We start from the raw sequence: 122,353 nt of genomic DNA, 5'->3' as shown, positions 1-122,353 counted from the left end.
TTCTGGATCTCTTCTTTGTCCTCTCCTCTACGGGACCTTTGTTTATTAAATTCCGCTGTCTTTTTCTAACAGTATTCCCTTATTTACATGGAACACATCCTTCAGGATCTTTCTTTAAAAGGATATACACATACATACACCCATACATATGTATATTACATATACATATACATTCTGCAAATGCCCATAAAGTCACAACTCGTGTGTGTGTGTGTGTGTGTGTGTGTGTGTGTGTGTTAACAATGGGGCTTAAACTCAGGGCCTCATACTCTCAAAGCGACAACTCTTTATATTGGGGGGTCTCTGAAATAAAAGGGTATATTAAGCCATTCAGATACTAGCCTAAAGAATGAGGTTCTTGAAGAAGTTATACAACTTCCAGCAGCAGGGCTAAGCAGTAGGAAATGTCCATTATCACAGCTAAGAGCATTTTTTTAAATAATGAAAATTGAGGAAGACTTAAGTTGTTTATACTAAATCTGCATTGCGGGGCTGGGGATATAGCCTAGTGGCAAGAGTGCGCCTGCCTCGGATACACGAGGCCCTAGGTTCGATTCCCCAGCACCACATATACAGAAAACGGCCAGAAGCGGCGCTGTGGCTCAAGTGGCAGAGTGCTAGCCTTGAGTGGGAAGAAGCCAGGGACAGTGCTCAGGCCCTGAGTCCAAGGCCCAGGACTGGCCAAAAAATAAAATAAAATAAATCTGCATTGCTATAAATAACTGGAGTGGGCTAGGGATATGGCCTAGTGGCAAGAGTGCTTGCCCTGTATACATAAGGCCCTGGGTTCAATTCCCCAGCACCACATATATAGAAAATGGCCAGAAGTGGCGCTGTGACTCAAGTGGCAGAGTGCTAGCCTTGAGCAAAAAGAAGCCAGGGACAGTGCTCAGGCCCTGAGTCCAAGCCCCAGAACTGGCCAAAAAAATAATAATAATAAAATAAATAAATAAATAAATAACTGGAGTGGGATTTTACTAAGTGGAGGAAAGGTTTGGGATCAAGTGTAGTTCCTAAGAAGTGATTATTGGGGCTGGGAATGTAGCTTAGTAGTAGAGTGCTTGCTTAGTATGCATGAATCCCTGGGATGATTCCTCAGCACCACATAAACAGTAAAAGCTGGAAGTGGCGCTGTGCCTCAAGTGGTAAAAGTAAGCTAGGGAGAGTACTCTCAGGCCCTGAGTTCAAGCCCCAGGACTGGCAAAAAAAAAAAAAAAAAAAAAAAAGAAAGAAAGAAAAAAGAGATTTTGCTTCTGGGTTGTTTGGGATTGTAAGCAGGCTAGCTCTCTGCCACTTGAGCCACAGCACCATTTCCAGCTTTTTCTTAGTAGTTTATTGGAGATAGGAGTCTTGTGGACTTTCTTGCCCAGGCTGGCTTTGAACCATGATTCTCGGGTCTCAGCCTGCTGAGTAGCTAGGATTAGAGTCATGAACCACCAGTGCCCAGCTTTCCATTAAGATTTTAACATACAAGGTTGGATGTGGTAACCTATTCTTGTAATCCCAGGTATATGGGAGGTAGAGATTAGGAAGATGACAGTTCATGGTTAGCTGCAACAAAAAGTTAGTGAGACTCTATCCCAACAAATAAACTGGGTCTGGTGGTACACGGATGTGGTCCCAGGTACACACAAGAGGCCATAGGTAGGAGGACCAAGGCCCAGCATGGCCCAGGCAGAAAAGCATGACCCTCTCTAAAATATAACTAAAGCAGAAAGCTGAGAGTATGGTTCAAGCACCACAGTATTTGTCTGTCAAGTAAAAGGCCCTGAGTTCAAATTTTAGTACCAATAAAATAAAATAAAGGGTTTGAGCACACACATTAAAGAATGTATAATGGTCTTTCTCAGCCTATAACTTACTAACTCATTTTCATCTTTTCTCCACTGAAACCTTCAGCCTTGTAATTACATTTAGGATGTATGAGAATTTTTCTCCTATCAGTCTTTATTCCATTCCCACACTTAACTGATAGTTGATTTAATATAGAATTCTGGGTTGAGCCTAATTTTCCTGAAGAATGTTGAAGGCATTGCTCTATTGTTTCCCAGTTTTGCTACTGAGAAAACAGATGACATTCTGATTCTTGATTCTTTGTATGTGACCTATTTTCTTCTCTGGAACTTTTTATAGACTCTTCTTTTTATACCTGGTGTTCTGGAAATTTAAAATTATATTCTTGGCTGTGGATTTTTAAAAAAAGTTTTCATGCACCTTAGTGAACCTTTCTCTTCTAAAAATGTTGAGTAAAGTGTGGTGCTATAAGCCTGTCATCCCAGCAGTTAGTAGGCTGAGACAAGAGGGTCAAGAGTTTGATATTTTCCAACACTTATAGTGAATTTTCAAAATTCAGACATTAAATGAACTGTTTTCTCAGTACTGGAGTTTGTAGATGGACTGACATGGCATATAAGAAAAGGAATGGCATTAAAAATTCCATGCCATCAATGTCCTAGGTATCCTCCTACTTGTTGGGTGCCTTCTCTGGGGACATACCTCATTCTCCATTCTCCTATGAGCAGGTCCTACATCTCTAAACTTTTTATGCTTCAGTCCTCTTCTCAGGGTCTACTTTTGGTGAAACTCAAACTAATACACAAAGCTTTTGATATGAGCCCTGTAAAGACTTTCATCAATTTTTATTTATTAGTAAGTTGACATTTATTAAAATGGAGATTTTAGTAAGTACAGATTCTTTTTTTCTCCCCTTTGGTTGTAGGGCTTGAACTCAGGGCCTGGGTGCTGTCCCTGAGCTCTTTTGCTCAAGGGTAGTGCTCTTTTAGTTCTATAGCTCTACTTCTGATTTTCTGGTGTTAACTGGAGATAAGAGTCTCACAGGGACTTTTCTACCTGGGCTGGCTTCAAACTTCAATCCTCAGCCTCCTGGGTATCCAGGATAGGATTACAGGTGTGAGCCACCAGTGCCCAGCAAGTACAGATTCTATTGGGGATAGTCATTAGTACATTCTCAACATATTAGGTTTTTTGTTTTGTTTTTGCTCCAGTCCCGGTCTTGAACTCAGTCAGTGCCTAGATGCTGTCCATGAGTTTGTTTGCTCAAGGTTAGTGTTCTACCACTTGAGCCACAGTTCCACTTCTGGCTTTTGCTGGTTAATTGGATATAAGAGTCTTACAGACTTTTTTACTTGAGCTGGCTTATAATTACTGTCCTCTCAGATTTCTGCCTTCTGACTAGCTAGCTAGGATTACAGGTGTGAGCCACCATCACATGACTTCTTTATCTTTTTTTTTTTTTTTTTGCCAGTCCTGGGGCTTGAACTCAGGGCCTGAGCACTGTCCCTGGCTTCTTTTTGCTCAAGGCTAGCATTCTACCATTTGAGCCACAGAACCACTTCTGGCTTTTTCCATATATGTGATGCTGAGGAATCAAACCCAGGGCTTCATGTATACGAGGCAAACACTCTACCACTAGGCCATATTCCCAGCTCCTTCTTTATCTGAGGACCGAACTTGGGGCCTTGCGCTCACCAGGCAGGTACTCTTCCGCTGATCTAAATCCCCAGCCCCTCTTTATCTTTTTGATAGGATGTTGGGTACATGTTTTGGTTGGACTGGGATCTGCCTATTTACATTTCCTGTGTAGTGAGAATGATAGACAAAGGCCACTGACTGAGATGAGGTCTTTCATTTTAGTTTGAGGACTAGCCTCTAACTGTGATATTGCTGATCACTGTCACCTGAGTAATTAAATTTTTAGTGATTTTGTCTTAACAAGGGAGACCTAAGCTGGGTGCCAGTGGCTCATGCCTGTAATCCTAACTACTCAGGAGGCTGTGATCTGAGATCGTGGTTCAAAGCCAGCCCAGGCAGGAAAGTCTGTGAGACTCTTATCTCTAATCACCAGAAATTCTGAAGTGGCAAACTGTCACTATGGCTCAAGTGTTAGAGTGCTAGCCTTGAACTGAAGAGCTCAAGAGCAGTGCCCAGGCCCAGAGTTCAAGCCCCACAACTGAGCAAAAAATAATTTCCTGCCTAGAGAAGGTACAGACTAGACACAGGATAAGGAATGGGAATAAAGAATATATATGATCTCATCATTGAATATGCAGATTTCCAATAAATCTTTTCCACAGGGTAAACTACCAGTAAACACTTGTCATTTGACAAATGTTACATTTCAGAGGGTAACTGAAGGCTACCAGATCCTTAGAGACTTGTCTTCCATCAATTCATTTCCTTGGGTCTTTCTGCTTGTGTTTTGGGATCCTATAGTACTTGAGCCTAGCTGGAGTTCTAAGCTTGCTAGAAAGTGACTTACTTCTTATTAGCACCACCTCTGCATACTTGGTAATCAGAACTTGTAGCACTGCTAATTTTTCCACTTAGCCTTGTCATCTGCTGTCTGTCTCCCACTCTCTTTGTCCTTGTGCTTTATTCTGGCTTTATTCATTCTCTCCCATTTTTGCAGAGCTCAAGAAAGGACAGGATGCAAACCCAGTCAAGCTACCATTTCCCTCTTTAACAACTCATATTTTGAGTTGATCAACTGATTAGCAATTTTCTAGGTTCCGGGACCAGTATTTCAGGAAAGATATTAAGTTTTTCCCAACAAAAGTCGCTTTTCATGGAATTCTTGGTATGTTTGGAGTTCCAAAGTATTCCTTGTTTTCTTTTTCCCAGAGGCTAGAAATGAGTGGAACCATTTCTTCCTGGAACATCCACTATTTTCCAGCTATCAGATTATAGAGATATCTCCTACTGCCCAAGGAGTCTACTAAAGCTAATGCCTTATTGTCAGAACTTAGGTGTATGTGAAACCAGACACAATGAGACTATTTGTACCACCATATTAAGTTGTGAAGTAAAGGTAATTATGAAAAGAAATCTCTGGGAAGATATTTGGAAACTTCATACTCAAAACATGTGGTCTGTATTTAGGTGAGGATGATTTCAACCACAAATTTAAATTCATATTATTGCCACACATCCAGGTGTTTCTGCCAAAGCTGATGCTAATAATAATTCTAAACATGTCATAGTACATCTTACAATCCACTACTATTCTAAATACTTATGTGTTAACTATATAATTTTCAATAATACTACAATGCAAGTACTACTAATTTAAAAAATTACTGCTAAACAAATAGAAGCTTAACATATATTTTCCTAAAATAGATGGAAGATAGAATGTACAGGTCCCAAGAAGCTTAGTAAGTTCCAAGTGAGATAAATACTTATAAACCGAAAAACAAAGCTAAAGATTACATATTAAAAGCAGCTAGAGGGCTGGGAATGTGGTTGAGTGGTAGAGTGCTTGCTTAGCATGCATGAAGCCGTGGGTTCAATTCTTCAGTACAAAATAAACAGTACAAGCTGGAAGTGGTGCTATGGCTTAAGTGGTAGAGTGCTAGCCTTGAGCAAAAGTTCAGAGACAGTGCCCAAGCCCTGAGTTCAAGCCCCAGGGTTGGTAAAAACAAACAAATAAATAAGTAAATAAATAAAAGCAGCTAGAGGGAAAGAAGATTATATACTGAAGAAGTATGGTATAAAAGATGAAGTTATCAAAATGGAGGACAGAATCTAATGGATGATATCTTTAAACTGTTAGGAAAAAAATCTTTCAAAGATAAAATAAAAACATTTATTTACAGGAAGATAAAAGCTGAGGGAACTTGTTTCAGACAGACCTTCATTAATAAAAGTTCTAAAAGAATTTCTAGAAACTGGTGGGAAATGATACTAGATGAAAATCTAGATGTGTAAAAAGAAATAGAGAATAGTAGACATGGTAAATATCTGGATAAAACTATTTAAAAAACTTTTGAAAAGTTTTCTTAGGGCTAGAAATATAGCTAGCTCAGTGGTAGATGCTTATCTAGCATGTGCAAGGTTATGTGATCAATTTCTATCACAAATAAAAAGTGACAATTGTCTTTAAACATTCACACATATAATATGTATGTATATATGTTTGTGTGTACAATGTTTTGTATTATTTATAGAATAAAGATATAACAAGGATTCAAAGGGTAGGAGGGCAGTACTAGGTTTTGAACTCAGGACCTTGTACTTACTAGGTAGATGCTTTCACACTTGAGTCATGTCCCCAATGAGGAAATATATATGTAGTATTAGATTAAAAGAAAGTAAGAAAGGGGAACTAGAGGAGACAAAGAGAAGATAAATCCCACAGTGGTAGACCTACACTCAAGCAATTAATAATTGCATTTGGTATAAAAGGACCAAAAGCTTCAATTAAAACATTTTAAGAAAGGTATTTGCATGTATTCATTCTCTGTCAATACAGACATGAAAACATAACAAATTGCAAAGGGGCTGTAATGGCCACACCTTAATTACATCATGATATATGTCTCATTTACTTTCATTAGAAGAGGAAAGTACAGTAATGTTATTGAGAGTCCCATTCAGTAATTTTCCAAGTATTACTTTTAGCATTTGGGTTTATTGATCAAATGCATGTTCTTATATTGGGAACATATATCTAATGGTCCCACTAAACTTGGAATTGCTAACAGAGTTTGTGTCTGTTTCCTAGTAAAATGACAGGGTCCTTCATGTGTGACCACAATAAGGAAATCTCCTGGATCAGTGAAGGGGAGTACTGGACTCTCTCTGGAGTTAGATTATATTGAAATCGTAGCTAAGCTATAAAAATTAGCTATGCAGGACTGGGAATATGGCCTAGTGGTAGAATGGTTGCCTCGGATACATGAAGTCCTGGGTTTGATTCCTCAGCACTACATATATAGAAAAAGCCAGAGGTGGCACTGTGGCTCAAGTGGTAGAGTACTAACCTTGAGCGAAAAGAAGCCCTGAGTTCAAGCCCCAGGACTGGCACAAAAAATTAGCTATGCAACTGTTAATAATAAATTCACTTTACTTCTTTGGGCTTCAGTTTCCATATATAAATATGGAGACAACAAAGTACTACCTTACAGATTTCTTGTGTTGGTTATGTAATGCATATGATGGGCTTAGCCTACCAGATATATCAGTTGCTTCTCAAAAATAATAGTTGAGCCAGGTTCAGATGGCTTGTGCTTGTAATCCTAGCTACCTAGGAGGTTGAGAATAAGAAGACGATGGTTCAAGGCCAGCTCGGGTAGATAAATACAAGAGATCCCTTCTTACCCTATAGCTGGATGCAGTGGCATGTATTTATCATCCCAAGCCATGTGGGAGACTGATTAGGAGGATCATGGTGCCAAGCCAACCTAGCTAGAAAAGTCCATGAGACTCCTTCATGGTGATGCTGTCAGTGATCCCACTATTACAGGAAGCACAAAGCAGATAAATCACCACTTAGGTACAACCCTAGCAAGGAAGTGAGACCCTATTTTTAAAAAAAAACAGTGGGCTGGGATTGTGGCTTAGTGGTAGAATACTTACCTAGCATATATGAAGACCTGGGTTCAATTCCTCAGTACCGCATAAACAGAAAAGGCCAGAAGTGGTGCTGTGGCTCAAAGTAGTAAAGTGCTAGCCTGGAGCAAAAAAAGCTCAGAAAGAGCACCCATGGCCTCAGATCAAGCCCCAGCACTGGTGCCGAAACAAATAAAACGAAAACAGTGAAAAACAGGGATAGAAGCATGGCTTAGCAGTATCTGACTAGTCTAGCAAGGGGAGGCCCTGAGTTCAAGCCCCAGTAATATGTGTATACACACACACGCCATACATATATATACAAACACATGCACATATACACATATACACACATTAGGCACCAGTGGGTCATACCCATAAGTCTAGCTACTCAGAAGGCTGAGATCTATGGATTGAGGTTTGAAGCTACTCCAGGCAGTTAAGTCCATGGGACTCTTATTCCCAATTAACCACCAAAAAAGCCCAAAGTGGAGCTGTGGCTCAAGTGGTAGAGCATTAACCTTGAACAAGAAAGCTCAGAGACAGTAGCCAAGCCCTGAGGTTAAGTCCCAGGAACAGCACACACACATACACACACACACACACACACACACACACTAATTGAAACAGGGATGGAGATGAAGGTCAGTGGTACAGCACTTGTCTAACATGTATGAGGGTCTGGTTTCAATCCTAGAGCTACAAAAACAAAACAAATAGCTGAATGCAATATTCAATATCTGAATCTAATGTTTTTATATAGCAAAAAATCTGGTATTTTATTACTTTATTGTTGTTTTAGAGGTGATAAACAGCAGGGTTACATTTACATATGTCAGGTAATAAGTACATTTCCTTCCTTTTGCATAGTAGCATCTGTTCCCTCATTCTCTACCATTCCCTCCCTCCCATCTCTGCCCACAAGTTACATGGTTCACTTTCATCAATGTCCAGTGCAACCAATGGGCTCCACTGCTGTACTTTTTCACCCATTTTCCCACTGATTCTGTGCTCTCTCCTGACCTTCCTTCGGATGTGCATGTGTGTACACTGTATGTGAGGTAAAGAATACAGTCATCAGAAAACAAAAAGACAAATTTCTTAAGAAAAGGTCCCTTGTTACTTTATCTTAAGAAGTGCTTGATATTACAACTTGGTGATTTTCTCCTAAGGCTATCATTTTTTGGTCTCATTGTATGTGAGTGGGGCTGGGAATATGGCCTAGTGGCAAGAGTTCTTACCTCATATACATGAAGCCCTGGGTTCAATTCCCCAGCACCACATATATAGAAAATGGCCAGAAGTGGCGCTGTGGCTCAAGTGGCAGAGTGTTAGCCTGGAGCAAAAAGAAGCCAGGGACAGTGCTCAGGTCCTGAGTTCAAGGCCCAGGACTGGCAAAAGAAAAAAAGAAAAAGAAATGTATGCACTGCCTTATTATGAACCTGTAACCCCTCTGTACATCACTTTGACAATAAATTAAATAATTAAAAATAGAATAATCATTGTATGTGAGTGAATACTGTATAATTTATCATATCACATTGCATTTTAAATCTAACTTCCGTATATCATGTTCCATTTGTCTCTCTGATCTTGGCTTACCTCCACTCAACGTGATTTGTTCTAGTTTCATCCATTACCCTAAGAATGACATTTTTTATCCTTTCTAATGGCTGTGTAAAATTTCGTTGTATATAGGTACCACATTTTTTCTTGATCCATGCATCTATTGTGGGACATCTGGATTGTTTCCATACCTTAGCTATTGTGAATATGCGCAATGAACATGGATGTTCAGGTGTCCTTGTCATATCCTGGTTCATAAATCTGTTATTTTAAAGTGATCTTGTCATGATGGAGCAAGAGAATTCTAGAAAGTTATAGTTGAATGCTGGTGGCTCATGCCTATTATCCAAGCTACTCATGAGACTAAGATCTGGAGTATGAAGTTTTGAAGCCAGCCTAAATAGATTTCATCTTCAAAATAATCAGCAAAAAGCAGAGCTGGAGGCATGGCTTCAGTGAGGATTACTAGGGCTCAAACTTCAGTACTACATACAAATATATGTATACACATATATACACACACACACATATATATATACACACATGCAGGTATATACATATACACATGTATACAATAAAGTTCTCCCAAATATTGCTTCAATGACAAGTAACAGAACCATAGATTAACTAGTCTTTATGCTGTTGCTGCACCATCTTATGATTTAATAGTGGTGGGAGGAATTAGAATGTATTCAGTATTAACTACCAATCAGTGAGTTGGAGGCTTTGATGTGAACTCATTTAACACGTGTGTGTGTGCACATGTATTGAATCTAAGCAAAGAGAAGCAGGTTTCCTACAGTCGTCATAAGCTAATAAGTGGCAGAACCAGCACCTGAATCAGGATCTCCCTGATGCCAGTGTTGGGGCTTGTCTCATTGCACCATTTTCCCTTCTGATTTTTTTTTTTTTGGCCAGTCCTGGGCCTTGGACTCAGGGCCTGAGCACTGTCCCTGGCTTCTTCCTGCTCAAGGCTAGCACTCTGCCACTTGAGCCACAGCGCCGCTTCTGGCCGTTTTCTGTATATGTGGTGCTGGGGAATCGAACCTAGGGCCTGGTGTATCCGAGGCAGGCACTCTTGCCACTAGGCTATATCCCCAGCCCTCCCTTCTGATTTTTGTCTCACCTGAATCATGAAAACAATTTCCTCATTGGAGTGCCTATGTCCAGCGTGTTCCTTCCAAAACCATTCTAGATTGCAGAAAATTCAACCTCATGAAACACCGCATTGTTCAACTTGATTCAACATTGGCTGGCTTCCCTTCGGTAATATAAATAGAAATTATTTGGTCTGGCATTTAATTATGGTGAGAACCAACTTGTAGGGTGACTAAACAAATCACCTTCTGTTTCAGGTTAAACCAAGGTAATCTGTTCATTTACTATGTCATATACATATATATGTATATTATTGAGTGGGAGGTTTTGTTGTTAGTTCAGGGGTAAAGGGCAAATATCAGTAACCTCCAACAGAGAGGTAGGCCAAGTGCTCTTTAAATCTTAACTGTAAGTGGTGTATTACAATGAAATCATGTCTCAGACTGAAATCTGTGACATGCTCAAATATTTATTAACAAGCAGGCAAAACCAGTTACACAACTTGTAAGCTCAATGAAGTCCTTGCTCTAGATCTTTTTATGCACTTTGTCAAGAACATTACATAAAAGCCTTACTTTAGTACATAAGGTATTGCAGTAGGATTCACCTAACCTCCTAGTCAGAACCAGGTGATAGGATTCCTCACTGAATGGTAGTAAAAGTCCTGAATAGGTCCTAGCACATATCATCACTCTGAAAAACCTAATTGCTGGGCTCACTAGATTTTTTTTTTTTTGCCAGTCCTGGGCCTTGGACTCAGGGCCTGAGCACTGTCCCTGGCTTCTTCCCGCTCAAGGCTAGCACTCTGCCACTTGAGCCACAGCGCCGCTTCTGGCCGTTTTCCGTATATGTGGTGCTGGGGAATCGAACCTAGGGCCTCGTGTATCCGAGGCAGGCACTCTTGCCGCTAGGCTATATCCCCAGCCCGCTCACTAGATTTTTATATCTTCTTTTTTTTTGCCAGTCCTGGAACATGAATTCAGGGCCTGAGCACTGTCCCTGGCTTCTTTTTGCTCCAGGCTAGCATTCTAGCTCTTAAGTCACAGTGCCACGTACCAGTGCATACACACAAATGTATACATATATAACTTTCTAGTTTTGAATATGGTGATAGATATTAATATATTAAAATATATATTATTACAGTGTGTATATGAAATTAGCATATTGTATATATTTTATTACAACATTTAAGTAAATTACAGGCAGTATAATTTTCTCTGGGATTAATTTATTTACATGAAGGGAAAGAAAAATATGATCTCTAAGATTTCTTCCAGAGGAGTTCTTCTGTAATTCAATAAATAGATATAAAGGCAGTTGGAGGAACGTGGGTTGTGATTATGGAAAAATTTGCTAATAGTACCACTTTTCTTGAATGCTTCAGTGTCGCCTTTAAAGGATTTATTTTTTTCTCCAACTACATTTGTTATCCTCTAACCTTTATTATTTATTCCAGAAATATGACTTGCCATATATTTGTTTGTCTGTAGTCTTCTACAAGAATGTAATCTCCAGGGCTGGGAATATGGCCTAGTGGCAAGAGAGCCTGCCTCGTATACATGAAGCCCTGGGTTCAATTCCCCAGTACCACATATATGGAAAACGGCCAGAAGTGGCACTGTGGCTCAAGTGGCAGAGTGCTAACCTTGAGCAAAAGGAAGCCAGGAACAGTGCTCAGGCCCTGAGTCCAAGGCCCAGAACTGGCAAAAAACAAAAAATAACAACAAAAAGAATGTAATCTCCATAAGACCGAAAACTTTGAACAAAATGCTAGTAATTTATTGGCCCACAAGTCTGCAGTTTTCTGGACATTCAGGAAAAGGAGAAAGCTAGCTGGATGTCAGTAGCTCACACTGTAATTGTAGCTACTGAGGAAACTGAGATCTATAAGACTTCAGTTTGAAGACAGCTTGAGCAGTAATATGTTAGAGATTCTGCCTCCCAAATAATCAGGAAAAAAAAAAGCAGGAGTAGAGGTTTGGTTCAAATGGTAGAGTACAAGCTGAGCAAAGGCCCTAAATTCAAATGTAAGTACTGCCCCCCCCCCAAAAAAAAAAGTTAAGGGAAAGAATTTCAATTTGGACAATGGGTGGACAGGAGTAAGCTAGGAAAGGAAAACTGTTTATTCTACACATTAACTTGTGATAAAGTGAGTCTGAATTTTTAATTAGTGACAGATACTCTCAACTCTGATGAATGACATCACAATCCGTCATTTACTAGTCCAAAAACACAAGCATCACTGGAGTCACATTGAGTCCACAGCCCCTCACCCCCCTGAGGTTAATCATTCCAACAAGCCCCATTAATTTTGTCTTTTTTTTCCAATCCATCCTCTCTGCTTCAGTTATTACCATTGACCTAGTTTCAGTTCTCATAATCTCCCACTTAGACAACTGTTCTTCCTGCCTCCAGTCTAATCCCTTTCCAATCCATCCTTCCTAGGCTGCTAGAATAATCTTTCTCAAGCATGTATCTGACCATATCACTATCCTTTGCAATACCTACTCCCTTTCCCCAGCTTATTCTGTCCAAACTCTGGAGTGTAACATTCCAAGTTTTTTGTTCCCTGTGTCATTTCCAGCCTTCTTTCTGGCCACTACCCTCACTCCACACACTCACACCCTATGCTGAAGACTACTGACCTACTTTCACTTCCCTAACACAACAAGCTTTATCAAGCCCCTACACATATCTGGGATGCTTTCTCCTCCCTGTGCCAGCCTGAAAGGTTCAAACTGTCTTTGAAATTTCATCCATTTGCCCTTTTCCTCTGACTTATCTCTGATATAGTCCATTGCCTCTCTGACAGGGACCCACAACTTCTTGTGCATACTTTTATTCTTTTTTAAATCAGTCATGGGGGGGCTGGGAATATGGCCTAGTGGCAAGAGTGCTTGCCTCCTACACATGAAGCTCTCGGTTTGATTCCCCAGCACCACATATATGGACAATGGCCAGAAGGGGCGCTGTGGCTCAGGTGGCAGAGTGCTAGCCTTGAGCGGGAAGAAGCCAGGGACAGTGCTCAGGCCCTGAGTCCAAGGCCCAGGACTGGCCAAAAAAATAAATAAATAAATAAATAAATCAGTCATGGGGCTTGAACCCAGAACCTGGGCACTGTCCCTGAGCTTTTTCAACTCAAGGCTAGCACTTCACCACTTTAGGCCACTTCTGATTTTCTGGTGGTTAATTGGAGATAAAGAGTCCCAGGGACTTCCAGCCCAGGCTGGCTTTCACCAATGATTCTCAGATCTCAACCTCCTGAGTAGCTAGGATTACAGATATGAGTCACTGGTGCCCTACTGTACACACTTTTATATTATACACATATATTTGCTTGTGGGTCTCCAAGTACAAGTGGAAGTCTCTCTGAAAATGACAGTATTTTACTTACCTTTATATTCTTCAGGTCTAGCATAGACTCTAAAATAGGTGCTTGGGACTATTAAACAACAAGTTAATGTTTTATAGATATTTTAGACTGTCCAACATCATGATCAAAGAGCTTCTTCAAGAGGCCATAATTGTTTGACCATTAATTTAGAAATTATTTGTTGAGTACCCACTATATTTCAGGTTCTGTACTGTGTTTTTTTTAAATGAGGTTTTACATGCAATAAGAAAAATAGTTCTGGCTGCTAAGCAGGTCACTCTCCAAGTGCTTTAAAACTGTTTGTAATTAAAATATACAATTTTTTTGCCAGTCCTGCAGCTTGAACTCAGGGCCTGAGCACTGTCCCTGGCTCCTTTTTGCTCAAGCACTCCACCATTTGAGCCACAGTGCCATTTTGGCTTTTTCCATATATGTGGTGCTGAGGAATTGAACCAGAGCTTCATGTATATGAGGTGAGCACTTTACCACTAGGCCATATTCCTAGCCCCTATGCAATAATTTTTGAAATGAGATGTTTGGAGATGTGAATATTTCATTTCAGCAAGGAGAAGGAGGTTCAAATAGCTGGACAATCTTGAAATGACCTCACTATATACCTGGTAACTCAAAACCAATTCTGGAGAGAATAGGTGAAATGATATGATGAAGCCCTGCCACATGGTGGCAGTAGTTCTCCAGAGATGAGGATTTAGAGACCTGGTAATGTTAGAATAAAATTTCCAAATTTTGCTTGAGGAATAGTAGTAATAAAATGAAACATGGGTCAGACACAAGTGGTTCAAGCCATAATCCTAGCTACTCCGGAGGCTGAAATCTAAGGATCATAGTTCCAATCCAGTCCCTGCAGGAGAGTCCCTGAAACTCTTATCTCCAATTAACTACCAGGAAACCAGAAATGGCACTGTGGCTCAAAGTGGTAAAGTGCTAGCCTTGAATGAAAAAGCTCAGGGACAGTGCCTAGGTCCTGAGTTCAAGTCCCATGATCAACCAAAAAAAAAGTAACATGGTAGATTCAACATTCAGAAAAAGAAGAAAAGATTGTCAGGTGCCAATGGCTCACACCTGTAATCCTAACTACTCAGAAAACAGAGATCTGAAGATCCTGGTTTGAAGCCAGCCAGGGCAAAAAACCCCAAAAAACTCCATGAGACTTTTATTCCCAATTAAGTAGCACAAAATCAGAAGTGGGGTTTTGGCTCAGGTGGCAGAGTGCCAGCCTTGAGCAGAAAAAGCCAAGAGAGAGCACAATGCCCTGAGTTCAAGCCCCAGTATTGGACAAAAGAAGGATGGGGGTGGAAGAGGAGGAAAAAGAAGAAGAAGAGAAGGGGGCTGGGAATATTGCCTAGTGGCAAGAATGCTTACCTCATATACATGAAGCCCTGGGTTCGATTCCCCAGCACCACATATACAGAAAATGGCCAGAAGTGGCACTGTGGCTCAAGTGGCAGTGTGCTAGCCTTTTGCAAAAAGAAGCCAGGGACAGTGCTCAGACCCTGAGTCCAAGGCCCAGGACTGGCAAAAAAAAAAAAAAGAAAAAAAAAAGAAGAAGAGAAGGATGAAAAGAAAAGATCTGTAATACTAGCTACTCAGGAGGTTGAGATCTGAGGATCGCAGTTTGAAGCCTGCCCAGGCAGAAAAGTCCTCTTGAGACTCTTATCTCCAATTAACCACTCAAAAACTAGAAGTGGCTCAAGTGGAAGAGCAACTAGCCTTGAGCAAAAAGAGCTCATGTACAGTGCCCAAGTTTGGAGTTCAAGCCCCACAACTGTCAAAACAAAACAAAAAAAGGTAAGGGCCAGAAGTATACCTTTTATTTTATTTTTATAGAGAGAAAAACATCTTTCATATCTTCGAAATAGGTGAAAATAAGATTTCTTATATTTCTCACTTGTAAGATTTTTAAACTGTGAGAAATGCAACTTCCTCTTCTCAAAGCACATGCCATGTTAAAAACAATCTTAACAACAGACATTTGCATTTACAGTAAAATGTGTAGTACCATTGTCTTCTGACAAGATTCTGCATTAAAACACCCACATGACTTTCCATAAATAAATCTCCCTTTACTTAGGGACTCCAAACAACAGGCATTCAGTGTAATACTTATTCTTACTTCTGTAGGAAACACGGGACCAATGATGTCCTCTGACTACAACTGTATCTTGATGGTTCAACAAGAGTCCTAGAGGTATAACTTAGTAGTAGAGAACTTTCCTAACATCTGTGAGGCCATAAATTCAATTCCCAAATAAGTAAAATATAATTTAGCCAATTATCCTTTCCAAACTTTCTTAAGCTTCAGTATCTGCTTTTGCATGTCTGCCAAGGTACAAATATAAATAGAACACATGAGAATTGGCTGAGCATGTAATGTTCCATGACTTATTTTCTTTTCATGCACACATAATTTCAGAATTTGAAATATTGATTTTTGTGTGATATAATGATATCTCTTATAAAATATTTCACATGCAGTATTATACTTGTGACTAAAACCCATTTGATTTTTTTTTTTCTGTGCTAGGGATGGAACGAAGGTCTTTGAGCAAGCTAGGCAGTTCTCTATTACTGATGTAGGTCTCCAGTTAACTCAAACCTATTTGAGAATCATGATCTGATCCAATATTTTCCAGTTACAAATAAGGATAATAAAGTTCTAAGGAAAAAAAAGCTAAACTCACAAAGCCATTTTTGGAATGGGTTCAGTCTAATCCTTTTAAAGGGAATCCTCTAGATGTTTCCCTTCTGCAATTTATAACTTGGATGACTAAATGTGAAAGACAAAGGATATAAAATTTAAGGATGATTTCCATGTGTCAGTAATGGATTATGATGTCACTCACCAAAATTGACCAAAAAGATAGCTAATTCCAAATACAGATTCACTTGTGGCACAAATTAATGTGAAGCCTGAGTACTGTCTCTGGCTTCTTTTTGCTCAAGGCTAGCACTCTGCCACTTGAGTCACAGCGCCACTTCTGCCCATTTTCTGTATATGTGGTGCTGGGGAATCGAACCCAGGGCTTCATGTATACGAGGCAAGCGCTCTTGCCACTAGGCTATATCCCTAGCCCCTTAACTGTATTTTTTTGTGTTTTCTTTTTTGGTACTGGGGATCAAACCCAGGATGTTGCACTTGCTAGGCAAGCATTTTGCCACTGAGCTACATCCCAGCCCAGAGTTTCAGTTTTATAAAATGAGTTCTGGCCAGGTGCTGGTGGCTCATGCATGTAATCCTAGCTACTCAGGAGGCTGATATCTGAGGATTGCTGTTCAAAGCTAGCCTGAGCAGGAAAGTCCATGAGAGTCACCCACTAACAGCTTTCTAGAATCTTGCTTCCTTATCTGCTAAAATTACTAGTTGGGCTGGGGATATAGCCTAGTGGCAAGAGTGCCTGCCTCGGATACACGAGGCCCTAGGTTCGATTCCCCAGCACCACATATACAGAAAACGGCCAGAAGCGGCGCTGTGGCTCAAGTGGCAGAGTGCTAGCCTTGAGCGGGAAGAAGCCAGGGACAGTGCTCAGGCCCTGAGTCCAAGGCCCAGGACTGGCCAAAAAAAAAAAAAAAAAAAAAAAATTACTAGTTATATTATTTACCTCACAGGCTTTACTCTGAAGATTATTACTCTGGCAATTTTTCCTATCACAAAGTAAGTATCTAATGAATACTACTGGCCTTTCAAATAGATGTATATTTGGGAATTATCAATGTAGAAATTAATGGTAAAATGGATAAAAGAGGTGAGTAGACTAACATATAATGGTGATTCTTTTGTTGTTGTTTGTGCAATCTTGAGGATTGAATTCAGGGCCTCATATATGGTAAGCAAGTATTTTGCCACTGAGATACAAACCCAGCTCAAGACCATCAGGAGAATGAAACCTCCTATACTGTACAATTAATATGTGCAAAGACAAATGTGGGAACATGAAAAGAATCCCAGATAATGGGACATTGCTGGTAAGGGTGGAAGTGGGTTAAGAAGTGGTGCAGGAGTGAAGAAATGAAGTTGAGAAGAGTAGCTTTTTTTTTTTTTTTTTTGCCAGTCCTGGGCTTGGACTCAGGGCCTGAGCACTGTCCCTGGCTTCTTTTTGCTCAAGGCTAGCAGCACTCTACCTCTTGAGCCACAGCGCCACTTCCGGCTTTTTTCTATATATGTGGTGCTGAGGAATTGAACCAGGGCTTCATGTATATAAGGCGAGCACTTTACCACTAGGCCATATTCCCAGCCCCAAGAGTAGTTTTTTATATGGACCCAACCAAGGCTAGAAAATTTGAAGAGGAGTGTGGATAGGATGACCAACCTCTTGGTATGCCTCTAATGTTCCTGGGATGTGTGACTTTCAGTGGTAGAACTGAGAAAGTCTAGAGCAAACTGGGTAAATTGGTCACCTTACCAGTGGATATGACCTCTCTGATCTTTCCTTCCTGGTGCTCCCTATTCTCCTTACAGTGGCCCAACTCCAGAGGAATCACAGGGCAAGGAGCTGGGCTAACAAAATCCAAAGATCCCAGGCTTGTCAGGACTTATTCCAGGGCAAGGAAAGGATAGACAATTGACCCAGAGGCTAGAAGATAAGCCAGGCACTGATGGCTGATGCCCCTGTAATCCTAGATACTCAGGAGGCTGAGATCTGAGAATCAAGGTTCAAAGCCAGTCTGGGCAGGAAAGAGACCTTATCTCCAATTAACCACTAGAAAACCAGAAGTGGTGCTGTGGCTCAAAGTGGTAGGACTCTAGCCTTGAGCTGAAGAGCTCAGGGACAGCATCTAGGCTCAGGTTTCAAGCCACACCACCAACCAAAAAAGATAATACTTTGCGTCAAAACAGGAGTGAGGGCTGGAAATATGGCTTAGTGGTACAGTGCTTGCCTTCCATTCATGAAGCCCTGGGTTCAATTCCTCAGCATCACATAAAAAGAAAAGGCAAGTGGTACTGTGGCTGAAGTGGTAGAGTGTTAGCCTTGAGCAAAAAGAAGCCAGGGACAGTGCTCAAGCCCTGAGTCCCAAGCCCCGGGACTGACACAAAACAAAAACAAAACAAAACAAAAAACCCAAAAGACAGAAATGAGAGTGGTCAAATAATTAGACCAAGGGCCTGGGCACTGTCCCTGAGCTTCTTTTTGTACTCTACCTCTTGAGCCACAGCACCACTTCTGGCCTTTTCTGTTTATGTGGTGCTGAGGAATCAAACCCAGAGTTTCATGAATGCTAGGCAAGCACTCTACCACCAAGCCACATTCCCCGCCTCATTTCCCTGCCTTTTTAAAGACAGCCCTCTTGGTTTTTTTGTTTTCCTTTTCTTTTCTTGCAGGTACTCGGGCTTGAACTCAGGGCCTGAGCACTGTCCCTGTGCTTTTTCAGCTTAAGGACAGTGTTCTATCACTTGAGTCACAATTCTACTTCCGGCTGTGTGTGTGTGTGTGTGTGTGTGTGTGTGTGTTTGTTTGGAGATGAGAGTGTCACAGACCTTCCTGCCTGAGATGGCTTCCAACAGCAGTCCTCAGATCTCAGCCTCCTGAGTAGCTAGGAATACAGGCGTGAGTGGCTGGCTCCCAGTAGACGGCTTTCCGTATTCTCAAATTAACCCCAAATAAACGTATAAAAGATTACTGAAGATATTCTTTGGTATTTGAGCAATTATTGCAAAACGTTTTCAATGTGTGTGTTCAATGTCCAATGTGTGTGTCAGGTACAAAAGTCAGGCAGGGATACCTAGCTTCTCCAGGGGTGAAGTTAGTGGAGAAAATTCCACGGGGGTCTAGGACTCCCTCAGAAAAAAAATCTAGGCACAGGCCATTTATCCATTCCCACCCCCAGATGCCTGGGGACCTATCCCGGCTCACTTCCTGCCTGGCGCGCTCACTCCTCCAGTTACTCTCCGTGAGAAAAAGCCAAAGACCGCCACTCGTAAGATACCTCCTTGCTGAGCCAAAGCGCCAGACCCCACGCACTGGACAGCTCCAGCTCCCCGGGCGGCCGACCTGCGGCACGACGGCCCGCCAAACCAACCCAGAATATATCTGCGGAGCCAGCCCGGGGCGCTCTCTGATTGGAGGGTCGGATGTAGGCGGGGACTTCTCTCGAAAGACGCCTCCGGATTGGAGGATATCATCGAGGGTGGGTCCTGTCCTACTTCTGGGCGCGAAAGCTCTAACTGCACTGCCAGACTAGAGATACCACGACCTGCTTCCTTCGCCCTTGAGGGACCTGGGGACGGCTTCGTTCGGAAGGGAGCGAGTTGGGAAGGGCCGGAATCATGACGGGCGAGTTGACCTCCGAGGTGAGTAGTTTAGGCCCTGGTCGAGATCGTGGAGGCCGCGCGCGGTGAGGAGTGGAGCAGGGCCGGCTAGCACTGGGCAGATCCAAGAGGCGCCGGCCCGGAGAACTACAACTCCCGGCTTGCCCTGCTCCGAGGCACCCGCGGCTCCTGAGGTTCCTCCGGTCCCGCCGTCCGGCTTCCCGCGCCCGGTCCCCACGGGCCCTGCGTGCGGCGGCGCGCACTCCGCGGTCCCTGCAGCCCACCCTCCTCTTTGGCGCGTTCCCTCTCGCTCGACCTCCTTTTTACAGCTCCCCCCACCTCTCCAAAAGATCAGGCCTTGGGTCCACGGGGCTGCGGCGAGGTGGGGCGGGGCTCTTTGCAGGTTGGAGCTGGGCCTAGGAGGGTCCCTTGGCCTTCAGGGTCCTCCCGCGCTGGCCCCCTGTGTTTTCCCACTTGGGTTGGGGAAGTAACGCTCAGGACCCCAGTCTGGTAGCTGACGGCTTACTGGCTGAACTGGTCATAAAAATCGTATCTACTTCCAGACTGGACTAGGAGCGGAACTCAAGGGAGCATAAAAAAAACTTAGTCATCAAGTGGAAAACTTAAGTCATCAATTTTTTTCATATATATATGTCTACACACACACACACACACACACACACACACATATGTATCTGCCCAGGCTGGCTTTTGAGCCTTGATATTCAGCCTCCTGAATAGGATTACTGGCATAAGCCACCAGTGTCCTGTGCATTCTTCTTTAAGGTTGAATAATATTCCATTGTGTACACACACAACTGTTTCATTATCCATTTCATCTGCTGACAGGAACTCAGGTTGATTACATATCTTAGCTATCATTAATAGTGAATAGTGTCACAATAAACATGAATACTGGGCTGGGAATATGGCCTAGTGGCAAGAGCGCTTTCCTCCTATACATGAAGCCCTCTGTTCGATTCCCCAGCACCACATATATAGAAAACGGCCAGAAGTGGCGCTGTGGCTCAAGTGGCAGAGTGCTAGCCTTGAGCAAAAAAAGCCAGGGACAGTGCTCAGGCCCTGAGTCTAAGGCCCAGGACTGGCAAAAAAAAGAACACAACAACACAAAAATAAACATGAATATTCAAGTATGTCTTTTATCATTTCATTTCCAAGAACCCTTTCCTTCAGTAGTAGTAAATGGTATATACACACACATATACACAGAGCTTTATCTGTCTACTTAGTTGTATCAGGGAGTTCCAAGGTGACATTTTCACCACAGTGTACCCCAGTCAGCTTTAGGCCTGTCATTCCCTCCAGTATTCCCCCAGGCAATCATATTTTAGTGCAAAAAATACCATGATTTGATAATGAGCAAAATACCAGACTTTGATTATTTAAATTTTTATTGTTTTAAAGGTGGTATACAAAGGGGTTTCAGTTACATAAGTCAGGTAAAGAGTACATTTCTTTATGGACAGTGTCACTACTTCCTCCTCTTTCTCCCCCAGTTTTCCCTCCCATCACCACCCACAGTTGCATAGTTTTTTTTTCAACATGGTGTCTAGTGAGTTACCACTGTTGTGTTTAAAGTATCAGACTTCTTTTTTGCCAGTCCTGGGGCTTGAACTCAGGGCCTGGGCACTGACCCTGAGCATCTTTTGCTCAAGGCTAGCACTCTACCACTTGAGCCACAGAGCCATTTCCAACTTTTTCTGTGTATGTGGTGCTGAGGAATCAAACCCAGGGCTTCGTGCATGCTAGGCAAGCACTTTACCACTAAGACACATTTCCAGCCCCAAAATATCAGACTTTTAAAGACAAGATCTGACCGTACATATCCTATCAGACAAGAAGCTCTAGTACCAAAGAAATTATTTACCAAAGCAAGTAGCTGACAATATAAGCCATACTTTGGCTTTTTTTTTTTCAGTTTTGGAATTATTTATTTGTATTGTCTCTTTAGTATTTGTACAAAGGAGTTGCCATTTAACAAAGCAGTTTATGAATATATTACATCTTGATCAATGTCACTGCTTTCAACATTGTCACCCATCTCCCCAACCCACCCCTTCCCTCACTAGAATTACTTATTTTCTTTCTTTCATTTTTTTGGGGGTGGGGTGGTCAGTCATGGGGCTTGAACTCAGAACTCAGGGCCTAAGGACTGCCCCTGAGCTTTTTTGCTCTAGACTAATGCTCTACCACTTAGAGCCACAGCACCACTTCTGGTTTTCTGGTGGTTATTTAGAGATAAGAGTCTCATGAAGCCAGGCACTGGTGGCTCAAACCTGTAATCCTAGCTACTTAGGAGGCTAAGATCTGAGCATTGCTGCCCAAAGCCAGCCTGGGCAAGAAAGTTTATGAGACTCTTTATCTCTCTTTATCTTATACTCAGAAAAAAACTGGAAGTGGTGCTGTACTTCAAGTAGTAGAGCACTAGCCTTGAGAACAACGAGGCTCAGGGACAACAGCCTCATTATTTGGGCACACTGAGGACTATTTCACATAGGAAAAGCATAATATGTTTTATTCTTTTTACTTATTTACTTAAAAACCATTTACTATTATTATTCAAGGAAAGGGTTCTTGGAAATGAAGTGAGTATATAAAAGACATACTTGAATACTCATGTTTATTGTGACACTATTCACGATAGCTGGGCTGGGGATATGGCCTAGTGGCAAGAGTGCTTGCCTCATATACATGAAGCCCTGGGTTCAATTACCCAGCACCACATATACAGAAAACGGCCAGAAGTGGCACTGTGGCTCAAGTGGCAGAGTGCTAGCCTTGGGCAAAAAGAAGCCAGGGACAGTGCTCGGGCCCTGAATCCAAGCCCCAGGACTGGCCAAAAAAAAAAACTATTCACGATAGCTAAGATATGTAATCAGCCTGAGTTCCTGTCAGCAGATGAATGGATAATGAAATAATTGTGTGTGTACACAATGGAATTTTTTTTTTTTTTTTTTTTTTGCCAGTCCTGGGGCTTGGACTCAGGGCCTGAGCACTGTCCCTGGCTTCTTTTTTTTTGCTCAAGGCTAGCACTCTACCACTTGAGCCACAGCGCCACTTCTGGCCATTTTCTGTATATGTGGTGCTGGGGAATCGAACCCAGGGCCTCATGTATATGAGGCAGGCACTCTTGCCACTAGGCCATATCCCCAGCCCTACACAATGGAATATTATTCAACCTTAAAGAAGAGTGCACAGGACGCTGATGGCTTATGCCAGTAATCCTAGTTACTGAGGAGGCTGAATTGAATATCAAGGTTCAAAGCCAGCCTGGGCAGAAGATTTCATGTTGTCCTGGGGTTTGAACTCAGAGACTTGTGCTTCCTATGTTGTGTTGTACCATTGAACCATAATTCCAGCCCTTCATTTAGCAGCCTGTAGCAAATAATTTCTGTTTTTTCATCCTGTAACTTAAAATCTCATCCTTCAACCATTGTAATAATTCCCAGGCTTAGCCTGATGATCCCATGGTGATTTGTCTATCAGTATGTACTTACATGAAGCTAGCTGTCTGTTCCCTTCTGGTTAATGCAAAGTTTATTCATATTTTTTAGGTTCATTCAGAAATTGATGATCTAAAACTGGTTTCACAAGAAGTAAACAGTCCTTCCGACAGTGGACAAGGCAGCATTGAATCAGTCGAGCCCTTGAGTGAAAAAGGTTTGTAATATTCAGTACTTATATGACTAGAACCCAGGAATCCAGGTTGAAGTAGATTGGATTAATTTCATTTTTAAAAAATTATTAAATTATAAGATGTCCCAATCTTATTACTTATTTTATTATAAAAGCAAAGTAACATGTTTATACCTTTTGAAAAATATTCACTTTTATGATAAAGAAGGTATAAAATATCTAATTGCTACCACATTGCCTGGTAAAAATGCATTCATCTTGTAATAAAAAGATTTTTAACACCTGACAGATGGATTAGAACAGTTTTACACATTGTAAATATATATAATTACATTTCTCAGCAAAAGACATTTTCCAGGGAAGAGGGTTTTCAAAATATATTTTGAGATATGCTTTGCTACAATGGTAGTTCTTAATGGTAGTTACATAATTTCACAAGGTAGCATATATTTCTATGTGTATAATTGAATATATTTGTGAAGGGTTATAAGACTATGAGGAAGGCCAAAGAATATTGCACCTTTAAAAAACTTTTTATTTCCTCCAGATTCAGATGAAGAGCTATTTGTGAGTAAGAAATTAAAGAGCAGGAAGGTACTACAAGATAGTGATTCTGAAACAGAGGACACAGGTACCTCTGCAGTGCACACTACCTATGACAGTGCTGAGGAAAACAAAGAGAACTTACGTGCTGGAAAAAGTGGAAAAATCAAAAGGATTTACAAAACACTGGCAAGCAGCGATGAAAGTAGCATGGAGGAGTCTTTGTATCAGGAAAATCTTGAAAACCATGGGTCACTTAGTTTAGATCCAAGTCTTCAATCAGGAAACTCTGTGGACTTCACTACTATTGACAGAAAGAGTTCCAAAAAACTTCTACGTGATAAAGAAAGAACTGAAGGAAAAACAAAAGTAAAATCAAAGAGAAGACTTGAGAAAGAGGAGAAAAAGATGGAGAAAATTAGGCAGCTAAAAAGGAAGGAAACAAAAAATGAGGTAATTTAAAATTTTTAAAATTCTGTAATGCAATCTATATTCAAGATTCATATTTTTGAGGGAGTGGGCGATGTTGGCTGCTCCTGAGGCTTGAACTCTGGGCCTGGGTGCTGTCCCTGAGCTTCTGTTTTTTTGCTCAAGGTTAGCACTCTGCCATTTCCAGCTTTTTTTTTTTTTTTTTTGCCAGTCCTGGGGACTAAACTCAGGGCCTGACACTGTCCCTGGCTTCTTTTTGCTCAAGGCTAGCACTCTACCACTTGAGCCACAGTGCCACTTTGGGCTTTTTCCATATATGTGGTGTTGAGGAATCGAACCCAGGGCTTCATGTATATGAGGCAAGCACTCTACCACTAGGCCATATTCCCAGCCCCTCCAGCTTTTTCTGAGTAGTTTATTGGAGATAAGAGTCTCATGGACTTTCCTGCCTGGGCTGGCTTCGAACTGTGATTCTCAGCTCACTCTCCTGAGTTGCTAGGATTATAGGCATGAGCCAACAGCACCCGGCTTAAACTATATTTTTAACTGACAATTATTTTGTACCTCTTTATGAAGTACAGTGTGTGTGTGTAGGCAGACACCACCACCCAGCCATGCCTCCAGACTTTTTTGCACCAGTTATTTTGGGCTGGAGTCTTGTCTTTTGCTCAGATACAGCTTATGTTTTTCTTACAATGGCTGGTATACAGACACACCTCACTCCACCTAGCTTCCTTCAAGATGGAATCTTGTGCAGTTTTTTTTTTTTTTTTAACCTAGCCTTATTTGGAACCATGATTTTCCCAAACTCAGCCTCCTAGGTGTCTATGATTGGTTGCTACATTTTATTTATCTCCTCATTGAGGTACAATTTAAAGAATAATTTGCCTTCCTCAGCTAGATTTGCATTTTAGAAAAAGTGTCAGGTTTGTTGTTGTTGTTTTGCCAGTCCTGGGGCTTGGGACTCAGGGCCTGGGCACTGTCCTTGTCTTCTTTTGCTCAAGGCTAGCGCTCTAACTCTTGAGCCACAGTGTCACTTCCAGCTTTTTCTGTGTATGTGGTGCTGAGGAATGGAACCCAGGACTTCATGCATGCTAGGTAAGCAGTCTATCACAAAGCCACATTCCCAGCCCCTATTTTTTGTTTTTGAGATCTCAGGGCCTGCTTGAATTTGGGCCTCATGGTAGCTTGGCTTGCTTGCTCAGCTGGCAGTCTACCACTTCAGCCACATCTCCATTTCTGCTTTGTGCTGGTTACTTTAGAAATGAAGTCTTTTAGACTTTAGACTCTTGTTCTGGCTTCAGACCTTGATTCTCTAGATCTCAGCCTTCTGAATAGCTAGCATTCAGTTGGTGGCAGTTCTTTGAGGTTGTTTCTACACTCATAACACAGCTTTGAAGTGATTGTTTTGTATAGAATAATGGGTAATTTACAATGTACTGGTCTTATATGCCATTGTGGATATGCAGAGGACACTTTGAAATACATGGGTTTTATTATACTTGGTGGGTACATGGTATAAGTCTTTGTTGCTTCTGATGTGATGAAAATTAACTTTATAGTCGGGTGCTAGTAGCTCATGCCTATAATCCTAGCTACTGAGGAGACTGAGATCTGAGGAGCGCAGTTCAAAGCCATCATGACCCGAAAAGTCCCCCCTAAGAATCTTATCTCCAATTAAATACACAGAAATGGCACTGTGGCTCAAAGTGGTAGAGGGCTAGCCTTGAACAAAAGAGCTCAGGGACTGCTCCTAGGCCCTGAGATCAAAACTCACAACTGACAGAAACCAAAGAAACAACTTTAAAATGAACTTAACTTTAAATCTGGTGCTGGTTGTACATGCCTGTAATCCTAGCTATGTAGTAAGCTGAGCTGAGATTTAAGGATCTTAGTTCAATGCCAGTCTACAAAGATAAATCCTTGAACTTTTTTTTTTTTTTTTTTTTTTTTGCCAGTCCTAGGGCTTGAACTTGGGGCCTGAGCACTGTCCCTGGCTTCTTTTTGCTCAAGGATAGCACTCTGCCACTTGAGCCACAGCACCACTTCTGGCCACTTTCTGTATATATGGTGCTGGGGAATTGAACCCAGGGCTTCATGTATAGGTGGCAAGCACTCTGCCACTAGGCCATCTCCCAAGCACCCCCTTGAAACTCTTTATTTCCACTAAACCAGCAAAAAGCTGGAAATGGGGGGCTGGGAATGTAGCTTAGTGGTAGAGTACTTGCCTAGCATGCATAAAGCCCTGGGTCCAATTTCTCAGTACCAGATACACAGAAAAAGCCAGAAGTGGCACTGTGGCTCAAGTGGTAGAGTGCTAGCCTTGAGCAAAAGACACTCAGGGATAGTGCCCAGGCCTGGAGTTCAATCCCCAGGACTGACACACACACACACACACACACACACACACACACACACACACACACACACAAAGAGCTGGAAATGGAGATATGGCTTAAGTAGTAGAGCACCAGTTGTGAGTGAAAAAGCTAAACTAAAGCACTAGGACTTGAGATCAAGCCCAAGACTTGTACATACACAGAAAAAACTTTGAAAGAAGAATTTTTTTGAGAAAAGCAGGAAAAAGGAATTGTGGAGGCATGGCTCAGTTGGTAGTGTGCTAGCCAATGAGCAAAGGGGGCTGTAGGTACCCAGTTCAAGTCTCAGTCTCAGACTTAAGAATAAAAAAGAAAAGCAGGGAAAAAATTTATTCCTTACTGTAAACCATACTGGTAAGACAAGAGGAACAACCAAGCATTTTTAGCTCTGTCTTTATGTGTACTGACAAAGGTTCTAGAATTATATAGAAGAAGAATTGGAGCAGTGGTCAAAACGTATGCATAGTTAAACAGTCTTGGTCAAGCCATAGTCTGGTTGACTTTATCTCAGGTCTTGTTTTATGAAATTCTGCCTCTAGGAAAACAAGTGTTGCTTGAGGAGGTAATCCAGTTCCTTCTCATTATGAGATGGTTGCTCAGGCTTAGAAGGGCAGTCCCACCATGGTATTATCTACTCATAGGGCAGATGCCACTGTGGCTGCCCCTGTGCTTCTAGCATAGCCAGGTGGGGGGGGAGTGTGGAGGGGTGGGGGTGGAGGGGGAGTTCCAAACCAGCTCTTTACAGGCAACTCTGATGCCTTCCATATTTGCCACTTCCTGAGGAATGCTGGTCCCATTGTGAAAGGAGGAATTTTAGTGCAAATATCAATCAAAAGTTTGTTTACTAGCTTGAGAAATCATACTCAAGTTTTGTAAACTTAAATTTTAGAACTAGTTTTTAGCTGACTTGATTTCTTTGTGTGTGTGTGTGTGGGGGGGGGGTGGTTGGTTGGTCCTGGAGCTTGAACTTTGGACCTATGCACTGTTCCTGAACTTCTTTTGCTCAAGGCAAGCGCTCTACCACTTGAGCCACAGCACCACTTCTGGCTTTTTCTTTTTAGTAATTTATTGGAGATAAGAGTCTTATAGAGTTTCCTGCCCAGTCTGGCTTCAAACTGTGATCCTCAGCTCTCAGCCTCCTGAGTAGCTAGGATTTCAGGCGTGAGCCACCAGCACCTGGTTATTAGCTGACTTAATTTTTAAAAATTATTTTCTACTCTGAGGAGTTATGTAAAAAATTCAGCTTAAGGGGCTGGGAATATGGCCTAGTGGCAAGAGTGCTTGCCTCGTATACATGAAGCCCTGGGTTCGATTCCCCAGCACCACATATATAGAAAATGGCCAGAAGTGGCGCTGTGGCTCAAGTGGCAGAGTGCTAGCCTTGAGCAAAAAGAAGCCAGGGACAGTCCTCAGGCCCTGAGTCCAAGCCCAGGACTGGCAAAAAAAAAAAAAGAAAAAAATTCAGCTTGAGCTTCATGGAATAACTGGGTTAGAACTCAATGAGAATTTTCTCGATGCCTTATATTTGTTAATGAATGATGGGCTTTGTCTTGCCTAATTTTAATTGCCATATAATGTGAAATGTTAGTCTTTAAAATGATTGAATTGAGCTTTTTCTTTATGCATTGTTCAGGAAAATGATGTGGAACAGCCATTTAATGACAGCGGCTGTCTTCTTGCGGACACAGACCTTTTTGAAACGGGTTTGGAGGAGGAAAATAACTCACAACTGGAAGATGAAGAATCATTAGAATCAATAAGGGCAGCTGTGAAAAACAAAGTAAAAAATCACAAGGCAAGTCAAGCCTGATGACAATAAGAGCTAAACAACTACTATAACTTTATGCTTTATTGACTGTAGCAACCTTAATTTTTTTTTCTAGTCCTGAGGCTTGAACTCAGGGCCTAAGCACTGTCCCTAAGCTTCTTTTGCTCAAGGCTAGCACTCTACCACTGAGTCACAGTGCCACTTCTGGCTTTTTTCTGTGTATGTGGTATTGAGGAATCGAACCTAGTGTTTCATGCATGCTAGGCAAGTACTTTACCACTAAGCCACCTTCCCAGCCCTGACCTTTTTTTTTTTTAAGTGAACAAAAAAATAAGCTATGTGTTGATTGATTTAAGTTTTCCAGCTGTTAATTTTGGAAACTTGTGGTACAAGTGATAGACATGTTAATATCTTTAAAACTAGTGCTTTGTTGTTGCTCTGTTAGGTATGTTAGTGAGGAGGAAAGTAAGATACTTTTATGTTGTGGTGAGAAGCAGGTAAATAATGGGACAGAGATGTAAGCCCTATAGGGTTTATAGGAAGAGTGTTAAAGAATGACAAGGGCCCTAGAAGTCATTATCCCTTAGAGAAATACACAAGCAGAAGATATAAGAAGTTAGAGTCCAAATTCTATTTGAAATTCCATTTTTTTCCCTAAGTATGAGAAAGTATGATGTGTATCTAAAAATTTCATTTGACAATTATGATTTATTAGTAGCATAGTTTTCTGGTACTTTAAGTTTAGTTTTTGTCCTCAGAATCAATTTGTTACCTCTTTTAGAAAAAGAAACCATCTTTGGAGAGTGGGACCTTTGAAGAAGAAAGTGAGTTACCCAAAGGCCCTTTGAGGAAGGTAAGATAGAACCCCCTGCAGTGTTTACATTGATCTCTTTCCACAGGAGAATTGAGTTTTTCAGAAATAATTTGTTTATTCTATTTACCTGGTACTTAACATGTTTATATTGTTTTGTACATCGTAGGAACACAAACTTGATCTGGACTGAATTCATTTTCTGAAAGTTGCAAATAAATGAGATCCACAAGCTTACGTTTTGTTTAGTTAGTGCTTAAGTTCTCTTCCTTTTTCCTTGGAGAAAACCAACTTTTGAGGGATGACTATCTTTTTGGATTAATATTAATAAATTTTACTCTTTTTTTTTAAGGAAAGAAAGGCAGCCAAATTAAGTAAGGAAGCATTAAAAAACCTGCATAGTGAGACTCAACGCCTTATCCGAGGTAATGTGCATTAGTACAGTAAACTTTGAGGTGAATCACAATGCTTTTTAGTAAGCTGAGCTTGGATATTGGAGTTTTTGGTGTTCTACTACCCCTAATATAAGCTCAGATTATAATAAGGAATTTAAAATTGATCTTGGCAAATGTAAATGACCATTGTTCCTAAGCTCTTAGAACATTAATATAAACAACATTTCCAGTGTTCTAGGAGAGGTAAAAGGAGACTTCTTTTCTCTTCTATTCTCTTTTCTTTTTTCTTTCCAGTGATAGGGCTTGATCTCAGGGCCTGGGTACTGTCCTTGAGCTCTTTTTGCTCAAGGCTAAAACCCTACCACTTTGTACCATAGCTTGACTTCCAATTTTCTGGTGGTTAATTGGAAATAAGAGTCTCATGGGGACTTTTCTGCCCAGGTAGGCTTCAAACTGTGATCCTCAGATCTCAACCTCTTGAGTAGCTAGGATTACAGGCATGAACAACCAGTGCCTCACAAGAGGAAACTTTTAAAAGAATGTCTGTGGATTGATTACATCAGGATCCTTTTAGGAAACTTCAAATAGGTACAATTTTAGTCCAACAAAAATTCTGATTCAGTGGGTTTGAAATGGGACCCAAAGATCTGTGTTTGTTTAAAACTTCCTGGATTATTCTGATTTTACAGCAAGATTTAAAAGCTACTCTTAGCTGGGTGTCTGTGATCCTGTAATCCTATTTACTAAGGAGGCTAACTAAGATCTGAGGATCGCAGTTTGAAGCCACCCTGGGTAGGCTGTAATTAACTGCCAAAAAGCCAAAAGTGGATCTGGGACTCATGTTATTGAACTCTGGGCCTGGGGCACTGTCCCTAAGCTTCTTTTGCTCAAGGCTAGTACTCTACCACTTAAGCTACAGCACCACTTCTGGCCTTTTCTGTTTCTGTGGTATTGAGGAGTTGAACCCAGGGCTTCATGCATGCTAGGCAAACACTATACCACTAAGCCACATTCTCAGCCCTCTTGTGCTTTTTAATGGCAGGATTGGTTTCTTTCTGTCCATGCTGGGTAGGCTGTAATTAACTGCCAAAAAGCCAGAAGTGGAGCTGGGACTCATGTGATTGAACTTTGGGCCTGGGGCAATGTCCCTGAGCTTCTTTTGCTCAAGGCTAGTACTCTACCACTTGAGCCACAGCACACTTCTGGCTTTTTCTGTTTCTGTGGTACTGAGGAATTGAACCCAGGGCTTTATGCATGCTAGGCAAACACTATACCACTAAGCCACATTCCCAGCTCTCTTGTGCTTTTTAATAGCAGGATTGGTTTTTTTCTGGTACTAGCATGGTTATATTATCTAGCTAATTGAAAATGAGTTGACATTTCAGAATATACAGTATGTGTACTTACTTGTTACTTTTTTGTTTTTTAGAATCTGCACTTAATCTTCCATATCATATTCCTGAAAATAAAAGCATTCATGATTTCTTCAAGCGTAAACCCCGGCCCTCTTGCCAGGGAAATGCCATGGCACTACTGAAGTAAGAACTTTCTTTCCATATGATTATAATCTTCACGAGTTTTGTAGCACGCATCTGGTGTAAAACATTCAGATCGCTTACTCCCTTAAAAACTTACTGTATTGATTCATTAGGTGGTAAGGGATAAGAATGTTTCACATTTCTGGGCTGCAGATATGGCCTAGTGGCAAGAGTTCCTGCCTCATATACATGAGGCCCTGGGTTCAATTCCCCAGCACCACATATACAGAAAATGGCCAGAAGGGGCGCTGTGGCTCAAGTGGCAGAGTGCTAGCCTTGAGCAAAAAGAAGCCAGGGACAGTGCTCAGGCCCTGAGCCCAGGTCCCAGGGCTGGCCAAAAAAAAAAAGAATGTTTCACATTTCAGATACTTTTCAACTCTAGCTCACTAGCTCACTTCCCTTTCTCTAGATCATCTAAATATCAGTCAAATCATCTCAAAGAAAACATAAGCATTGCAAATACAACTGAGATGAATGGTCATCACCATAGCAAAAGATCTGAGCAGACTGCAGGTACAGAATGTGAAACAGAAATTAATGTACTTCCTGTGGTTTCACCGGGACTTCAGATAGCTACTGAATCAAATGAGGCTGTCAGTGAGAATCTCATAAGAAGCGAAGAGCTGGAAATTCAAGTGAATCAAAAGCATAGTGCTGATACCCTTTCACCTGGAATCAGGCCAGAATTGCTAGAAGAATTGAGCATCCTCAGGGAAGAGGCCAGTAAGGAGCATCAAACTGGAGGGCTTCTGGCATCTGAGGCTCATGCCATGGCTGGAGAAAATGGACTGAGAAATACCGAAGAAACAGATGAGAAAGTGGAAGAATCCCTAAAGAAAACTGAATCATCAGTAGCTATGCCTCCTGAAAAAGTGAGAAAGTTCACTCTTGACAGACTTAAACAACTGGGAATAGATGTTTCCATTAAACCTCGGCTCGGTGCTGATGAAGATTCCTTTGTGATACTTGATGAACCTGAAACCAACAGAGGTAATCCTTTGAATTGTAGAGAATCTTCTGCAGGTGATTTGTCCTGGTAATGTTTTACTGTTTGTTATAAGCCCAAAATATCAGTTGAGACTTGAAATGGGGCAGAGATTTTTCACTTGGAGAGAGTGCTAAGAAAAGACAGATTGAGGGAGATGAAGTGACAGTTGCATCCATGCTATAAAGAACAGAGAACATAGTTGCTCCCATGGATAGAACTTGAAGATAGAATTTTGAGGATCTTTTCTTTATCTAGTTAAGGAATGAATATACCCCCTCTTTCACTATTATTTTAGGTTCCTTGTAATCTTCCTACTCAACCATTTCTTTTATGCTATTCCCTTTCCAGAGAAAATGCCCAGGCCCTGAGTTCAAGGCCCAGGTCTGGCACCACCCCCCCCCCCCCCCCCGCCAAAAAAAAAGTCATGTTTGAAATATGCTGAGAAAGAATGCTTGCAAGTAATTAGTTTAGGTTAAATTATATGAATTTGACGCAAATATTAGAAATAAAGGGTTCTATTTTGTTTCTATGTGCTAGGAAACTTAGTTACAGTTCTTAACTGGAGTTTTAAAGAAAAGAGCTTGTGTATTGCAAACTGACCGAACTGGTTGGCATTTCGTTTTAGAACTGGAAGCCTTGAAACAGCGTTTCTGGAAGCATGCTAATCCAGCAGCCAAAACCAGGGCTGGTCAGACAGTGAATGTGAATGTCATAGTAAAGGACTTGGGTGTGGATGGAAAGGAAGAATTAAAGGCAGATGTGGTACCTGTGACTTTGGCAGCTGAGAAGCTGGATGGAGTTAGCCACACAAAACCAGGTATTTGTCTTTCTGGCTATTGAGGACTACATTAAAAAGTTACAGAATCTTTTCTTCTCCCCTGGTGATACTACTAGAGTTTGAGCTCAGGGTCTCATGCTTGGTAGGCACGTGGTCTGCCACTTGAGCCATGTTCCCAGCCCTTTTTTGCTTTAGTTATTATTCAGGTTTTAGCTCTTGTATTTTTGCCTGAAGTCAGTCTCAGGCTGTTATTCTTCTATTCACAGGTACACACCCATGTTCTTAATTAAAATGGTATCTCACATTTATTCTCTGGGCTTAGACCTTGTAAATTAGTGTCATTCATTCATTCATTCATTCATTTATTTATTTATTTGCCAGTCCTGGGGCTTGGACTCAGGGCCTGAGCACTGTCCCTGGCTTCTTTTTGCTCAAGTCTAGCACTCTGCCAACTTGAGCCACAGTGCCACTTCTGGCCTTTTCTCTATATGTGGTGCTGAGGAATTGAACCTAGGGCTTCATGTATATGGGGCAAGCACTCTTGCCACTAGGCCACATTCCCAGCCCCATCCTTTATTTTATACTCAAGAAAACCCCTATGAAGAGCAGTTGAGCCAGCTGTTTGAGTTTACACAGTTGCTAAGTGGTAGGGCCAGCAACCTAATCTAAACCATCCAACTTGGCCTCATACACATTGCTTATTTGTTTGTTTTTATGTGCTAGTCCCGGGGCTTGAACTCAGAGCCTGGTTGTTATCACTGAGCTTTTGTCCTCAAGGCTAGCACTCTACCAGTTGAGCCACAGCTCCACTTCGGGCTTTTTGGTCGTTAATTGGAGATAAGAGTCTCATAGACTCTCCTACCTGGACTGGGTTTGAACTGTGATCATCAGATCTTAGCCTCCTGAATAACTAGGATTATAGGTGAGAGCCACCAGCGCACTGTTCATTATTGCTTTCGAAGGTTTTTTTAAAACCTCGGCATCATACTATATAGAGAACATTCAACATGATTTGTTTAACTGTAATCCTTGGACACATAATTCCTGGATACATAATTCCTGCCAGTGGAATTATTGAGTCAAATTTTGCTGTATATCACCTACCTGTCCTTCAAAGTTGTTATACAAATTTGTATTCTGAATTACTGTATAAGAATTCCTGTTTTCTCCTCTTAATATGGATAGTATAAAATTTAATTTTTGCTAATCCAATGTCAAAAATGGTGCCTCACTTTGACTTGTGTTACTTTAATTAGAAGTTAAAGTAAACATCATTTTTAATTTATTAATAACATGTGCATTTTTCTATGAATTACTGGTTCATATCTTTTGCCAATGTTATTGTTGAGAGGTTTCTTTTTCTTTTTTTGCCAGTCCTGGGGCTTGAACTTGGGGCCTGAGCACTGTCCCTGGCTTCTTTTTGCTCAAGGCTAGCACTCTACCACTTGAGCCACAGCACCACTTCTGGCCATTTTCTACATATGTGGTGCTGGGGAATTGAACCCAGGGCTTCATGTATACAAGGCTCTTTAATAAAAATAAATTTGGGACTGGGAATATAGCCCAGTGGTAGAGCGCTTGCCTCACGTGAAGCCTTGGGTTTGATTTCTCAGCACCACATATATAGAAAAAGCCAGAAATGGAGCTGTGGTTCAAGTGGTAGAGTGCTGGCCTTGAGCAAAGAGAAGCCAGGGACAGTGCTCAGGCCCTGAGTTCAAGCCTCAGGACTGGCCAAAAAAAAAAAAATTTATCATTGTTTTCTTTCTTTTAAAAAAAAAATTGGTTGTTGGGCTTGAACTCAGGGACTGAGTGCTATCCCTGAGCCTCTTTGTGCTCAAGGCTAGCCCTCTACCATTTGAACCACAGTGCCACATCCAGTTTTTGAGTGGTTAATTGAAGATAAGAGTCTCACAGGGACTTTTCTGCCTGGATTGGCTTTGAACCACAATCCTCAGATCCCAGTCATCTGAGTAGCTAGGATTACAGGCATAAGCCACCAGCATCCAGCTTTTGTTTTTGTTTTTTCTTTCATAGAGATCTTAGCAGTTCCATTCCTACCTATTAACTTATTAAATAATTATTTAATAAATAAGTAAAAGTTTTTCCCCTCCTTTTTTTTGGACTCAGGGCCTAGACTCTGTCCTTGAGCCTTTTTGCTCAGAGCTATCCCTCTACAACTTGAGCCACAGCTCCATTTCCAGCTTTCTGATGGTTTATTCAACAGAAGAAGATTCATAGACTTTTCTGCCTGTGCTGGCTTCAAACCATGATCGTCAGATGTCAGCCTCCTGAGTAGCTAAGATTTACAGGCATGAGCCACTAATGCCTTATTCTCTTTTATACTTAAATTCATAATAATTTCTCCTTTTTTTTGGCCAGTGTTGGGCTTGAACTCAGGGCCTGGACACTGTCCTTGAGCTTCTTTTGCTCAAGGCTAGGATTCTACCATTTGAGCCACAGCACCACTTCTGGCTTTCTTTCTATTTAGGTGGTACTGAGGAATCGAACCCAGGGCTTCATGCATGCTAGGCGAGCACTCTACCACTGAGCCATCTTCCCAGCCCTTAAATTCATAATAATTTCTACATGCTAAAATAGCAAAAGCCTAGAGTACTAAGGCCTTTTTTTTGTTTTAGAAGGACTTATTTTAGAATAACAGGTTAAAGGAGGGAGAAAGAGGAAGCATTTCTTATGCCCCATTCAGGAAATAAGTATTAAAGACTTCCTAAGGTCTTTGATTTTTTTTCCTTTTGGGCTATATAACTAGAACATTAAAAAATAGTCTGTTGGGGGCTGGGAATATGGCCTAGTGGCAAGAGTGCTTGCCTTGTATACATGAAGCCCTGGATTCGATTCCCCAGCACCACATGTATAGAAAATGGCCAGAAGTGGCGCTGTGGCTCAAGTGGCAGAGTGCTAGCCTTGAGCAAAAAGAAGCCAGGGACAGTGCTCAGGCACTCAGTTCAAGCCCCAGGACTGGCCAAAAAAAAAAGTTTTATTTATATATTGCACAAATAACATTGTACAATAATTATTGTATATATGTGTATTTATATTTTGTTCATATAAAATTATACTTAATTATTGTAAAATGAGAAAACAGTTTGAGGAATTGCTTCCACCTCTCTGCTTAAAGAACATTTTTGGAGGTGTCTAAAGTGCATTTTGAATGATTCTAATAATATGTAGTCAGTCATTTTGTTTAAAGCATGCCAATGTAATTCTGCTCAGGTGAAAAGCTACAGATGCTAAAAGCTAAACTGCAAGAGGCAATGAAACTCCGAAGGTTTGAGGAACGTCAGAAGCGCCAAGCATTATTTAAATTAGATAATGAAGATGGGTTTGAAGAGGAAGAGGAAGCGGAGATGACAGATGAGTCTGAAGAAGATGGAGGAGAAGAGTTAGAAAAAGAGGAGGAAATAGAGGAAGAGGAAGAGAAAGAAGAACTAGAGGAAGAGGAGGAAGAAGGCAATCAAGAGGTTTCTGACTATTACCTAATTTTGTTACTTGGTCATGGATAAGAGAAAATTGTTTTTAAGTAGTAGTATAAGCATAGCCAGGTGCTAGTGGCTCACGCCTGTAATTCTAGGAGGCTGAGATCTGAGGATTGTGATTCAAAGCCAGCCAGGCAGAAAAGTTAAGGAAGGTGTTTATAGAAGGGCTTCTTACCTTTGTTCCATAGTATTGTTTCTGCCCAAAGAAGACAAGTGAGCATATGAGCATATAACTATTAGGTATGAAAAAGCTTTCTTGTTTTTATGCACTGGATCACTTGCAAGATTTGGTTAGTATTTAGCCTTTGGTAAAAGAAAAATAAATGGTTGAACTGGGAAGCATATTGTATTCTATGGTTCATTTGAAGTCAGTACTTATACTGCAACCCTTATAGCCTTGATAAAATGACAATCCAGTCTTCCTTCATAGTCCTTTTTTTTGTAGTGGTTTGGGTAAAGTGCCAGGTAATATAAGTATACAGGGCTCTAAAAGTATTGGAGGAAAGGATTTTTGTTTTGTTTTTTTGTTTTTTTTTTTAACAGTACTTAGGTTTGAACATAGTCTTTTACTTGTTAGGAAGTGTTTTTCTATTTGACTCATGCTCCCAAGAATTAGTGAAAGTTTATTTTTCTTCAAATTTACCTTTTCAGATTTAAGATGTAACCTGTGACCAAGCAGCTAGATTTCAGCTAACCATCGATGTACTCTTAAATTTTTTAACTTTGTTTTTGGGTTGCATGATTGGTAAAGAGTGCAGAATTTCTTCTTGGAAGTGAAGAAATAGAAACCAAAGATGAGAAAGAAATGGATAAAGAAAACAATGATGGCAGTAGTGAAATTGGCCAGTCAGTCCATCTCTGTGTTCCTAAGCCTCTCTCATCAGATTCTACCTTACTTCTATTTAAGGACAACTCTTCCAAGATGGGGTAAGTAATCCTCCCTGAAGAAGTATAAAATTACCTTGGATTTCCCTTCTAGTAAGAAATAGGAACAGGGGCTGGGGATATGGCCTAGTGGCAAGAGCGCTTGCCTCGTATACATGAGGCCCTGGGTTCAATTCCCCAGCACCACATATACAGAAAATGGCCAGAAGTGGCGCTGTGGCTCAAGTGGCAGAGTGCTAGCCTTGAGCAAAAAGAAGCCAGGGACAGTGCTCATACCCTGGGTCCAAGCCCCAGGACTGGCTAAAAAAAAAAGGAAGTAGGAACAGATACTAAAGCAACTTGCCTTCTTATTTTATAGTTACTTTCCTGCTGAAGAAAAATCAGAAACAGACGAAAGCTTAGGAAAGCAGCCTAGCAAATTGTGTAAGTAGCCGTCTTGTGTAGAGTTTAGTTGTTTCCCTAGTCCTCCAGCTCTGGTATGTAAGGGTTACAATCCCATTTCTGTAATCTATTTTGTAATTTTGACTCTTTCCAGTCTTACAGGTGGCAATGAGAGAGACTTATGAATTAATGTATTTTTTGCTCCATTTTTTTCAAAGCTTAGAAACATTTCATTTATAGTATACTTTAGTAAGTGTGTATAAGTTAATTGATTGAGACATGAATAATTAATGGATAGATTAAAGGAAGGTGTATCCTTGATAAAATAATGAAAAATGAGGGATGGCCAGGCAGGGGGATCTTTCAAGTGTTGCTTAGTTCAGAGTAATAAACCTTGACTATGTAATGTTATTGTACTAAATTGAAGGCAACTTAATGATTTGGAATCCATAACTTTAAGAGTTTGCCTGTGAATTTTACCTGATAATTTCATCCTCAGCTCTTTTCCCTAAACAAATCTACTTTATATCTATAATCATACACTTAAAAGGTGCTTCTCTTTCTTTAGATGAAGATGATTCATGTTCATTGCTAACAAAAGAAAGCAGCCACAATAGCAGCTTTGAGCTGATTGGCTCAACAATTCCATCCTATCAACCTTGCAATAGACAAACAGGCCGAGGGACCAGTTTTTACCCAACAGCAGGAGGGTTCAGATCCCCTTCCCCTGGGTTATTTCGAACCAGTTTGGTCAGCTCAGCTTCTAAGGTAAGGTGGTAATAGTTTTTCTAATCTCTTCCTCCTTTGCTTCTCACATTGCTAAATAAAGTATGTCCCAGGCAACTAACACCTACCACCTTAATGCTAAGCTTATGTGTATATTCTGTCTTAAAAATCCATCGCCTTGGGGCTGGGAATGTGGCCTAGTGGTAGAGTGCTTGCCTAGCATGCACAAAGCCCTGGGTTCGATTCCTCAGCACTGCATAAACAGAAAAAGCCAGAAGTGGCTCTGTGGCTCAAGTGGTAGCGTGCCAGCCTTGAGCAAAAAGAAACCAGGGACAGTGCTCAGGCCCTGACTCCAAGCCCCAGGACTGGCCAAAAAAATCCATTGTCTTTGTGTATTAAAAACAAGCTTCGTTTGGAATATGGCCTAGTGGCAAGAGTGTTCACCTCGTATACATGAAGCCCTGGGTTTGATTCCTCAGCACCACATATATAGAAAACGGCCAGAAGTGGCGCTGTGGCTCAAGTGGCAGAGTGCTAGCCTTGAACAACAACAACAAAAAAGAAGCCAGGGACAGTTCTCAGTCCTGAGTTCAAGGCTCAGGACTGGCAAAAAAAATTTAAAAACAAGCTTCAGCATTCTTACTTTCTTGGAGGTATACAGTTGCCAAGAACAAATGAAATATTGCAAATAACAACTTCTGTTGTTGTCATGACACTGAATGACATTTGCAGAACGTTTTGTTGTTTGTTTTTGTTTCCGTGCCAGAGTTCAGGGAAGCTGTCTGAGCCTTCACTTCCCATAGAGGATTCCCAGGATCTGTATAACGCCTCCCCAGAGCCCAAGACACTTTTCCTAGGAGCAGAAGACTTCCAGTTCTGTTTAGAAGATGACACTCAGAGCCAACTGTTGGATGCAGATGGGTAGGTAGTTTTGTGTTTCTGTGGGTGGGAATGGTGCTGGGTACTGTTTAATTTTTGTTTAAAAATAATCTGGGCTTCTGTCACTCCATCTGTGCTTTCTCTTCTGAGAAAGAGAAGGTGTACAGACCATTAATATTATATTCTATAAGTTTGAACAAAGTCTCCAGAAAATAAAATGTAAATAGCTCTTGCTAGCATTTTTATTCTTTGATCTCTTATTTAAAATATATAAATCTTGGGCTAGTGGGTAGAGTGCTTCTTAAGAGTCCTTAGTATCCCCCCCCCCCAAAAAAAAAGAAAGAAACCAGAAAGGAAAGAAAATTCATCTGAAATACATGCATCTTACATTAAAAGGGCATACGATTTTTCTATGTACATTCTCCTATGCTATGATTGTAAGATTTGAAAAGTCACACACGGGGCTGGGAATATGGCCTAGTGGCAAGAGTGCTTGCCTCGTATACATGAAGCCCTGGGTTCAATTCCTCAGCACCACATATATAGAACATGGCCAGAAGTGGCGCTGTGGCTCAAGTGGCAGAGTGCTAGCCTTGAACAACAACAAGAAAAAGAAGCCAGGGACAGTGCTCAGGCCCTGAGTTCAAGGCCCAGGACTGGCAAATAAGAAACAAAGGAAAAGAAAAGAAAAGTCACACACTGCTGGCACATTATAGGACATAGCAGCCTGCTCTAGTTTCATTGGAAAACAGCAATTATCATTTACACTTTACCTTTTGAATGCCATCTTACTCTTTCATAGAATCTTCCTTTACTCTTTAGATTAGCATGAGCCTAAAGTTCAAATCTTTAGAGGTCTGGCTTCCCAACTCTGGTGTTAGACATTAATTTAGAGTTTTTTACCTGCTGCTTTACATTTTCTTTCCTTTTTTTTCTTTGCATTTTCCCCAGAGCACTTCTTAACACTGTTCATTATACTTTTAGATTCTTAAATGTTAGAAACCACAGGAACCAGTACCAAGCTTTGAAGCCTCAGCTGCCGTTGGCCAGTATGGATGAGAATGCCATGGATGCCAACATGGATGAACTGTTGGATTTGTGTTCTGGGAAGTTTACATCTCAGACTGAAAAATGTCAATCCACAAAAAGTGATAAGAAAGAGAACATGGAGGAACTTCTGAACCTTTGCTCGGGAAAATTCACTTCTCAAGGTAACTGTCTGGCTTACCACAGCCAAATTATCATAAGTCATCATTCTTGAGAAGGAGGCCTGTATCCTCTCCGGTGAAAAGTTAACAGAAAACCAGATAGTGGTGGAATCTTACATGTTGATAGAATTTACAAGTTAGCTCTTGACTTTTAGAACTCTAACATTCTTGGAATGGTAAAATGTCAACTTACCAATGCCTTAGCTTTGGCAAAATGATACATCATTTATCGTTAATCTTATTTATCCACGAATCTTCTTCCCCCTCCCCCTTCACAGTGCACACATACCTACTAGAATGTGAGCCCTGTGAGAGAATTAGGATCTTTGTTCACTCCCATCTCCCTGGTAAATGAGGATCTGTTGAAAGAGTAGGTGGTGAGCTTTTTTTTTTTTATTTAATTTATTTATTAATTGAACACATTTTTTTGACAAGGTGTTGTGCAAAAAGGGTACAGTTACATAGTAGGGCAGTGTGCACATTTCTTGTGATATCTTGTGATATCTTTTCTATCCCTTCTCTAGGTCAGGTAGACATATATACAATATACAATGTATCAAGAATATATACAGTAGCCACGTGACCATGCCCAAGAAAGTTCGCCTAGGGCTTTAAATGTAATGTCGATATTAGACAATATGTCGACAGTAGTCTTATATGAACGTACATACATAGCTTTTGAGCTATTGTATTCCCCTGAGAGGTCAATTTTTGACCTTTATATGTTGAGTAATTGTTTGGTTTTAGTTACATACTGTTGGGTGTCAGTTTTTGGTTTCACAGACTTTGTCTCTACTGTCTCTCCGTCTCCCTTTCTTTCTCTTTTTTTTTTTTTTTTGGCCAGTCCTGGGGCTTGGACTCAGGGCCTGAGCACTGTCCCTGGCTTCTTTTTGCTCAAGGCTAGCACTCTGCCACTTGAGCCACAGCGCGCCTTCTGGCCATTTTCTGTATACTTGGTGTTGGGGAATTGAACCCAGGGCCTCATGTATACGAGGCAAGCACTCTTGCCACTAGGCCATATCCCCAGCCCTCCGTCTCCCTTTCTTAACAGTCATATATCAGGGAGATCATGCCCCTTTGTTTTCTGTGTTCTAGGCTTGTCTCGCTCAACATTATTTGTTTGAGGTCTGACCAGTTCCCTGCGAATAACAATATTTCACCATTCCTAATTGCTATGTAGTATTCCATTGTGTATAAGTACTATATTTTTTGGATCCATTCGTCTGTGGAGGGGCATCTGGGTTGTTTCCATATTTTGGCTATTGTGAATTGTGCCGCGATAAACATGGAAGTACAAATGTCTTTTTGATATCTTGGGGTTTGCTGTTTAGGATAGATGCCTAGGAGTGGTATGGCTGGGTCATAGGGTAGGTCTATATTGAGCTTTTTGAGAAACCTCCATACTGTTCTCCTAAGTGGTTGTACTAATTTGCACTCCCACCAACAAGGGAGAAGGGTTCCTCTTTCCCCGCACCCACTCCAGCATTTGTTGTTGCCTGAGTTCAGAGTATAGGCCATTCTAACTGGGGTGAGGTGGTATCTCAGGGTTGTTTTTATTTGCATTTCCTTTACTACCAGGGATGTTGAACATTTCCTCATGTGTTTCTTTGCCATTTTTATCTCTTCTCTTGTGAAGTCTCTCTTTAGCTCCTTTGCCCATTTCCTAATTGGTTTATTGGGCTTGGAGGGGCTTAGTTTTTTGAGTTCTCTGTAGATGACAGATATCAGGCCTTTGTCTGTTGCTGTGCTGGTAAATATCCTTTCCCATATCGTTGGCTGTCTTTCTAGTTTGATGGCTATGTCCTTAGCTGTGCAGAAACTTTTTAATTTGTAGTAGTCCCATTTGTCGAGTCTTTCCCCTATTTGTTGTGCCCCTGGGACTCTATTCAGGAAGTTCCTTACTGTGCCTATAAGTTCTAGCGTCTTTCCTACTCTATCCTTCAGTAGTTTCAAGGATTCAGGTCTGATATTGAGGTCCTTGATCCATTTTGAGTTGATCTTGGTGCATGGTGATAGGCTTGGGTCTACTTTGAGTTTTCTGCATATGGCTGCCCAGTTCTCCCAGTACCAGTAGTTGAAGAGGCTATGTTTATTCCATTGTATGTCTTTAGCTCCTTTGTCGAATATCAGCTGGCTGTAAGAGTACGGTTTTATTTCTGGATCTTCAATTCTAACCCATTGGTCTTCCGGTCTGTTTTTATACCAATACCAGGCTGTTTTTGTTATGATGGCCCTATAGTAGAGCTTGAAGTCTGGTATTGTGATACCTCCTGCACTGCTTTTTTTGCCTAGAATTGCTTTGGCTATTCTAGGTTTTTTGCTGTTCCATATGAATTTATGGATTGGTTTCTCTATTTCAGTGAAGAATGTGGCTGGGATTTTGATAGTGATTGCATTGAATTTGTATAACAATTTGGGCAATATGGCCATTTTCACTATATTGATTCTGCCTACCCATGAGCGTGGGAGGTCTTTCCATCTCCTTGTGTCTTCTTTGATTTCCCTTATTAGATTTTTATAGTTTTCATTAAATAGGTCCATCACGTCCTTGGTTAAGTTGATCCCTAGGTACTTTATTCTTTTTTTGGCTACTGTAAATGGAATTGTTTCCATAATTTCCTTTTCTGTTTGTATATTGCTGGTGTACAGAAAAGCTGCTGACTTTTGTGGATTGATTTTGTATCCTGCTACTTTGCCAAATTGGTTTATTAGATGTAGGAGTTTGGGTACTGAGTTTTTTGGGTCCTTGAGATATAAGATCATGTCATCTGCGAATAGGGATAACTTTATTTCTTCCTTGCCGATGTGGATCCCTTTGATGTCCTCCTCTTGCCTTATTGCTATGGCTAGGGATTCCAGCACTATGTTGAAAAGAAGTGGGGAGAGTGGGCATCCTTGTCTTGTTCCTGAGTTTAGGGGGAATGATTTAAGTTTCTCTCCATTTAATATGATATTAGCAGTTGGTCTGTTGTATATGGCTTTTATTGTTTTGAGGAATGTTCCATCTATTCCTGTTCTCTCCAAAGCTTTTAATAGGTATGGATGTTGTATTTTGTCAAAGGCTTTTTGGGCATCAACTGAAATAACAATGTAATTCTTAATTTTAGATCTGTTTATGTGGTGAATTACGTTGATTGATTTACGGATGTTGAACCATTTTTGTGACTGTGGGATGAAGCCTACTTGGTCATGATGTATGATTTTCTTGATCAGTTTCTGGATCCTGTTAGCTAATATTTTATTAAGGAGCGTTGCATCTGTGTTCATTAGTGATATTGGTTTGTAGTTCTCTTTTTTTGTTGGGTCTTTGCCTGGTTTTGGGAATGAGTATGATATTAGCCTTGTAGAATGAGTTTGGGATTTCTCCCTCTTTTTTTCTATTTCACGGGAGAGTTTGAGGAGTATTGGTATTAGCTCCTCACTAAAGGTTTTGTAGAATTCGTTGGTGAATCCATCTGGGCCTGGGCTTTTCTTTGTTGGGAGGTTCTTGATTAGGTGGTGAGTTTTGACAAGCTTATGGTAGAATGCTACTAAGCTGGGTATCTTTTTTTTTTTTTTTTGCCAGTCCTGGGCCTTGGACTCAGAGCCTGAGTACTTACTATCCCTGGCTTCTTTTTTTGCTCAAGGATAGCACTCTGCCACTTGAGCCACAGTGCCACTTCTGGCCGTTTCCTATATATGTGGTGCTGGGGAATTGAACCCAGGGCTTCATGTATACGAGGCAAGCACTCTTGCCACTAGGCCATATTCCCAGCCCGCTGGGTATCTTTAGATGGCTGGGAAGAGAGGATAAAGTTGTTATTCCTCAGTGATGAATCTTTTGCTTGTTGATATAGATAACTCCCCCATGGCTTCATCAGAACTGAGTAAGCAGGAGAAGGAAAATAGCATTGGTGATCCAATGGAAGAAGCACTTGCTCTTTGCTCAGGATCTTTCCCAACAGACAGGTGAGTCTTAAGAGACTGATGAGAACTTGGGAATTTGCTCTTTCAGGATCAGGTTCTGTGGGTGAAACAATGACTGATCATCCTGAAGGGTTAACATTTCGTCAGAGATTTTGCCTAGTGTATTTGATTCTCATGTTTGTATAGTAGAGAAATAATACTTTAATGAAGAACAGCTTTTTAATAAGGGAACAAGAAGGCCGGGCACTGGTGGCTCACACCTGTAACCCTAGCTACTCAGAAGACAGATTTGAGGATGGAGGTCCAAAGCCAGCCTAGGCATTAAAGTCTCTGAGACTCTCATCTCCAATTAACCACCAGAAAACCAGAAGGTAGCACTGTTGCTCAAAGTGGTAGAGTGCTAGCCTTGAGCACAAAAGCTCAGGAATGGTACCCAGACCCTGAGTTCAAGCTCCATAACTGACAAAAAGTAGGAGGAGCAAGAAATAAACACATAAAGAATACTTATTATCACTAATCATGATGAGAATGCAGATTAGAACCACAATGATATACTGCCTCGAATCAGGAGCACTGTGATAAAAATAAATAACAGGGGTTGGGGATTTACCTCAGTGGAACAGCACCCTTTGGTAAGTTTGGTATTCAGCTCTGAAAAAAAAATAGGACAAGTAAATAAATTTTTTAAAAGTTAAAAATAAATGTGTTGATGAAGGTGTGAGAAATTAGAAACCTTACGTATAGTTGGTGAGGATAAAAAGTAGATAACAGTATGAGAGTTTCCCAAAAATTTAAAATAGAATCATCACTTCTTTTCGGTCCAAAGTACCTTTTTTTCCTTTTCTTTTCTTTTTTTTTTTTTTGAGTAATTTGTCAAAATGTTGAACATAAAGAGGAAGAGAGGCACCTGATAATTATTCTAATGGTCTTAGAAAACATGGAGTTGTCCTGTTGGTCACATATATGCAAATCTACAAAAAGGGTGGTATTGTAGATATTAGGAGATTAGATGTTCAAAAAGAAATGCTTCACAAATGTTACTGTGGCAAACCAGTAGAATGTTATGTGTTACCTAAAATGTTGTAGGCATTATTGTAAAAACGTTCAAGGCAGATTCTTACCAAGAGAGTATTTGAGAATACTAAGCACTCTAAGTTTTGAAATATGTGAAGGAAAGCAATCAGAAAGATTTAAAAAGCCCAAGAGAAAGGTTGACCTGAAGAGCTAGCCTGTTCCACCCAGAGAACTACACTTTGTGACAACCAATGAAAAAGAGCCTGAGCTACTGGAACCAATTGCCAATGGATTTGTAGCATAAGAGATGACAAAATAAGGGGCTGGGGATATGGCCTAGTGGCAAGAGTGCCTGCCTCATACATGAGGCCCTGGGTTCGATTCCCCAGCACCACATATACAGAAAATGGCCAGAAGTGGCGCTGTGGCTCAAGTGGCAGAGTGCTAGCCTTGAGCAGAAAGAAGCCAGGGACAGTGCTCAGGCCCAGAGTCCAAGCCCCAGGACTGGCCAAAAAAAAAAAGAGAGATGACAAAATAAGTTATCTAGGCTATTTTTTAGATTACCATCTGAGCCAGCAATCCAACGATCTTATTTTTTAGTATAAACTCAAAATAAGTGTAAATAAAGACTCAAACAGATTTTTGTATATGTTCAGTGCATTCTTCACAATAGCCAAAATGTGAAAGAAACCCAACAATTGGTTGACAGGTACATAAACAAAATGTAGTATATTCATACAATGGCATAATTAACTTTTTAAGAAAGGACATTCTTTTCTGTCTGTGTGAGTCATGCTCTTGCTATGTGGTTCAAGCTACCCTCATACAAGAGCCACCTGCCTCAGCTTCTTGAGTGCTGGGATTGCAAATCCTGGACCTAAAGGAACCTAAAGGAAAGAAATTCTGACACATACCACAATATGAATGAAGCTTGAAGATGTTATTATTTATGAGAATAAGAAGCCAGCACAAAGAGACAAAGACTGTATGAGTCCCCTTCATATGATTTTTTTTTGTTTGTTTGTTTTTTGCCAGTCCTGGGCCTTGGACTCAGGGCCTGAGCACTGTCCCTGGCTTCTTCCCGCTCAAGGCTAGCACTCTGCCACTTGAGCCACAGCGCCGCTTCTGGCCGTTTTCTGCATATGTGGTGCTGGGGAATCGAACCTAGGGCCTCGTGTATCCGAGGCAGGCACTCTTGCCACTAGGCTATATCCCCAGCCCCTCATATGATGTTTTTGAATAGTAAAATTCATACACGTTGAAAGTAGAATATAGCCAGGCATGATGCTCATGCCTGTAATCCTAGCTACTGGGGAGGCTGAGATCAGGAAGACTGAAGTTCAAGGACAGCCAAGGCAAAAATTTGAGAGATCTCATTTCTACCATAAAAAGCTGGATGTGGCCTGTCAGCTCAATTTCCTGGAAAACAAATAGACTTGAGGTCCATGCTGGCTCAAGCAAAAAGAGCTGGGGATATGGCTCAAATGGTAGAGTACCTACCTAACAAATACAAGGCCCTGGCTTGAGTTTATCCCAGTACTATGAAGAAAAAGCAGGAGGAGGCAAAGGAGGGGATGGTGGTTTGATGGATATAGACTTTTAGTTTTATAAGATGGAGAGAGTTGTAGAGGTTGCTTATACAACAGTGTTAAATTTACACTGAACTATATACTTAAAAACAGTTATGGTGGGGCTGGGGATATGGCCTAGTGGCAAGAGAGCTCGCCTCGTATACAGGAGGCCCTGGGTTCGATTCCCCAGTACCACATATACAGCAAATGGCCAGAAGTGGCGCTGTGGCTCAAGTGGCAGAGTGATAGCCTTGAGCAAAAAGAAGCCAGGGACAGTGCTCAGGCCCTGAGTCCAAGGCCCAGGAATACTTTTTTTGTGTACCAGTCCTGGGGCTTGAACTCAAGGCCTGAGCACTGTCCCTGGCTTCTTTTTGCTCAAGGCTGGCCCTCTACCACTTGAGTCACAGCACCCCTTCTAGCTTTTTCTATATATGTGGTGCTGAGGAATTGAACCCAGGGCTTTATGTTTATGAGGCAAACACTCTACCACTAGGCTATATTCCCAGCACTAAAACAAATTTAAATAGGTAAAATATTGTTATCTTTTGTTTCTTAAAGAGAGTATTGATATTAATAAAGTGCTGTACATTTTAAAATTAGCCAGATGCTTGCAAGTTGCTTTCAACAACTTATTTATTGATTCATTGATTTGTATTGTAGGGAGGAAGAAGGTGAAGAGGAGGAAATTGGAGACTTTCGGCTGGTCCCAAATGATAGTGAGTTTGATAGTGATGAGGTAAGTATGAGGGAATATAACTGAACTCTGTATTACTGCTCTCAGGCTCTTTTTCTTGTTTGAGTTCTTAAGAATTCTGTTTGGCATTTTATCACAAGTAATAGTGTATAATGAGACATGTGGGCAGAAGTTTCTAAAGGCTAGTGAACCCAGGATTTCATGCATCCTAGGCAAGCACTGTACCACTGAGCTATATCTTCAGCTCCTAGTACAGGAAAAAATAACTGAGTGTGTTACTATAAATCTATAATCTCAGTTCTCTGAAGGCTGAAACAGGAAGATCGCAAGTTTGAATGCAGTCTGGGCTCCTTAATGAGACCCTGTCTCAAAAAAGTGAAAACTGGGGCTGGGGACATGGCCTAGTGTCAAGAGTGCTTGCCACCTATACATGAAGCCCTGGGTTCAATTCCCCAGCACCACATGTACAGAAAATGGCCAGAAGTGGTGCTGTGGCTCAAGTGGCAGAGTGCTAGCCTTGAGCAAAAGAAGCCAGGGACAGTGCTCAGGCCCTGAGTCCAAGCCCCAGGCACTGGCAAAAAAAAAAAAAAAAAAAAGCAAACATTGAAAAAATAAAACCAAAACAAATTGGTCTTTCATTTGACTAAGACATGGGAGTATTAGCCTCTTACAAATGCTGTTTGAGGGGTTGGAGGTGAGGCTTAACCCCTGGGGTGGTGCCAGCCAAATGAACAATAGTGTCAGGAACTGAGTTTGAGTTTGGGCCTCACAAAATTAAAAAGAAAAGAAATAAATACTGTTTGAATTGAGGGCATATTTTATTCTACTTAAGTCTAAGTGTGATACTATGGTTTTGCAGGATGAACACAGTGACTCTGGTAATGAAAATATGGCATTGGAAGACCATGAAGAGGATGATGAAGAAGAGCTCCTAAAGCAATCTGAAAGGTTGAAAAGGAAAATGTAGGTGTTTTTATATCCATTCCTTGACTGCTAGAAAATCTTCCTAATGATAGTAGCTTGCTATTTTTTAACCTAAATTCGCTGGTTAAAAAAATAACAAGGGGATGGGGTAGTGGCTCACTCCTGTAATCCTAGATACTCAGGAGGCTGAGATCTGAGGATCACTGTTTGAAGCCACCTGAGTAGAAAAACCTGTGAGACTTTTATCTTCAATTAACCACCAGAAAAGTTGGAAGTGGAGTTGTGGCTCAAGTGGCAGAGCATTAGCCTTGAGTAAGAAAGCTCAGGGACAGTGCCCAGATCTCAAGTTCAAGCCCCTGGAACAGCAACACACACAAAAAAAGATTAAACAAAATCCTTAGTATTCAAAGATAGTCATATCTTCCAGAAGTCATGTCTTTTAAAAATATCTTTAATGTCTTACTGAGCTAACGACATTTCTAGTGATGTTGCTTTCCTCATGTACTATATACATAGTTGAAATATGTATGATTTTTTTGTATGTGTAATTGGCATCTCCCTTTTTCCCTCACTTAGCATATTCATATTTTCCTTTGATGTTACAGAGTTTTACAAACATAATTTATTATGGTATTATTTAATTATAATTCACATTGATTTTGTTGCCCTTATTTTTAATATTAAAGAATGACTTTTCCCCGTCATTTTTGTTTCTTCTTAAATTATATTTTTATTATCTTTAAGTAATTGTACAAAGGGGTTACAGTGAGTATAGTGCATCTTCAACAATATCACCCCTTTCATCATTCTCCCCTATCCCTCCCAACCCTACCCATCCCCTCAAACTTTCCTAGTTTCATAGGGTATACATTGAATATTATAACTTCATTATTCCCCCACAGTCCTCTCTTCATTCATCTACTCCCTTCTCCTTTTGATTCTCCCATCCCCCCAACACACACCTCAAGTACCAGCTTCTTTTTTTTTTTTTTTTTTGGCCAGTCCTGGGCCTTGGACTCAGGGCCTGAGCACTGTCCCTGGCTTCTTCCCGCTCAAGGCTAGCACTCCACCACTTGAGCCACAGCGCCGCTTCTGGCCGTTTTCTGTATATGTGGTGCTGGGGAATCGAACCTAGGGCCTCGTGTATCCGAGGCAGGCACTCTTGCCACTAGGCTATATCCCCAGCCCCAAGTACCAGCTTCTTTTTTTTTTTGGCCAGTCCTGGGCCTTGGACTCAGGGCCTGAGCACTGTCCCTGGCTTCTTCCCGCTCAAGGCTAGCACTCTGCCACTTGAGCCACAGCGCTGCTTCTGGCCGTTTTTTCTGTATATGTGGTGCTGGGGAATCGAACCTAGGGCCTCGTGTATCCGAGGCAGGCACTCTTGCCACTAGGCTATATCCCCAGCCCCAAGTACCAGCTTCTTGGTATTCATTTTATTAGATCATAAGTTCTAAGGAGTTGTACCATTGTACCATCACAAACATAATTTTAATAAGTATCCAGTAATACACCTTGTGTGAGTGATACTTCAAATTCACATACAGCACATCATATTGATCCCTATTAGATTCATTTTATTACTTTTAGCCTTTCATGCCATTCTACTAAGATCCATTTAGGGTTCCAATTTGTCACCTGTCAAATTAACTATTTCATACAGCTTTAGGTTATCCATAGATTTCTCCCCCCCCACCCCAAGGCAATGGTTTCTTAAATGTTATTTAACTGCAGAGCTCTTTGTTGAAATGAGTCTTATAAAGAATAACAGCTAAAAGTTGAACTGCTCATAGAGGATAGTGGAGGAAGATTGGGGAAGTTAGGATCAATAGCTCCTGAATTCCCCAGGAACCCTAGGATTTAGTGGAATACTGTATTTAAAGTACTATAGAAATCTTTATTTAAAAAACACATAGCTTAAGGCTTTGATAAAAGTCAGCCTTCAGAGCCACCAAACTTCTGCTTTTTTTATTTCCTTTTTTTCCAGTATTTTAAAATTTATTGTTTATTTTTGTGGACAATTTTTTTCTTCTTTTTGTTGTTGTTAAGTAGCTGTACAAACAGGTTATAATTCTATTAGTCAGGTTATGATTACAGTGTTTCTTGGACAGTGTCATCACTTTATTCTTCCCCATTTCCTCCCTCTGGTCCCTACTCACAATTTACACAGTTCATTTTTTTTTTTTTTTCCCCCAGTCCTGGCCCTTGGACTCAGGGCCTGAGCGCTGTCCCTGGCTTCCTTTTGCTCAAGGATAGCACTCTGCCACTTGAGCTACAGCGCCACTTCTGGCCATTTTCTATACGTGTGATACTTGGGAATCAAACCCAGGGCTTCATGTATACGAAGCAAGCACTCTTGCCACTAGGCCATATTCCCAGCCCACACGGTTCATTTTTTATGTAGTGTACATTGAATACAATGACTGAATTTGCTTACCACTCCATTTTCTGTGCCCCTCCTTTTCCTCTGCCCCCTCCTCCCAAAAAAACCCAACATATATTTCTACTTGTGGTTTTCATTTTGATAAACAATAGTTGTTCAGATGAGTTATGCCTTTGGATTCTTCACCTAAGTATACTCTCCTTTATTTAGTCAGTTTGTTTGTATTTTAATACATTGAGGCCTGTGTACCTTATCATGCCTAGTTGTATTTTACATCTAGCTTCCACATCTGAAAGAAAAACATTTGTCTCTCTGAGCCTGGCTTACTGCAATTAACCTGATTTGTTCTAGGCCTATCCATTTTGCTGCAAATGACATAATATTAATCTTTCTAATGGATGAGTAAAATTCCATTGTATATACATATGTACTACATTTTTTTGATGCACTTGTCCACTTTTGCCTTTTCTGACCATAGATAACTAGAGCTTGAACTTGGGAGTATAGCAGACTATTTGTCAAGGGTAGCTGATTTCTGAAAAAATGCTTAGTATCGGCTTTGATTCCCAGACCTTCAGTATTGTCTGCAGTACTTCATCAAGATTTGATAAAGCTGTAAAAGGATCCCAGTGTATGCCACTGCTATGCCACACTGTCTCCCACAAACTGGTGTACTTAAATGTAGAACAAACTAGTTTGAACTTTTCAGGAGATACACCCAAATTTGTAGGAGGAAATGAATTCTCTAGCTTTGGGATTACCCAGTCTAGACTGAATCAAGGTTCTGCTACCCCGAACTATGTGACTTTCGGTAAATAGTTTAATCTCTGATTTCTATATGAAATATCTCTAGTTCCCCCCCAGGACCAATGTCATTTCTGGTGTCACTGCTTCTAGTCTCACATCCTGGATATATTTTTTATTATAAGGTGAAGGAAATAACAGTACCACTTTTTGTTTGTTTGTTTGTTGGTTTGTTTTTTGCCAGTCTTGGGGCTTGGGCCTGAGCACTGTCCCTGGCTTCTTTTTGCTCAAGGCTAGCACTCTGCCTCTTGAGCCACAGTGCCACTTCTGCCCATTTTCTATATATGTGGTGCTGAGGAATGGAACCCAGGGCTTCATGTATATGAGGCAAGCGCTCTTGCCACTAGGCCATCTTCTCAGCCCCCATCAGTACCCACTTCTAAGATAAGTGGTAATGGTTGTAAAAGCCACTATTAATACATAGTGTATATTAAGTGATCAGCTTTTAAATGTTATCAAAAACAGTACTTTCGTTTTTATCAAAATGTATTGTTCTAAACAGTAATTTGTGAATTATCATGTCTGGTTTTTGTTTTGTCTTGCCAGTAGCAAGGTTTGAATTTAGAGCCTCACACTTCATTGGCTTCCTTGTTCTTGAACCACATCTCCAGCCCTGCATTTTGCTGGTTAATTGGAGATAAGGTCTCACCAATTTTTCTGCCCAAGCTGGTTTTTGAACCACAGTTCTCTAGGTCTCAGCCTCCTGAGTAGCTAGCTGGTGCCCATCTATATTATCATTATTATAAGTATCTCCACATTGTTTTTTCTCATTGTATCCACTGTCATAGCTTCTGTTCTTCAAAATTGTTTTCTAGGAGATTGCAGAAATACCTTGAGGATGAGGCAGAGGTATCAGGAAGTGATGTGGGAAGTGAAGACGAGTATGATGGACAAGACATTGATGAATATGAAGAGGATATAAATGACGAAGTACTTCCATCTGATGAGGAACTACAGAGTCAAATCAAGAAAATACACATGTTTGTATCCCAGCAAATCCTTCTAAGCAATATGCTGCCTGTTAAGCCAGGGCCTGTACCCTGCCAGAATGTTCCTAGTTTTGAGCACTTTATTTCTCTTGTAGGAAGACCATGTTGGATGATGATAAGCGTCAACTACGTTTATATCAAGAGAGGTACCTTGCTGATGGGGACCTGCACAGCGATGGTCCTGGGCGGATGAGGAAATTCCGATGGAAAAACATAGGTATCTTCTCCCATATGGTGTATACATGTGCACATCTGAGGGAAGATGGGAGGAAAGCACAGAATGAGTGGAAAGTGGGTGGGAAAAAAAATACAGTAGAGAGGGCCCAACAGCTGCAATGGACATTGATGAAAGCAAACTAAGCAACTCAAGGGCAGTGGGGGGAGGGAAGAAATGAGAAAAAAAGAGGGAACAGAATATACTAATCAAAAGGAAAGAAATGTACATATCACCTGACCTGGAAGAAATTGTCTTATTGTTGTTGTTCATAGAGTTCATAAGCTTTGTGGATTAGAATGACGATGTCCATCATTGAGAAGGTTAAAAAAAAAAATGGGGCTGAGAATATGGCCTAGTGATAAAGTGCTCGCCTTGTATACATGAAGCCCTGGGTTCGATTCTTCAGCACCACATATATAGAGAAAAAAAAAGCCAGAAGAGGCGCTGTGGCTTAAGAGGTAGAGTGCTAGCCTTGAGCAAAAAGAAGCCAGGGACAGTGCTCAGGCCCTGAGTCCATGCCCCAGGACTGGCAACAAAAACTAAACAAATAAACAAAACAATTTCAATTTAAAAAAAAAAGATGAAAGCAGGGTGGGGAGGGGGTGGAAACAGAAAAGGGTTAGGGGGAAGGTGGGAGAAAAATGAGGAAAGGGGTAACAAGTATGACAAGAAATGTACTCACTACCTTAAGTATGTAACTGTAACTCCTCTGTATATCATCTTGTCAGTAATTAAAAAAAGGGAAAAACAAAAAATAGAACCCAACCCAAAATACTTCTAAGTCATAAAATTAAACATATACATATACATATATATATATATATATATACATATATATATATGTATCTTGGTGTTTTTTTTTTTTGGCCAGTCCTGGGCCTTGGATTCAGGGCCTGAGCACTGTCCCTGGCTTCTTCCCGCTCAAGGCTAGCACTCTGCCACCTGAGCCACAGCGCCCCTTCTGGCCGTTTTCCATATATGTGGTGCTGGGGAATCGAACCAAGAGCTTCATGTGTAGGAGGCAAGCTCTCTTGCCACTAGGCCATATTCCCAGCCCCAAATATGTATGTATCTTGATTGCTGCTTTCAGAAACAAATGGTTCCATTGTACATATTGTCCAGTTTAAGATAATAAAGGGCAGTCAAAAAAGAAAACAAGGGGCTGGGAATATGGCCTAGTGGTAGAGTGCTTGCCTTGTATATTTGAAACCCTGGGTTTGATTCCTCATCACCACATATATATAAAACGGCCAGAAGTAGCGCTGTGGCTCAAGTGGTAGAGTGCTCACTGTGAACAAAGCCAGGGACAGTGCTCAGGCCCTGAGTTCAAGCCCCAGGACTGGCAAAAAAAAAAAAGAAGGAAAGAAAGAAAAAGAAGTACTGTGGAGGACCTCACTGTAACCACTATTAGTTAGTGCATATCTGTTAGTGCATGGGAATAGAATGGAAATGTGTCGATGTATAATAAATTATTTTGTATCTGTCTGATCACCCTCTTCTGTGAGACTGTAGAATACCAAAACTTTGTCTTTCTTGACTTTAGATGATGCTTCTCAGATGGACTTGTTCCACAGAGACTCTGATGATGACCAGATTGAAGAACAGCTTGATGAGACAGAAGCCAGATGGAGGAAAGAGCGGATTGAAAGAGAGCAGTGGCTTCGGGACCAGGTAGAAAGTCTTTTAGAGAATTGCCTGTTCTGAGACCCCAGTTACTGAAGATGAGAGGTGCCAGTCAACTATCTTATAATGAGAGTTTCAAAATCTTAGGCAGAATATTACTAACCCTTTTCATTATTGACTTTGCTTTTTTGCTTTGGGATTGCCATGGATATTTAGTGTTTGCCCAAAATCTTTTTTTTCCCTTACAAAATAGCAAAGTTGTAAAAAGCCCAATAAACAATATACCCATAAGTAACTTCACAACCCAGATTGTGTTAACAGTTTACGGTACAGAATTTTCAGTTGATGCTCTATGATTTTTATTTTCAGGCTCAACAGGGGAAAATTATAACTGAAGAAGAAGAAATTGGGGAAGACAGTCAATTTATGATGCTAGCCAGGAAAGTCACTGCCAAAGCACTCCAGAAGAATGGTGAGTTCTTGTTTCTTTTCAGAGTCTGGTTGTTTAGATTATTAGTGTTGGAGCCTTGGCTGTGACTAACTTTAGGGGCTGTTTCAACATAAGCATTGTCTAATACTATCTTAAAGAGACCCCACAGAGGTGAGGAGAGACAGTGAACTTAAATCTTAAAATATGGAGCAAGTGGTTATATGTAGCTTGTTTTGCTTTCTATTCAAACTCAATAGTAGTGAAGTCTTGTTTCTCTATTTGGTTGGCCGGAACTATGGAGAGCTGGATTTGAGCCTAGGTATACTTATCTCCAGAAATGAATCTCATAAACACTACTCCACACTCTGAAACTATTCTTGTTAATGATTAAATTCAACATAGTTGTCTCTTTGCTTGGGAAAATATAGCAAATGTTTTAATGGAGCCAGGTGTTGAGAGGCTCATGACTGTAAACCTAGCTACTTAGGAGACTGACATATGAGGATTAGGGTTCAAAGCCAGCATGGGCAGGAAAGTCTAGACTCTCATCTCCAATAAACTACCAGAAAACCAGAAGTGAAGTTGTGGCTGAAAGTAGTAAAGTGCTATCCTTGAGCAAAAGAGCTCTCCATCAGCCCAAGCCCTGAATTCAAGCTCCATGACTGAAGAAAAAAAAAAAAAGTTTAATGAACAAAGCAACATTTTACTTGAGTGGTCTATAAGCCAATTATGGAAACACCACAGAACTGAGATTAGTGGCCAACCTAGGAAATAATACTAGGAAAGCAAAGTGATGTTCAGATCCATATAGTGGAAAGAACTGGAGCCTCTTCATAATCTTAATGCATTGATTATGAAAGACACTGTAGTTGCAAAGAGGCCATTATAAAATAAATTCTTGTGGCTTTAGTTACTGATTTTATTCCAGGGTTTCTTAGCTGTTTAAATATGAAATTAATTCTACCCATATTTGCCCAGAACAGCCTTCTCTGTCTTTTCTTTCCAGCCAACCGGCCTGTGGTTATTCAGGAATCAAAGTCTCTTCCCAGTAATCCTTTTGAAGCCATCAGACCAGGACATGCTCATCAGGTTAGTAGCTGTGACCACATTACTTTGACTTCATGGCCAAGAGTAAGGTCCAGGTCAAGCTAAGGGATTCATCTCTGTCATTAGGAGAGGGTAGTGCCCACAGAAAATGGAAGGAGGTGTCAAAGATGCCATTTCTTTTCTACTTGAGTACTGTTGCAATATGTCCCCTCAATACCCAAAGGAAAAAAGAAGGACCAACTTTTTATTCTCTGCTTGGCACTTGCGATTCAATACTAATGATTCTTCTTTCCTCAGCCAAAAACAGGCTCACTGCTAAACCAGCCCAAAGCTGTGCTTCAGAAACTAGCTGCCCTCTCTGACCTCAATCCCAGTGCTCCTCGAAATTCAAGAAACTTTGTCTTTCATACACTTTCTCCTGTGAAGGGTGAGGCGGCAAAGGAATCATCAAAGTCTCAGGTAAGGAGTTTGATAAATAATGCATTACCTCCCCCAAACAGAATTTATTTATTTTAGTTAAAAAAAAAATCAGGGGGCTGGGAATGTGGCTTAGTGGTTGAGTGTTTGCCTAGCATTCATGAAGCCCTGAGTTTGATTCCTCAGCACCACATAAACAGAAAAAGCCAGAAGTGGCGCTGTGGCTCAAATGATGAGTGCTAGCCTTGAACAAAAGAAGCTCAGAGACAGTGTGCATGCCCTGAGTTCAAGCCTCAGGACTTGCAAAACAACAACAACAACTAGGGGGCCAGGCACTGGTGTCTCACACTTGTAATTCTAGCTACTCAGGAGGCTGAGATCTGATGATCAAGGCTTGAAGCCAGCTCAGGCAGAAAAGTCTATGGAGAGTCCTATCTCCACTAAAACTACCAAAAAAAGCCGGAAGTGGAGCTGTGGCTCAGTGGTAGAGTGCTAGCCTTGAGCAAAAAGAAAGTCAGGGACCGAACCTAGCGCCTGAGTTCAAGTCCCAGGACCAGCATTTAAAAAAATAATAATAAAGGGGCTAGGAATGTGGCTTAGTGATAGAGTGCTTGCCTAAAATGCAGGAAGCCCTGGGTTTGATTCCTCAGTACCACATAAATAGAAAAAGCTGGAAGTGGTGCTGTGTCTTAAGTGGTAGAGCACTAGCCTTGAGCACAAAGAGGCCCAGGGACAGTGCCCAGGCCCTGAGTTCAAGCACCAGGACAGGCAAAAAATAAAATAAAAAACAAAACAAAACAACAAAAATTCTGGGAGTTTTGTTGTTGTTTGTATTGTTGTTAATTGATCATGATTTAACTGTATGAACTGGCCCTGACTCCCTCTCTGCCTCCTAGGTGAGGAGAAGAGTGCCATCATTAGTGCCATCTCCTTCTCCTAAGCGCCTCAGAACGGATGATAGCACTTCAGGATCAAAGCAAAGCATCTTCAAGTACTTGGAAAGCTAACAGCATCAAGAATGCCAGCATTTCTGCTCAGATTGCTTTGAGAAGTTTCTGGTACTGAAGGTTGGAACCAATGATCTCCTTCCTTCATAATCAATGCACTAAGATTATGAAGAGACTCCAGTTCTTTGTACTATATGAGTCTGAGCATCTTTTTCTTTTCCTAGTATTACTTCCTAGACTGGCCACTCAGTTCTATGGTTTTGCCAGTATTGGTTCATGAAATAATTGAGTGAAGTGTCACTTCTTCCATTATGCACTTGATGTTTTTTTTTTTTTCCCCAGTTTCCTGGGTTGGTACCTCTTTATGATCTAAATAGTTTGGAGGATGAGGATGAAAAGAAGGAAAGTCATTAAAATAATTACAGAAAACTGAAAATCAATACCAAAATGACCTTTTTATACCTCTAAGATTCATACCATGGTGACCACGACTCAGTGAAGGAGAGACTTTTGATGGATGACCTAAGGAACAGCAAATGGGCTGTTGTATTAGTCTTGTTCCTTTCATTTTCCTGTATATATTTCCAAGGTACTCTGCAATTTCTAGTTAGCTTTTCTGCCTTTATGATAATGACTTTCTAATAATTCTAAGTCCTTAAATTAGGATTAACATTTTTCTGGACTGGCATTCAGTTTAGGAAGATGTTAGCACTCTGGAGTGAAGGGATGAAGATAAAGGGTAGTACCTGTCCACATTAGGTCATCTGTGGAGCAGAAACCTTGCCTGGGACTAAATTCTCAATTTGAAACATTCTAGGACCTACCTTTGTCACCCTAACAGGAAGAGGCGTAGCCATTATTTATTCCATCTTCTGGGTTAAGTATGTTGCCCTGACCAGTCAGACATTTTAATATTTGATTGCCAATTTTTTTTTCTTTTATCCAGGCTTGGACTTGGGGAACTTGATGAGATTTCTGTTTTTCACTGGGAGCTGGGGAGGACAATTGAAATAATAAATTAGGACATAAAGTTTTCTAATCCTCAAGATGCTGATGTTGACAGAACTCCTGTTTGTATATTTGTAATCTTGTACTGAGGAAATGTGTATAAAGCTATTTTAATATGTATGTAGATTTTCAATAAATCTCAGTGCCTTGAAGGCTGATTTTTCTGTCCAGCTTGAATGCCTATCTGATGTTGAGGGGCGTCCCTTTCCCAGGAAGGGCCTTGTGGTCTGGAGCCAGAGGCTGCTGCAGTTGTCCCTGAACTGGCTTCTCTGTGGATTGACTATGCTGACATATTTGACCATATGTGCTGACATAGTGCTTGGTTCAGTGCAGGTAAGGAGAACAGTTTACATAAATGGTACCTGTGGTACAGCCCTTCCTCTCTGTTTTCTTTCTTTCTTTTTTTTTTTTTAACTGTATTTTTTTGTGTTTTCTTTTTTGGTACTGGGGATCGAACCCAGGACGTTGCACTTGCTAGGCAAGCGCTTTGCCACTGAGCTACATCCCAGCCCTCTGTTTTCTTTCTTTCTTTCCTTCCTTCCTTCCTTCTTTTCCTTCCTTCCTTCCTTCCTTCCTTCCTTCCTTCCTTCCTTCCTTCCTTCCTTCCTTCCTGTCCTGGGCCTTGGACTCAGGACTTGATCACTGTCCCTGGCTTCTTTTTGCTCAAGGCTAGTACTCTACCAACTTGAGCCACAGCGCCACTTCTGGCCTTTTCTATATATATATATGGTGCTGAGGAGTGGACCCTAGGGCTTCATGTATCTGAGGCAAGCGCTCTTGCCACTAGGCCATATTCCCAGCCCTCTTCTTCTTAGTTTTCTTTACATGGACTTCCTATTAGCTGTGGATCCAGGGTGAAGGTTGTTCCCTCTTTCTCTGAGCTCTCTAAATAGTATCCAAGGCTAGGAAGATCCTTTTGCTTCTCTACATTCTTTTCTTTGACAGAGTATGGGGTGCTGCGGGGCATCAAGCTCTTGCTCAAGCTAAGCAAGCAGGCCACCATTGAGCTCTTCGCCCTTCCCCCACAGGCACATACATTCATGTGCCTTTTTGGGGGCGAGATAGAGAAGAAGATTGGAATTGAATCGTCAGTGCCTGAAGAATCTGAGAAGCAAATGGTTTCTCTTTGAGGTGCCAGTAAACACTGTATTTTTTGGAGGAAGAAAAATAGTCTTTAACTCTAAGGTACTTTTCCTTGTGTCAGTACAGCTGCCACAAGCAGCTAAGCCTCACCTTGCTAACAGGATCGGATCGAAGACTTCTGACCCAACACACACTGTCCAAAGCACTGAACTATCAGCATCTGTTGTGTTGTAATGAAATTATAGAGCCCCAGGGCCTACCGTTATGGTTCCTAGTAGGACTCAGCTCCGCTAGCTTGGAAATTACTATTTGGAGGGATAGTAGGCCAACAGTTTGGGAAGTAGAGTATGTTCAGAGTCAGTCCTTTTATCCCCTTGCTTCGTATATGAGTTGGGGGTGGGATATGTACTATTAAGTCCCTTAAGCAGGCCTTTTCACTTCATCTTATTTCGTTTTCAGTTTAAATCCAGCACAAGCTAGATGAAAGTCTCTTCTATGAAGTATCAGATTATAGTCACCAAAGCTCTAGAGTTATGGTACCAATTCAGATCTCTGTGAGATTCCCTCATTTTATCAATTGCTTCTCTACGAACTTCTCCCCACTTGGAGAATTTCTAATGGTCAGGCTAGAAGACAGTTGGTTTGTTGTGCTTTTTGTTGTTGTTGTTGTTGTTTTTGCAGTACTGGAATTTGAACTCAGACCCTTGCACTTGCAAAGCAAATGCTTTACCATACCTTTCCCAGCCCTACTTACTCCATCCCTGCTTTAGTTCAGTTTTGTTTTTGTCAGTCATGGGGCTCAAACTCAGGGCCTGGGCACTGACTCTGAGCTTTGTCACTCAAGGCTAGTGCTCTACCACTTTGAGCCAACTCCCCTTCCCGCCAAAAAATTTTCAATAAGTGTTGGAAGGCCTAGAAGAAGAGTTAATGGTAAAAAGCTTGGAGCCCAGTTGCTTAACAAATCTTTCTGGGGCTGGGAATATGGCTTAGTAGTAGAGTGCTTGCCTCACATGCATGAAGCCCTGGGTTCGATTCCTCAGCACCACATAAACAGAAAAGGCCAGAAGTGGTGCTTTGGCTGCAGTGGTAGAGTACTAGCCTTGAGCAAGGAAGCTCAGGGACAGTGCTCAGGCCCTGAGTTCAAGCCAAAGGACTGACAAAAAACAAAACAAAACAAAAAAAAAAAACCCTCAACTGTAAAAATGAAGCTTTGGGGCTGAAAATGAGACTTTAAAGCTGCAATCCCAGCTACTTGAAGTTGTACCAGCAAAAGCTCAAGACCCTAGCTGAAAAATAAAACTCTAGGGCTGGGGATGTGGCCCAGTGGTAGAGTGCTTGCCTAACACGTATAAAGCTCTGGGTTTGATTCCTCAGTACCACATAAACAGAAAAAGGTCGGAAGTGATGATGTGGCTGGAATGGTAGAGTGCTAGCCTTGAAGCAAACCAAGCTCAGGGACAGTGCTCAGCCTTGAGTTCAAACCCCAGGACTGGAAGAAAAAGAAAAAAAAAAGGTCTTAGGGTGTGGCTCAAGTGGTAAAACACTTGCCTGGCAAACATAGTACTGAAAAAAAAATGAGGCTAACTGCCTCTACAAATGTGCAATAATGCAGGCTGACCCACTGTTAAGGAAGGATTGCAACTGAGCCTCACCAAAGTTCCATACTCAGCCAGCCACGCAGCCAGCAGTGGCTAGCACTGTGCTAAGACAGTGATAGCAATGGAGGACTGTGGGCATACCTGGCATCTCATACTGAGCTGGAGAAATTGGCATGGCTTTGTGCATGGCAGGTGTCAACCTCAGATTTTTATCTTGAGACCCAGGTACCAGATCTTTCTGTCCCTTTGTTTTATCATCTTGGGCCATCCTTCCCATTCCCTTTTTCCGTCCTCTCTCTCCTCTCACCTTAAAGGTTTTTCATTTTCAGGTTATTGATTCAGTTCTTCCCTGTGGTGGGATACATAATGGGAAGAGAGGGTTTGAAGTAGCTACTGCCTAAGGGTGCTTGGAGGCAGCCATGGGGGACACAGAATTCTTTCCTTTTATTTAGATGGACAGTGGTGTTTTTGATGGCTAAGGAGGGTGAAGAGGCAGGTACCTACTCTGTACTGGAGAATCATGGGACCTAGTCTAAGGGGTGTAAAGTGCCAGGGCAGGGTTGGGAATGAGCTATAGTTAGGTTTCTCAGCTCCTTCTCTTTTTCTTAGAGGCTGGGGGAAGGAAAAAAGCTGACTACTCAACCCCTCTCTTTGTTTGTCTTGTCTAATTTAACTTACGTTATTTATCAAAAAGACAGGTTATTTGGAAAGCCAGATGGACCCAGGCAAAAATCATCTGTATTTTCCAAACATGAAAAATTAGGTTTTGAGAGCCCAGGAGGGAAGGCACGTGTGTGTGTGTGTGTGTGTGTGTGTGTGTGTGTGTGTGTGTGTGTGTGTGTGTGTGTCACACAAGGTACACACGCTCCAGGAAAGTGGACCACGGGCATTGAGTGAGTTTGTAGTCAGTTCCAAAAACATTTTCTATGGTCTCCAGCATCTATTCTGCCTCTTTTTCTTGGAAGCTTTCTTGTTTTTGTTTTATTCTGCAAGTCCTGGGGCTTGAACTCAGGGCCTGGGCACTGTTCCTGTGCTGCTTTTGCTCAAGGCTAGCACTCTACCACTTGAGCCATAGCAGGACTTCTGGCTTTTTCTGTTTACATGGTGCTGAGAAATCGAACCCAGGGCTTCATGCATGCTAGGCAAGCACTCTACCACTAAGCCACATTCCCAGCCCGTTGGTTTTTTTGTCAGTCATGGAGCTTGAACTCAGGGCCTAGGCACTGTGCCTGAGCTCTTTTGCTCAAGGCTAGTGCTCTACTTTGAGCCACAGCACCAGTTCTGGTTTCCTAGTGGTTAATTGGAGATAAGAGTCTGGCTTTGAACTGTGATTCTCAAATCTCAGCCTCCTGAGATTAGTGTTATAGGCATAAACCACTGGCACTGGGCATCCTTCAACGTCTTCTTGGTTGAAATCTACACTAGAATGAGAAAACTAAAATCTTTATATTGGTGACTGGACATGCTGAAAGTTCTGATGGTGTTTCCTTGTTTTATTTATTTGTTTATTTTTGAGGTGTTCTTACTATGCAACTTGGGCTGGCTGGCCTTGTATCCATGATCCTTCTGCTTTGGCCTGTGGAGTGCTGGGATTTATAGGAATCAGATACCACACTTAGCTCAGCAAGTTGGTTGGGATTTTTTGTTATTGTTTCGTTTTGTGCCTAGACACTGCCCCTTAGCTTTTTCACTCAGGGCTGGTGCTGTACCACTTGAGCCAAGGCTCCACTTCTGCCTTTTTACTGGCTAACTGGAGTCAAGAGTCTCATGGACTTTCCTGTCTAGGCTGTCTTCAAACTGTGATCCTCAGGGCTTAGTCTCCACTAGGATTCTAAGCATTAGCCACAATGCCCAGCTTTGTAAGTTTTAATCATCCCTGAATGAGGATGAGTAATAGCTATTGTATAACATTGGCTGATAGCACTATCTATCTGTCTATCTATCTATCTATCTCTCTCCAAGTCCTGCCCTCTTCCATAGAGCTACATGGTACCAGGAGGTTTCTGCAACAAAAACTTTCCCTTCTCCCTTCAATGTTCCTATCCCCAAACAATCACAGATATGGAAATTAGACATTAGGGACAGCTTTCTCTTGTCACTTACTGATGGTCACTTCCTGATGGCTAAGGAACACTGGAAATTATGAATTGTTTACCCATTGAGTATCTAGGGGAAGCATTAGCCTAGCTTCCTTTTGGCTAATAGTGGCTTGCTCTATAGCTGCCACCTGTAACTTTTTTAAAAATTAGTTTAATTTTATTGTAAAGGTGATGTACAGAGGGATTACAGTTATGTAAGTGAGGTAATGAGTACATTTCTTGTCAAACATTGTTATCCCCTCCCTCATTATCTCCCACTTTCCCTCCTCCCACCCCTCACCCCCAGATTGTAAAGTTCATTTCCAACAGCACCAGAAACTTAAAACTTGTGGTTAAGATAACTTTGGGGAGCAGCATTATTAAGAAAGAATTGAAGCAGGAGGCTGTAGAAGCACAACTTTTGGCTGCAATTGAGGAAATATTCTGGCTGCAGAGAGACTTCCCATTTATACACATGCACACATGCAGAACAGAGTGCTAAGACCTTTTGTGGCTTTGAAGAATCATTGGCAGCAGCAACAGCACTTGTCCCATTGTGCATGTCATTTTTAAGTGTCATTGGACTGTGAAAGCCACTTAATAACTTGATCTCATCTGAATAATCTGACTTAATACTAGCTCCACAGTTTGTAAGGATTAAATTTTTGGGGGAAAAAAAGGTGTAAAGTGTCTGCCTTAAAGCCTGGCACAGAGTAAATCTCAATGAATGCTTGTGAAATGAATGGATCCACAATCTGAGTATTAAGACTCCCTCTCCAAGAATCAATGTACATAACAAGTGGAATAATTAAGACCTACTGAGCTTATCGTGTGAGGCATGATTTAAACTTGTGATCCATCTAAAATGTGAGTATACCTGATCACCTATGTTGAAGGCCTTATTGGCCCCGCTGCAGAGAACATCATACAGACAAACCTTTCACGTTAGTCCCTTTGGGAATTGCCTCAGTTGCAGAGATCCTTAACAAGATCACACCTTTCTCCAATACAGCCCACATCCAGTGATGATAGGTGTATATAAGGCCATTCTAACTCCTTAATGGAGAGCTCAGATTCTCATAGACCTGTATCAAGGCTCAGTTTCTCCTTCTGTCTACAGATGTTGATTCCAAGCACAGTTACTAATAAACATTCTGTAGGCTAAACTGTCTCCAAGTCCTTCCTGTAGGGTCTAAGCTGTGAGTGTGCTAGTCCTGGAAGCCAAGGCTTTAGGATAGGAAAGGACTGCTTTGACATTGCTCGCTCATTGGAGGTGTGATGATATCTCTGTATGCCCACCAGAGGGCAGCAACCTCATAGAAACCCTGCCCTCCTGAGGCTCCCAAGTGTGGGCTCCAAGCCTTCTCCCTGGTCATGTCATCGTGCACCTCCCATGTTAGGCAGTATCATCTCCCTTCGTGTGTCTTCCCTGCTGCCGAGGGAAGAAAACTTTCTGAAATTCTAGGCCTTAGTTTTGTCTGTCTCAAATTCCTCCCCAGCCAGCACTGAAGGCCAGTCAGTCTTCCTACTGCTCCCTTCCCCCTCCTCAGCTGGGGCCACCTCCTCGCCTGGGATCTCCCACCTCTTGCACTTACTGCCCACAATAGATTTGTTTTCTGTGTGACAAGGTAATTACGAACTTGGTGCCAGGAAGCCCAGGGGCCAGTCTGAAGATGGTCACTTCAATCTGGCTCTCTCTATTTTACTAACATTATTGATTTTCAGTTTTATTTATTACAATGATTTATTTTATTTTTGTGATCTGGCCCTGGTGACATGAGGTATTGAGGCCCAAGAAAATGTATTCTTGTCATAATTTAGCCTCTTAAAACCACTCACTTGTCTTTTTTTTTTAATCCAGTGGTTTTAGCATCTTTAGATATTTTCTTTCCTTCCTTAATTTCTTTCTTTTTTTTTTTTTTCTGGTCCTGTGGCTGGAACTCAGAGCCTGGGCACTGTCCCTGAGCCTCTTTGTGCTTCAAGACTAGCACTCTATCACTTGAGCTACAATGCCAGTTCTGGCCTTTTCTGAGTAGTTTATTGGGGATAAGAGTCTTATGGACTTTTCTACCCTGGCTGGCTTTAAACTGGGATCCTCAGAGCTCAGCCTCCTAAGTAGTTAGGATTACAGGTGTGGTGCCTGGCTCCTTCCTTAATTTCTTAATTTCCTCTCCACCTCCAGCTCCCCCCCACCCCCCCCCCCCAACTCAACCCTCTCACACTCTTTTCCTCAATCTCTCTTGCTTTCTCTCCTTTTCAGGGTCTTGCTATATTGCCCAAGTTGGTCTCAGACTGGTGATCTGAGGAAAGATCCTCCTGCTACATGAGTTCTACAAAGCTGGGATCATAGGAGTGACACACCATCTTATCTGGAATTTACCTGTTTTGTCCCCAATCTCCAAAATGTCCACAAACTTTCTTTTTTTTAATTGGAGCCAGCCAGATGTAGCTAGAGGAAGTGGATAGGTGGAGGGGTAGGGACAGCAGGTATAGTATCTTTGTTAACAACCATTACTTCATCCAGCAATTCTTTATTTGCATTCCTATTACCTGTCAATTATTTTTAGGCTAAGTCCTACCCTCCCCCCCCCCAACTTCCTGCATCATTCTTCTTTGCCCTGCCCTCTTGGGAAAGCCCTGAAACTGATCTTGCTATGTGCCCTATGGTTTTCTTTATTTGCTTATTTTTGTCTACTTGTGTTTCTATGATTTTAAGATGGGTTGGAGAAGGACTAGGAAGCCTTCAGGGATAGTCAGTTCAAAGAGAAATGCTTGCTTTGACCCTCAAGCTTCTCTAGGCCTTCTACGATGTACTCTACTTCTTTACAAGGAGGAGGAAGAGCAAGCTTTTGGCAATAAATTACAAGTGGAAGGGGCACTCTGGACTCCAGCGATTGCCCTGGGAGTCAGCTGAGGCTGAAGGCCGTTTGTGGGGCCGCATTTCCCCCAGCCTGTTTTCTCAGTGCTTGCCAAGAGAATGAATAAATCATTGTTCAGGGGCGGGATGCAGCTGCCGGGCTCCTCCTCTCGGCACATGCCCCGACTCCAGCTTTTGCATTGAGGGCTGCTGGAGCAGATCGGTTTATACACCCAGCTCCCCAAATCCTATTGAGATCTTCCCTTGCGCACGAGCCACAGGCTCCAGACTCATTCAGCTTGGCCCTTTGTGCTGGGGGTTAAGTGGTTACATGTGGGGGGCACCCAGAAAGGACCTGTCAGGTCCTGAAAGGCTATGCTGATAAAGTGCCCTCCTACTGATGAATGGGTGGGTAGAGAAGAGTTGGGAGGCCACAGGGTGGGGCCGGGAGAGGGAAAAGGGATTATGGAACCCATAGAGGCAGCTGCAAGAAATTGGTAGAACAGGCCCACTCCCCCCAACACACACCTCTTCGTTCATTCTTTCTTTAGCTTCTCCATCTAACTCCCTCCGTTGAGGGCTCTGGGATGTTCAGGACCACAGGACTTTGGACCTGTTTTTTCTGGTCTCTTAGTAGAAGGGGGTGAGGTCATTTTTCACTTGGATGCACTTCTAGAAACCCCAAAACTCCTTCATTCTTTTTCCTTTGGAGAAGCAGAGGGGAATTCAGAGGATGACTCATTTTCTAGGTACCTCTGGTACAATGGGTTTGGAAACTGTACCCCACCAAAATTTTTAATTTTTACTCAGGACTGGAGATATAGCTCAGTGGTATAGTGTGTACATAGCATGCAAGAGGCCCTGTGTTCAATTCCCAACACTAGGACAAACACAAACAAAACAACCTTCCTGATACTCAGTCCCCTCAGGAGTTATTTTAGGTAGAGGGACCAGAAAAAGAGAGAAAACTTCAAAGTGGATGACTTGCAAAGATTTTGTTTGGATGAAAATGCTTCTGGGGCAGGAAATATATAGTTCAGTGATAGAGGGTTTACCTAGCATGTGAGAGGCCCTACATCCAATTCTCAGCACTGAAAAAAAAAAAAAATTCTTTTTTCCCTGAAGGGGGAACTTTAAAACTTCAGAGTGAGCCAGATACTGGTGGTTCATGCTAGCTACTCAGGAGACAGATTTTAGGATGTCAATTTATTTGTTGGTTTTTTTTCGGCCAGTCCTGGGGCTTGGACTCAGGGCCTGAGCACTGTCCCTGGCTTCCTTTTGCTCAAGGCTAGCACTCTGCCACTTGAGCCACAGCGCCACTTCTGGCCATTTTCTGTATATGTAGTGCTGGGGAATTGAACCCAGGGCCTCATGAATATGAGGCAAGCACTCTTGCCACTAGGCCATATCCCCAGCCCGAGGATGTCAATTTAAAGCCAGCCCAGGAAGGCAAATCTGTGAGACTATTATTTCTAATTAACCACTAAAAAGCTGGAAGTGGAGGCAAATCACAGTTATAAACACAAGCCTTGAGTGAAAAAGTTAAATAAGACAGTAAGGCCCTGAGTTCAAGTCCCAGTATCAAAACAAAACACAAAACAAAAACTTTGGCTTAAGAGTACCTGACCCTCATTTCATAGCTTAGAAAACAGCCACGTTGAAACGGAGTGGCTAGTCACATTTTTATAGAAGGCACTCACATTAGACTAGGGTGGCACTTGACCTTTAAGAGGCAATGGAGAAAATAGGTGAGCAAAACAGTTGGTGACAGGTTTTTTTTTAAAGCCTTGTTTCTGAAGAGGAGCCAACTCTGGGGGAGTCATCTTTCTAGTCTGCCTTAAGGGCTCTCTGGTATGTCAGATGTCCTCTTTGGCTGTGCCTGACCTTGGAAGCCCAAGAAACAATGTTCACAACTAGAATCCTACTCACCAATTTTTCAAGGTATACTTTACCTTATTTAACTCAACTAGATTGAAAGGATCTGACTTGCGTTAAATTCCCAGAGCTGTCGGTAGAAGATGATAGGTTATGTGAGCTCAGGAAGAGAGAGGAACACAGCAATGTACTATATACACCGGGACTAGATTCTTGGGATGGGAACCCTTTGAGGACTTCCCCAGCCATTTCTTCGCTGCACATAGGATGACAATCAAACTCCCTTTGTATGGTGGTCAAGACCTGTAAAACTTGCTAACATCATCTACCTCCATTTATCCCCCAGCACTAGCTCCAGCCCCTCTGATCTACTGTTTTCTGAACGCATTGAATATGTGGACTCCTAAGCTTTCTGCTTTCTTTGGTGAACTTCTATTCATCCCGCAAGTCCTGGCTCAAAATCACCTTTATGAAGCCTTGTGCTCTTTTGTGCTTATAACATTTGCCTATTAGCTCTGCTGTTCTTCTCTAAACCGGGAGCTTAGATCAAAACCAGTTGATTTTGCTCTGATTCCTCCGTAACAGTACCTGGCACGAAGCATTGTGTACTACCTGTGAAGGAATGGATGGGAAGGAATATGGTTCAAATACTTTGATGATCCTCCCCAGCCCTTTCTTTCTGGGAAACATTGCCATTGAGAAATTATCCTCTTAGGAGGACCTCTCCCTCGTGCCTGCCCTATTTCCTGGATAAGGAATTCCTCTCATTTTCCCCTTGTCTGAGACCCCTAGCCCCTGGGGCCTGGATCTGGCTACTCCCTGGTAGCTTCTCTTGGCTCTGCATCTGTTTGTTAATATTCTTATTCACTGTCTGCTTGCTGGATCTTTATGATGGCTTAGCTTGCAATAGGGCCCTATTCAGGCTGGTACTCATCATCTGGTGGTTCCTCTGTCCCTGCCAGTGAAGGCCCTGGTGCAGATGGAGGGTTGGACATAGCCATAGATACCTCTCTATTTGGAGTGATCCATTCCTCTGACTGAAGAAGCCTCTGATGAATGACTGACTACCACACATCTGTTTCTGTCTTCCTGAAACCGTGGATCCCCTTCCCCTGCCTCACTTCCTGGACTTGTTTGTTATCCAAGCTCTCAACCCTCTGAAAATTATGGTACACTGACTATATTTATGGTGCTGTAATATCCCACACAACATTGTCCTTGACTGAGAGGTCAGTCTGAGTAGAATGCACTTGGACTTATGAGATGATATTTGGGAACAACTAGTTTTATAGAACAATAGAATTAATGAGTAAGCTATTGCCAGTCCAGGCTCTACTGCCACTATGTAGTAATATCTAGTAGTATAGAGTAATGTACTGTAATATAGTATTTAAACCAACAATATATTATCTTTCTTTGAGATGAGGTTTTGCTGTGGTGCCTAGGCTAGTCTGAGACTCCTGGACTCAAACCATCCTGCCTCAGCCTCCTGAACAGCTGGGATTATGGGCATGTGACGAGGTGTTCAGCTTTAATATATTCTTTCATTTTCTTTCTTTCTTTTGGTCAGTCATGGGGCTTGAACTCTGGGCCTGGGAGCTCTCCTTGAGCTCTTCAGCTCAAGGCTAGCTCTCTACCACTTGAGCCACAGCGCTACTTCTGGTTTTCTGGTGGTTAATTGGCTAATTGGAGATAAAAGTCTCACGGAGTTTCCTGCCTAGGCTGGCTATGAACCACAATCCTCAGATCTCAGCCTCCTGAGTAGCTAGGATTACAGGCGTGAGCCACCGGTGCCCAGCACATTCTTTCTTTCATAGAATACATACAAAGATGTAGCAGAGGGTGTAGCACCTTATGCAATTGCACCGAAGGAATTAAGAGTTTTTTCCTGTGTCTTAGATGTTTTGTTCTACAAGTCAGGGGATTTCAGCATCTAGGGAGGAATTTTTCCTAACTAGGAACACAAAGATAATTCCATTGCATTTCAGGTTCTTCATAGCACTAAAAGAATAGAAGAGAGAGAGATAACAGTATAGAGTAATAATGGCTATCTAAGCGGCGCATGATTAGAATATAGGATGATTACCTTGTGCTATTTTCATTGTTATTATAAAGGTGATATACAGAGAGGTTACAGTCAGGTAATGAGTACATTTCTTTTTGGACAAGGTCACTCCTTCTCTCCCAGGTTTTCCCTTCTGCCCCCTCCCCCACCATACAAAGGAGTTTGATTTTCATCCTGTGTGCAGTGAAGAAATGGCTGGGGAAGTCCTCAAGGGTTCCCATCCTAAAAGTCTAGTCCTGGTGTATATAGTACATTGCTGTGTTCCTTTCTTTTCCTGAGCTCACATCACCTATCATCTTCCACTGACAGCTTTGGGAGTTTAACACAAGTCAGATCCTTTCAATCTAGTGCCACTCTTGCCACTAGACCATATTCCCAGTCCTAGTTCATTTTCAAATAGATTTTGTGCTATTTTGTGTGCATGTGTGCTGGTACTGGGGCTTCAGGGCCTCTTGCTCTTGTTTAGCTTTTTCACTCAAGGCTAGTCCTCTACTACTTGTTGTTGTTTGTTGGCTGTGGGGCTTGAACTCAGGGTCTGGGCGCTGTCTTTTTGTTCAAGGCTAGCATTCTACAACTTTGAGCCACAGCATCACTTCAGTTTTCTGGTGGTTAATTGGAGAGAAGAGTCTCACAGGGTTGGGAGTATGGCCTAGTGGCAAGAGTGCTTGCCTCATATACATGAAGCCCTGGGTTCAATTCCCCAGCACAATATATATAGAAAATGGCCAGAAGTGGCGCTGTGGCTCAAGGGGCAGAGTGCTAGCCTTGAGCAAAAAGAAGCCAGGGACAGTGCTCAGGCCTTGAGTCCAAGCCCCAGGACTGGCAAAAAACAAAACAAAACAAAAAACAAAGAGAGAGAGACTCACAGACTTTCCTGCTGGGGCTGGCTTTGAATCATGATTCTCAGATCTCAGCCTCCTTAGTAGCTAAGATTGATTGTTAGAAAGTCTACTCAAGTTAGGACTAACAAAGTAAGACCTTCTTAGGAATGCATCAAAACGATAAGCTATCAGGAAATAGGCCCTGGGACATTACCCATACTCTCATCTGCTTCTGTCATTGCTGCAGCCTAGGCTACATCCTCCCTGCTTCTTTTTTTAAATTAATTTCAGAATCTCTAGGAAGAACTCTGGCTTTCCTGGAATGGAATTCCCATCCTTGGACCCATGCAGCTATTATTCTACTCACATGGTTAGAATTTGGAGAGGCAGGGAAAAAGTTGTTCTAGGCAGTTTACCAACTTTTGTGGCTCTATGATATAGAGAGGACTGCATAAACCTAAACTGAAATTCAGAACCTGTACCGGTAAAGTTGGTTGGAGGCAAGGAGAACTTAAAGTGGTAAAGGAAAGGGGAAGACCATTTAAGGCCTCAGGACCTGATTAGAAAAGTGGGCTGAGTGTCTCACCTATATTTTCTTAGCTGGGAGGAGTGCCCTAAGATTGAGTTACTTCTGCCTTTTTTGTTTCACATTCCTAATTAATATAGGAGTTTTCACAATCATAATAGTTTTTTGGTTTGTGCCTGTCCTAGAGCTTGAACTCAGGGCTTAGGGACTGTCCCTGAGCTTTTTTTTGCTCAAGGCCAGCACTCTACCATTTGATCCATACTCCACTTCTGGCTTTGGATAGTTAATTGGAGATAAGCATCTCCTAGACTTTCCTGCCCTGGCTGGCTTTGAGCTGTGACCCTCAGATCTCAATTTCCTGAGTAACTAGAATTACAGGCATGACCCACTTGCACTTGTTTTGCATATAAGATTTGTTGGGTCTGCTGGGCACTGTGGCTCAATCTTGTAAATTCTAGCTACTTCGGAGGCAGCTATAGCTATTAACACACTTAGAGGGGTAGGTACTGGTCTGTTATCCCCAGCAATACCCAGAAGCACAAATAAGTAGATCACATTCCAAGCCAGTGGTATAAAGTGAGACCTGACCTAAAACATATACAAAACAAAGAGGGACTGGTGAGGGCTGGGAATATGGCTTAGCGGTAGAGTGCTTGCCTAGCATGCCCTGGGTTGGATTCCTCAGCACCATATAAACAGAAAAAGCCAGAAGTGGCGCTGTGGCTCAAGAGGTAGAGTGCTAGCCTTGAGCAAAAAGAAGCCAGGGACAGTGCTCAGGCCCTGAGTCCAAGCCCCAGGACTGGCAAAAAAAAAAAAAAAAAAAAAAAAAAAAGAACTGGGGAAACAGCTTAAGTGGAAGAGTTCCTGCCTAGCAAGTACAAGACCTGAGCTCAAGCGTAAGACTTGAGTTCAATCCCTAGTACTGTCCCATACCTAGGGAAGAAAGAAAGAAAAAAAGACTTGGCGAGATTTAACGTGTCATCTAATCTCTACGTTGTAGAATAGTGAGACAGAATCAAAGAGGTCCTTGTATTGCTCTGTCAGCTAAGCAATGGCTGTGATTTGATGGGAAAATGGGTTCCCAGGAAGGAAGGAAGAAGGAAAAGAGGGAGGGAGAGGGATCAGGCTTCCCCAAGTGAAACTTTGGGAAGACTCCACTGGAATTGGAAACCCCAGACCCTTGCCTATAGCTTCTCCTCTTCTGAAGGGCGGGAGGAAGCACGGGTGCTGTAGAGGGGTTTTCTGCCCTGCATGGAGGAAGCCACCCAGACCTGCCCCAGACCGACTGTCTTCCCTTAAAACCACCTCTCTTCCATTAAATGATTAATAGGCGCAACATAAATATGTAATCGCCAATTGTGATCACACACACACACACACACACACACACACACACACACACACACGCGCGCGCGCGCGCGCGCCCTGAGACAGTATAAGAGGGAAAACTGATTTGGTCTGGCACTCAGCGGATCGAATGTGGAGCTGTTGTTTAAAGTCAACTATGGAGGGCTTTAGGCAGAGAGAGGAGTGTGCAAAAGTGGAAAGTGTGCAAAAGGGAGGAGGGCGCAGGGCCGCGCGCGGCGCGCCCTGGGGAAGCCGGAAACGATGCCCGGCCGCCGGGGCTGCAGTGGGGCGCCCCGGGCCCCCTCCGGAGGCCCCCGCGAGCTCCGGGCGGCGGTGGCCGCGGGTCGAGGAGGCCTGGGCCGAGCCCCGGGAGGGGAGGCGGCACCTGCGCTGGGAACCGAACGGGCCCACGTGGGCCAGGCCGCCCCGCCCCGCCGCGCCGCGCCGCCCCGCGCCGCGCAGACGCCGCCGCCGGACTCCGCAGTGGCCGGGGCCTGGGGCCTGGGGCCTGGGGCCGGGCGCGCCGCGTGGGACCCCGCACCCATCCTGCACGCACCCCGGGCCGCGTGGACGCCCCCGGCCAGGGGCTCTCGGTGCAGGGTGACCGGTTCCCAGCGAGCAGGGCCGGGCGGAACCAGAGCCAGCCCCGCGGGAGCGAGAGCCGCTAGGCCGTGAGTCCGGGCGGAGGCGGGGGTGGGGCTGGGGGGGAGGGGTTGGGGGGGCGAGGGCTCTGCGGTGGGAGGGAGGGAGATTGGGGAAGGGCGGTCACTCTGGTCTCCTGAGGGGTGTCTTCTGCCAGGCGCAGGGGGAAGACCACCAATCCCTATCTTGAGGCACCCCCCCCCCATTTTGCCGGTTAACGGGGGTGTGGGGTGGGGGTGGGGTGGGAAATCTCTGTTCTCAAGAACCCTCATCCCATCCTTGATTCCTTCCCGGCCCCAAGTTGGGGAAAGCGGGAAACGAATTGGCGCAAGAAGATCTCCAGGCCCCTTCCCATAAGCCAGGATACCAAGGGACTGTCCCTATACCAGGACTAGGCCTGGCACTGAATGTGGACAGGGTCCCTGCCACTTCACAGGGTCCCTTCGCTCTAAAAGATCTGACACCCAAACCTCTTGCCAAGTCCAAGCCCATATTTTGGTAGAGCTGGTTATTAGGGAACTGTGGAGAGCCCCAGGGTGGGACAGAGACACAAGATAGTAGTAAACCTGTTCCTAGAGCATTGCAAGGGAAGGGTCAAGCTGAGACAGTATGAGAAGGAGGCATGTCAGAAGAGGAGCCAGAGCTCCCTAGGGCACAGAAGAAACAAGCCAGTTTAGCCAATCCTGGGAATCAGCCATGGCCTACTGCCATTATTGCTGTGTTTTCCAGAGCACTGAAATCCCACTAGAGTTCCCGCTCCCAGTTCACTCATTCAGTAAGTATACATATTATGATACCTGCTAGTGTCAGACATCATCCAGGATCCTGGGACTGTGATGGAGTCCCCTCAGGGAGCCAGACTATAAACGGTTTAAATGGAATGTTGTGGTTGGATAGCCATTTACTGACCACCCACTCTGTATGACAGGGATTGAGAACATACATGGATAAGAGAATATGGACCCAGGGCAGTGAGGAGCCAGAGGAAGGAAGAGTTAATTTTGTTGATTGCTGTATATTGGGGCAGACTGAGACTATCAAGAAGGCTTCAGAGAAGTAGGGCTGAATTTTGAAGTATGAGAAGGAATTTGCTGGGTGGAAAAGGGCGAACTAAGGAGGGAGAGGCAAGGCAGGATATTGTAGGCCAAAAGAAGAGTATGTGTTTTGAGGTCTCTGAGCAGTTTGATGTGGGAGGCAAGACTGGAGGAGGGCACAGAGCAAGGGCCAAACAGGGCCTGGAAGGCCATGTTTAGGGATGGCACTCATAGCTGTGGTAAATCAAACCTACACTTTTAGAGTTGGAGGTAGATTCATGGAAAAGCTGTGGCCAACATTCAGACCAGAGTGGCCAGAACCAAGTGAAAATGAAAGGGAAGAACTGTCAGAATGTGGTGACCAATGAGATGGAGCAAGGAAGGACAGTATGCTAGGGTGCCCCTAGCCTTCTCATTGGAGGGACTGAATAGTGTGGAGTCATCTTGCTGATTGGATATGTAGAATTTGAGGAGCCTGTGGTCAACTGCAGGATGGCTAGCAGTTAGATCTGGGATGGGATAGATCTGAGGGTCATCAATACATGGTAGTTCTTGAAGCTCCAGCAGAAAAGGGAGTCATCTGGGGAAAGCGATAGAATGAGAAAACAGCCTGCCTCTGAGGGCCAAGGGGAACCCTACACAAGAGACTGAGAACAAATGGTCAGAAGGAGAGGAGGAACATCACCAGGAAAAGTGTTCCAGGACTAAGGGGAAGGGACTACCTTGCAGCCAGGCTGCCATGATTTGGGGCACCTTGTGCTATCCTGTCGTGATGCATTCTTCTGTTTTCCCTTCACAGAAAAGATGTTCCCCATCCAGCCAGGGCTAGCAGAAGGGGCCCAGTACCTGGGGGCCCTGCCTCCGGCAGTATGTCAGCCCGAACTCCAACCAGACAGCAATTCCAACTTCATGGAGAGTGCCAAGGATGCCAATGAGAATTGGCATGAGATGCCAAGCAAAGTGGAGCCTATGCTGATGAGGAGCTCCTCTGAGTCACCCTCCAGCAACCAGGCCTTCCAGGCCACTGGACTTCTTGGCAGAGTGGTCCGCAGTCCCCCAGAGGGTGCAGAGATTCCTGGCGTTGAGCCTGAGAAGTTGGGTGGTGTCGGCAATGTGTGCTCCCCTCTGGAGGACATTGGCTATGCCAGCAGCTCCCTGAGTATCGACAGCCTTAGCAGCAGCCCAGAGCCCACCTGTGGGACCCCTGGAGGTCCTGGTCCTCCAGATCCCTTTCTGCCCTCTGTGGTCCAAGCTGTGCAGCAACTGCAGGCTCAGGAGCGCTACAAAGAGCAGGAGAAGGAGAAACACCATGTGCACTTGGTGATGTACCGTCGCCTGGCACTGCTTCAGTGGATCCGGGCCCTGCAGCACCAGTTGGTTGACCAGCAGGCCCGGCTGCAGGAGAGTTTCGACACTATCCTAGACAACAGAAAGGAGCTTATTCGCTGTCTCCAGCAGAGGGCAGCACCATCCAAGCCCCAGGACCAGGGTTAACTGTGCCTCCACTAGTGTGCAAAAGTTTGTGTATTTGCAGACAAATGTGTGGCTGTGCACAAGTAAGTGCATGATTGCCTGCTGGCATGAGTGCATGTAAGTATAAGTGTACGTGTGTGTGTGTGTGTGTGTGCTGACATAGGCAGGAATATTCAGGCCCGTGAGTTTTGTACATGTGTACATACAAGCTAACATATATCTGTAAGAGTGAATGTGTGTGTAGCATGTATGTAAATGTAAGTGTGTGTATTCATGTATGGATAGGTACGTAGAATTGTGTTTATTAAGTTCATGAGTGAGATATACATGCAGAATGTGTGTGTCTTTATATGAGAGTTTTGAGTATTCAGGTTTATGTCAGGTGTACATGAGTGAATATTTGTGTTCAGATCTTTATGAAAGAGTGTGTGTGTGCAAATTTATGCATAGGAAGTGTATGTTGAGAGCATGTGTATTTACGACAGTCTTATAAGCAAGTGTGTGCAAATATACATTCATTACACCTGCAGGGCATCCACCCATCCACCCACACCCCGTGTCCCCCAAATCTGCCCAGCCATTTTTCTCCACTGGGTCCCACTGCTTCCTAGCAAGAGAACACTACTAGCCTATTGTCATTTTTCACTTACTGTCATTTATTGTCTTCTGGTGCTTCCCATGCTACCTTTCCTTCTCTCTTCCCCTTACTTAACCCAGACCTTGCTCTGTTAAGGCTGTAGCCCTCTTGTTGGCTTTTCTGCAAGAGGGTTTTCAGTGCTGGAGATCTAACCCTTGTGCATGTCAGGCAAGCCCCTTACTAATGCGCTACATTGGGCTGCGCTGGGCTGCCTTTGCATTTTGTCTAGAGTTTTGTCCGGGTGGTTGAGAAGAATTGGTATCAGGGAAGGAACTGGGGTGGTGGTGGTAATTGTGGCATGGGGACAGAGAAGGATGTAGAAGATTGTCCTCTTTTTTTATGAATTAAATTTTGTTGACAAGGTGTTGTGCAAAGGGGATACAGTTACATAATAAGGCAGTGAGTACATATCTTGTGATATCTTACACCCTTGTTTTTCTTTCCCTTCCCTAGATCAGGTAGGCATGTATACAATACCCAGTGTACCAAAATCATATACAGTAACCATGTGGTGTATGCCAAAGGAAATTCACCTAGAACTTTAAATGTAATGTCAACAATAGAGTCCTCCTGTGTCCTTCTCTTGGAGTTGTTTTTGCTTATCCTTGGAAGACTGTACTCTTGAACACTGCCTTTCACCTTGGGGAGGTGATGGCGGAATCCTGTGAGGAATAGGAAAAAAGAGTTCCCAAACAAGTCATATCTCTCCACTGGGAAAAGGGTTTGAAATCATATTAATTTGAGTTTCCGATGAAATTGAACATATGCTTGTAACCTTGCAAGTAACAGACAAGGTGTTCTTAGGCTATTAGGAAAAAAAAAAATTTCCCTTGGGTTGTTCCTACCTTGCTGTGCTTCCCTGACTTTACAGCACTGAATACCCAACTGGTTTGGTCCATTTCTGTGAAATTGAACTGTCAGGAGGAGCCAGAGCTCAGCTCTAGGTGAACAGGGGATAGTGTAGCCCAACAACCTCTGGGAGCTTCTATAATGCTGTGTCAAACCCCTCCCATCACTGCATGACCCTTTAAACAGGGAGTGACAGACTCTACCAGAGGCTCCATGAGTTGGAGAGTGGTCAAGTCTTGGGGAAAACCAAGATTTGAATGCCAAAAGCACGTGAGATCCTGATGGTGAGCACTGGCATGAAAAGGGAATGCAAGAAGCCCAACAGTGGCATGGGAACCAGTGACGCCGCCTCTGGCCCTCAGTGCCTCCATCTAAAAAATATGGCTATCTTCCTTTCTCTAATTCTATCTCCAGTGTGTGAACCAGTGAAAGGTGCAGGGAGTGAGGGCGAAGCACAGACCCTGGGGATTTTCCATCTGTAGATTTTGCATGGTGAATGTGAACCTGGCCTCTTGACCAACCTAGGACAAATAAACACATGCAGAAAGTTCAACTTCTTGAGTGTTTGTTGGCTGTCTGTGGCCTGGTAGCCTCTTTTACCCTCACCTGAATACCTCTTTTGAGCACAGTCCTGGGCAGGGACCACAAGGTGGAAATTGGAGGAAGCACTGGGTAAATCAGATCCCTATACTTGGAGGTTAAGATTGGCTCAAGGACAATCAGGGCAGAAAAGTTCACAAGACCCCTTCTTAGCCCACACTTGAGTGGCATACACTTGTCATCTTAAACTATATGGGAGGCTGAGATTGGAAGAATTATGGTTCCAGGCTAGCCCAGATAGAAAAGTCCACAGATTCTGTCTTTTAACAAAAAAGTAAAGCTACTTAAAGACAAAAATTAATTTTTTAAAAATACCTCCATCTGGGCTGGGAATGTGGCTTAGTGGTAGAGTGCTTGCCTAGCATGCATAAAGCTGTGGGTTCGATTCCTCAGTGCCACATAAACAGAAAAAGCTAGAAGTGGTGCTGGGGCTCAAGTGGTAGAGTGCTAGCCTTGAACAAAAGAAGCTCAGGGATAATGCTTAGGCCCTGAGATCAAGCCCCAGAAATGGCAAAAAACAAAACAAAACAACCCAGAAACCCAAAACATCATCTCCACAGACTCCACAGAGGGAAGCTGGAAGTAGTAGCATGCACTTGTCACCCCAGTATGACAGCCTAAAGTAGGTGGATTATAGCTCAGGTAAAGGTCCAGGTGGGAAATAAGAACCTATTTAAAGCGGGCACCAGTGACTCATGCCTGTAATCTTAGTTACTCAGGAGGCTGAAATCTCAGAATCATGGGTTAAAGCCAGCCTGGGCAGAAAAATCTCCATGAGACTCTTATCTCTCAAGAACTGGAAATGGCACTATTGCTCAAGAAGTAGGGCACTAGCCTTGGGCACAAAGAGGCTCATGGACAGTGCCCAGACCCCAAGTTCAAACCCCACAATCAACAACAACAAAACTAGTGAAAAACAGGGTTAGAGGCATGGCTCAAGTATTAAGTGTCATACCTAGCAAGTATATAGCTGTAAGTTCAAATGCCAATACCTCCAAATAAAAAGAAAAATAGCTGAGGTCTGAGGATATAGCTCCATAGTGGACTTCTGGCTTAGCATGCTACAGGCCCTGGTTTCCATCTCTAGTATGGGGGGAAGAAGATTCTCTGAGGTGAGAAAAAGGCAGCCTGTGGCCTCTCAGTGCTTGGGTCTCCTTCCAGCTTTACTCAAATCCAAGGTTAGTGTTTCCTATTCATGGCAGGAACTGGTGACGAACAAGAGAGGAGAGATCTGTGAGGATCTGGTCAAAGAAGGCTTCCTGGAGGAAGAAGAGCCAGGCAGAAGTTATATTCTGGGTTAGTGCAGACTGAAGCAGATGTCTGGAATCCTGCACTTACTACCTGTAGGTTATACATGTATGGATGAACACATGACGAGGGCTGAGTCAGGAGCCTGGTCCTCGGAGGCAGTCTGAAAATGCTGTCTTATTATCTAAGAGGGGACAGGAAGGCTCTCAGAGGTAGGAGGTACACTTTGTTCTGTGTATTAAACTTGGCTGGGCAGGGATGGGATAGATGGGGGGAGGGGAGAATGACAGAAGAGGTGATACTGATTGAGATGCATTGTACATAAATGAACGTGTTAAATTGAAACCACTTTGAACAGGCTTTTTGAGATAAGATGAAAGAGAAGAGGAGGAGGAAGAGAAAAAGGAAGAAGAGAAAGTTGAACAGAAGGAAAAAAGAAACAAGAGGAGGAGGAGGAGGAGGAGGAAGAAGAAGCCTGGCATTGGTGGCTCATGTTTGTAATCCTAGCTACTCGGTAGAATGAGATCTGAGGATGGAGTTCCAAGCCAGCCCAGGCAGACAAATCCCAGACTCTTATCTCCAAGGAACCAGCATGAAGCTGGAAATGTGGCTGTAGTGGTAGAGTTCCAGCTTTGAGCAGGAAAAGCTAAGCAAGAATGTGAGACCGACCCTGTGTTGATTAATAGTAGGAGTAGCAGTAGCAGCATTGAGGAAGGGCCTTAAATCCCAGTACCCATGAGTTTAATAGATGCCAGTGGCTAAAAAGGGCAGAAGCTGGGGGCTCCCTGGGATATGGGCTGGTACGCATGCCCACATCCACCGGTGGCCTCCACACATTCGCACTCCCTGCTCACACTCCCGAGCGCACCCTTGCACACACAGTCCTTGGTGCGCGCCCCTCCCTCCCCCAGCACGACTGCGGCCTGGCCTGCGGGCTCCTCCCTGACCCCCGGCCCGCCCAGCTCCCGTGCGCAAGACCCTCGGTTCAGAACCGTGGACCTCCCGATCCTTCTCTTGGGGTTTATCACCCGTGGATTTGAGGAGTTGAGCATGGATCTGGTTGAATGACTGGCTGGGGGCGGGGCACAGGAGAAAGTAGGGGTTCGTGGTGCGAATGTTTCACATGGCAGAGCCTGGGGCGGGGCCGGGCCCCCCAGCCCCCCTGCATTGGGGGTGAGAGAGGGCTGGGGCTGAGCGCTGGGCCGGTCCCAGGGGCTCCTGCAGGCTGGAGGTGGGGGGGAGGGGAGCTCCAGTGCCGCAAGCCCGGGCCTGGGCGCGGGGGTGGGGGGGGGTGGGACTGGGGGTGTTCAGCTGGTGTTCGGCGGTCCCCAGGCGGGGTTCGTCCCCCGAAAGGCGCAGACAAAGGGGGCGGCCTCCTCGGAGCCCGCGGCGCCTGGAGAGGCGTGCACAAAGCGTGAGCGGTGGTGGGGGGCGGGCGGCCCCGAGCTGCCATCCCGCACCCGACGGCCGAGCCGCAGCCTTGCGAGCGAGCGAGTCCCCGGCGCCTAATCCCAACAAGCATGAAAACGGCTCGGCCGGCCCGCCCGCAGGCCCTTTGTCCCGGGCCCGGGCGGGACAGCTGCAGCGGGGCCCCCTCTCCACGGCCCCCCGCCGCCCTCCTCACCTCAGCTGCCGGGAGGCCCGGGGACAGTCCCCGCCTGGGGCACAAAGCGGGGGACAGCCCCTGGACGGGGCGGGGAGGATTAACCCCGGGGTCTGCCGGGATGGGTGGGACCCTGGGGGAAGGGAGAAGGCTGCGGGGTGGGGGGTGGGGGGGCGGAGGGGTCGGGGGGCGGAGGGGTCATGGAGGCCTGCTAATGGGGACACGTGGAACCGGTTTCCTGGGCGCTTGCACGTCTGGGAGGAGCAGCTGAGGTTACCCCAGTATCCAGTCCTCAGTGCCAGGAGCTGTACCAGGCCTTGCTGCATCTCTGGGCTGGCCCAGGACTCCCCAACCTCTGTCCGCAAAGCAGCTCCAAGTCTCCTGTTCATTTGCATGTGGGGTGGGGCCCTCCTCCTGCCCTCCCTCCACGTGCCAGCCAGTCAGGAGTCCCTCCCAGCGCCTCTGCGGTCCAGGCCCACTTCCATTGGCCCGGGCAGGCCCCTGTCGTCCCTCACCTGCACAACTTCAAGTCTGACCAGGCTCTTTTCAGGAACCACCCCACTCTAACGCTGGCCTCTGTAGAATAAATACCGCCAGGCCCTCCTCAGGCCTAGGACTTTTCCAAGGCTCTCCAGTGGGCTCCTCTTGCTTGAAGTGGCTTGGTCCCTGCGCGCTCCTCCTGGCCTAAGCTTCCCCAAAGTCTGGTGTCCCCACACATCCACAATAATCTATCTCCACAAGAGCCTTCAGGGAACCTTTTCCCACTCAGCTAATCCTGGTTAGCCCTGCTCCTCACGGAACCATTTTTCAGGGTCCCAAGTTCTAGGAGACTACAGGGCTATGAAGGTGCTCCAGTGAAGGTTCTGATGGCCATCACCTGGGCTTGGGCCAGCCTGGAACAGGTGGGCTCCTCCAGGCTGAGAGGCTCTGCCCCTTCCCTCAGGCTCCCTTCCTTAGCCAACGTTGCTGTGGAAGCCACTCCCACTCGGTAAAAATCCTCACTGCCGACCTCATGGGACCTGAGTGACCAGTTAATACTGGACCTGTCATGTTTGCTTCAGATTCTTCAGGATGTGGTACATCCCTAGAGCCCCAGATCCTCCCAGTCTGTAAGCATGTCTGTGTCCCTCTGTTCCCATCCACTTTGTGCTGGACTCCTCTTTCCTGGCATTGCCAGGAACCTGTCTCCGAGGTGCTCTTCGCGTTATCCCCTCTATAGTAGACTGGAGATTCCTCCAAATAGACAATATTTATGGCTGTCTACCATGTGTCAGACTCTCTGCTAGGCACTGGGGACCCAGATGACTCAGATACAACCCCAGCCTTCAGAGACTTCACAGTCTAGCAGGATAGAGACAAAGACCTAGACGAAGATAATGAGAGTGCAGCGTGATCACATACCAGCACTCTTACAAGCACGTTTCATAGCACGTTCCCACAAGCGCAAAGGAAAAGATTTCTGTCATCCAAGGGGCTTGGGAAACACTGATTAAACAATGCCCACTGGGCGTCTTTCCCGAGACTCCTCAGTGCCTTGGTTGTGCAGTACAAGCTCCTTTTTGTGTGGCGGGACTCAGGGGGTAGTATATACAGTTGATTTCTCAAATTTGTTTGAGCTCAGAACCTTTTGTCCATGGATCATCTTATGGATTTAGTGTTCCACATACAACATTTGGGAAACATACAGGTGTGAGAACCTAGAGAATGGAGAGATTTAATTGTGTGTTTGGAAAGGGAGAATGGAGATGAGGGTCAGTCAGGAAAGAGTTCATAGAGGAGCTCATAGTGACTTAAAAGTACAAATAGGTGGGGAGTAGAGCATTCCAGAAAAAGTGAATGGGGCTTACCCTGGGGAAGCAGAAACCTGGGGCTCTGAGGACTTCAGAAACATGATTGTTCTCAGCAATAGGATTTTTTTTCTCAGTATTAGGAATCAAATCCAGAACCTTGTACATGCTAGGCAAATGCTACACTACTGAGATATACCCCAATCCAGCAATTGCAGACTAGAATGGTACTTAATAGTGGTTATGCATGTTTAGTCTTGTGAGCTAAACTACAGAGTGGCATTTTGTAGGATGCCAGGCATTGTAATAAGGGCAATGAAATATCCTATTTGTCTATAAGCCAGACACACACCTGTCTTTAGGTGTAGATGGAGGTATGCCTAGAGCCACAGAGGCCAGTCCTGTGGAGAAAGGGTTTCTATGATAGGGTGGTTGGGCTTCATTATGGGAGTCACCAAGGTTCTCTCAAAAGACCTTCCCACTTAATGTGTTGAATTTGGTTCTACAGGAGCCTGCATCCAACCACACAGGCCCAGATCCAAAACATGCACATATATGCAGGTGTTTGTATATAGGTGCAGATCCTGCTGGATACATTTTCTGGGGTTGGGGAGAATATTAGGGAAGAAGGGTTTGAGGTAGAAAGTTCTTGTAGGAAGCCTGTGAGGTAGATTACCAGATTCCTCCCTCCATTCTCATGATTGCCTTGGGCCAAATCTCACTTTCATCCCAAGGTCAACTCTCTTCCAGGATCCATCCCTTCCTGGGGTTCCTCCTCAGTCTGGTCACATCCTCAGTCCTCAGCCCCATTAAGATAACATTCTTGCCCTTCCTCATGCCATCCCGACCCTATGCAGGCCTATTGATACCCCAGCCCTTCTCTTTCCACCAGGAATTCTTAAGTTCATCTCAGGCCATGTGCAGTCCCATGCTCCCCATCTCATTCCTGTTCACATTGAGCTGTGATTCCTGTCCTCACTAGCAGCTCACACCCATGACAGTCTCAGCATCATTTTCCCCAACTCCTCTGTTTATATCCCAGACTTTGTCTATAGATGGGTATTTGCAGGGAAGAAAAGGAGAGAGAATACCCAGAGGCACTATTCTTAGTGCTTTACCTGTATTAACTCGTTCAATACTCATAAAACCCTAGGAGGTAGATATCATTATCATCCCTATTTATGGATGAGAAACTGAGGTCCAGGGGTGTTGGGCAACTTGCCTAAATTCACATAGTTGGCAAGAGGCAGAGCCAGGACTCAAGCCCAGGATGTCTGGCTACAGAATCTGGACTCTTCCCATCTCAGATTCCACATCCTGCCCTTCACACCTTGGGAATGATCTTCCTTTTCTAGTATCCAGAACTTATGCCAGTCTCATTTCAAAATTTTCTCTGTCTTGAATATGCCATTTCTTTAGAATTTAAAAAAATTGGTGTATATTGATTATATAAAGGGGCTTCATCATGCTCTATCTATGCATGCATATAATGAGTTTTGACCAAATTTACACCTCTATTACTCTTTCTTACCCTTTAATTTTTTTTATTTGTGCCAGTATAAAGACTCATGGACTTTTCTGCCCAGGCTGGATTTGAACCATGGTCTTCAGATCTCAGCTTCCTGAATTGCTAAGATTATAGATGTAGGCCACCAGCACCCTGCTATTGTTTAAATATCCTCTACTTTAAAAAATAATTTAAATTACCTGTTTTCATACATGCTTATAACTTGTCAGGTTATCCTCATCACCCTTATCTTTAACTTCCATCCTCCTTTTGCTCCCTCCCAAATAGTTCCACCTTTTATATTCATGCCATTGTTTTCTTTTTCATGTCTAAATTATACACATTAAAGACATCATTTGATATTTGTCTCTCTGCATCTGTTTTATTTCCCTTAACACAATTTCCATTTCCATCCATTTTCCTGAAAATGACATTATTTTACCATTTATGGCTTAATAACACCCCATGGTGTGTGTGTATCACATTTTTTTTTATCTATTCATTGGTTGATACGCCAAGGACTCTTTTTTTTTTTTTTTTTGCCAGCCGTGGGCCTTGGACTCAGGGCCTGAGCACTGTCCCTGGCTTCTTCCCGCTCAAGGCTAGCACTCTGCCACTTGAGCCACAGCGCCGCTTCTGGCCGTTTTCTGTATATGTGGTGCTGGGGAATCGAACCTAGGGCCTCGTGTATCCGAGGCAGGCACTCTTGCCGCTAGGCTATATCCCCAGCCCCCCAAGGACTCTTTTAATACCTTATCTTTTTATAATATTCACCATTTTCCAAGTTGCTTCCACTTCTGTGTTTTTGTTTTGTTTTGTTTTGGGTTTTTTTTTTTGGTGGTTGTAGGGCTTGAACCACTGCCCCTGAGCATTTTTCTCTAGTGCTCTATCACTTTGAGCTACAGCTTCACTTCTGATTTTCTGGTGGTTAATTGGAGGTAAAGAGTATCATGGGGGGCTGGGAATATGGCCTAGTGGGAAGAGTGCTTGTCTCCTATACATGAAACCCTGGGTTCGATTCCCCAGCACCACATATATAGAAAATGGCCAGAAGTGGCGCTGTGGCTCAAGTGGCAGAGTGCTATCCTTGAGCAAAAAGAAGCCAGGGACAGTGCTCAGGTCCTGAGTCCAAGGCCCAGGACAGGCAAAAAAAAAAAAAAAAAAAAAAAAAAATAGTATCATGAACTTTCCTGCCTTGGCTGGCTTTAAACCATGATCCTCAGATTTCAGCCTCCTGAGTAGCTAGGATTACAGGTGTGAGCCACTGGTGCCCAGTTTCTATTTCTGTTATGTGGCTTTCCAGTGGCTGTATTACACTTTTTTAAAAAAAAAATTGGAGCAACTACAACTAAGGACATGCATTAACTGTGTAAGCTGACTTTCTGAATAAGTCCCTTATCTAGTCATCCCAGCTTCCTAAGTCTCTCCCAGAGAAAGGTAACTGTCCTGGGGAGGGGGATGTCCCTCACTAAATGAGTGGCTTAAGGCTCTGCTCCCTACTATAATAGTACCCCCTTACACACGTTCATGGTTGGACAGTTTATGAACCCTGTCTCTCCATGATCTTATCCTTCTTGACCGCCCTGAGAGGCAAGTACCCATAGGTCTCTTATATAGATGAGGAAATAGACTCAGAAATCATGTAATAGAGAAAGGACCCTGCTCATCCAACTACATGACCAACCAGGCATCTATTGAAGCCCTAGGGAAGATCTGATTTGTAGATGTGCATATGAGTGACTTTGCATTTGGATGATTCTTTGAGTGGGATTGTCCTAGGCAGCAATGACCCCGTTACCTTCCCTGTCCCCTAGACATGAAATTCCAGTAACAGCACTGTAATTGCAACAACCAAGAAGGGGTAAAAACAGCTGGGAGTAGCAGGTCATGCCTGTGATCCCAGAACTGAAGAGGTTTTGGCAAGAGGATCTTGAGTTTAAGACTAGCCTAGACAGTTCCATTCCAGCCTAGGCTGTATAATAAAATCCTGTTGAGAGAGAAAGAGAGAGACAGAGGAAAGTCCCAGGTAATTGAGACTTCAGTTTCACTCAACCTGCCTCTCAGGTCCACGGAGATTATGGGGGAAATGGACGGGGGGGGGGGGGGGGCAGATGGGGTAGTTTTATAGAAAGAGGGGAGGAGAAAGGACCCCCACTCTGCTCCCTCCAGGCCTTACCTAATCGCCACACTCTGCATTATTACCCGCCTAATGCAGCGTGCTTTTAAATAAAATATGCAAAGATTTCCCTCTCAAATTATCTCCAGAGGCAAGGGAGCTCAACTTCAGCTTGTTAATGGGAAAAATGCAAATAGGGCCTCCCACCCCTCTCCTCTAGCCCTTAGGCTCTGGGCAGCTAATACAGCTTTCCTTTCTTTCTGGGAATGTCTGTTTCCATTGAAACTGTTATTTGGAGGGTGGGGGTTGCAAGGGCTTTTCTCAAGTGCCATCCCAAAGGAAGTCTTAGAAGGGAGAGAAGACTTCTGGTAGAACAGGCTTGAGAAAACTGCGTGGTTGTGGGGCCTGTCCCCTCTCCCTTTGTGCCAGTACTGGGGCTTGCCCCTTTGTTTTTTCATTCAAAGCTGGTGCTCTACCACTTGAGCTACAGCTCCACTTTTGGCTTTCTGGTTGTTTATTAGTAACAGTTCCATGACCCTTCCTTCCCAAGCAGGATTTGAAGCAGGATCCTCAGAGCTCAGCCTCCTGAGTAGCTAGGATTACAGCAACACCCTGGCATCGGGTTACTTCCCCCTTTGGAGCCTCAGACTTGTAGCCAAGATGAGATTTCAGTTCTTCCCATGACAGCTGCCGGGCTGGATGGAGGGTAGTCACTGCATTAGTGACCCATGCATGGTAGGCACTTCTCCAGTGGGAAGCTACTATTTGGGGGCAGGATATAGAGATGGAGAAACAGATTTACCTTCTGCCTTTATCAGATTCACAGTCTAGCAGGAAACAAACAAACAAAAAAATTCCCCAGATCATTAAAACTTAAAAAGCAATTACAGGATATCTTAATTGGGCAATCAAATTCAGTATCTTTATAATGAGACAAATTGGCACCTGCCTGCAGAGGTGAAGCCCTGAGGACACACCATCACCTGGGTACCACGCCTGCTGAGGAGGCGGAACCTGAGGAATGCTGGCAACTACCATTAGGCAAGCCTAAATTCAGGGCTAGGCTAGCAAACAGCTGGTGGGCGTTCCCCGGGAATGAAAGGGGACAAAGAGACAAGACCACAAAAGACAGTGCAGGACATTCCAAAGTGGATACTGCACTGGGGGAAAACAATCTGGCAAAATTTGAATCTGAATTATACTCTTGGCTGTATCCATCTGGAATGTTCTGAGTATCATTGTTATATTGTGGTTATTTAGAACCATCTTATCTTCTTGGTGGTTTTTTTTTTTTTTCTGCCAGTCCTGGGGCACTAGTCACTGTCACTGAGCTTCTTGAGCTTCTTTTGCTTAAGGCTAGCACTCTACCACTTGAGCCACAGCACCACTTCCAGCTTTTTCTGCTTATGTGGTACTGAGGAATTGAACCCAGGGCTTCATGTGTGCTAGGCAAATGCTGTGCCATTAAGCCACATTTCCAGCCCACATCTCCTTGTTTTTTTGTTTTGCTTGGTTTTGATGCTGGTACTAGAGCTTGAACTTGGGGCCTTGGCACTGTGCCTTTGCATTTTCACTCAGGTGCTCTACCACTTCAGCCAGTTCTGCTTTACTGGTTAATTGGACATACAAGTCTCATGCTGGCTTTGAACTGTACTCCTGAGATCTCAGCCTCCTGAGCTGGGATTACAGGCATGAGCCACTAGTGCCCAGCTTCCTTTTTTTGAAGGGATATATGTTGAAATGTTTGGGAATAAAGGCATTAATTATGTTTGCAACTTAGCTTCAGATGTTTTAAAAAAGGCAAAAATGTTAACAACTGATCAATCAAATAAGTTTTTGTTGAAGTAGTCTTGCAACTTTTCTGTATTAATACTCTTGTTTCAAAATAAAAAGCTGAAAGAAGGGAAAACAATTCTAATAGGTCCACAAGAAAGCATAATAATGATATCATAGCTATGATTTTTAAAGTCATTATCTTTTACAGATACTTTCTGAGTAAAAAATGTCCATGGGAAATAAAAAGATCAGTATTATTTGCTTAAAAATAATGTAAGAGGAGGGAAGTATTTAGAGTTAGGATAAACCAGATTGGCTGTGGGTTGATAATTGTTAAAAATGGGTGATGAAAATACTCCTATTTTTCTTGTTTGAATTTTTCCCTAATAAGAAAGTTGTTTTCTTCCTGTTTTATTTTTTTGAGTTGTGTAGCCCTTTTTTTTAACAACTAAAATAGAAGATATCTGATGTACAACATGGGTTGTAGTTGTCTATAAACTGGGGTTTATTGTAGTCTAAAACAGATATTTTATAAATGCAATTCTTTAGTAAAAAGCTTCCATCTTCTTTGTTTGTGTACAATTTGCAAAACTATTTGAAAGCAGAATATATGTGCACAAGTCTGTAAAGAGTGCAAATTTAGGATGTGGTAAATGCTTTACAAGCCACTTCCAAAAAACTACCATACCTTGACCTTTACATTGTTGTCTCTTTTAATCAAAATATTTTTATGTCATATCTATGGTTCATGAAGATGAATCCTCTTCCTGTTTTTGTTTTTGTGTTTTTGTTTTTGTCGGTTGTGGGACTTGAACTGAGGTCCTGGGTGCTATCCCTAAGCAATTTGTGCTCAAGTCTATCATTCTACCACTCTGAGCCACAGCACCACTACCAGCTTTTGAGTGGTTAATTGGAGATAAGAGCTTCACAAGGACTCCTGCCCAGGCTAACTTTGAACCATGATCCTCAGAGCTCAGCCTCCTGAGTAGCTAGGATTACAGGCCTGAGCCACTGGTGCCAGGCCTTCTTGTTTTTTAAGAAAAGCAAATTACATGATATGTAATGGCTGGGCATTAGTGGCTTATGTCTATAATCCTAGCTTCTTAGGAGCTTGACATCTGAGAATCAAGGTTTGAAGACAGACCAGGAAGAAAACTCCATGAGACTCTTTTCTCTAATTAACCAGCAAAAAGCCAGACGTGGAACTGTGTCTCAAGTGGTAGAGCATCAGCCTTGAGTGAAAAAAAAACAAGTGAACACAGGCCCTGAGTTCAATCCCAGTGCTGGCACAAAAAAAAATAAAAATGTAAAGGAAAGAACTAAAGGAGAAAAGTATGTAACATAAATCCAGTGGTGTGGTTTGAAGCATGTTTCTAGAAGAGAGGCTTATTGAAGCAGAGGCCCAGTGGGCATGGCCAACCTAGAGTGATCAGGAATGAGATAGGCATAAGCTCTCTATGTTAAAGATCCGACACAGGTGAAGACAGTGGTAGTGCTTGGAGACCCGGAAGAAGTGAAGTGGAGAGAAGTCAGGCAGCGGATAGAGTGAGTTGGGGCTAGAAAGGAGCTTGCGGGCTGGAAATATGGCCTAGTGGCAAGAGTGCTTGCCTTGTATACATGAAGCCCTGGGTTCAATTCCCCAGCACCACATATATAGAAAACAGTCAGAAGTGGCGCTGTGACTCAAGTGGCAGAGTGCTAGCCTTGAGCAAAAAGAAGCCAGGGACAGTGCTCAGGCCCTGAGCCCAAGGCCCAGGACTGGCAAAAAAAAAAAGAAAAAAAGAAAAGAGCTTGCACACCTCTTCTGGGTAGTAGAGAGCTATAAGCAGGAAAGGCCAGGATTTGAGAAAACACATTTGTCAGTGTGGACAGAGGGGGGAACTTGGGGACAGCTAGAAGCAGCAATTGTAGGAGATGGATCAGAATCCCTTTCTTTTCTCCAGCTTTTCTTACCTTCCCTCTCCAAATACTTTTATTCATTCCTAAATCAAAGGTGAAGTTTAGATGCCAGGTTTCCAACCAGATCCTTACCCAATAGCAAAGATTTGATAGCTGTTCATCTCATCTTTTATATTTTTAGTTTTTGTTGGTCATGGGGCTTGAACTCAGGGTCTGAGTGCTGTCCCTGAGCTCTTCTTCTCAAGGTCAGTGCTCTATCACTTTGAGCCACAGAACCACTTCTGGTTTTCAGGAGGTTAACTGGACATAAGAGTCTCATGGACTTTCCTGCCTTGGCTGGCTTTGAGCCACGATCCTCAGATCTCAGCCTCCTGAACAACTGGATTACAGGCGTGAGCCACCAATACCCAGTTTATCTTTTTTTTTTTTTTTAAAGTTATCGTTGAGTCATTGTACAAAGGAAGTACCATATAATAATGCAGTTTATGAATATAATGCATCATCATGAGTGTCACCCCTTCAACATTCTCCTCCTGCTTTGACTCACCCCTTCCCTTACTTTTCTTAGTTTTGTGGTATACAATGAATTCTTGACTGCATTCACCCCTGCCCCACTACATTCATCTTCCCCTCATGCCATCCCCGCCCCCCCGCCATGTATCCTTGGCTTTGGTTTTGCTGGACTTTGACCTAGTCTTTCTAAAAGATTATACTATTTGAGCTCTCCATAAAGTCTATTATACTTCAGCTAATTCATCTGCAACCACTTGTATACCACCCAATGGCCTGGGGCTTGGACTCAGGGCCTGAGCACTGTCCCTGGCTTCTTCTTGCTCAAGGCTAGCACTCTGCCACTTGAGCCACAGTGCCACTTCTGGCCATTTTCTGTATATGTGGTGCTGGGGAATCGAACCCACGGCCTCATGTATACGAGGCAAGCACTCTTGCCACTAGGCCATATCCCCAGCTCCTCCTCCTCCTCCTCCTCCTCCTCCTCCTCCTCCTCCTCCTCCTCCTCCTCCTCCTCCTCCTCCTCCTCCTCCTCCTCCTCCTCCTCCTCCTCCTCCTCCTCCTTCTCCTCTTCCTCTTCTTCTTCTTCTTCTTCTTCTTCTTCTTCTTCTTCTTCTTCTTCTTCTTCTTCTTCTTCTTTTTCTTCTTCTTCTTCTATTATTATTAGTTATCATTACTGCTGGTTCTGGGATTGAACTCAGGGTCTGGGCACTGTCCCTGGCCTTTTTAGCTCAATGCTAGCACTGAGCCACAGCTTCACTTTTGTGGGGTTTTTTTGGTGTTAAACTGGAGTCTTACAGGCTTTTCTGCCTGAGCTGGCTTCAAACTGCTATCCTCAGATCTTAGCTCCTGAGTAGCTAGGATTACAGATGTGAGCTACCAGTGCCTGGTGTTTATTATTTTTAACTGGTACGCAATTGTACGTATTTATGGGATAGAAGACTGGATCTGTGCCTTTAAAGGTTTGAGCTTTATGAGGCAGATGGAACACAGATCAGAAGGACTAACATCAAAGTACTATATGTGTTACACAACTTTAAATACAGCTGAAAATAAAGGATGGTTAAAAAGACTGTTACATGCAGTACTGTTTATATAAAGGTTGGGAACATTCTCATTTTATCATGTTAGGTGAAAAAGCTAAAAATAAAATTGCAAATGTTATAGAAAAAACTGTGTTTTTAGAAGTGATAGAAAAAATTCAAGGAAGTAAAACATATTCATAGTATTTACCTCTAGATGGTGCTATTTGGGTGTGATTAGAAAGAAATTTAATTTCATAATGTGCATGAATAAGCTTCAGAATAGGAAAGTTTTAGTTCAATTTTCTTATTTGAAAACTATTGTTTTTTGTTAAAAAATGAATAATGGTGAACATTATTAGCTATCAGGAAAATAAAAAAAAATCAAACCATAAAGTTAGCTGAGAGTAGTGTCTCATACCTGTAATCTTAGCTGCTTGGAGGCTGAGAATGGGAGGACTGTAGCTCCAGGACAGCTAGACAGAAAAGTACACGAGACACCATCTCAGTGGGTGAAGCTGGGAGTGGTAGTGAGTACCTGTCATCCCAGCCAGGATGGGAAACCTAAAATTGGCAGATTGGAGGAGAGCAGGAGTATACCTGGAGAAGAAGCAGGTCCTACCTTAAAAAGAACAAGCAAGGCTAGGAATATGGCTTAGCGGTAGAGTGCTTGCCCTGAAGGCATGAAGCCCTGGGTTCCATTCTTCAGCACCACATAAACAGAAAGAAAGAAAAATCTGGAAGTGGCACTGTGACTGAAGTGGTAGAGTGTTAGCCTTGAGCAAAAGAAGCCAGGGATAGTGCTCAGGCCCTGAGTCCAAGCCTCAGAACTAGGAAAAGAGGAAGGAAGGAAGGAAGGAAGGAAGGAAGGAAGGAAGGAAGGAAGGAAGGAAGGAAGGAAGGAAGGAAGGAAGGAAGGAAGGAAGGACAAGCAAAAATGGGGACAGAGGTATGACTTAGAAGCAAAGTACCTGCTTAGCAGAAGTGAGATCCTGAGTTCAAACCTCAGTGCTACCTGTAGGATAAGTAATATGATTATTTATTTTAGCAGATAAGGAAACAAGACCAAAAAGGCTGCTAATGAGTGAGTCCACTTCACATCCTGCGCTGTGTTACTTTAGCTCACAAAGACACTGGCAAGACTCACCAAGACATGGATACAAAGACACAGAGAACCCTCTGAAGCCTCCCTTTGTTCCCTGTTCTGATTATTCCAATAAGAACTCTACCGAAAACTTTATCTATTTGTCCATTGTTGTTCCAGAAGATATGCTCTTTGGTTTTTTGACTTAAGTAGTTTTTGTTTTGTTTTGTTGGTCCTGGGGCTTGAACTCAGGACCTGGGGATGGTCCCTGAGCTTTTTTGCTCAAGGCTTGGGCAGTACTACAGCTCCACTTCCAGTTTTCTGGTATTTAATTTGAGATGAGAGTCTCATGGACTTTCTTACCAGGGCTGGCTTTGAACTGTGATCCTCAGATCTCAGCCTCCCGAGTAGCTAGGATCACAGGCGTGAGCCACTGGTGCCTGGTTTGTTTAAAGTATATTTCTTTAAAGTTCCCAGGTAATTCAAGTGCTTCCCATGTGGAGATAACATGTTGACAACCAAGGGCTTGGAACAACCTAGGTAGGCAAATGGATAAATACTTGCTGAATGAATTAATCCTTCTACTTGACAACTATATTGTTCTTGAATTCCCTCAAAAAGTGAATAAATGAAATATTCCTCACATTATTCTTTTCAGGTCTCTTTGGGTAACTGTTCTTCACTCATCAGAGAAGAGAGAAAAATCTTATTTTGGCAGTGAGTAAGTGGTGTGAATGAGGAAATCCACCTTTTACTGTGGTAAAATATTCATAATGTGAAATTTATCTTTTTTGTGTATGTGCCATTACTGGAACTTGAACTCAGGGCCTAAGTACTGTCCCTTAGCTTTATTGCTCAAGGTTGGTGCTCTACCATTTGAGCCACAGCTCATTTCAAGTTTTTTGTTATTAATTGGAGATAAAAATTCTCATGGACTTTTATCCTTGGGCTGGCTTTGAACCACAAGCCTCAGATTTTAGTCTGTCAAGTAGCTAGCATTACAGGTGTGAGCCAGCAAAACTTGGGGACTAGTATATGCCTAGCACATCTAAATCTGAACTTTGTCCTCAGCCTTAACCATTTTCAATATATGGTAGTGTTAAGTACACTAACAATGCTGTGTTGTCAATCTCCAGAACTCATTTTGTGAAACTGAAACTCTATGCCACTGAACAACAAGTTTTCACTTCTCTACCCCCAGGAAACCTTTTATTCTACACATAAACTTGTCCTAAGCTACAGTGCATCCATATTTGGAACTAGCAATCTGATTGTCAGTTTTGGTGGGGGCACCATAATCTATCACTCACCCACTCAGAAACTTGGAAATCACCTTGAGTTTTCTATCTCTTGCCCCTCAAATTTCAGTCATCCAACAAGCCTTAGTTCATGAAGTTCATAAATGGCAAAAAGGGAAACATCTGGATTGTTCTTTTTATAGAGATCAGACTAAAGCCATTTTTTTTGCCAGTCCTGGGGCTTAAACTCGTGACCTGAGCACTGGCTTCTTTTTGCTCAAGGTTAGCACTATACCACTTGAGCCACAGTGTCACTTTGGGCTTTTTCTATATATGTGGTGCTGAGGAATCGAACCTAGGGCTTCATATATGCAAGGCAAGCACTCTACCACTAGGCTATGTTCCCAGCCCCTGACTAAACGCATTTGAAAGAGGCTTTGTGAGTTTAGGTAAGTTATTTACTTTCTCAGAACTGTGTGTTGCTTATTTATAACTGGAAACACTGGATCAGATCATGGTTCTCAAATGGCATTGGGCTAGGTGTATGGCTGAATGGTAGAGCACTGACTAACCTGCTCTCCACCCCAGCAGGGGAAAGTCAAATGAGTTATATTGGTAAGGTACCTTGAAGTATAGTACTATACATGAAATACTTTGTAGTACTGACACTGTGTGTGCACATGAGAGAAAGAGAGAGACAGACAGAGACAGAGAGAGCGAATACTGGGGCTTGTCTTGAATTTAGGGCCTTGAGTTCTAGCTTGACCTTTTTGCTCAAGCTGATACTTTACTCTTTGAGCCATACCCTGACTTCTGCATTTTTGCTGATTAATTGGAGTGAACAGTCTCTCAGGCTTGTCTGCCTAGGCTAGCTTCAAACTTGATCTTCAGGTCTCCACCTCCTGAGTAGCCAGGATCATAGGTATGAACCAGGCAGGTTCTATACTCTAATACACACATAACAAAGAGGTGGCTGCCACAGCCCCCACTCTTGTGATTGGTTGTGCATCACAGCCTCCACTCACATGATTGTGTGTCACTGGTGGCTGCTGGATCAGTGAGGATGGATCACTGAGTGGATGCACGCATCCGAATCCAGAAGGACAATCTGCACAGTGAGTGTGCTGTGAGGTTGATCACATCGGCCATCGATTCTCAGAAAGAGATCAGACTTTATCTAGATGAGGTGGTGCTGTCCACCTCCAAATTGGAAAATGAACCATTTGTGATGGATGGCAAAGAAAATGAGCTTATTCTCACTGTAAAAACTAAGCCCACAAGTAACAAGTGTGGACAGCTTGAATCAAGTGTTGCAAATGACCTGGGAGGGATTCACTTAATAGCTTGTGAAAAAGATGGTTCGACTATGTTCTACGCAGCGCCCTAGTGTTGTGCAATCTGTGACCCACACAGCCATACAGAACACCTTGAGTGGCAGTCAGTGGATTTAAGGAAAGTATCTCACATAATATTCCAAACTAAGTAGGAACAGGATGGGTTTCTGTGGTCACCCAGGGCCCAGGGGTGAGATTATTGTTATTTGAATATAGACTTGAAGGCATATGTAGTTACATATAAGGGTCTCTGGCTTATGTATGGCAGGTGTATATTTACTGGATACAAAGGCCACCCTTTCCTCAAGAGAATGAGAGTGGAAGGATAGGCTTCCTCCCTTGGCTAAGAACTGGGGTACCACCTCTGGTTGTAGTGGCTCATGCCTATAATCTAGCTACTCAGGAGGATGAGATCTGAGGATCTGAAGCCAGCTCAAGACAAGAAAGTCTTTGAGACTCTTATCTCCAATTAATTATCCAAAAGCTAGCAGTAGAGCTATGGTTCAAGTGATAGGGTACTAGAGGTAGCCTTGAGCAAAAAAATTTCGAGGGACAGTGAATAGGCCCTGACTTCAAGCCCCAGGACCAGCACTCCCACCCCCCCAAAGACATTTATATAACACTAACTAGATGCATCTGCTTTTTCAGACAGGTATAAACTTTTTGATGGATGTGAGGGCTGGAATTAGGTCCCGAGACAGTGCCCTAGGGAAGCTCAGCCCCTCCTTGTTCAGTGCCAGTCCTAAGGTCTCAATTCAACAATTAGGGAAGGAAGACCTAACGCAAGAGTTAATGGCTCTGGGCTTAGTGGGTATATGTGTTTCCTTCTTTTCTTTGCTTCCCACAATGCCTCCCCCAGTACCATACTGGGGACTGAATGAACTCAGGTCCTCACGCATGCTAAGCAAGCGTCCTACCACTGGGCTATTACAACCCTAGTCCTTTTTATTTATTTTATTTATTTATTTTTTTGGCCAGTCCTGGGCTTTGGACTCAGGGCCTGAGCACTGTCCCTGGCTTCTTCCCACTCAAGGCTAGCACTCTGCCACCTGAGCCACAGCGCCCCTTCTGGCCGTTTTCCATATATGTGGTGCTGGGGAATCGAACCGAGAGCTTCATGTGTAGAAGGCAAGCACTCTTGCCACTAGGCCATATTCCCAGCCTCCCTAGTCCTTTTTAAATTTTTATTTGAGAGTCCCACTAAATTGCCCAGGCTGTCCTCAAATTCATGATCTTCCTTCTTCCAACACCCGAGTAGCTGGGATTACAGGTATGCGCCACCACATGCTGCCCACAGTTTCTTATGAGCCTATGTGGTGGAGGGGGAAGATTGAGGAATCTTTCCAGAGTGACATTAAGCCTCTTTTGAGAGGCTGAGCTGGGACTTCAGATGCCCAGGGCTCTAGGCAAGTCTATGCTGGAGTGCCTGGTACCTACTCAGCCTTCCAGGTCTTCTTGTTGGTTCTCCAATCCTTCTCCCAAACTGGATGGCCAGGGCCAGCAGAGCTGGCCAGGTACTCCCAGGCAGGTACATGGAGAGCAGCAAAGGCCAGACAGGAGGAAACAATTCCTTACTTTATCCTCTTTGTGTTTACAAATGCTCTCCAGGGAGCCTCTGGAGAAATGGAGTGGGACCCAGAATAGAGGAAGCCTCTGGCTTTTTATTAAAGGTGTGTGTGTGTGAGTGTGTGTGTGTGTGTGTGTGTGTGTGTGTGTGTGGAGAGAGAGAGAGAGAAGTGCATTGAAAAATGAATGTGTCTCTTTTCCAATTTCCCCATAACTCCCACCTCCCAGCCCTGCTCATCTGTGCAGGTGGACCCAGGGCTTGTCATTAAGTCTCTGTCTCTGACACCTCTGCAGCCTCCATGCCCCAGGCGCTCAGCCTCTTCCTTCCCTCCCCCTTGCAGCTTCTGACGCTGCTCCCTCCCACCCCAGCAACGGCTCTGAGAATCAGCAATCAGTGCTTCACAAAACAACCACCAGCCCTTCTCCAACCCCACCCCAGCTTCTGTATAAGAGAAAACAGAGGAAAGAAAGAGGAGGAATGCAGAAAACACAGGGAGTCTAACAGGAGCGATGTATCACCTGTAGTGTTCTTAAACTTTTCACTTCAACCTGACCACCTGCCAGCCTCTCTCTGCACATCCTCTCTCTCTCTCTCTCTCTCTCTCTCTCTCTCTCTCTCTCTCTCTCTCTCTCTCTCTGTGTGTGTGTGTGTGTGTATGTGTCTGTCTTTCTATCTCTCTCTGTGTCTGTCTGTCTCTCTCACTGGGAGTGTGTGCTGTGGCTACAACTCAGGGCCTTGTGTTCTTCCTTGGCATTTTCCTTAAGCATTGGTGCTCTGATACTTGAGCCACACTTCCACTTTTAGTTTTTTGCTGGTTAATTGGAGATAAGAGCCTCTTAAATTTGTCTGCCTGGGCTGGCTTCAAACCTTGATCAAGCCTCCTGAGTAGCTAGGATGATAGGTGTGAGCCACCAGCACCTTAGATTTCTGTGCTTTTCTTTGTTCTGTTTTATTGTCACTCTTTCTTCATGCACAAACCAAACCCCAGTCAAAATAGGGCTACCAAACTATTTACATATAAGCAAAATTGCCAGAGCTCTGGTTTTAGAAACTTACTCTCAGCCAGTACTAACACTCTTGCTTCTGTTCTCTGATCAGGGATGGTTTGGATGTATCCGCTTCTACTCCCTCCCGTTCTCTATGCTGACCTGCCTGTGCAGGCTCAGCCTTCTCACTGGTCCCCAGATCCTCTCACCTAAGCCTCCTACAGCATACTTGACTGTTCAATACCCCAGGCCCACTGAGGGATGTGGGAGGGATTCCCACGGACCCTGCTGCCCTCACAGGGTGTCCAACAATGCTCCCATTTCACTTTCCTCAACTCTCCCACCCCAAGTTGCCATCTACTCTGTTTCTGCTCATCCCCTGGATCAGGGCCACACTCCCCACCTAGCCATGGATATGATGCGCTCTCATTTACAACTGCTCCCGCAACTCAAATGATCTCTGCACCTCTCATCCTTCTTTCCTCTGGGTTCTGACTGTGGGAAAAGCCAATATCTCACCTGTGTGGGACATCATTGCTTCTTGAATCCTCTGACTCTTCTGCTTCCACCCAAAGCCCTCATCCATGCTTCCTCGACTGCAGCCCAGCCTCCTCTCTGCAAAGTCACAGGGAACAGAAACCTCCTGCCTCCCTCTCTCTATCCCTCTGGTCTCTAGGATAGGTTCCTGTCCCCTATTGCTCTACAGACCAGATCTCATTAGGAGAATCTACTTCCATGTCTTCCAGTCCAGTGATTTACTTGTCCATGATGCAATTTTTGCTAGGACTCTTGAAACCCTGTCTATTCTTTCTTTTTTTTTTTTTTTTGCTAGTTCTGGGCCTTGAACTCAAAGCCTGGACACTGTCCCTGAGCTTCTTTTGCTCAAGGCTAGCACTCTACCACTTGAGCCACAAGGCCATTTCTGGCTTTTTCTGTTTATGGAGTGCTGAGGAATCAAACCCAGGGCTTCCTGCATGCAAGACAAGCACTCTACCACCTTCCCAGCCTACCCTTTCTATTCTTGTCTCTACTTTTCTCATGTTCCTCCCCTGTGCCTTTTGTGGTACTGGGGTTTGAACTGAGAGCCTTGTGTTTGCTTGGCTTGCTTTCTTAGTTAGCAATTTACCACTCAAGTCACATTCCTCCAGCTTGGCTTTTTGCTTAAAACTATTAATTTGGAGCTGGACACTGATCACTCCTGCCTGTACTCCTAGCTACTCAGGAGGCTGAGATCTGAAAATCAATGTATGAAGCCAGCCCAGGCAGACAAATCTAAGAAATCTAACCATCAAAAAGCCGGAAATGAAACTGCGGCTGAAGACATTGAGTGCCAACTTTGAACAAAAGAAGCTCAGGAATAGTACGCAGGCTCTGAGTTCAAGCCCTAGGTCTAGCAAAAAATAAATGAACAACAACAACAAAAAACCCCAAACCTATTCATTTGGAGATTTTCTGCCCAAGGTGACTTTGAACTGTGATTTTCCAGAAATCAGCTTCCTGAGTAGGCATGAGCCACTGACATCCTGCTGAGTCAATTTCTTTATATTCCTCGTTTGTTGAGAGTTTTTAATCAAGAAGAGCTGTTGAACTTTGTCAAAAGTATTTTTGATATCTATTGAAGCAATTGAGATTTGTTATCCTTTTTCTTTTTTGTTTTTTCTAGCTTCTGAGATAGGGTCTCACTATGTAGTCAAGGTTGTTTCCAACACCTAATCCTCCTGTTACTGTCTCTCATGTGCTGGGATTACAGACATGTATCACTATGCCCAGATACGCTGATTTTTTGTATGTTGAACCATCCTTGGATCCCAGGAGAAAAATCCTGCTGATTTTTGATTATCGTGCTATCTCATAATTTTAAGAAGCTATTAGATTCAGTTTTCTAGTATTTTGTTGAGAAAGAAGCAAGGGTGAGGCAATCCATGCCTGTAACCCTAGCTATGCAGGAAGTAGGAATCAGAGTTAGAGGCTCTGGGCAAAAAGCATGAGATCTTATCTAGAAATAACTTAAAAAAAAAAAAAAAGCAAAAGGGCTGCCAGGTGCTGGTGGCTCACACCTGTAATCCTAGCTACTCAGGAGGCTGAGATCTCTGAGGACCATGGTTCAAAGCCATCCTGGGCAGAAAAGTCGCTGAGACTCTAATCTCCAATTAACCACAAGAAAACTGGAAGTAGAGCTGTAGCTCAAAGTGATAGAGTACTACCCTTGAGCAGAAAAATCTCAGGGACAGCAACCAGACCTTGAGTTCAAGCCCCACAACCAAAAAAGAAAAAGAGGGCTGGGAATATGGCCTAGTGGCAAGAGTGCTTGCCTCATATACATGAAGCCCTGGGTTCCATTCCCAAGCACCACATATATAGAAAAAGCCAGAAGTGGCGTGGTGGCTCAAGTGGTAGAGTGCTAGCCTTGAGCAAAAAGAAGCCAGGGACAGTGCTCAGGCCCTGAGTCCAAGCCCCAGGACTGGCAAAAAAAAAAAAGAAAAGGCAAAAGCGCTAGGGGTGTAGCTCAAGAGGTAAAGCACCAGCTTAGCTAGTGTAAGGTCTTGAATTCAAACCCTAGTACTGCAAAAAAACAAAAGAAAAATGTGAAAGAGAGAATGAAGATAACAAAATACATAAGACAAGCAGGTCATAAATATAAAATTTAACAGGTGAATTTTGAGGTAGATTCTAATAATAAAAAACGAATGCTCATGGAAATTAATGTCACCTACCCAAAGTCATAGAGCTTTCTGATTGACAATTTCAAGTATCTTTTAGTTATGAAGAGTATTGGATATTCTATTTTTCATCTGCAAAATGGAGATCCATCCATTTTCAGCAAAGAAATGAGAGAAGGGCAAGGAGAAGATTGGAATTAGTACACCATCAAGAGTCAGGATCAGGGGCTGGGGATATAGCCTAGTGGCAAGAGTGCCTGCCTCGGATACACGAGGCCCTAGGTTCGATTCCCCAGCACCACATATACAGAAAACGGCCAGAAGCGGCGCTGTGGCTCAAGTGGCAGGTGCTAGCCTTGAGCAGGAAGAAGCCAGGGACAGTGCTCAGGCCCTGAGTCCCAGGACTGGCCAAAAAAAAAAAAAAAAAAAAAAAAAGAGTCAGGATCAGCTGGGCACCAGTGGTTCACACCTATAATTCTAGCTACTCAGAAGACTGAGATCTGAGGATCCTGGTTCAAAGTGAACTCAGGCAGGAAAGTGGTAGAGTGCCAGTCTTGAGCAAAAAAGCTAAGAGCTTTTGTTTTCTTTTCCTTTTGTCCTGTTTGTTCATCTACATGTCTTTGTAAGGGGAGGTACAGAAATGGAGGAACAAAGGTTAGACAAATACAGCTGTCGGGGATGGCTATACCTATAAGACCTGGGACTGCTGGCTGTTAGCCACTTCTACCTTCTCCCTGGGTCTGGAACCTCCCCCGGAAGAGGGAGCCAAACCAGCCTCCCCTCTCCTCTGTGAGCACATGTCTCCAAATGGCGCCAGGGATGGGTCCTGGGAGAACTGTGGTCTCCGCCCCTGCTGGAAGTTCCATGACATCACCGTGATGGACATGTTCACCAGCCTATAGTTAGCACCTGGTCAGTCCCTCCCCCTCCCTCGTCATTACTGTTATATAAACCCCTCCCCTGAATAAAACTTTGGGAAGCTCCTGAAGCTGACTCCGAGGTGTCCATGCGTACCTGGCCTCCTTGGCGAGTATGGGGTGTGGGGAGGGCATTCTCGTGGCCACACCCAGTCCGGAGCTTATCGATGGCCCTCTCTCCCGCATTACTTCCTACTGGCCAGAGGATATGTGTGAGAGCGAAAGGGGAACACATGGAAGGGGCAAATAGACCCAGGATCTCCCCGGAAGGGGGTTTAGAGCTAGCCCAGCATATAGCAATGATACTCACTGGACACTATGTTGATGAACTTTATAACGTGTATGTATGGGGAATAGGAGGGAAAAACTGGAGAGAGCAAGGTAAGGGGTGGCATAGTCCAACAAGAAATGTACTCTTTACCTGACTTATGTAACTGTAACCCCTCTGTACATCACCTTTATAATAACAATAAAAAATTTAAAAGAGAAGCTAAGGGACAGCACCCAGGCCCCGAGTCTAGACACACACACACACACACACACACACACACACACACACACAGGGAGACTAGGCTGAAGATCCAGAAGATAAGTGCAAGGTAGGCCTGGGCAGATGCCATGGTTGGGCTGGGTTCCCATTATTCTGGACACTGCAAGGGACTGATTTGAGCCCCTGACCTGGGGTGCAAGGCAGCAACTCTTGACACTTAACCTGTTGGAGCAGGGTAGGTAGGCAGGGACTCAAAGCTCTGGGGTCAGAATGGATTATCATTAGCTGGTCCTGCATCTCCTAGGAAAGATGGACAGGGCGAAGAGACAACCCAGTAAGATGAGTGACCTGGGGTCTGTCACCAGAGAGTGGCTTGTTCTTCCCCACACATGGAGAAAAGCAAATCTGCAACAGCTCATGGCCAGGAGGACAAAAGAGCAGCTTTGGGCTGGGGGCAGTCAGTGGCACGGGGCCCTGGCAGGAAGCGGCTGAGCATTCCTGCACACCTGGGCCCCCTTTGCATTAATTACCCACCAACATGGTTTGCACTGCTCTTCTTTCATGCTATTTTAATTAACAGAGATCTCCTCCGAGCAAGCCAGCTGCTGTGTAAGTTGTCAAACTGTCAGCACACACAGGATGGGTACCATGGGGACACTAAGTGTGGGAACTACCAGTGGGCTCCCTGTTTTCTTGGCACATTGGAATTGTCCCCCAACCAAATCCATTCCAGGAGTGAAAATGGGCACAAGAATGTCAGTGTCAAGGGCACAGAACTCGAGGGGAAAAGGGTGAAAAAGTGCAGCAGTAGACTCACTGGTCATTGTTGAAAGTGAACTATACCACTCATGGGTAGAGATGGGAGGGAGCGACTGAGGGAACAGATGATATTGTATGAAAGGAAATGTACTCATTATGTGACTCATGTAAATGGGACCCCTCTATAACAACAGTAAAGTAAATTAAAAAATAAATGTCAGGATCAAACTGGGTGCTGATGGCTCATGCCACTCATCTTAGCTACGTAGGAAGCTGAGATTTGAAAACCGTGGTTTGAAGCCAGCCTGGGCCAGAAAGTCTATGAGACCTTTATCTCCACTAATCTACGAAAAAAAGCTGGAAGTAGAGGTGTGGCTTACTTGGCAGAGCACTATCCTTTAGCACAAAAGCTCAGGGACAGCGCCTAGGCCTAGAGTTCAAGCTCCTGGGTTGGCACACACACACACACACACACACACACACACACACACACACACGAAAAGAATGTCAGGAGGCTTAGAGTTCAGACTGAGTTAGTTCTGAACTTTGACTCTGCCAGTAATTAGTAATTTGCTGTGAGACTTTGGGAAAATTACTTAACTTCTCTGAGTTTTTATCATCAACAAAATGGGGATAAGAGTCCTTATCCTGTCACAAAGATTGTAGATGATATACATTGCAGGCTTGCAGCACCTGATTGAGATGATTTACAGTTAAGTCACATGTTCTGGACATTTCCTGATTAGGCCCTTGCAAGTTCTTTACAGCCTATGAAGAACTTTAACCAAAACATACATGGGAGGGCTGGGGATGTACCTCAGAGGTAGAAGGCTTGCCTATGCATGTGGACATGGATTCTGTCCCGGGTTCTACTCCCTTTTCCAGCCCCCAAAAGAAAAGTAACAACAACATAGGAGAAATCCATTAGTTCTTACTATTGACTTTCTCTTTTCTATACATTATCACTCTGTATTCAACGAACCCTTGCTTTTTCAGTAAACTGTCTCTCGGATCCAACTCTCCTAATTGTTAGGACCCTCCACTCCTCTTCCCCGAGTTTCTTCCCTTCTTTATCAGGTTCCTGGGAGGACCAAGCATTAAGTTTACATCCAACTTCCCTCACTGGAGACGAAAGAAATGGGGAAATGAATGGATGATGGGGCATGCCTTTAAGGTGTAGGACATGGTTTGAATTGATGTCTGAAGAACAGCTAAGACTTGGGTAAAGACAGTGGATGAGGATGAAAGATGATGTTCCAGGCAGACAACACCAGGTTCCAATGACCGGGGCCAAGAGCTATCATGACGTGTATGAGGAGCTGAAGGGACCTGCAGAACCTAAGGGGGTAGATGTGAGATGAGACTAGAGGAGAAGGTATGTTTGTGCTGGGAGAGCCTTCTACACCATCTTTCAGTGTTAGGACTTCATCCTATAGGTAACAAGAAGCTGATGAGAGATTTTCTGTAGTCAAAGGACATACTCAAATCTGTATTCTTTCCTCTCCTGCACCCTCCTCTCTCTCTCCCTCCCTCTCTCTCTCTCTTCTCTCTCTTTTTCTTTTTAATTAGCATAAATTAGCTGTAGGGGAGGGTATTTAAACTTATGCATCGTGATCCTTTATACTTCTTCCTTTCTTCTCCCTTCAAATCTGCATTTTAAAAGTGTCATTGACTTGAGGTGTAGACAGTAAGTGAGGAGAGGAGTGAACTCAGGGGACCCTGACAGGAGATGTAACGAATTCAGGTTAAAGCTGAGATTCTCAGCCCAGTGCACTGGTGGCTCATGTCTGTAATCCTAGCTACTCAGAAGTAGCTCAGAGAGAAGAAAGAAAGGAAGGAGGGAAGAAAGGAAGGAAAGAGGGAAGGAGGGAGGGAGGAATGAAGGATGGAGGAAAAATGTGATGGTAAAGGTGGGAGACCTGGAGAAGTGGGCTTGACAAGAGGGTGCGAAGCAGTCCTAGGGAATGATAGGGAACTGGCTGGGGGCTGCTGAAGTGCCTAGACTCTCCTGAAAGAACAATAATGACATTCTGCTCCTTGAATAAAACTCTTCTGTTCTCTGAATTCAACTTTTTCATCACCCGAGTGGGGACCCATCTGCACACTGCTCACCTGCTTGGGATGTAGCAGGGAAACTAGACAGAGAGAAGAAAGGGCCTGGGGCACCTGAGGTTGTGCAGACCTCCAGGGAGATGCAGTGGATGACTGGTTTTTGGCTTGGGGGATGCCAGCTCTCTCAGGTTAGGGATGGGGGCAGGTAGGACTCCCAACTTCTGCTCAGGTGGAGGCAGTGTGGGCTCCTGAGTATTTGGGAAGAGAAGATCAGCAGTCTGTTTCTGTCTGTGTCTTGCTGTCTCTGTCTCTCTGCCCCTGTCTCTCTCTATTCTCCCTCCTCTGCTCCCCCTTCACCCTTCCTGTATGCCTTGGCCCCAAATAGATGGATTCCTCTGTTGAAATCATTTGGTAAGCAACTGTTTTCCCTGGTTCCTGATATTGAGTCAACTCAGCAATCCTTGGGCTGGAAGACTTGCAGCTTCATTTTGTGTGGGTAGGTGTCTTAGTAGATTCATGAGCCTATATAAACATATAAACTCTAGCCAAATAGTGAGGGATTTGGTGTGGGTCTGTGTGTGCGAGGCTGAGAGCTTGTGTGTGGGAGCTTGGCCTGTAGGCTTACATATGTGTGAGCTTTTTGATAAATAATTATGATAGTAATTCTTAATTCCTAATAACTATTCTTTTATTTGCCCCCACTTGCATTTTTGCACAGCATGTCGATAAGTTTCTCATTGAATCCCCATAACCTCATGAAGAATGTAAGATGGAATATTCAATAAAATAGTCACATAGCCAGGTGACAGTGGCTCACACCTGTACTCCTAGCCACTCAGGAGGCTGAGATCTGAGGATCACAGTTCAAAACCAGCCCAAGCATGAAAGTCTGTGAAACTCTTATCTCCAATTAACCATCAAAAAGCCAGAAGTGGAGCTGGGGCTCAAGTGGTAGAGTGCTAGCCTTGAGGACAAAAGCTCAGGGACAGGCCCCAGGCCTGGGGTTCAAGCCCCAGGAATGTCACATACACACATAAAAAAATCCCATAGAAATAAGTGATACCTATTATGCACCAGATTTTGTGTCAGAAAGAGTGTGAATGAGTCTAGGGACAGGGATGAGGTTAATGCATGGATGATATAGACACAGACATCAAAGTACAGCCCTCATAGCCAATCTTGCCATGTGAGAAGGCAAAGAGGTCCTTTCTTCTCAGTACAGGTGGGGCCTCAGTTGGTCTGAGCTCTCTGTGTCAAAAGGGAGGTTGGACACAGCCAGCCCTTAGCCAGATCTTCATTTTCCATCCCATCTACCTCTTCATACTCCAGATCTCCTGGCTTCTTCTTAAGCCTACAAAACTTGTTTAGGGGTCTGGGAATATGGCCTAGTGTTAAAGTGCTTGTTTTCCATACATGAAGCCCTGGGTTCAATTCCTCAGCACCACATATATAGAAAAAGCAGAAGTAGCACTGTGGCTCAAGTGGTAGAGTGCTAGCCTTGAGCAAAAGGAAGCCAGGGACAGTGCTCAGGCCGAGTTCAAACCCCAGAACTGGTAAAAAACAAAACAAAACAAAACAAAAAAAACCAACTTGCTTAGGGCCGCGTGCCAATGGCTCATGCCTGTAATCCTAGCTACTTAGAATGCTGAGATCTGAGGATCTCAGGTAAAAACCAGTTCCAGGAAGGAATGTCCATGAGATTATCTCTGATTAACCACCAAAAAGTGGCAGAACACCAGTCTTGAGTGAAAAAGCTAAGAGACAGTACCCAGGCCCTGAGTTCAAACCCTAGTACCACACACACACACACACACACACACACACACACACACACACACACACACACAAAATGCAAATACCAAATCTAATCCTGATGGTCTTTCTCACCATCTGTCATAGCAACTTGACACTGTAGACCCTTGCCCTTTCTCCTGGACCCCGAGGAGCACTCAGCTCCAGATCTTCCTTCTCTTTTCTTTTGTCAGTGGTGTGGCTAGTGGTAGGCTACTGTTCTACCAATTTGAGCCACAGCTCCACTTCCAGTTTTCTGGTGGTTAATTGGAAATGAGAGCCTCACAGGCTGGTTTGGAACAACAATCTTCAGATCTCAGTTTCCCATGTGGCGAGGATTATAGGCACGAGCCACCCTGACTCAACTCTTCCTTCTTTAGAATACCTCCTTGTCTATGTTACTCTTCTTCTACCCACTGGGTGTGTGTGTGTGTGTGTGTGTGTGTGTGTGTGTGTGTGTGCAAATGATTGTGCACGTGTGCGTGCATGCACACTGGTCCTGGGGCCTAAACTCAGGGCCTGAGCTTTTTTGCTTAAATGTTAGTCCTCTGCCATTTGAGCCACAGCTCTACTTCTGCCCTTTTGGGGTGATTAATTACAGATAAGAGTCTCACAGACTTTGGTTTGCAATCCTCAGACCTCAGCCTTCTCAGTGGATAGGATTACAGACATGAGCCACTGGCACCCAGCTTCTAGCCACTCTTACATGCTGACACAAGCCCTTAGGCCTCTTCTCTTTGATCAGGAAGTTCTCCATACACCCAAGTCATTTTCTTCCAACTCACTACTCTCCAGCCCAGATTCTTCTGGAATCTAGTCACTTTTATCCTGGATATATCCTCCTGCTTTTCTCACAATTCAGTATGTTTAACATTGGTTTTATCATCTTGCCCCAAACATCCTTTCCCATTTCTTCTTCTAACCCCACTCAGCACCAATCCAGGTGTTGCCTAAGCCAGGAGTCCAGGAATCATCCACTGTGTCACTTCTCCCTATTGTTAGTCACCGAGTCTTGTTTACTCTATACCAAGTGAATCTCACAAAATCCTATATAGTACCCTCAGAACAATCCCATGAGTCAAGTCTTATTATCCAAATTTAATAGATGAAGGAATTGAGACATTCACGCATCCTTAGTATGTCCTCAGGGTTGGAGGTGTGGCTCAGTTAGTGGGTAGAGCATCAACCAATGAGTGAAAGCTTTAGGTATTGAATTCTAGTCTCTGACAAAAAAAAGCCCTCTTCTCTATATTTTCTCTATAAAAAATGCCCTCTTCTCTATATTCCCAAAGCCACCTAATGTCACTATTTATGTCTCTCTCACAAGGTCTAGAGTTCTTTAAGCTTAGGAACTGGGCTATTCCCCAGTGTCCTGAAGCCTGTGGAAATTTACTGAGGGGTCATTGATAGAAAGAGAAATGAAAGAAGGATGGAATGGATGAATGATGAATAAATGGATGGGTGGGTAGATAGGAGGGTAGGATGGATGGACTTCAAGCAGTGCCTTAGTCACTAAGTTGCCTGATCCCAAAAGAAAAAAATAGCCCCCTCAAACCATACACTTGCAACACATTACATAGAAAAGATTTCTTACTTACAGATAGGCAGAAAGAGACAACAATAATCTAGGATTTGTTGTTAGTCAGTGTTCCAGGGCTCAGGAAAGATGGAATCTCATTTGTGGGTGCTCCACATACACAGCAGCTGGGAACCCCCAGAACCTGCCCACCCTGTGCTTTCTGCTCCTGGTGAGGTATTGGATAAAATTTTAAATGACATCCTGTTTCTAGAAAGAACACATCAGAGACAGGCTGTTCTATACAGTTCTTACCTATCTCAGGATGTTTTATTCCTAGAACATTCTGCACCTAGTTTTTGAAACTACAAGTGTGAAGAGGAAGAAAACAGAATAATTTCAAGGCCATCTGTCCTACAGAAAATAATAATGTCCCTGTATTGTTCCAAGATATAGAGGAAGGAAGGAAGGAAGGAAGGAAGGAAGGAAGGAAGGAAGGAAGGAAGGAAGGAAGGAAGAGAGGGAAGGAAGAGAGGGAGGGAGGGAGGAAGGGAGGGAGCTAGGGAGGAAGGAAGGAAGGAAGGAAGGAAGGAAGGAAGTAGGGATTGAGGGAAGGAGGAAGGAAAGAAAGAGAAAAGAAAGTACTTATATCTATCTTTACTCCAACCTTTCTCCTTTGCCTTGATGTTCATTGTTTGACACAGACAGGTGTGTGTGTGTGTGTGTGTGTGTGTGTGTGTGTATCTTGGGGTTTGAACTCAGGGCCTGTGCACTGTCCCTGCACTTTTTGATCAAGGCTAGTGCTCTACCACTTGAACCACAACTCCACTTTTGGCTTTTTTGGTGCTCAACTGGAGATAAGATTCTTATAGACTTTTCTGTCTTGGCTGGCTTTGAACCATGATTCTCAGATCTCAGCCTTCTGGTAGCTGGAATTACAGGTGTATACCACCAGTACCTTGCTCTCAGTTGTATTTAATACATTCACTGTCGCCACCATTCATCTCCATAATACTTTTCATTTTGCAAAACTAAAACTACCCATTAGACAGCAACTTTCCATTCCTCACTCCCTTCAGCTCTAACAACTACCATTACTTCTCATATGGTACGCCTTTGACTTTTATTTCACTAGCATTATGGCCCTTCAGACTATCCATGTAGCATGTAAAAACTTCCATCCTTTTCAAAGTTAAATAGAGTTCCATGTATGTTACATGTATTTTTATTTCATATACTTACTTAATCTGTGTCTAGTTTGCTTGTACTGTTTTTTTTTTCTGGTCCTAGGGCTTGAACTCAGGGCCTGGGTTCTGTCCCTGAGCTTCTCTGTGCTCAAGGCTAGTGCTCTAACACTTGAGCCCCAGAGCCACTTCTAGCCTTTTCTGTTTATGTGGTACTGTGGAATCTAACCCAGGGCTTCCTGCATGCTATGCAAACACTCTACCACTAAGCCACATTCCCAGCCCCAATTGTCCTACTTTTTAAGGCACATTCTTGCTATGTAGCCCAGGAAAGCCTTGAATTTATGATATGATCATATGGTCTCAGCCTCTTACTGAGTACAAGGATTATAGGCATGTGTCACCATGCCTGACTATTCTGTGTAGCTTTATAAGGTTTACATCCTATTTTTAAGACAAGGAAATTGAAATCTAGAAGGGAAGTAATTACTATAGAGGCAGGATTGGGGCTATACCTAGATCCAATCTTGTTTTTCCCCTTGTTCTTTACTTTGCTATAAGGCCTCCAGGCACAAGCCCTGCTCACCTGTGATTGAGGTTCCTCAGACAGCTCAGAGTAGGGGACCTACCCATGCCCTTCATTGTGCAAGTCATCAGAAGCTACAGGAGACAGAGCCAAAGTCAGGAATCCATACTCCGCACAGACCTTCAGGCTCTGACAAGGACAGCTGCTGGCTGGAGGGTTGGCTGGAGAGGGCTTGTTAGGCAAGGCCTTGGAGCTCTAGCTGACCTGACTCTCACCCGAGGGATCTGGTCCTCAGAGGAGGTAGATGAAAGGTGGAGGGAGTTCTAGCAGGGAGCAGCAAGGAGCCCAGACCAAGAGAGTTTTTACAGGGTTTGTGCAGGAGGTTCCCTATGCTTTTGTCAGACAGGCTAGTAAGATGTTCAGTGGTACACCCACAAAGCAGATTGTTCCAGATGGAACTTCAAAGGTGGCCAGGAGGAGGAGGAGGCAAGAACACACCAAGTGCCTCCCTAAGCCTGGCACAATGCTGAGCCTGGCACAATCTGGTACAGGTGTACCATTGGTAGACTGAGATATGAACCTATGAGTGTTGATGCCATATACAAGAATAGGCCCCTGTCCAGGGAATCAATGGGGGGGATGGAGTTTCCATCTGGCTTGTCTGTTTGCCAAGGGCTCTTTGTGTCCAGTGCTATGCTCATCCTGTGGCCTCTGAATGGGGGTGATCACCTAGGGCACAGATCACATCACATCAGGACTTGGCATGGCCTGGTTCCTGGCACCCTTTGGCCTGGCTTGTCCTCACACAGGGCAGCCCAGAAGCCCTTGGATGTTGCCTGGTACCACATTAATAGCATCTCTGAGCTCATTAAGTCGATCTTTCTCTCCTCCTTAGTCCCTCAGCTCTAAACTGTCGCCTTAGTCAGTCCCAGCCCTGGGCTGGGTTAACCCTTGGTGGTTTGTGCAGCAAAGATCCTGCAGGACACAGGATCTCATGACACAGATTGAGAAAGACTGACCAGAATTCCCTTTGGGATATGTACATTCATTTCCCAGAGCTTCTGTAACAGAGAGCCACCAACAAGGATAACAAAAAGCAAACCAAACCAACAACAACAGAAACCCCAGAAATTTGTCCTCTTAAATTCTGGAAGTGTGACATCTGAAATCAGGTGTGGGCAGCGTCCTTCTGAGGACTCCAAGGGAGGCCCTATTTTGTGCTGCTTTGGTTTGCTGGAAATCTTTGGCATATAGCTGCATCACTCCATCTCTGCCTGTGTCTTTACACGAAGTGTGTGTGTGTGTGTGTGTGTGTGTGTGTGTGTGTGTGTCCCCAAATCCTCCCACCCTTTGTGTGTGTGTGAGCACGCATGTGTGTATGTGCCAGCACTGAGGCTTGAACTAAGGGTCTGGGTGCTGTCTCTTATCTTTCTCACTCAAGACTAGCACTTCAATACTTGAGCCACAGCTCTACTTCTGGCTGTGTGTTGCGGGAGGGGGATCAGTCGATCGAACTCTGGGCCTGGGTGCTGTCTCTGAGCTCTTCAGCTCAAGACTAGTACTCTACCACTTTGAGCCACAGCTCCATTTCCAGTCTTCTGGTGGTTAACTGGAGATAAGAATTTCACAGACTTTTCTTCCCAGGATGGCTTCAAACCATGGTCCTCAGATCTCAGCCTCCTGTGAAGCTAGGATTACAGGCATGAGGCACCACTTCCATCTTTTTGATAGTTATTTGGCACTAAGAATCTCTCAGGCTTGTCTGCCCAAGTTGACACTGAACCTCACTCTAACATATCTTTTTTGAGGGATATAACTTAACTTAGAATTGGGGAACATTTTGTTCTTACTTTACATCCTCCTCTGAAAGCCATGTGTATTTAGGAAACTCAAGAGTTTTGTTTCTGGAATCATAAACTAGATCTCAGAAAGAACTTTTAATCCTAATAGATTGTCAAGTGTATGATCAGGGGAAAGAAAGGAGAGAAAGGAAAAAGGAAGAAGAGAAAAAAGATAGAAGAAAGGGGGAAAGGATTACATCTCATTCATTTTTAAGGACAGAAGGACAGAGAGGAAGCCATAGTCTCCCTTAAGAACTTGAGGTGATTCATCTTGATCCTTGAATATTCTTTTATAGGAATATTGATTCTTATAAAAGAGCTTATCCTTTCACAGATGAAATTCTGAGCAGAGTAAGACTCACACAAAAGAAAAACCATGCAACTCCAGTTCTGTGAAAGAGAACTAACTAAATCTCTGGTGGTAGATGTTAGAAATGGTTACTGTTGGGAGGCCCTGATGGGTAAGGCAGAGTTGAATTTTCAGGGTTCATTGATCTAAGAGGTTTGTACATGCGTGCGACAATTCACAGAGATATTTAAACTTAGGATGACCTCACTTTATAATATCTAAGTTATATCATTGAAATATGTAAGTAAAAGAACCCCTTCTTTCTTTTTCTTGTCCCTATTGATCACCCTAGGCCACTCTGTCCAGTTGTCAGAAGTTTCAACAAATGTTAGATAAGTATCTAACATGATGTCAAGCATACATTAAGTTCTTCCACCCATCATGCATGCATCAGGGTAGATCATGTTTTGAGGATGCAAGAATGGTAGCCAGAGGTGGCATCGGATTTTCTCCCCATCTCTGACCCCTGGAACATACAGCTAGGTCCTGGTAAGAGAAAAGTAGTCAGGCTTCGGAGGGAAAATAGTAAAAAAAAAATAAAATTACTATCCCCAGGAACAGAGCACAGCCCAGCAGAAATCCCAAATCATAATTAAAAGATGCCCTGCAACCCCCTTGGCAGCATAAATTTTGAAGATGAAAGTAAATGATTAAAATAATTAAACACTTCAAGCTGACAAGCTGGAGCAGAATCTTGCCAGCGGACATTTGTCAGTAATTAGCTAATTAATCCTGGCGCAGATTATAAGCCATAACAAACCAGTGAGGCTGAACAGAGCCGGCTGCTCAGAATTAGACTTTCAAAAAAGATGAGAAGGGGATGGGGTGGTAGGGGGGAGAGGGAAGAAAAGAGATAAGGAATTAAGAAAAAGACATGGCATTTGTGACCACCTGGCCTTACCTGACCACATAATAATGGCCTAGCCTGTTGGGAGCTTTTTGGAGGAGTCTGGGCTTGTGTCTGGGCTAGAGGACCAGCAGCTGCTGGGACTTCAGCCAGGAGGCATCCTGGAGAGAAGAATAGGGCTCTCTGTACCTTTGACCTCAAAATCAGTGGAAAGGGACTCAGGTAGGAGGTGATGTTCACGTGAGGTGGATATATTTTTATTCTATTTGGCAAGAGACCTCAGTAATGACAAGGAAGGGTCCTGTTTCCATGCAAAAGAATGCCAAGGTTAGGGGGGGTGAGAGCCCAGTCTGGCCATCTTGGACTAGGACAGGCTCTAGATAGAAATAGAATGCAAACCATCAGCCCTGTCTGATATAAATATAATACAAGTCATACATGTTGTTAAATAAAGTGGAAGAAACAGATGATTTTAATTTTTAATAATGTCTTTTAGTTAAGCCTGCATTCCCAAAATGTTAGCATTTCATTCTATGATTGATTAGTATGGAAATATTTTTCCACGAGATTTTTTTAAAGTCTTCAAATTCTGGTATGTATTTTATTTTTGCTTTTATTTTATTTTATTTATTTATTTATTTAGCCAGTCCTGGGCCTTGGACTCAGGGCCTGAGCACTGTCCCTGGCTTCTTTTTGCTCAAGGCCAACACTCTGCCACTTGAGCCACAGCACCACTTCTGGCCATTTTCTACATATGTGGTGCTGGGGAATCGAACCCAGGGTTTCATGTATACAAGGCAAGCACTCTTGCCACTAGGCCATATCCCCAGCCCTTTATTTTATTTTTTATTTTTATTTTATTGTCAAATTGATGTACAGAGAAGTTACAGTTTCATACGTTAGGCCTTGGGTACATTTCTTGTACTGTTTGTTACCTCCTCCCTCATTCCCCCCTCCTACCTCCCCCTTTCCCTTTCCCCCCTGAGTTGTTCAGTTGGTTTACACCAAATGGCTTGCAAGTCTTGCTTCTGGAATTGTTTGTTTTTTTATCCTTTGTCTCTCAATTTTGATATTCTGTTTCACTTCCCTAGTTCTAATACCAGTATATATAGTATCCAGTGTATTCGGCTGAGATACAGTGATAGCACGAGTACAGCCACAGGAAGGGATACAAGAGGATCATCAACAAAAGAAGCTACGGTTTCACATGGCATGTTGAAAGTAATTACAACAGTGATATAACACTCGTTTCCATATCTGGGATTTATTTTATACTTACAGCCCATCCTAACTCCAATTAGTTATATTTTAAGTGCTCAGTAGTCACACAGGACTAGGAGTAGAAGAGAGAAGTGAAGAGAAGTGGAAGAGAGGGATCCTAAGTCCTGGGATGATCTATAGCAGAGAAAAAGTGGACAGAGTGACAGGACCCCTCATTCTAATGTCTTTCTCTCCTTCGCTAGTGCCTAAATAATGGCTGTTTCCAGCCAAATCAGCTTCTCGTACAGCCACTGCCATTGGCTCCACTGCCTAGAAGAGAGGACCTAGGAAAAGAGAGAAGGCCGAAGGAAATGGTGGTCTCTGAGACCCATAGCACAGCTCGGATTGCAATGGAGCACACTCCTAAGAAGCAGAGCCCTTCTTTCCTTGCCTCTAAACCTCATTCTTATTTACTCACGCCCATGTCTCCTCCTGTAGGATGAGGGAGGAAAGCTCTTTTTCTGGGGCCCAGGAAGACCCATATTCAACTAAGCATCTTAGCTCTGTGCCCATAGCAGAATAAGGCAGCATTGCTTAACGGCCAAGGGCAGGACAAAGAGAATCTTTGGTAGTTCGGGGCTCTAGGAGATTCCTGTGAGCTACATTGATGGGGGAATACCTTCAGAAATATGAAAGCTTGGAGAAGGGGAGAAAGCAGAGGACAGAGAGAAGGAAGGAAGGAAGGAAGTTTGGCAGAGGAATTTAGCCTAGACTCTGATTTACATAGCTCTTTGGAATTAAAACATATGCTCATGTGTGTAATCTCATTTCCTCCTCATTGGGTTGGAGGATCCCAGAGGTACTGTCTCATTTGAGAGACAATGTGATATAATAACTAAGAATGGTACTCAAACTCTGTGCCTGATGCTTTTGTTCATTGGCTAGTCCTCTATCCACTGAGCCGTGCCTCCAGCTCCAAGAATAACTTTTAATCTGGTTCAATATAGCAGAGGGAATAAATTCAATTACGTCAGCTCATTCACCAAACCTCACAAAAATAAAAACAAAGAATATAAAGGAGCAAATGGTACACCACAGACGTTTACACATTTTCGGAAGATGGCAAGTGAATGAAGTAGTTGGAAGAGATGAGACTGCTGTGTACTAAGTGTTATAACAAGGGATGCCAAAGAGAAGTCAGCCAATTGAAGACCAAGGAGAAGGAAAAGATCAGGTTGTTGGAGATGCTAGTTATTGCAGAAAGTGGGAGAAAGGTATGGGATAGGAACAAGGGAAAGAGTTGAAAATCTAAGATACAGTTTTCCTTATTACTACATGCAAATAGTTACTTTTCCCATACACTGGCAGGGATCAGAAGTTTTATTCAGTTTAAAAAATGAGCTGGGAGCCGGTGGCTCACTCCTGTAATGCTAGCTACTCAGGAGGGTGAGATCTGAGGAATGCAGTTTGAAGCCAGCCCAGGTAGGAAAACCTGTAAGACTCTCTTCTCCACTGAACTAACAAGAGGCTGGAAGTAGAGCTGTGGCTCAAGTGGTAGAGTGCTAGTCTTGAGGAAAAAGGTCAGGAACAGAGTCCAGACCCTCAGTTCAAGCTCCAAGCTCCCAACCCCCACCTCTACAAATGAACCAGGGAGTGGGCTGAGGATATAGTCTAGAGGTGGGTTTCTGGTTCAATCTGGAGGGAGGGAAGAGAGAGAGAGGAAAAACGAGGGAGGGGTTAGGCACCAGTGGCTCATGCCTGTAATCCTAGATACTCAAGAGACAGAGATCTAAGGATCATGGTTCAAAGCCAGCCCAGTCAGAAAAGTCCATGAGACTGTTAGCTCCAAAACCCAGAAAACCAGAAGTGGTATTGTAGCTCAAAGTAGTAGAGCATTAGCCTTGAACAAAAAGGTCAGGGACAGCGCCCAGACCCTGATTTCAAGCTCCACAACTGACCAAAAGAAGAAAAAGAAACCAGGAAGGATCCAGTTTCCAATCCATCCAAGAGCACTGGGCACAGTGGAAAGAATTAAAAGGTGTCACAATGGAAAGAGGACTTTTAGGAGACCACCTGAAGAGTAAAAGCTAAGGGATCAGGAGACACAGCTTCCAGAATGCTTGTAGTCATGTATGAATCCTCTTGGTGGACACTGATAGGTATTTCACTGAAGACAATGAGCAGAAAAGAAAAAAAAAAAAAAAGAAAGAGACCCTTAGGTACTAAGAGATAAGAGATGAAGAGATGAATGATCTCAAAAATAATAGAAGAAAAGTAAATTTCCAGGCAGAAAGACTTAACAAAGATAGGACAATATAATAAATAAACCTCACACTTAAGTCTTCTTAAAATGGACTTTCATAGGAAAATTATACAAATAAAATGCTAAAGAGTTTCATTACAACAAAGAGTATGATACACACAAAAGTTTTAATGTGCCATCAGGAATAACAAAGGACATTTCAACAGTCATACTCAAATGGTTCCTTAAAAATTCAGATGAGGGGGTCTGGGAATATGACCTAGTGGCAAGAGTACTTGCCTCATATACATGAAGCCCTGGGTTCGATTCCTCGGCACCGCATATATAGAAAAAAATGGCCAGAAGTGGCGCTGTGGCTCAAGTGACAGAGTGCTAGTCTTGAGCAGAAAGAAGCCAGGGACAGTGCTCAGGCCCCGAGTTCAAGGCCCAGGACTGGCAAAAAAAAAAAATTCAGATGAGGTGAGTGCTGGTGGCTCACCCCTGTAATCCTAGCTATGAGGATCACAGTTCAAAGTCAGCCCTGGCAGACAAACCCAAGAGACTTTTACCTTCCAATTAACCACCAAAAAGCCAGAAGTAGAGCTTTGGCTCCAGTTGTAGAGTGTTAGCATTAAGCTCAGAGGCCGTGCTCAGGCCCTGAGCTCAAGCCCCAAGACCAGTACATGGAGGGACACACACACACACACACACACACACACACACACACACACAATTCAGGTGAATTCATATACCATCCAAGTTATAAACCAATTTTAAGAATAGAATAAATAGGCTGGGAATGTGGCTTACTGGTAGAGTGCTTGCTTAGCATGCAGGAAGCCTGGGTTCAATTCCTCAATGTCATGTAAACAGAAAAAGCCAGAAGTGGTGCTGTGGCTCAAGTGGTAGAGCACTAGCCTTGAGCACAAAGATGCTCAGGGACAAAGCCTAGGCCCTGAGTGAGCTCAAGCCCCAGGACTGGCAAAAAAAAGAAAAAAAGAATAGAAAACATAATTTTCTGGAATACAAGGTCTTAAGTATTGTCTTCTCAAGCAATTTTTCTCAGGAGGCCACTAATAGCTGTGCTTTATTACACTTGATTTTTACCCAGCGGTCATGAAGCAATAAGGATGCACTCCATCAAAATAAAAGGCAAAAACCAAGAAAGAAAGAATATGCCATACCCAGGAAAAGGGAATCCAGACTAGGAAAATGACAAAGGGAACCCCTGGACCAACTTCTGGGAAGGCCAGAGACAGGCCAGAGAGGCTTTGTAGGAAGGTAAACTGGCAGCAGTATGCAGAGTGTGCTGGAGTGACGGAGCATGAAACAATATCTCTTGGGAAGCTGCCACAATGAAATAATAATGTTCTAAATTGGGACTTGGAGTCTGCAATTGAAAAAATAATTTAAATTAATCCAGGTGTGGTGGCTCACGCCTAGCTACTCAGGAGGCTGAGATTTGAGGATTGAGGTTCAAATCCAGCCCAGGCAGGAAAGTCTGTGAGACTCTTATCTCCAATTAACCACCAGCAAACAAGAAGTGGTGCTGTGGCTCAAGTGGTAGAGCACTAGCCTTGAGCTGAAGAGCTCAGAGACAGTGCCCAGGCTCAGAGTACAAGGAAGGAAGGAAGGAAGGGAGGGAGGGAGGGAGGGAGGGAGGGAGGGAGGGAGGGAGGGAGGGAGAGAAGGAAGAAAGAAAGAAACAAAGAAAGAAAGAAAGAAGGAAGGAAAGAAAGACAGAAAGGAAGAAAGACAGAAAGAAAAGAGAGAAAGAAAGAAGGAAGGAAGGAAGGAAGGAAGGAAGGAAGGAAGGAAGGAAGGAAGGAAGGAAGAAAAGGTTTCCATTACTTACAATCAGAAGAATTTTTTTTGAGGATTTATTTTGGCTCATGGTTCCAGAGAGGTTGCTTTGCCCCCTAGGCCTTGGGCTAAATTTCAGAACAGTGGGAGTGTGTAGTGGAAGAGTTTCTTCATGGCAGACAGGCAGCAGAGAAGGGGGAAATCAGACTGCTGTTTGCTCTGCTGGATAATGCAGCCCCAGCCCGTGGTATCTGTCCATGGTGCTGATGATTTCCTGTTTCAGAATGGAGCTAGGACCACTGAACGTATCCTCTACCCTAACAGTTCTTCACCCATGCCATCTATTTTTGGTACTGAGCACAATTCTCATTGATCACTCCTAGTGTCTGCATTAGAGCTTTTTAGACTGCATATATGGAGATTCAAATAGATCCCCTCTTGCCATAGTATCAGACTTTAATGGTCCTGCAGTGCCTAATTAAGGCAAGGCTGAGGACAAGTGCCTGTGAACATATCTGTCTTTGAGGAGAAGCCATCAGGAAATGATTTCAGATCCCTGGGAATAAATCTGGCAGGATCAGGGCAAAAATCAGGGTTATGGTTAACTGGGAAGAACTCCCAGAGTTGGGAGGGGTAGGAGAATGAATTAAACTTGCTACATGGATTTGGTACAATTGGGAATAATGAATGTAGCCATTACCTGGTATATACAAGAATGCCTAAAACACACTCTCACCATGTGCCAAGTGTAGAGTACAAACTCTAGGTCCAGATGGGCCTTGGGGATCTAGTGGACCTGAGTCTGCCTGTTTCCCTCACTGGAATTGACAGTTTACTTCCTTAAAGATGACCTAATACTGTGCTGTGCTTCCTTGAAGGCAGTACTGTTCCTGGTCAGGCACAACTCAGCCCTCCCTTGTACTTGATATCCCAGTGATGCAAACAGAGGCAGAAGTGTGACCAGCTAACTAGGGGTCATCCCAGAGTCAGCACCATTTGAGGAGAGAGGAGGGTTAGTCATTCTTCCACTAACATTTACATCCCTACTATGTGCCAGGAACTGCAAAGGGGTTTTACTTACCTTTCCTTATTTAACTCAAATACTCTAATGAGAAAGCCATTTTTAACCCTATACACATAGAGGAACTGAGGCCCAGAGAGGAAAATGACTTGCTCAAGGTTACATGGTAAATATAGCGAAGAATCCTTGCTTTTTTCTTTGTATGGTGTAAACTCCAAGCTGAACTTGGCCACTCTCATTGGATTCTCCAAGCAGGCTGCGTGAATGTGAAAGCCATCCATCTTTCTCCCAGATGCACGTGGCTTGCCAGGCATGCCATCCCCTTTTAGTCATCAGCAGCTAGAAGAGCTTTGGGCACTCATTAGGCCTGGAGTGTGGAAGAGTCTAGAGACTTCAGGTGGAAGGTAGAGGCTGGGAGGAAGAAACCTCTGTGAAGGAAGGAAACTGTTGGGAATGGGGGTGGGAGAGGACTGGCTCCCTGCTGTTCCCAGAACGATTCTCACCTGTCAATCGATGGCTGGAGACTTACGTAAGTGCTAATCAGCTCCATTGACACACGCAAGCTGGGGCTACAATCCATTTTCACATGGGCCGGCAGATCGATTCCTCATTCTCTACAGTCCCCAACCAGTCTCACCAGGCCATCTGTCCTTGAGGAACTGAGAAGCTGGTTAACTCTCTACGTCTCTGGCCACCTGTGAGCTTTGCCCTTCTCTATATTCTCCTCCAGATACAATCTTATTCTCCAAACCATTGCTAGGCAAGAGTAGTACAGTGGAACTCTGGGCTGGAAGTCCAACAGGCCTGGGTTCCATGCTTAGATCAGCAGCTAATTGCATGGCCTTGGACCAATCACATCACCTCTTCTAACCAGTCTAATCAACTGTGTAGTGGGGATAAACATGACAGCTCTTTAGGGTTTCTATGAGGTCCCAGTTATTCTCAGTGGGTGTAAAGCTGGGACAGGCTGCACAATGTAATGAATGTAAAGCACAGGTGATTGCTCTTAGAAAAACAAACACACACACACAGGCTCTTCCCCTATGCATTCCCCTCCCCCTTTACCCCAGGTCCTATCTTTGAGGTCTGACTGCACTGGGGAGGATCTTTCTGCTGACAGATCTAGGAGAGATTTTCTACTTTCTCAGGTTATATTTAAGTACCAAAAATGATCCTTTGTTTTCCTGTCATGGTCAGAACCCCTGGTGGGGCACAAAGTGAGCACAGAGGTAGCAGAAACCAAGCAGGCAGCACCCAAATACATACAGTCCAGGAGGAAAAGGATGGTTCTTAAGCTCTTGGTATATTTCTGGATTGATAAATCACCTACTCTCCAAAACAATATCCCATGCCAAGTGGACAGATATTTTGATACTACTTCTCAGTTTTATTTAATTTCAGGAAAGAGGACTGTTCCCTAGGGAAGCTTTTCAGTTTCTTCCCATGAATATTCTCTTCCTAAGGGCAGAGTCCTCTGCATCACTCAGTCCCTCTACAAAACCCCTTGGCCACTGATAAGCAGATGGAATCAGAATCTGGGCTCAAGCTGTGCTAATCACCTTCTTTCCAATTCCATGAGCATCGTGGAGAGAAGCTAGCCTTGATAGTGCAGGTGAAAACAGAGGAAACTGAAAGGAGACTGGAGTTTAACTGCAGAATTGCAGAAAGATGTGGAGCAAAGAAGTCACGAGAACCCAAGAGAGAGCCATGGGGTAGAGGGCCTGTCATGATAATTTTTTAGTTCTAGAGCATGTCACATATGTGCATAAGTGCACGTGTGTGTGTGTGTGTGTGTGTGTGTGTGTAGTTCAATCAGCTTCCTCATGTACTCTCACTATATACAGCCCTTTACAAGGCTGGCTTGCATGCATTATTGCTCTTTGTAGTCAAATATCCCTCTTTACATGACAGACACCACTGTGTAACTGCTGCTTTAACTGCTTGTTTTTAATATACAGTGTTAATGACTGACACATTCAGTGGCACTACATAAGAGGCTGTTTGGCCAGACAGGTCCTCCAAAGTACTTGTGACTTAGCAACAGCACATGTTGTATGTACCTCAGAGTCAGATTACCACTCATTTATTCACTTAAAAAGTATTCATCTGGGAGCTGGCTGCTGACACCTGTAATCCTAGCTATTCAGGAGGCTGAGGTCTGAGGATCACGGTTCAAAGCCAGCCCAGGCAGGGAAGGCTGTGAGACTCTTACCTCCAATTAACCACCCAAAAAGATCTGTGGCTCCAAGTGGAAGAGCTCTAGCCTTGAGCAAAAAGGCTCAGGGACAGCACCTGGGCCACAAGTTTAAGCCCCAAGACCAAAGAGTATTCAATAAATATTGAGTAACTATTCCAAGTTCCATACTGTGTATTAGACCTTCAACAGAGGCAATACAAACTCTGTTTGTATGAAACTTATTTTCTCTTAGGCTAACTTTCCCTCACATATGACCTCATATATAAATCTCCAGATCAGAGTCTGGAAGCTGAGCATGTCTAATCCACCACCAAGAATAACTAAACAGAGCCCCATTAGCCACCTCTGCTAGGGCAGTGCATAGAACTTGGGCCAGGGCTACTGCCTATCCCATGCTGGGCTCTGCTGAGCCATTTGAGGCCCACAGACCTGCCAGTCTCCTGAGCTGTCCAGAGAAAGTCCTGTGAGAGTTAACCGGTCACTCACATGAAAAGCTGTTTGACCACTGCCTCCAGACAAATCGCCACCCTGCCCAGGGCCTGCATCCTCTTCACTGTGTCGTTGGTCCTTTCTTTCCCAGAGCAAAGCACCCACAGCTAACTGCTGTGGTTCAGGGGTTCCTCACACCCATGCCTTCTTTCCACCCCCCACGTCCTGACAGCATTGGTGCCCACTGGAATGATGCTGCCGTTTGGGAAAACAGGATGAAAGCTATAGTGGAATGATCAGAACTGCTTTGCAACTTTTCTGTACATTTAAAACTACTACCAAGAAAGGTTGTTTAAAAAAGCAATGGCTTACCACACACTGACCCTGATAATTCAAGATACCCTGCCAAACTCTTGCTTCTCACTGCCTTCCCATGACTTGAAAAGTCATCTTCTGGAAATGTCCATTCCACTACACCATTTGGAAGGCCATTCTTCATCTCCTTCACTTTCTACATGGTTAACCTGAGAGGTTTCTTTCCAGTTACATTTACTTAACTATGCATTAAACATTTTACAAGTAAAAGTTCATGTTATCTTTAAACTAACCCCACAAGGGAGCTATTGTTACTAACCCATTTTACAGATGGGAGGACTGACGCACAGAACAGATAAATCCAGTAACATATTTCAAACCACATAGCCCATCTTCAAAACCAAGAATTTGGATCCCAATTGTGCTCTTAAGAAGTATGTTGTGCGACCTTCTCAGCTCTCAGAACTCAGCTCAAGCACCAACTCCCCAGGAAGTCTTCCTCATCCTTTTGGACAAAGTAACTCTTTTCTGTCTCTCAGATCCCCTTGCCCTTTTGTATTTATTCAGT

At 43.5% G+C, this 122,353-nt stretch overlaps 2 protein-coding genes across 3 annotated transcripts; both read left to right on the top strand.

Moving 5' to 3' along the window:
• The first annotated feature begins 19,555 nt into the window (after positions 1 to 19,555).
• Positions 19,556 to 57,706, top strand: Clspn (claspin). Its single transcript, XM_048350873.1, has 25 exons — positions 19,556 to 19,697; positions 23,231 to 23,336; positions 23,860 to 24,308; positions 28,296 to 28,457; positions 29,212 to 29,283; positions 29,594 to 29,666; positions 31,066 to 31,174; positions 31,584 to 32,164; positions 32,788 to 32,979; positions 36,172 to 36,419; positions 37,186 to 37,361; positions 37,678 to 37,742; positions 38,269 to 38,468; positions 39,193 to 39,347; positions 40,290 to 40,516; positions 44,350 to 44,461; positions 47,665 to 47,740; positions 48,558 to 48,661; positions 52,622 to 52,786; positions 52,891 to 53,012; positions 54,556 to 54,683; positions 55,005 to 55,107; positions 56,072 to 56,154; positions 56,410 to 56,571; positions 57,426 to 57,706. The coding sequence occupies exons 1-25, from the start codon at positions 19,674 to 19,676 to the stop codon at positions 57,534 to 57,536; spliced, it is 4,005 nt and encodes a 1,334-aa protein (XP_048206830.1). The 5' UTR covers positions 19,556 to 19,673; the 3' UTR covers positions 57,537 to 57,706.
• Positions 57,707 to 73,201: 15,495 nt separating this feature from the next.
• Positions 73,202 to 76,904, top strand: C7H1orf216 (chromosome 7 C1orf216 homolog). 2 transcript variants are annotated; one of them, XM_048350871.1, is made up of 2 exons: positions 73,202 to 73,405; positions 75,210 to 76,904. In XM_048350871.1, the coding sequence occupies exon 2, from the start codon at positions 75,215 to 75,217 to the stop codon at positions 75,902 to 75,904; it is 690 nt and encodes a 229-aa protein (XP_048206828.1). In that variant the 5' UTR covers positions 73,202 to 73,405; positions 75,210 to 75,214; the 3' UTR covers positions 75,905 to 76,904. The 2 variants fall into 2 exon arrangements, with proteins under 2 accessions (XP_048206828.1, XP_048206829.1); XM_048350872.1 differs by lacking the exon at positions 73,202 to 73,405 and adding an exon at positions 73,453 to 73,480.
• Positions 76,905 to 122,353: the final 45,449 nt, after the last annotated feature.

The sequence above is a fragment of the Perognathus longimembris genome, chromosome 7, assembly GCF_023159225.1.
Source record: "Perognathus longimembris pacificus isolate PPM17 chromosome 7, ASM2315922v1, whole genome shotgun sequence".
Taxonomy (NCBI): Eukaryota; Metazoa; Chordata; class Mammalia; order Rodentia; family Heteromyidae; genus Perognathus; species Perognathus longimembris.
The sequence above is the reverse complement of the archived record's forward strand: the minus strand, read 5'-3'. Positions and strand labels throughout refer to the sequence as shown.

Bases quoted from the DNA above. Each gene is read 5' to 3' on its own strand.
- Clspn (XM_048350873.1), top strand. From the start codon at position 19,674: ATGACGGGCGAGTTGACCTCCGAG. The intron at 31,175-31,583 runs GTAAGAACTTTC...CCCTTTCTCTAG, and splicing joins AATGCCATGGCACTACTGAA to ATCATCTAAATATCAGTCAA. The intron at 52,787-52,890 runs GTTTGTATCCCA...TTTCTCTTGTAG, and splicing joins CAAATCAAGAAAATACACAT to GAAGACCATGTTGGATGATG.
- C7H1orf216 (XM_048350871.1), top strand. From the start codon at position 75,215: ATGTTCCCCATCCAGCCAGGGCTAGCAGAAGGGGCCCAGTACCTGGGG.